We start from the raw sequence: 144,179 nt of genomic DNA on the forward strand, positions 1-144,179 counted from the left end.
TCCTAACCTCTAACCTCTGACCTCTCCCTGCAGGTAAAATGGTAGATATGGGCGAAGAGATGACCTGTTTCTCAGGGAGTAACAAGGGCAGCAACTCTGAGGTCCAATCACTGAGCTCCTTCCAGTCCGACTCTTGCGATGACAACGGTAAGACACGTCCGCCTTTCTCGTAACTCTTTCTGGCCACACCCATAACGACAGTGAGCTAGTCTACCGTCTGGTCCGATAACAACCCTTAACAACCCCTCATAACCTTTTAATGTCAGCAGATTCAGAGGAACCAGATGTGAAAGCGTTATGGCCAAAGCTCCCTAAAGCACATTGCTATGACCATATTGCTTCAATAACAGTCCCTTTAGATTGGCAAACACCAAGGGGTGGAGTCAGAGGTGGTTTGGGGAAGAGCATTAGTAAATGCTGTGTTTTATTGTTTCCTAAAGCCTCTCTCCAACAAATGCATTTACTCCTGCTGTGTTATAAAAGTGTTTCAGGAAACACTAACATCCAGTGTTAGTTTATTTGTCCCCAAATCGTGTTGATTTATTGTTTACATGTGTTTAATATCATTTGTCCGTGTTAATTCCTGGAGGTTTTTTTCTCATTTTTATTCTAGTGTATTTTGTTAACTTTTTAATTTCCACACCTGTCAAATTGTGTTTTAATTTGGAAGTGAGAGAGTGTGCAGTGTGCAGACAGACAGCAAGGTGACCTAAGAGGAATTACACAACGCTTCCATCCACACAGCTGTGTTGTGTTTGTTAACTTGTCATTGTGTCATCATTATGCATTCAAACATGTTGTTCTCTTCCGTGGCGTTCTATGGTTATAGTCGTTGATGCTCCAGCTCCAATTGTTGGCAGAAGCCAGTTCAGGTGGTTGTTTATGTGTTGTGTTATCTGTGTTTTGTATTGTTATGTAACTTGTGTTGTGTCGTTGTGGACTTTGTGGAGTTTTGCTACTGGAAGAATGTCAGTAGTAGTTATTTTTACTTAGAGAAATAGCCTATAAGTTGTTATTTCTGGATCAACATGGATCACTCAGATCATCCTGCAAAAATCACTGCTATCACCATGGTGAATCTACATCATCATAGGGTGCTGCTACTATGTACTAGACTACATAGCTGAAATGCAATGTTGATGTATCAACATCGATGCTTCATTCATTCATAATTAATGGAACCGCTTCACTGTCAATATGATCACATTTCACATAGCTGACTGTGATGTTAGCCAATCAGGCCACAGAACAGTTTGCAGCAGACCAATCAGTGCGAACGACCGCTCCAGTGGATATGATCTGATGTCATTATTATGTTAATTCCATTTGATTTATTTCTCTTTCTTGTTATTTTTGTATTCATCTGATTTTCACTGAATGTCTTCAAAACATAATTTAACAATCTAGCTCTCGTCTCTCTGAACACAGCCCTACCTCATGTTTACATTTGTAAATGGAAGTAAGTGTGTGTGTGTGTGTGTGTGTGTGTGTGTGTGTGTGTGTGTGTGTGTGTGTGTGTGTGTGTGTGTGTGTGTGTGTGTGTGTGTGTGTGTGTAGGTGTGTGTGTGTAGGTGTGTGTATGTTTTCTTGCTGGGGATACTCTCAAAACTTGGATAAGCACATGCACATGGATTCTGTGTTAGTCCCCTCCTACACTCTTAGAAAAAAGGGTTCCAAAAGTTTTTTTGGGGCCGTCCCCATAAGATAACCTTTTTTGGTTCCAAGTAGAAAGAACTGTTTCGGGTTCCATGTAGAACCCGAAAGGTTGTACATGGAACCCAAAAGAGTTCTACCTGGAACCGAAAGGTGTTCTCTAAAGGGTTCTCCTATGTGGAAAGCCTAAAACCCCTTTTGAGATAGCACCCTTTTCTCTAAAAGTGGAAGACTTCTAAGTCTGGTTCCATTTGTAGCTTTTGATCAGACACCTCCCATACTACACGGCCCTAGTGTTTATCCCATCTTCAGCCAATAGTAGCTTTTTCCTGGGAGTCTGTTGTCAACTTCCTGTGTCTCAAATCGTGTCTCCTCCCTCTGCTTCTCTCCAACAAGCCTCCATAGTGACCGTTATTCGACTGGTCAATGATGCAGTCGACACTATTGAAAACGAAGGTACCATGTCTCATCCACCCTTCTCTCTCTCTATCCTTCTGACGCTCTCTTTACTTCTCCCTGCACTTCTCTCTCTCTCTCTATCCTTCTGACGCTCTCTTTACTTCTCCCTGCACTTCTCTCTCTCTCTCTATCCTTCTGACGCTCTTTTTACTTCTCCCTGCACTTCTCTCTCTCTATGAGATGCCATGACAATGCTCTCCATGACAATACCATGACAGTGCTGTGGTTTGAAGATCGTGTACTTCAGCTATGGTGTAAAATACATGGCTTGTATGTAATCTCAATGTACACACATACTGTAGGCTTTATATTACACATACTGTACATAAAGAAACTGACATATTACACATACTGTACATAAAGAAACTGACATATTACCCATACTGTACATAAATAAACTGACATATTACCCATACTGTACATAAATAAACTGACATATTACACATACTGTACATAAAGAAACTGACATATTACCCATACTGTACATAAATAAACTGACATATTACACATACTGTACATAAATAAACTGACATATTACACATACTGTACATAAAGATACTGACATATTACACATACTGTACATAAAGATACTGACATATTACACATACTGTACATAAATAAACTGACATATTACACATACTGTACATAAAGATACTGACATATTACACATACTGTACATAAAGAAACTGACATATTACCCATACTGTACATAAATAAACTGACATATTACCCATACTGTACATAAAGATACTGACATATTACACATACTGTACATAAAGAAACTGACATATTACACGTACATAAAGAAACTGACATATTAGACATACTGTACATAAATAAACTGACATATTACCCATACTGTACATAAAGATACTGACATATTACACATACTGTACTTAAAGAAACTGACATATTACATGTACATAAAGAAACTGACATATTACACATACTGTACATAAAGAAACTGACATATTACCCATACTGTACATAAATAAACTGACATATTACACATACTGTACATAAAGATACTGACATATTACACATACTGTACATAAAGAAACTGACATATTACCCATACTGTACATAAATAAACTGACATATTACCCATACTGTACATAAAGATACTGACATATTACACATACTGTACATAAAGAAACTGACATATTACCCATACTGTACATAAATAAACTGACATATTACCCATACTGTACATAAATAAACTGACATATTACACATACTGTACATAAAGAAACTGACATATTACACGTACATAAAGAAACTGACATATTACATGTACATAAAGAAACTGACATATTACACATACTGTACATAAAGATACTGACATATTACACATACTGTACATAAAGAAACTGACATATTACATGTACATAAAGAAACTGACATATTACACATACTGTACATAAAGATACTGACATATTACACATACTGTACATAAAGAAACTGACATATTACACATACTGTACATAAAGAAACTGACATATTACCCATACTGTACATAAATAAACTGACATATTACACATACTGTACATAAAGAAACTGACATATTACACGTACATAAAGAAACTGACATATTACATGTACATAAAGAAACTGACATATTACATGTACATAAAGAAACTGACATATTACACATACTGTACATAAAGATACTGACATATTACACATACTGTACATAAAGAAACTGACATATTACATGTACATAAAGAAACTGACATATTACACATACTGTACATAAAGATACTGACATATTACACATACTGTACATAAAGATACTGACATATTACACATACTGTACATAAAGATACTGACATATTACACATACTGTACATAAAGAAACTGACATATTACACATACTGTACTTAAAGAAACTGACATATTACACATACTGTACATAAATAAACTGACATATTACCCATACTGTACATAAATAAACTGACATATTACACGTACATAAAGAAACTGACATATTACATGTACATAAAGAAACTGACATATTACACATACTGTACATAAAGATACTGACATATTACACATACTGTACATAAAGAAACTGACATATTACACATACTGTACTTAAAGAAACTGACATATTACACATACTGTACATAAAGAAACTGACATATTACACATACTGTACATAAAGAAACTGACATATTACATGTACATAAAGAAACTGACATATTACACATACTGTACATAAAGAAACTGACATATTACATGTACATAAAGAAACTGACATATTACACATACTGTACATAAAGATACTGACATATTACACATACTGTACATAAAGAAACTGACATATTACATGTACATAAAGAAACTGACATATTACACATACTGTACATAAAGATACTGACATATTACACATACTGTACATAAAGAAACTGACATATTACACATACTGTACATAAATAAACTGACATATTACACATACTGTACATAAAGAAACTGACATATTACACGTACATAAAGAAACTGACATATTAGACATACTGTACATAAATAAACTGACACATACTGTACATACATGTACATAAAGAAACTGACATATTACACTTACATAAATAAACTGACATATTACATGTACATAAATAAACTGACATATTACACATACATAAATAAACTGACATATTACCCCCCTCAAATCTCATATGGTCCGGTCCTAATCCATGCCAACACCTGTTTGGCACCTCTAACACACACAAACACACACACACACACAAACACACACTAACACGCTAAAGCGCTCTCTTCTCCTGTTCTCCCACCTGACAGTGTCAGTCATGGACCAAGGTCAGAGCTACAACAGAGGTGACCCCCCCTCTTTATTCTTCATCTCACATCAATCCCTTTACTTCTCTCTCCCTCTTAATCTCACTCTCTCACCTTGCTCCTTTCTTCTCTCTTTTCATTTCTCTCTCTCCCTCTCTCTCACTCCCTCTTCCTTCTCTCATCCTCTCTCTCTCCCTTTCTCTCGCTCTCCATCTCACTACAACCCCCTCTTCTCAGCCTCCATCCCAGCTCACTGTGTTTGTGTGATTTGTTACTCCTGGCCCCCTGCCAACACACACACACACCCCAGCATGTTTTAGCCCCAGTCACAGTATTGTTCTGCTGACTGAGCAGCCCTGATGCATCCTTAGAGATGTCACGTTGCCAGGGTGGAGAGGCTTCTCTCACTGCCGTCCCTCCACAGTTTGGCCAGTTTTGGCTTTCCTTTGCTGTCGCCTGCTGCCCGTGACATGTTATGGTTAATCCTCTCACTGCATTGCATTTGCATCCCACCTCCGAGTGTGTTGTTTCATTGTTACTCCATGTGACTGATGTTTCTACTGCTTTTAATGAGTTTGTCCTCGTTGACGTTGCTTTGTTGAGATTTGTTGTCTGAAGCTTTTCTTGAACTTGTCAGGATGGATATAACTTTTTAGTGCTTCTCACTTAGTTTTTTTTTTCATTTCCTTTGATGTGCGTACTGTTTGTTTTTCTTTTCTTAGTTTCTCTTTAGTATTTTACAGTTGAATGCTTTATGAAACAGTGTTGTTAACATGTGGAAGTATATGTGATGTGTGTTTTAGTAACCGCTGATCTCTCACCATGGCTTGGCTGTGACCCCTGACGTTCCCAGGCCTCCCTCCTGCATGTTGTGAAACCTTCAAACACAGCTAACATGTTCCCTGTACAGGATGTTCCCCGTGCTATGGTTGACATCTAACTGTGTTTTTGTTGTCTACAAACATGCCCGATGGACCTCTGCAGAGAGACTGTAGTGGTCCGCTAACTGATGGACCTCTGCAGAGAGACTGTAGTGCAGAGAGACTGTAGTGGTCCGCTAACTGATGGACCTCTGCAGAGAGACTGTAGTGCAGAGAGACTGTAGTGGTCCACTAACTGATGGACCTCTGCAGAGAGACTGTAGTGCAGAGAGACTGTAGTGGTCCACTAACTGATGGACCTCTGCAGAGAGACTGTAGTGGTCCACTAACTGATGGACCTCTGCAGAGAGACTGTAGTGGTCCACTAACTGATGGACCTCTACAGAGAGACTGTAGTGGTCCACTAACTGATGGACCTCTACAGAGAGACTGTAGTGGTCCACTAACTGATGGACCTCTGCAGAGAGACTGTAGTGGTCCACTAACTGATGGACCTCTGCAGAGAGACTGTAGTGGTCCACTAACTGATGGACCTCTACAGAGAGACTGTAGTGGTCCACTAACTGATGGACCTCTACAGAGAGACTGTAGTGGTCCACTAACTGATGGACCTCTACAGAGAGACTGTAGTGGTCCACTAACTGATGGACCTCTACAGAGAGACTGTAGTGGTCCACTAACTGATGGACCTCTACAGAGAGACTGTAGTGGTCCACTAACTGATGGACCTCTGCAGAGAGACTGTAGTGGTCCACTAACTGATGGACCTCTGCAGAGAGACTGTAGTGGTCCACTAACTGATGGACCTCTGCAGAGAGACTGTAGTGGTCCACTAACTGATGGACCTCTACAGAGAGACTGTAGTGGTCCACTAACTGATGGACCTCTACAGAGAGACTGTAGTGGTCCACTAACTGATGGACCTTCAGATTTGAACTGTCCATCGGGCATGTTGGCAGAGATTGTGTTTGCTAAATGTAATCTAACTGTCTCTCCCTCCTCTAGCGTATCACTGGGACACGTCTGACTGGATGCCCAACTCACGGCTGCCCGACATCGAAGAGGTGCCCAGTTACGAGGTCAGCGGCCTAGGAGGCCACGGAGACATGATTGCCTCAGCCTCCCGACTGGGGGGCAGCTCTCGCCTGGGGGGCAGCGCCCGGGAGCTGGAGTCAGACTACTACCTCGGGGGCTACGACATCGACAGTGACTTCCCCCCTCCCCACGAAGAGGAGTTTCTGACCCAGGACCAGCTCCCTCCTCCCCTCCCCACTCCCTTGGAGGAGTACCAGGGGCACCCCTACGACACCCTTCCCACCACCCAGCCCGCCTCCAAGGAGAGCACCCTGAGTGGGAGTGGCAGTGGCAGCACCGGACGCCACAGGTCTCCCCGCCCACACTTCCACCCCAGCCAATACCTGCCCCCACACCAGCTGCCCCAGGGGGAGGCGGGGCAAGGCGGGCCCGGAGGGGAGGAGTTCAGCACTTTTGTGGGTAGGGTGATCACGTCGGGAGGCGGGGACATGGAAGATAATGTGTCGCTGAATATGAGGTCGTCGGTGAACGCGTCATCGGCCTCGGACCTGTCGGCACCCTGCGGCTTTGATGACTCAGAGGCGGGCGGTAGTGACTTTGACAGTATGGATGAGCTCCACCGGGGTGGGACACACACCGTAGAGATGCAGCAACAGACTGAAGTCTGAGGTCTGACTGGGCCCCACCGTGGGGTCAAGAGTACTGGCTAGGGGACGGGATGGGCAGGAGAGCAGAACAGAGACCGTTAGAGTAGTGTGTCGAGCTGGAGTTATGAGAGATGGAGGTCCTTGCTGAGAGAGGAATGATTGGTGTATAATGGACAGACTGCTAGCTAGTGGCTACGTTATCAAAACAGTACCCACTTCAACCACTGCCATTGCAAACACTAACCTTAAATCAAATCCAATTGTATTGTATTGGTCACATACACATGGATAAACCACTTCACCCATTGCAGGCTTTATCCTTAAACTAGTTTCCCTCATTCCAAGGACAGGAGCCACTACCCCTTAAGCCACTACCCCTTAAGCCACTACCCCTTAAGATAATACCAAGCCGCATACAATGGAAAGCAATGTGTTTTGTCACATTAGTACCTATAGCTGGTTATGATCATAGCCACTACCCTAGCAGTGGCCCGTGTCAAGGTCAGCTGAGTGTTATACTCTTCCATAGCAGGAACATAAAGCCTACCAGATATGCTGAGTAGGAATGAAAACAAAAAAGTGAAAAAAATACAAACTTTTAAGAGACAACTCCAGAGAAAATGGCTGAGCTAATCAATAAACAAAAGATTAAAAATGTTTGGGGAAAAAATTAAAGGGACAATATTGTAATTGAATGGTCAGTACTGTGATATGGCCTTCTCTGTCATAGCGGATGTGATTGTTAGCTGCACGCTCCACACAGCTCCACACAGCTCCCCTGTCCCACCTCTCACTACACCTGCTCACCCACAGAGACCCAATGGACTTTCCCCTAACCACGATGCAATTCACTTGGGGAGAAACTCCCCCCTGTCAGATTTGTGTCTTTTTTCCCCCTAGTTTTTTTTATTTTATACAAATCCGCTCAAACATAACCTGTACAGAATTTGTGAAATAGTAAAAGGACCATAGTGGTGCAATTGAAATGGAAGATATTTTGTATTATTATCCACTCTAAGAATGCTATTTGGATTGATGTGGAATATGTTTAATATTACCCTTAGTCCAGACCTCCTCCCCAAAATCAGGCCTGTGAAGCCATGAGAGTTTAGCATTCCTTCTGTCCCACCAAATGCTAAACTGCTATCCTGCCAAGTCGCTCATTTTGCTTTAAGGATGATATGATCTTTATTGTTTTGCACTAGTATCTTTTGATGTTTTATGTTTTCATGATTATTACATGAAACATGCTATATTATTGAAATCCTCCAAAGGGCATGATGATAATATGTCAATTCTGGGCCAGTAAAATTAGCATAATAAGCACTGAGGAATTTTTGTGTTAGTAATTGTCTTTTCACAAGTCCCTGATTTTTAAATAGACATTGAAAATTGACAATTCACATTGAGTGTGCTTGAGCTATTACATTTCCCAGCAAGCAGCTCAATGTCTTTTATTTTATTTCCTTCTTCCCATGTGTTTTGCACTGAGCAAGTTTCATAGAGTCATAACAGCAATAGACTGACTGATAGATGAGAAGTAGGGTCCATGCACAATGCAAATGCATTCTGGGAAAATAATATAATAATGTAGCATCCCATACCAATCACAGCAGCTAGGCAGTGTTGCATCATGGGTCTTGTCAGTTGCAGTGTTACATTTTGGTTCTGTCTGCTTAAAAAATAAAATAAACAATGGATGAGTTTTGGACTTGTATTCTACACATCTGGACAGATAACAAAACAGATGAGTTTTAGACTTGTATTTTGGACTTGTATTCTACACACATCTGGGCAGATAACAAAACAGCGTCGTATTGGACTTGGAGTTGTTTTGGACTTGGAGTTGTTTTGGACTTGGAGTTGTATTGGACTTGGAGTTGTTTTGGACTTGGAGTTGTTTTGGACTTGGAGTTGTATTGGACTTGGAGTTGTATTGGACTTGGAGTTGTTTTGGACTTGGAGTTGTATTGGACTTGGAGTTGTATTGGACTTGGAGTTGTATTGGACTTGGAGTTGTATTGGACTTGGAGTTGTATTGGACTTGGAGTTGTTTTGGACTTGGAGTTGTTTTGGACTTGGAATTGTATTGGACTTGAGGTTGTTTTGGAATATAATATGCCTGATCCAGTCGGGCAAGATTTTTTTGTAAAAGATGTAAGTTTGTGTTAAAATCTTTGTACAGTGTACATAGATAGCTAGATTGTTTACATGCTGATTTTGTAGATATTGAATTGCAATCCTGACTGACTTTCTTTGAGTTTCTTGTGTTTGATGTGAATGTGGACCGTAAGAGACCATGATAAATAAATCATTTATCCTTCGCTCCCCTCCTCCGGTCGCATTTCAACTAAAGTATTTTTTTTTATTAACCTTTGCTTTTAAAGATAAATAGCCTTTCAATAGACTAGGTGGAACTTCCACAGTATTACATGTACACAACCTGCATTACATTACATCCCTGTGGTTTTTATTTTTTGTTTAATATCTTTCTCTGGTTTCTGTTCCTTTTTAATTATTTCAGGGAGTATTAAAATATATCTAATCTAACTGCAGCAATTGAGTTTACAAAATGAGTTATTTTTAACTGCTTTTTTGTTTCTTAAATCAATGCTGAAAATAAAAAAGGTTCTTGATCAAACCGAGTCTAAATTCTTCCTCAATGCAATGGAAAAAGTTTGCCTATGATGTTACAGAATGGACTAAACTTGATTAACTGTAACTTGTTTCCAAGGTAACTTGATATAATTACAGATTTATATGCAAGTATCACGTATTGCTCTAAAGCCCTCGAACTCAACTCTGACCTCCAAGCCAATTCCACTGCATTTTTTCATTGTTCCCCTCTAATTAGTGACTGATCTAGACCTAAGAAATCAGGTGCAATGAATTATCAGGTAGAACAGAAAACCAGCAGGCTCCAAACCTCATAGGGTAAGAGTTGAAGACCCCTGCTCTAAAGCATTGTTTCCCAACTCTGGTCCTCAAGCACCGCCAACAGCACATATTTCTGTTGTGGCCCCGGACAAGCACACCTGATTCTACTTGTCAACTAATCATCAAGTCCTTAACAAGCTGAATCAGGTGTTTTTGTCTGAGGCTATAACAAAAACGTGTGCTGTTGGGGGTACTGGAGGACCGGAGTTAGGAAACAATGCTGTAAAGTACCACACAAGTCATCAAGCAGACCCATAAAAACATTACACAAAGATACATCGGTACACAGTCCAGCACTACAACAACAAAAAAACATTTCGCAACCCAGTGGACCATAGCACTACATTATGAGTAGCTATAGAAACCATGTAAACAGTGGTACAAAGCACTATATAATTCTGTAATAAACTGTACTATCCTGTAGAATACTATACTTCACACTGCAGTATACCTCAATCATGTAGTGCTTACTATAGAATGTTGTAGTATACAGTACTGTAGAATACTGTAGTGCTTACTATAGAATGTTGTAGTTGTGGAACACTAGATGCCTAACTTGGCTTGACTAGCGTATAACAAAGGAAAATGCTAATTCCAGGAGATCCATGCGAACTGTCAAAGGCATAGTGTTGTATAGCAAGCATGTGTGTGTGGTCTTTTTGGCAGTTACGCACACTGGTGTACACAATACAATATTACACGGTGGGAACCAATAGATAGAGCTGCCGACTGACGTGCACACACACACACACACACACACACACATCAGCTTGCATCAGGTGGAATGGCACACTTATAACTCAAGTCCGTGAACCCACGAGAGAGAGAGAGAGCAAAAGCGCAATACACATAAGATTGTCAATTGACGGTGGGTTTTTCAACAGTTGGAGACTGTAGAATACTATATTGCATACTAGTATCCCTTGATCATGTGTAGTATTTACTATAGAATTACGTAGTAAACTGTAGAATACTACAGTAATGTCTGCAAAAACACTACTTTGTTTTAACTATAGTAATACTACAGTATTTCATTAGCATATATCCCACCCATTCCTCATATACCAGTTTGTTCGTCCAATTAGTGAGAAACCTACATGCCAAGTATATACCATATTGTGTTCCCTAAAAGTTAGATAAAAGAGTAGAAGCTCTACACTATCTGTTTAGATTCCAGATCTACCTACCTACAAGTTATGGAAAATGTGATCTTTTAATATTTGTCCAGTAGTTTTCCTCAAGGAGAAAACTCCCACTTCTATGCTGAAAATCTTTTTTTAGAAACACTATAGTAAATATGTCTGCAAAAACACTACAGTAATTACTATAGTATATGCTATAGTGTTTTTAACTAGAGTAATACTACAGTATTTATACTACTGTATTTATAAACTGTAAATACTACAGTAAAGTCCGTAAAAACACTACAGTGAATAATATAGTATATAAATACCTCCATACCTCATGTGCGTATGTGTTTATGTGTGCGCGCACGCAAGCTGTGTGTGTGTGTGTGTGTGTGTGTGTGTGTGTGTGAGTGAGTCTGTGTTTATTAATAGCACATTAATGCAGTGGAAACCAGATAGGCCTGTTGTTTTCTCAATCTCATATTAATAGCTTAGAGTCACTAGAGACCTTTTCCCTCTGTCCCTCTCTCTCAAATGTTTTGTGTCTGCATGTCTGTCCCTCTCTTTCTCTCAAATGTTTTCTGTCTGTATGTCTGTCCCTCTCTTTCTCTCAAATGCTTTCTGTCTGTATGTCTGTCCCTCTCTTTCTCTCAATTTTTTTCTGTCTGTCTCTCTCAGCTGTTGTCTCTCTCCTCATCCCTCTCTCTTTCCTTAGGCTATTTAGCTTTGTCATGCTAATTTCTCTTACATTTCTATTTTTCAGGGCTGCAATCGGTTTTAGAATAAGTTCCAATGTGTACAGTACATCTAGGCATACAGGGAAACAAGTAGGAGGAAATGTCCTTGATTATGGACTTCCTATCTAAACCCTCAATGCCCTGTCTTTGACCTTCAACCTTTGACCTCTAAGCTGAGGTCAGCTGTCAAACACTCTGCGGCACTCTCTGAAGTCTCCTCCCATCTACCTTTTCCTTTCATTCACCTTTATTCACCCCAAAACTAATCCACTTTGTTCACTGTCACATCAGAACAAACTCTGATAACTCGCATTATCAGCCTACAGGAACAACCGTTTGGAGTTTTTGTTGTTTGAAATTAAAGTAAACAAATATGGAGACACACACAGCAGAGTAGTTTTCTTCTCCTTTTTGTTGAGCTTCAGAGACCTAGGGGTTTCGCTATCTTTTGCTCACTCATAAAAGAGCACTGACTGAGGTGGAGAACTGACTGAGGTGGAGGACTGACTGAGGTGGAGGACTGACTGAGGTGCAAAACTGACTGACTCCCTCTGGGTTGTCATTGGGTTTCTTCTCAGCTTCAGTGTTTGGCTTTTCTCGCTTTGCAAATCGATGATCTTATGACGTTGACTGACAAGCCATGGTGTGTGTGAGGATGATCTTATGATGTTGACTGACACTCCATGGTGTGTGTGAGGATGACCTTATGATGTTGACTGACAAGCCATGGTGTGTGTGAGGATGATCTTATGACGCTGACCTGGTGTGTGTGTGTGTGTCTGTGTGTGTGTCCCTTCCTCTCTCTGTCAATGTCTAGCAGTGGGTTACTTTGGTTTGTTAAATTGACATTTTTAGATTTACATGACGCATGATGTTTAAACAGCTTGCTGAGTGCTTTGGGGGTCTGACAATGTCAATCATTCCTACAGTAACTCAGCGCGCGTGTGTGTGCGTGTGTCCCTTCCTCTCTCTGTCAAGGCCGAGCAGTAAATGACTCTATCTTGATATGTTTAGATTTTTAGATTTACATGACGCATGATGTTTAAACAGCGTCATTTCTACGGTAACTCACACATTCCTTTTCTAATCTGAAAGAGAACAATACCTTTTACTCAGATATGCTATGGAGTGGATGGTTATCCATCTGTTTCTGACTGTGTTTGCAGAAGTGTGGGTTATTACTAAAGAAGATGATACAACCTCGGGCCACAACAAATGGGATTTAATGTAGTCTGACAATACCTATATGATATAGGTATTGTATTCACTCCCCTGGGAAGGAAAATAAAGTGCATTAGGAAAGGATAAGTGAGCACTGTTGTAGGTTGTTAATTTGAGCCAGTTTGCTACAGCAGGAAAATAATCCTGCAGCAACAGGAAATGTGATTTATAATTAATGGACATTTTAGTAGGGTTCGATACATTTTTCAGAAGGGAACATCAAGTCTGAAATTACTATGTGGAAATTAGAGACTTCAGAAGCATTTTCAAACCTCAAATACACAAGTTTTTTATTTCCTGCATTGCTTAAAATGTATCCTGCAACAGGGTGATCACATTAAGTTCCTACATCTGTACATCCCTATTTCCCAGCTCCAGGTGTGAGATCGGTGTTGGAATGCCACCCCATACCGTTCCCATTCCATTCCCTATTCCAATCCCCTCACACTGCCAGAATATTGACAAGTTTAATCACATACACATATTTCTGCTCGTAAATAAAACAAGCACTCACAAGTGATGTAATTAGAATGAATTATGGAGAAGAGATTAAGATTAGCACCAGCATCATTACACATATTATATTTATAAACTCACGTTGTTACGTTCACCTAGATTAAACTCAAATAACCTTGAGTTTTTCCCCCTCTTCTTAGAAACACACAGATTCATTATATGGATATATATTATATTAAACATGTTGGTTTGAGGGCTCTTTGTGTGATGCCTGCGATGGCATGTGTTGCATGCATGATATGTCCATAGAGTGCAGTTAGAGGTCATGTTGAAGGAGTGAAAGGGAATGGAAGAGGAAGAAATGATGATGCTCGTAGCCAATTTGAATGATCTCTCCTAGGGTTGTTTGACTCTGGTTCTCAAGGGCCACAGAGTACTCGTTTGTGGAAAACTCCAAACTTCTTCAACCTTGACATGGAATGAGACAGAATTTGAACAGGTGTGTGAAATCTATGGCCTATCAGTAACAATGATTGATCAGTGAAATAACATGAGGAACTTAAAACCAACAGGGACTGCATCCCTCGAAGGGCTGGAGCAGTACTCCTCGGATTTCAATTTAAGGATGTATTCTATCAAAAGTCGTACTCTCTCCAATTTCTCTGTTTGACAATAGCATTATCTCTGCAGACTCCATTGCATTATATTCATCCACAAACTGCTCTCATTGAAAAATGTTTTCCTGGCCACATTTTGACGCTTCATTTCTGTCTGTTTGAAGAGAGCTCTTGAAGAGGAAACACTGATGCAGAGAGATGATTGCTTTTGAAAACCTGAACTACATTTGCACATGTTTAATGTGCATTGCAGTAGTGTGCTTACCACTTTCCATGCAGATTCATTGTGGCGTAGGTGATTACCTGAGAGACTCTTTTTGTTTCGCCCGAGTCTCTCTCTCTGCCAGACAAACAAAACAAGTGTTTATTCATCATCAACCCAGCAGTGTATTTTCCGGGTACTGAGTTCCCTCCCCTCTCAGTAAAAGTGTCTTAAACACTCCTTTCCCATCTAGATGAACCCGTAATGAGTGTTATATTGAGGGTGGAATTAGAAGCCGGTGTCCACATGAATAGTCTCTCTCTCTCCCTGCCTTATCGCCGGTCCAGACGGAGCCTAGCTATATGCAAAAGGAAAGTGGACGGTAAGCTTCTTAGAGGGATTTCTCACATCTGTACTGCCTCCTAAAAACAAATACAGAGGACAGAGTTTATAGACAAATTTAAAGGCCTGAGAAAACAGAATTTTATTTTGATTTTACTTCGAACAAGCATGGGATCGGTCCTAGAAACTCCACTACCTACACCCTGACCCATTACTCCTTCCCTGTTCCCTTCGAGTCAGCCAATCAAACGACTCAATGGTGTCCTTCACTTTACTGTATGGGCAAAGTGATGATCCACCACAAGTAAATTAAACTGGCGGCTTGCCATCCCCCAGCCTGGTGTGTGTGTGTGTGTGTGTGTGTGTGTGTGTGTGTGTGTGTGTGTGTGTGTGTGTGTGTGTGTGTGTGTGTGTGTGTGTGTGTGTGTGTGTGTGTGTGTGTGTGTGTGTGTGTGTGTGTGTGTGTGTGTGTGTGTGTGTGTGTGTGTGTGTGCGTGCGTGCGTGCGTGTGTGTGTGTGTGTGTTCACAATTGGAGATACAGGGTCTGCAGGTTTTTGTTCCAGCACAGCACTAACTCATCCGATTACAGTATCGGTGGAGAGAAAATTACTCTCATCAACTGTTTGTGCCTGTAGCTCATCTGGACTATGCTTAATGACCATTATATAAAGGATGGGGGAAAAAAGGTTTGCAAGTTAATTTGTTGACGTAGTAGCATGTTGAGTACACCAGTTGGATAAGCACCTTTCATATGTAGATGTTACTTAAGCAGCCGTACTGTGTTTCTCCTGCAAATCAAATCAAATCAAATCAAATCAAATCAAATTTTATTTGTCACATACACATGGTTAGCAGATGTTAGTGCGAGTGTAGCGAAATGCTTGTGCTTCTAGTTCCGACAATGCAGTAATAACAAGTAATCTAACTAACAATTCCAAAACTACTGTCTTGTACACAGTGTAAGGGGATAAAGAATATGTACATAAGGATATATGAATGAGTGATGGTACAGAGCAGCATAGGCAAGATACAGTAGATGGTATCGAGTACAGTATGTACAAATGAGATGAGTATGTAAACAAAGTGGCATAGTATAGTATAAAGTGGCTAGTGATACATGTATTACATAAGGATACCGTCGATGATATAGAGTACAGTATATACGTATGCATATGAGATGAATAATGTAGGGTAAGTAACATTTATATAAGGTAGCATTGTTTAAAGTGGCTAGTGATATATTTACGTCATTTCCCATCAATTCCCATTATTAAAGTGGCTGGAGTTGAGTCAGTGTCAGTGTTAGTGGTGGCTGTTTAACAGTCTGATGGCCTTGAGATAGAAGCTGTTTTTCAGTCTCTCGGTCCCAGCTTTGATGCACCTGTACTGACCTCGCCTTCTGGATGATAGCGGGGTGAACAGGCAGTGGCTCGGGTGGTTGATGTCCTTTATGATCTTTATGGCCTTCCTGTGACATCGGGTGGTGTAGGTGTCCTGGAGGGCAGGTAGTTTGCCCCCGGTGATGCGTTGTGCAGACCTCACTACCCTCTGGAGAGCCTTACGGTTGAGGGCGGTGCAGTTACCATACCAGGCGGTGATACAGCCCGCCAGGATGCTCTCGATTGTGCATCTGTAGAAGTTTGTGAGTGCTTTTGGTGACAAGCCGAATTTCTTCAGCCTCCTGAGGTTGAAGAGGCGCTGCTGCGCCTTCTTCACGATGCTGTCTGTGTGAGTGGACCAATTCAGTTTGTCTGTGATGTGTATGCCGAGGAACTTAAAACTTGCTACCCTCTCCACTACTGTTCCATCGATGTGGATAGGGGGGTGTTCCCTCTGCTGTTTCCTGAAGTCCACAGTGGTGGTGCCCGTCTCCGGAGTCTGACCAGAAGACCGCCTCGTTTCCCTCTCTTTCGGAGTCGTTTTTTTGGGTCGCTGCATAGGATCCACTCCGTTGTCCTGTTTGTAAGGCAGAACACAGGATCCGCGTCGCGAAAAACATATTCTTGGTCGTACTGATGGTGAGTTGATGCTGATCTTATGCTTATGCTTATGCTGATCTTACAGTAGTTCTTTTCGACTGTATGTAATGAAACCTAAGATGACCTGGGGTACTAATGTAAGAAATAACACGTAAAAAAACAAAAAACTGCATAGTTTCCTAGGAACGCGAAGCGAGGCGGCCATCTCTGTCGGCGCCGGAAGTCCTTCTGTGGCCACCTCTGTGGCCATCTCTCCCAGGGCTGTTAGCTGTCATTGCAGGTGCAGAAGACAGGAAAGGTGGCTCATTGACTTAAACGGTTTCCTCATTATTAATTTAGCATGTTGCTGAGCGGTTTGAAAGGAGAGTGGTGACACCTTCTCCATGGTTCTGGCCGGCAGTGTTTCACTCTATTAAACGCTGTCTGGGGGCATCATTTATTAACATGATCCATGAGATGGATGACGGGGGAGGGCGGAGGGGGAGGAAGGGAGAGGAGGGGCAGAGGGAGGCAGGGAGAGGAGAGGGGGAAGGGAGAGGAGAGGTGGGAGGCAATACTGGGCCGCCTGTCATCAGTGGTTAGTTCAGTAAGAGCATGGAGACATGAACCCCCAACGGGAGAGCAGCAGGCTTTTATCCACCTGCCCTGCACGTCCCCGCTCCCTGCCTACTGTTAGGTGAGCCTGGGAGAGGATCACCACTTCACCCCCACCTGACCTCTGGGTCTACGTTCATGGATAAGGGGAGAAAGACTGATGAGTAGACGCTATGGACACTGGGGATCCTGAAGATGACTTCCTTTATAATGGGCTTCTAGGGTTAGCCTGAAGAGGGCATGTAATGTCTGGAGTTTTAGTTATCGCCGCCAAAAGACTGTTTGTTACAGAGTGTCATTTTTATAGATGTTTGGCATAATGGACCACAGTCATTTGAGAGCCAACTCAACTTTACTGTTGGCTGTGAAAATACTGCAGCTCAGACTTTCTCTCACCCTCTCTCTCCCTCCCTCCCCACACCTCACAGCCCTGCATTCTCGAACACTTATTGTAATAAAAACAGTTTAACAGCTCGGTCCTGTAGCTCCTTCCACTTTTTCATGTCAGCCGGTTACTTCCTGGGGTCTGGTTAGGTCCTGGGATCTGGTTAGGTCCTGGGATCTGGTTAGGTCCTGGGGTCTGGTTAGGTCCTGGGGTCTGGTTAGGTCCCATGGGGTCTGGTTAGGTCCTGGGGTCTGGTTACATCTGTCTGAAAAGCCCAGACATGTCATCAGGGTCGTCTCATTCAGTCTGACCTCCCGAGGTCCAGTAACACGCAAACACACTCACACACACCAGGCCATTATGTAACACCATTCATACAGTTGGGCAAAAAAGTATTTAGTCAGCCACCAATTGTGCAAGTTCTCCCACTTAAAAATATGAGAGAGGCCTGTAATTTTCATCATAGGTACACTTCAACTATGACAGACAAAATGAGAAAACAAAATCCAGAAAATCACATTGTAGGATTTTTTATGAATTTATTTGCAAATTATGGTGGAAAATAAGTATTTGGTCAATAACAAAAGTTTATCTCAATACTTTGTTATATACCCTTTCTTGGCAATGACAGAGGTCAAACGTTTTCTGTAAGTCTTCACAAGGTTTTCACACACTGTTGCTGGTATTTTGACCCATTCCTCCATGCAGATCTCCTCTAGAGCAGTGATGTTTTGGGGCTGTTGCTGGGCAACACAGACTTTCAACTCCCTCCAAAGATTTTCTATGGGGTTGAGATCTGGAGACTGGCTAGGCCACTCCAGGACCTTGAAATGCTTCTTACGAAGCCACTCCTTCGTTGCCCGGGCGGTGTGTTTGGGATCATTGTCATGCTGAAAGACCCAGCCACGTTTCATCTTCAATGCCCTTGCTGATGGAAGGAGGTTTTCACTCAAAATCTCACGATACATGGCCCCATTCATTCTTTCTTTGCTTTACACGGATCAGTCGTCCTGGTCCCTTTGCAGAAAAACAGCCCCAAAGCATTGGGTGGGGTTATATCCTTCCTGTTTGGCCCTGTCCGGGGGTGTCCTCGGAGTGGGCCACAGTGTCTCCTGACCCCTCCTGTCTCAGCCTCCAGTATTTATGCTGCAGTAGTTTATGTGTCGGGGGGCTAGGGTCAGTTTGTTATATCTGGAGTACTTCTCCTGTCCTATTTGGTGTCCTGTGTGAATCTAAGTGTGCGTTCTCTAATTCTCTCCTTCTCTCTTTCTCTCTCTCGGAGGACCTGAGCCCTAGGACCATGCCCCAGGACTACCTGACATGATGACTCCTTGCTGTCCCCAGTCCACCTGGCCGTGCTGCTGCTCCAGTTTCAACTGACCTGAGCCCTAGGACCATGCCCCAGGAATACCTGACATGATGACTCCTTGCTGTCCCCAGTCCACCTGACCGTGCTGCTGCTCCAGTTTAAACTGTTCTGCCTTATTATTATTCGACCATGCTGGTCATTTATGAACATTTGAACATCTTGGCCATGTTCTGTTATAATCTCCACCCGGCACAGCCAGAAGAGGACTGGCCACCCCACATAGCCTGGTTCCTCTCTAGGTTTCTTCCTAGGTTTTGGCCTTTCTAGGGAGTTTTTCCTAGCCACCGTGCTTCTACACCTGCATTGCTTGCTGTTTTGGGGTTTTAGGCTGTGTTTCTGTACAGCACTTTGAGATATCAGCTGATGTACGAAGGGCTATATAAATAAATTTGATTTGATTTGATTTGATTATGTTTCCACCCCCATGCTTCACAGTAGGTATGGTGTTCTTTGGATGCAACTCAGCATTCTTTGTCCTCCAAACACGACGAGTTTGGTTTCATCTGACCATATGACATTCTCCCAATCTTCTTCTGGATCATCCAAATGCTCTCTAGCAAACTTCAGACGGGCCTGGACATGTACTGGCTTAAGCAGGGGGACACGTCTGGCACTGCAGGATTTGAGTCCCTGGCTGCGTAGTGTGTTACTGATGGTAGGCTTTGTTACTTTTGTCCCAGCTCTCTGCAGGTCATTCACTAGGTCCCCCCGTGTGGTTCTGGGATTTTTGCTCACTGTCCTTGTGATCATTTCGACCCCACGGGGTGAGATCTTGCGTGGAGCCCCAGATCGAGGGAGATTATCAGTGGTCTTGTATGTCTTCCATTTCCTAATAATTGCTCCCACAGTTTGATTTGATTTCTTCAAACCAAGCTGCTTACCTATTGCAGATTCAGTCTTCCCAGCCTGGTGCAGGTCTACAATTTAGTTTCTGGTGTCCTTTGACAGCTCTTTGGTCTTGGCCATAGTGGAGTTTGGAGTGTGACTGTTTGAGGTTGTGGACAGGTGTCTTTTATACTGATAAGAAGTTCAAACAGGTGCAATTAATACAGATAACGAGTGCAGGACAGAGGAGCCTCTTAAAGAAGAAGTTACAGGTCTGTGAGAGACAGAAATCTTGCTTGTTTGTCGGTGACCAAATACTTATTTTCCACCATAATTTGCAAATAAATTCATAAAAAAATCCTACAATATGATTTTCTGTTTTTTTTCTTCTAATTTTGTCTGTCATATTTGAGGTGTACCTATGATGGAAATTACAGGCCTCTCTCATCTTTTTAAGTGGGAGAACTTACACAATTGGTGGCTGACTAAATACTTTTTTTTGCCCCACTGTATGTGCTTCCTTCTATAGCTGGGGGACACTCCAGGAGTGATAAGTATAATTTTTGTCCTAATCTGTTGTTGTCAAGTACTGTCTTTTTCCTAGCTAGGGCCAGCTAGTGCTGCCTGTCTTCCCAGTAACATACTTGGTGTGTGAACTGCTTTAAAAAATATCCTAGGCAAGTCAGTTAAGAACAAATTCTTATTTACAATGACGGCCTAACCCCCCCGGGCCAAACTCTCATGACGCTGGGACAATTGTGCACCGCCCTATGGGACTCTCGATCACGGCCGGTTGTGACACAGCCTGGGAACGAACCAGAGTCGGTAGTGACGCTTCTAGCATTGCAATGCAGTGCCTTAGACCACTGCACCACTAGGGAGGCCAGGTTATGAACTGACTGCTCATATCTTGCAGATGACTGTTGACACATCAACCAGGATTAAAGGTCAGGGCAATTACGTTTGACTTCGTCTTTACTAGAGGCTGTTCGCCTACTAATCTCACTGCAACCCCCCTCCAGGTCTCTAATTATTTTATTTTTCTGTCTCTCCTCCAACCCTAGCCACTCAGCCGCTACCCAGATGGTCATGCACTGTTGCAATCTTCGCTCTCTCTCTCCCACTACTCTCTCCTCTTCTATCCTATCATCTCCTTTCCTTCTCCCTCCTATCTCCTGTTTCTTCCTCTTCGTCCCTACTCTCCTCCCTTTCCGCATCCTATGACTCGCACTGTCCCCTTTCCTCCCGGGTCGGCTCAGCCCTCCCCTCCATCTCCGTCGCTGAGTGACTCATTGCGAGCTTACAGAACAGGGCTGCAGGCAACTGAGCGAAAATGGAGGAAAACTAAATTCCTTTCACTCTCCCCTCTCCATGTTTCTGCTGCTAAAGCCATTTTCATTCGCTCTAAATTTCAAGCTTCTGCCTTTAACCCTGGGAAACTATTTTCCACCTTCTCCTCCCTCCTTAATCGTCCACCATTGTCAACATCTTTGAAAAGAAGGTTGATGACATTCACTCCTCATTCACTCACCCACAACTACCCTACGCCTTGGTCTCTTTTTCCCTTCACTCTACAAATGAAATCCTGCGACCAGTGATGTCCGGCCACCCGACAACCTGCCAGCTCGCCCCCATCCCCTCCTCCCTTCTCCAGACCATTTCTGGAGACCTTCTCACTTCCCTCATCAACTCATCCTTGACCACAGGCTCCTTCCCCTCTGACTTCCAAATGGCCAGAGTCGCTCCCCTCGTCAAGAAATCAACACTCGACCCTTCTGATGTCAAAAACTACAGACCGGTATCCCTTCTTTCTTTACTTTCCAAAACACTTGCGCACCGCACCCTGTTTCCGATCAACTTTCTCGTTATCTCTTATACAACGATCTTCTTGACCCTAACCAGTCGGCCTTCAAGATGGGTCACTCAAATGAGACCGCTCTTCTCTGTGTCATGGAGGCTCTCTACACTGCCAGAACTGACTCTCTCTCCTCTGTGTCACGGAGGCTCTCTGCACTGCCAGAGCTGATTCTCTCTCCTCTGTGTCACGGAGGCTGTCCTCACTGCCAACGCTGACCCTCTCTTCTCTGTGTCACGGAGGCTCTCTGCACTGCCAGAGCTGATTCTCTCTCCTCTGTGTCACGGAGGCTGTCCTCACTGCCAACGCTGACCCTCTCTCCTCTGTGTCACGGAGGCTCTCTGCACTGCCAGAGCTGATTCTCTCTCCTCTGTGTCACGGAGGCTCTCTGCACTGCCAGAGCTGATTCTCTCTTCTCTGTGTCACGGAGGCTGTCCTCACTGCCAGAGCTGATTCTCTCTCCTCTGTGTCACGGAGGCTCTCTGCACTGCCAGAGCTGATTCTCTCTCCTCTGTGTCACGGAGGCTGTCCTCACTGCCAACGCTGACCCTCTCTTCTCTGTTCTAATCCTCCTGAATCTCTCCGCTGCCTTCAACATCATGAACCAACAGATCCTCCTCTCCATCCTTTCCAGATTGCATCCTATCTGACATGCTGCTCCTATCAGGTGACATGTAGAGGATTGGTGTCTGCAACACGTACTCTCACTACTGGTGTCCCTCTGGGCTTGGTTATAAGCCCTCTCATCTTGTCTCCATACACTCGGCTCGGTCATATCCTCACATCATCTCTCCTATCACTGTAATGACGCTCAACTACTTTTTTCCTTGTCCTCTTCTGACACCCAGGTTGCAACACACACTCTGCGTGCCTGGCAGATATCTCAGCTTGGATGTCAGCCCACCACCTCAAGCTCAACCTTGACGGAGATGCTCTTCCTCCCGGGGAAGGCCTGCCCGCTCCATCACGGTTGACAACTCCACTGTGTTCCCCTCCCAAAGTGCAAAGAACCTTGCCGTGACCCTGGACACCACCCACCGACCATCAAAGCAGTGACTCGCTTCTGCAGGTTCATGCTCTACAACATCCGTAGAGTACGACCCTACCTCACAGCGGCGCAGGTCCTAATCCAGGCACTTGTCATCTCCCATCTGGACTACTGCAACTCACTGTTTGCTTGGCTCCCCGCTTGTGCCATCAAACCCCTGCAACTTATCTAGAATGCTGCAGTCCACCTGGTATTCAACCTTTCCAAATTCTCCCATGTCCCCCCGCTGTTCTGCACACTTCACTGGATTACGGTCAAAGCTTGCATCCACTACAAGACCATGGTACTTGCCTACAGAACAGCAACAAAAACTGCCTCCCTACCTTCAGGCTATGCTCAAACCCTACACCCCAATCCGAGCACTCCGTTCTGCCACCTCTGGTATCTTGGCCCTCCCACCCCTATGGGAGGGAAGCTCCCACTCAGCCCAATTCAAGCTCATCTCTATCCTGGAAACCCAATGGTGGAACCAGCTTCACTCTGAAACAGGGACAGTAGAGTCCCTGTACCTCTTCCGAAAACATCTTAAACCCTACCTCTTGCTCTGACTTTGCTGATAGCTACCTTATTGAGGAACAATTGACTTACTATGACTGTGATATGGGGTTGTCCCACCTTGCTATCTTAAGATGAATGCACTAACTGTACGTTGTTCTGGATAAGAGCATCTGTTAAATGACTCAAATGTAAATGTGAGGAAAGTGAGCCACAGCGGACACACCTCTGTGGTCAACCCAGGGCAGAGCAGCTGCTCTCAACGATGGGAGGCCAAGGGCTTTGGCCCTGAACGCTTTGGCCTTGGCCTACTGTAATTATCACTCAGCTGGGAGGAGGGAAGTAGGGAAGGAGGGAAGGAGGGAGGAGCTGGAGGTGAAAAGTCATGGGGTGCAGTAAGAGGAGATATAAGTACTCTGTAGAGATAGTACTGCAGTTAATAAATAAAAAAAATGTAACCTTTATTTTTTCAGGGAGTCATGCTGAGACCAAGGTCGCTCTTTACAGACAAACCCTGAATTACAGAAATTACAGAAAATAAAAACTTAAAAATACAAAATGCAAGCAGAAAGGAAGAAAAACACAGTTATTCATCAGTAATAGTTGTACAGTACCAGTCAAATGATTGAACACAGCTACTAATTTCAGGGTTTTTCTTTATTTTTACTATTTTCTACATTGCAGAATAATTAGTGAAAACATCAAAACTATGAAATAACACATGGAATCATGTAGTAACCAAAAAAAGTGTTAAACAAATTATGTATTTTATATTTGAGATTCTTCAAAGTAGCCACCCTTTGCACACTCTTGGCATTATCTCAACCAGCTTCATGAGGTAGTCACCTGGAATGCATTTCAATTAACAGGTGTGCCTTGTTAAAAATTTATTTGTTGGATTTCTTTCCATCTTAATGCGTTTGAGCCAATCAGTTGTGTTATGACAAGGTAGGGTGATATACAGAAGATAGCCCTATTTGGTAAAATACCAAGTCCATATTATGGCAAGAACAGCTCAAAAAAGCAAAGAGAAATTACAGTCCATCATTACCATCAAGAACTTTGAAAGTTTCTTCAAGTGCGGTCGCAAAAAACATAAAGTGCTATGATGAAACTGTCTCTCATGAGGACTGCCACAGGAAATGAAGACTATGCTGTAGAGGATAAGTTCTTTAGAGGTCCCAGCCTAAGAAATTGCAGCCCAAGTAAATGGTTCACAGAGTTCAAGTAACAGACACATCTCAAAATCAACTGTTCAGAGGAGACTGCATGAATGAGGCCTTCATGGTCGAAAACAATACTGAAGGACACCAATAATAAGTAGAGACTTTCTTGGGCCAAGAAACATGAGCAATGGACATTAGACCGGTGGAAATCTGTCATTTGGTCTGATGAGTCTAAATTTGAGATTTTTGGATCCATTTTGGTCTTTGTGAGACGCAGAGTAGGTGAACAGATGATCTCTGCATGTGTGGTTCCCACCGTGAAGCATGGAGGAGGTGTGATGGTGTAGGGGTAATTTGCGGGTGACACTGCGGGTGACACTGTCAGTGATTTATTTAGAATTCAAGGCACAGCATTCTGCAGCGATACGCCATCCTATCTGGTTTGCACTTAGTGGGACTATCATTTGATTTCAACAGGACAATGACCCAAAACACACCTCTAGGCTGTCTAGGGGCTATTTGAAAAAGAAGGAGAGTTATGGAGTGCTGCATCAGATGACCTGGCCTCCACAATCACCCGACCTTAACCCAATTGAGATGGTTTGTGATGAGTTGGACCGCAGAGTGAAGGAAAAGCAGCAAACAAGCGCTCAGCATATGTGGGAACTCCTTCAAGACTGTTGGAAAAGCATTCCAGGTGAAACCTGGTTGAGAGAATACCAAGAGTGTGCAAAGCTGTCATCAAGGCAATTTATTTTTATTTATTTTACCTTTATTTAACCAGGTAGGCAAGTTGAGAACAAGTTCTCATTTACAATTGTGACCTGGCCAAGATAAAGCAAAGCAGTTCGACAGATACAACAACACAGAGTTACACATGGAGTAAAACAAACATACAGTCAATAATAAAGTATAAACAAGTCTATATACAATGTGAGCAAATGAGGTGAGAAGGGAGGTAAAGGCAAAAAAGGCCTTGGTGGCAAGGTAAATACAATATAGCAAGTAAAACACTGGAATGGTAGTTTTGCAATGGAAGAATGTGCAAAGTAGAAATAAAAATAATGGGGTGCAAAGGAGCAAAATAAATAAATAAATTAAATACAGTTGGGAAAGAGGTAGTTGATAGGGCTAAATTATAGGTGGGCTATGTACAGGTGCAGTAATCTGTGAGCTGCTCTGACAGTTGGTGCTTAAAGCTAGTGAGGGAGATAAGTGTTTCCAGTTTCAGAGATTTTTGTAGTTCGTTCCAGTCATTGGCAGCAGAGAACTGGAAAGAGAGGCGGCCAAAGAAATAATTGGTTTTGGGGGTGACTAGAGAGATATACCTGCTGGAGCGTGTGCTACAGGTGGGAGATGCTATGGTGACCAGCGAGCTGAGATAAGGGGGGACTTTACCTAGCAGGGTCTTGTAGATGACATGGAGCCAGTGGGTTTGGCGACGAGTATGAAGCGAGGGCCAGCCAACGAGAGCGTACAGGTCGCAATGGTGGGTAGTATATGGGGCTTTGGTGACAAAACGGATTGCACTGTGATAGACTGCATCCAATTTGTTGAGTAGGGTATTGGAGGCTATTTTGTAAATTACATCGCCAAAGTCGAGGATTGGTAGGATGGTCAGTTTTACAAGGGTATGTTTGGCAGCATGAGTGAAGGATGCTTTGTTGCGAAATAGGAAGCCAATTCTAGATTTAACTTTGGATTGGAGATGTTTGATATGGGTCTGGAAGGAGAGTTTACAGTCTAACCAGACACCTAAGTATTTGTAGTTGTCCACGTATTCTAAGTCAGAGCCGTCCAGAGTAGTGATGTTGGACAGGCGGGTAGGTGCAGGTAGCGATTGGTTGAAGAGCATGCATTTAGTTTTACTTGTATTTAAGAGCAATTGGAGGCCACGGAAGGAGAGTTGTATGGCATTGAAGCTTGCCTGGAGGGTTGTTAACACAGTGTCCAAAGAAGGGCCGGAAGTATACAGAATGGTGTCGTCTGCGTAGAGGTGGATCAGAGACTCACCAGCAGCAAGAGCGACCTCATTGATGTATACAGAGAAGAGAGTCGGTCCAAGAATTGAACCCTGTGGCACCCCCATAGAGACTGCCAGAGGTCCGGACAACAGACCCTCCGATTTGACACACTGAACTCTATCAGAGAAGTAGTTGGTGAACCAGGCGAGGCAATCATTTGAGAAACCAAGGCTGTTGAGTCTGCCGATGAGGATGTGGTGATTGACAGAGTCGAAAGCCTTGGCCAGATCAATGAATACGGCTGCACAGTAATGTTTCTTATCGATGGCGGTTAAGATATCGTTTAGGACCTTGAGCGTGGCTGAGGTGCACCCATGACCAGCTCTGAAACCAGATTGCATAGCAGAGAAGGTATGTGCATGCAAAGAGCAAACAACAAGCTGCACAAGAACTCACTACTGTAATGGTCCAGGTTACAAAGTGGCTCAGTGACTCATGTTTGCATCTCAATGTGAAAAAAACTGTTTGCATGTTCTTCACAAAGAGGGCAACAGATGCTACTGAGCCAGATGTCTATGTGTCAGGGGAGAAGCTCCAGGTGGTATCCGATTTTAAGTACCTTGGCATCATACTTGATTCCAACCTCTCTTTTAAAAAGCATGTGAAAAAAGTAATTCAAATAACCAAATTCAACCTAGCTAATTTCCGATTTATACGAAATTGTTTGACTACAGAGGTAGCAAAACTGTACTTCAAATCTATGATACTCCCCCACTTAACATACTGCTTGACTAGTTGGACCCAAGCTTGCTGTACAACATTAAAACCTATTCAGTCTGTCTACAAACAGGCTCTCAAAGTGCTTGATAGGAAGCCCAATAGCCATCATCATTGTCACATCCTTAGAAAGCATGAGCTCTTGAGTTGGGAAAATCTTGTGCAATACACCGACGCATGTCTTGTATTCAAGATCCTTAATGGCCTGGCTCCCCCTCCACTCAATATTTTTGTTAAACAGAAAACCCAGACATATGGCAGCAGATCCACAAGGTCTGCCATGAGAGGTGACTGTATAGTTCCCCTAAGGAAAAGCACCTTTAGTAAATCTGCATTCTCTGTGAGAGCTTCCCATGTCTGGAATACACTGCCATCAGACACACATAACTGCACCACATATCACACTTTCACAAAATGCTTGAAGACATGGCTAAAGGTAAATCAGATTTGTGAACATGGTCCCTAGCTGTGTGTTGCCGCTTTCCATGTTGTCTGTTGTCTTGTTGCTTGTGAGGTGTGGAAACACTTTGTTACTTTTATGAATTTTGTCTTGCTGCTTTTTGTTTTATGTTGCTCTGTCTGTATGCTACGTCTTGCTTGTCCTATGTTGCTCTGTCTGTACGCTATGTCTTGCTTGTCCTATGTTGCTATGTCTTGCTTGTTCGATGTTGCTATTGTCTATATTGTAATTGTTTTTAATAACCTGCCCAGGGACTGCGGTTGAAAATTAGCCGGCTGGCTAAAACCGGCACTTTTACTGAAACGTTGATTAATGTGAACTGTCCCTATAAAAATAAACTCAAACTCAAACTCAAGGTAGCTGTTAACATTCTGTCTGTGTGGTAGGTAGCTGTTAACATTCTGTCTGTGTGGTAGGTAGCTGTTAACATTCTGTCTGTGTGGTAGGTAGTTGTTAACATTCTGTCTGTGTGGTAGGTAGCTGTTAACATCCTGTCTGTGTGGTAGGTAGCTGTTAGCATTCTGTCTGTGTGGTAGGTAGCTGTTAACATTCTGTCTGTGTGGTAGGTAGCTGTTAACATTCTGTCTGTGTGGTAGGTAGCTGTAAACATTCTGTCTGTGTGGTAGGTAGCTGTTACATTCTGTCTGTGTGGTAGGTAGCTGTTAACATTCTGTCTGTGTGGTAGGTAGCTGTTAACATTCTGTCTGTGTGGTAGGTAGCTGTTAACATTCTGTCTGTGTGGTAGGTAGCTGTTAACATTCTGTCTGTGTGGTAGGTAGCTGTTAACATTCTGTCTGTGTGGTAGGTAGCTGTTAACATCCTGTCTGTGTGGTAGGTAGCTGTTAACATTCTGTCTGTGTGGTAGGTAGCTGTAAACATTCTGTCTGTGTGGTAGGTAGCTGTAAACATTCTGTCTGTATGGTAGGTAGCTGTTAACATTCTGTCTGTGTGGTAGAGTGTTTCTTTAGCTGCTGTGCTGGGGAAGTGGATTAATTAAACAGAACAACTGACAAAACACTATGAGGCACTTTTAAAAACAACTCCAAAACAAGTCACCTTAGGCCCTGGCTGTGTGGTACAATGGTGAATGGTGGGACATGCGGCAGAAACACTCCATAGAAACATAGGCTCCCCTCTCGTGTGTGATCTCCCTCTTCCCCACCCTTTTCTTTCTCCTCCTCTCTCTGCTTCCTCCTCTCCCTCTGATGGCTCCTCACCTACTGCTTCTTCCTCCTGTTCCTCCTCCTCTTCCTCATCACGATCCTCTCCCTCCAATCTCCTCTCCTTCACTCTCCTCTTCCTCTCTCCCTCCACTCTCCTCTCGCTCCACATCTCTATCCCTCCAGTCATCTCTAACTCCTCTTCCTCCCTTCTCAACCATACACACTGACTTCCTAATAAGGGGTTTCCATTATAAAGTGTATTATACAGTTACAAGCCTCCCAGTCAACACACACACACACACACACACACACACACACACACACACACACACACACACACACACACACGCTCTTGCTGCGGGCAATTCCCTGATCCACCTCTACGCAGACGACACCATTCTGTATTCTTCTGGCCCTTCCTTGGACACTGTGCTATCTAACCTCTAAACGAGCTTCAATGCCATACAACACTCCTTCCGTGGCCTCCAACTGCTCTTAAACGCTAGTAAAACCAAATGCATGCTTTTCAACCGTTCGCTGCCTGCACCCGCACGCCCGACTAGCATCACCACCCTGGATGGTTCCGACCTAGAATATGTGGACATCTATAACTACCTAGGTGTCTGGCTAGACTGCAAACTCTCCTTCCAGACTCATATCAAACATCTCCAATCCAAAATCAAATCTAGAGTCGGCTTTCTATTTCGCAACAAAGTCTCCTTCACTCACGCCGCAAAACTTACCCTGGTAAAACTGACTATCCTACCGATCCTCGACTTCGGCGATGTCATCGACAAAATAGCTTCCAAATACTCTACTCAGCAAACTGGATGCAGTTTATCACAGTGCCATCCGTTTTGTTACTAAAGCACCTTATACCACCCACCACTGTGACCTGTATGCTCTAGTCGGCTGGCCCTCGCTACATGTTCGTCGCCAGACCCACTGGCTCCAGGTCAACTACAAGTCTATGCTGGGTAAAGCAACGCCTTATCTCAGTTCACTGGTCACGATGGCAACACCCACCCGTAGCACGCGCTCCAGCAGGTACAGTATATCTCACTGATCATCCCTAAAACCAAAACCTCATTTGGCCGCCTTCCAGTTCTCTGCTGCCTGCGACTGGAACGAATTGCAAAAATCTCTGAAGCTGTAGACTTTTATCTCCCTCACCAACTTTAAACATCTGCTATCTGAGCAGCTAACCGATCGCTGCAGCTGTACATAGTCCATCAGTATATAGCCCACACAATTTACCTACCTCATCCCCATACTGTTTTTATTTTATTTACTTTTCTGCTCTTTTGCACACCAGTATCTCTACCTGCACATGTTCATCTGATCATTTATCACTCCAGTGTTAATCTGCTAAATTGTAATTATTCACTCCTATGGCCTATTTATTGCCTACCTCCTCATGCCTTTTGCACACAATGTATATAGATTCTTTTTTTCTACTATGTTATTGACTTGTTTATTGTTTATTGTTTACTCCATGTGTAATTCTGTGTTGTTGTCTGTTCACACTGCTATGCTTTATCTTGGCCAGGTCGCAGTTGCAAGTGAGAACTTGTTCTCAACTAGCCTACCTGGTTAAATAAAGGTGAAATTAAAAAAAAAAAATAAAATAAAACACACACACACTCTCTCTCTCTCTCTCTCTCTCTCTCTCTCTCTCTCTCTCTCTCTCTCTCTCTCTCTCTCTCTCTCTCTCTCTCTCTCTCTCTCTCTCTCTCTCTCTCTCTCTCTCTCTCTCTCTCTCTCTCTCTCTCTCTCTCTCTCTCTCTCTCTCTCTCTCTCTCTCTCTCTCTCTCTCTCTCTCTCTCTCTCTCTCTCTCTCTCTCTCTCTCTCTCTCTCTCTCTCTCTCTCTCTCTCTCTCTCTCTCTCTCTCTCTCTCTCTCTCTCTCTCTCTCCTCCAATCAACTCTTACTTTCTTGCCTGAAAGACTAACTACTGAGTTCGCCAATGTTAGCTGATTAGTTACGAATCTGAGACAGTTTCCAAATGAATTGCATCAGTAGAAACAGGACAAAACGAGTAACTTGTTAGCTGGCTATGTAAACAAATATCCAAACAAATATCCAGCTAAGCTGTCAAATAGGAAAACGAGGCAATATATAGCCTATGAATATCTGCACCTAGCAAACATGACAAACAATAACCTAAGCCCAACAAATAAACACAAATTATTCTAGCCTAGTAAAATTGACAGCTGAGGTTGACGCTTCGTGAGTGCAGCTCAAATTTACAGCTACATGCAACTTGTCTTGCCTGACAGACTAACAAGCTTGGTACAGTAGCTAGCTATAGCAAGCAGCTTGGGTCGTTTCCATATGATTTACATAGAAACAACACAAAACAACCAACTAGTTAGCTGACTATATACAGTTAAACACTGCAACTATTTCCATGAGACTGTCACGACTTCCGCTGGAGTCGGTCCCTCTCCTTGTTCGAGCGGCGTTCGGCGGTCGACGTCACCGGCCTTCTAGCCATCGCCGATCCACTTTTCATTTTCCATTTGTTTTGTCTTTGTTTTCTACACACCTGGTTTCAATTCCCCCATTACATGTTCATTATTTAACCCTCTGGTTATTGTTCAGGCTGTTACTGACAGCTGGTATTTTGTTGCCGGGTTTCGTTATTATGCCCGTTTATTTTGTGGTACTGGTATTGTTCCCGCTCCATAGTATTGTGTTTATACTGGTGTTATCTTGTATTAAATACCTTGTCCACGCATCTCAGCTCTCCTGCGCCTGACTCCTTTCACCAATTACCCACAGCCTTGACAGAGACAGAGAGCAATCATTAGAGCTCCACCGCTGATGTGCCTGCCTGTACCAACCAAGTTATCATGACAGGGATTTGCTAATCTGAGAGCTATTCCCCAAGTTTCCCAGCATCAAACATCGACAACACCAAACATGAATCTGCTGTTTACTTATTTCACTCACCTCGACATCATCGCTTTTCAAAGTGTAAGGAACTGTCCGAATTTGTATCTTCAACCAGACTTCACAGTGAAAAGTCGTGTCCCCTTCGGCACCCTCATTTTGAGTAATTATGTGCATAAAACTTTGAAAAGTCTGGTTGATGACAACCGCCACGCGAATATGACAACAGGTTGTTAGCAAGTTAATTTTGTGATATTGACACAGATATTATTGTTAGAAATACAAGGCCATTCGCGGCCGCTATAGTAATTTAAAGAAAGGCCTTCAACGGCCGCTTTGGGTTCTAAAGAGTTAATCCGAGAATAATTGCAGTCAGGGAGTAAGCATGGACTCAGACTTCTCCATCGGATGCTACTGAAGTTGTTTTATACAGCAAACGAGACAAACAAACACACACAATAACACTGACACTTCACTGACAGTCTGACAACCTCAGTCTTGTCAGCTTTCCACCTCCTCCTTATTAGAGTGGTTGTTTATGTCCCTTTTACTACCCACCCCCAGTGTAATTCCTTTTCCCTCAGGCTCATCTTGTCCAGAACAATTTATAAAGTCATTTAGAGACTATGTGTTTTGTCACTCTCAGAGTGTGACTCATCAGGCAGTGAGTTAGAGAGGGACTCATACAGACAGAAGCTCTTTCCCCGGCATAGATAGTTGTGGCTCTTTTGGCTTTTGTTTATATATGGTTGTTATTGTTTTAAAAAATCGTAAAAAATAAGTGAAGAAAATAATATAAAAAGAGAGTTTTGCGTCTGTGTTGGGAAGCTGCCACATGGACACGTGTTTGAACTCTGAATCACTTGACCAATAGACATACAGTTGAAATAGGAAGTTTACATACACCTTAGGCAAATAAATTTCAACTCAGTTTTTCACAATTCCTGACATTTAATCCTAGTAAAAAAATCCCTGTCTTAGGTCAGTTAAGATCACCACTTTATTTTAAGAATGTGAAATGTCACAATAATAGTAGAGAGAATGATTTATTTCATATTTTATTTATTTCATCACATTCCTAGTGGGTCAGAAGTTTACATACACTCAATTAGTATTGTCACGCCCTGACCATAGAGAGCTTTTTATTCTCTATGTTGGTTAGGTTGGGGTGTGACTAGGGTGGGTTATCTAGGTGATTATATATATCTGTGTTGGCCTGGTATGGTTCCCAATCAGAGGCAGCTGTTTATCGTTGTCTCTGATTGGGGATCATATTTAGGCAGGCATTTCCACATTGTGCTTTGTGGGATCTTGTTTCTGTGTAGTGCCTGTTAACACTGCAATTACTTCACGGTTCGTTTGTTTACCAATCATTCTAACGATCGTGCCAAGTATTTGGTAGCATTGCCTTAATTGTTTAACATGGGTCAAATGTTTTGGGTAGCCTTCCACAAGCTACACACAATAAGTTGGTTGAATTTTGGCCCATTCTTCCTGACAGAGCTGGTGTAACTGAGTCAGGTTTGTAGGTATCCTTGCTCACACATGCTTTTTCAGTTCTGCCCACAAATTTTCTATGGGATTGAGGTCAGGGCTTTTATGATGGACACTCCATTACCTTGACTTTGTTGTCCTTACGCCATTTTGCCACAACTTTGGAAGTATGCTTGGGGTCATTGTCCATTTGGAAGACCCATTTGCGACCAAGCTTTAACTTCCTGACTGATGTCTTGATGTTGCTTCAATATATCCACATAATTTCCCTTCCTTATGATGCCATCTATTTTGTGAAGTGCATCAGTCCCCCCTGCAGCAAAGCACCCCCACAACATGATGCTGCCACCTCTGTGCTTCACGGTTGGGATGGTGTTCTTCGGCTTGCAAGCCTCCCCTTTTTTCCCCCAAACATAACGATGGTCATTATGGCCAAACAGTTCTATTTTGTTTCATCAGACCAGAGGACATTTCTCCAAAAAGTACAACCTTTGTCTACATGTGCAGTTGCAAACTGTAGTCTGGCTTATTTATGGCGGTTTTGGAGCAGTGTCTTCTTCCTTGCTGAGCGGCCTTTCAGGTTATGACGATATAGGACTCGTTTTACTGTGGATATAGATACTTTTGTACCTGTTTCCTCCAGCATCTTCGCAAGGTCTTTTGCTGTTGTTCTGGGATTGATTTGCACTTTTCGCACCAAAGTACGTTCATCTCTAGGAGACAGAATGCGTCTCCTTCCTGAGCGGTATGACAACTGCATGGTCCCATGGTGTTTATACTTGCGTACTATTGTTTGTACAGATGAACGTGGTACCTTCAGGCGTTTGGAAATTTCTCCCAAGGATGAACCAGACTTGTGGAGTTCTACAATTTAATTTCTGAGGTCTTGGCTGATTTCTTTGGATTTTCCCATGATGTCAAGCAAAGAGGCAGTGAGTTGGAAGGTAGGCCTTGAAATACATCCACAGGTACACTTCCAATTGACTCAAATGATGTCAGTTAGCTTGATAATGATGTCAGAAGCTTCTAAAGCCATTACATAATTTTCTGGAATTTTCCAAGCTGTTTAAAGGCACAGTCAACTTAGTGTATGTAAACTTCTGACCAACTGGAATTGTGATACAGTGAATTTTAATTGATATAATCTGTCTGTAAACAATTGTTGGAAAAATTACTTGTGTCATGCACAAGTACTAACCGACTTGCCAAAACTATAGTGTGTTAACAATACATTTGTGGAGTGGTTGAAAAACGAGTTTTAATGACTCCAACCTAAGTGTATATAACTTCCGACTTCAACTGTATCTGCCCCTCTGTACTGTTAGCTGAGTCTGACTTTCAGTTGGTAAGGCAGAGGGTCCGGAGCTAGGACAGGCTTGTCTGCCATGCTCCGATTTGGTCTGCTAAACATGGTCTATTTCTACAGACGATTGTGTCTTGGGCTTTTGCAGTGGTGAAAAAGGGAGAGGGAGAGAGCAGAGCGTATGCCACAAGAGGAGAGAGGAGTCAGGAAAAACGACCCCTCTCAATCTGACATTTACACAAGTGACACAGCTGCATGGAGCACATATGCATTGGGAAGATTACCATTTGGAGGACAAGGAGAGAGCATGTGCATACATACAACAAACACACAGATAAACACACACAATGTACAATGTATACACAATGTATGCAATAAACACACTGTATGCAAAAGCACACACTTTTACAGAGGGGTGTGTGGAGTCCCCCAGGTATATTTGGGGGTAGGCATAATTCCTCTGCATGTGTCGCTCTCTCGCTCGATCGCTCACACACAGGCACGCACACATGCATGCATACGCAGTCCCTCTACTTTGTAGAGCCAGTGAGGCCAACATCAAAGCAGATATGCCTTGGTGTTCATTCAGAGACAGACAGGCAGTTACATAACCTGTGAGCTCTTAACGAGACATGCGCTGGAACAATCAAACTCTGCCCCCGCGTGCGCACCAACACCAGGCAGACACTGAGAAAACAACTAGCGCTTGAATGCTGTGTCCTCTCTTCTCAAGGGAAATGTTTTATCTGCCATGTTTTTACCTAGATTTATTCATGCTGATAAAACATAATAACCTAGCCTAAATAATTATAGTTGTTCTGTTTCATTTCTAGAGGTGGAAGTGTTTCACACTCCGCGAGGCTGCTCAAGTCTGGACAGCAGGGTTTGTCACCTCCTTATCAGCTGTCGAACTGTGTGGTGAAGCCAAGTCTACATTTTTAAATGTATAATTTATATAGCTGACAAATGTGACTCCGAAATCAAGAGGGCATGCTGTATCCACAAGATAATAGTTTTCTGCTCCTTAAAAATACAACATTGACATATGATCCATCAAACAGCTCTGTTGATTTAGGATTACTTAACATTCATGAGAATAGATAGGCCTACAGGGAATGTAAACATACAGCACAAAGGCTTTGTGCTCCCTCCAGGCTGAAGTAAGGCGGGAAAGTGGGTGGCAGGTGGCGCTGGTAAATAACCGAAGAAATGTATAGACTATGTATGACCGTCTTCCAGCACAGTCAAACTTGTGTCTGTCACACCAGCTCACCTCTTTGTGTCCCTAGACAGCAAACTCACTGATATACCAGGTGGCCCTACTGATAGTCAGAAGCTCACAGCAGGGCTGCCAGTACTGCCAGTGCCGACAGGAGAAACACTTTGTAGCCTACAAATAGGGGAAATAACCCTCTTGAATTCCATACAGTTCAAGTTTCATTTGGAGACGATCAGCTAGGCTATAACTTGTGGGCAGGCCTTATTTGAAGAGTTAAAAGGATGTCAAGTAGCCTGGTTCTAAAATCAAGTGTCCTCATGGTGTGAGGGCTGTAGCTTTGAAACAATGCTTTTGAGACTCTCAGCCTTTTCTCCAACTTCATTTGTCCCTTTAACATCGTCATAGAACAATATATAGTCTCGGATATCCTAGACTTTGGAGCAGCGTATGCTAGGCAACTACACGAAGTCTGGGGAGGATATCTTGTCGGACAATTCGAAAAGGGGAAATGCATTGGTCAGGGGAGGGTCCTTTTCAGACAGACAACTCTCCCAACAAATCATGAATTTGGGGAGGCTGGGCTTTTAAAATGCCAGCTTGAAATGTTCTCATGTTTAGCTAGCACAACAAGTGGATACGGAAGTGAAGTTACCGGTGACGCACTTCCCATTTCCGACTTGTCCTCGCTGTCCCAACCAAGGACCCAGGGTTCTGATCTGGAAGTACGGTTTTGCCTGTGCCCAGAGGAAGGTATTGCAGTGATTATCTCTGACTCTATTCTGAGCGTGCACTATGTTGCCTGTGATAGGCCTATACAGGATAGTCGAGGCGCGCCAACTCTGTTTTCACACCCTGATAATGTTAAATTGATGTTGTGAGAGAAGCTTTAGCTTGGCCCTCATTTGCCTTCAATTGTGTTCAAATCAAGATAATGGAGACTTTAACATGTGCGGGTGTGACAAATGCTGCTGGCCTGTGAGTATCTTGGTTGAAAAGGGACGTTTCATTTTGTGCAGTCTGCAGTTATCCTTGTGCCAATACATTTCTCACTCTGTCTCTCTCGCTCAATTTAATTCAATAGGCTTTATTGGCATGGGAAACATATGTTTACATTGCCATAGCAAGTGAAATAGATAACAAACAAAAGTGAAATAAACAATAAAAATGAAGAGTAAACATTACACTCACACAAGTTCCGAAGGAATAGAGACATTTCAAATGTCATATTATGGCTATGTACAGTGTTATAATGTGCAAATAGTTAAAGTACAAAAGAGGAAATAAATGAACACATATGGGTTGTATTTACATTGGCGTTCAGTGGTTGCCCTTTTCTTGCGGCAACAGGTAACAAATCTTGCTGCTGTGATTGCACACTGGTGGTATTTTACCCAATAGATATGGGTGTTTATCAAAATTGGATTTGTTTTACAGATTCTTTTTGGGTCTGTGTCATCTGAGGGAAATATGTGTCTCTAATATGGTCATACATTTGGCTCGAGGTTAGGAAGTGCAGCTTAGTTTCCACCTCATTTTGTGGGCAGTGTGCACATAGCCTGTCTTCTCTTGAGAGCCAGGTCTGCCTATGGTGACCTTTCTCAATAGCAAGGCTATGCTCACTGAGTCTGTATATAGTCAAAGCTTTCCTTAATTTTGAGTCAGTCACAGTGATCAGGTATTCTGCCACTGTGTACTTTCTGTTTTGAGCCAAATAGCATTCTAGTTTGCTCAGTTTTTATCTTTTTGTTTATTCATGATTTGGTTGGGTCTAATTGTTGCTGTCCTGGGGCTCTGTTTGTGTTTGTGAACAGAGACCCAGGACCAGCTTGCTTAGGGGACTCTTCTGCAGGTTTATCTCTCTGTTATAGAAGGTTTGGGAAACACTTCCTTTTAGGTGGTTGTAGAACTTAACAGCTTTTTTCTGGATTGTGATCATTAGCGGGTATTGGACTAATTCTGCTTTGCAGTCTCAATTTGGTGTTTGTTCCCTTTTAGTAATTATTGGTTGGTGAGCGGACCCCACACCTCACAACCATGAATGGCAATGAGTTCTATAACTGATTCAAGGATTTTTATTCAGATCCTAATTGGTATGTCAAATTTTATCTTCCTTTTTGCCTTGTCTCTCAGATCATTCACAGCTTTGTGGAAGTTACCTGTGGTGCCTTGACAGCGTTGCACACTCTTGGTATTCTCTCAGCCAGCTTCACCTGGAATGGATTTCCAACAGTCTTGAAGGAGTTACCACATATGCTGAGCACCTGTTGGCTGCTTAACATTCACTCTGAGGTCCAACTCATCCTAAACCATCTCAGATGGGTTGAGGTCGGGTGATTGTGGAGGCCAGGTCATCTGATGCAGCACTCCATCACACCCCTTCTTGGTCAAATAGCCCTTACACAGCCTGGAGGTGTGTTGGGTCATTGTCCTGTTGAAAACAAATGCTAGACCCACTCAGCACAAACCAAATGGGACGGCGGATCACTGCAGAATGCTGTGGTTGCCATGCTGGTTAAGTGTGCCTTTAATTCTACGTAAATCACTGCCTATCTTCTGTATACCACCCTTACCTTGTCACAAAACAACTGATTGACTCGAACACATAAAAAAGGAAAGAAATTCCACAAATTAACTTTTAACAAGGCACACCTGTTAATTGAAATGCATTACATGAAGCTGGTTGAGATAATGCCAAAAAGGATTATCCCCTTTTTTTCAACATACCCAAATCTGACTGCCTGTAGCTCAGGCACTGAAGCAAGGATAAGCATATTTGAAAGGAAACACTTTGACATTTGTGGAAATGTGAAATGAATGTCGGAGAATATAACACATTAGATCTGGTAAAAGGAAATACAAAAAATAAAAAATACATGTTTGTATTGTTTTTGTACTATATCTTTGAAATGTAAGAGAAAAGTCACACATTCAGCTAGGAAGCTGGAGGTAATTTAGATGGTGTCCACAAGAGGGCAACAGTGTATGTGCAAAGTTTCAGACTGATAACTTCAAAAATGAGCAAGCTACATTACATTTAGAATGAAGTCTCCCAGGTATCCTTCACGATTTGCCCAAATGTCAAGTGGCCTCCAAGTGGAGAATTGGTAGATTGATACATTTTCAAGAACATAACTATAGAAAACATACAAAAATGTTATGGTAAAAAATGACAAGTTTACACACTCCCAGGAATGTCATACATTATGGATCATTAGCTTCCCCACATAAAATGTATTAAAAGGAGATTCGTCAAGAATGATCCAATGTCTGCAAACACAGAAGTGAAATATTTAAGATAAGGGCCAAGTTAGCAGCCAACGCTGATCTAGTATAAGTGAACAAACACACCATACACATGGTTAGCAGATGTTAATGCGAGTGTAGCGAAATGCTTGTGCTTCTAGTTCCGACAATAAAGTAATAACCAACGAGTAATCTAACCTAACAATTCCACAACTACTACCTTATATACACAAGTGTAAAGGGATAAAGAATATGTACATAAAGATATATGAATGAGTAATGGGACAGAACGGCAAGATGCAGTAGATGGTATCGAGTACAGTATATACCCTACATTACTCATCTCATATGTATGTAAACATTATAATAAGTGTCATTGTTTAAAGTGGCTAATGATACATTTTTTTACATCAATTTCCATTATTAAAGTGGCTGGAGTTGAGTCAGTATGTTGGCAGCAGCCACTAGATGTTAGTGGTGGCTGTTTAACAGTCTGATGGCCTTGAGATAGAAGCTGTTTTTTCAGTCTCTCGGTCCCTGCTTTGATGCACCTGAACTGACCTCGCCTTCTGGATGATAGCGGGGTGAACAGGCAGTGGCTTGGGTGGTTGTTGTCCTTAATGATCTTTATGGCCTTCCTGTGACATCAGGTTGTGTAGGTGTCCTGGAGGGCAGGTAGTTTGCCCCCTGTGATGCGTTGTGCAGACCTCACTACCCTCTGGAGAGCTTTACGGTTGTGGGAGGAGCAGTTGCCGTACCAAGCGGTGATACAGCCCGACAGGATGCTCTCAATTGTGCAGCTGTAGAAGTTTGTGCTTTTGGTGACAAGCCAAATTTCTTCAGCCTCCTGAGGTTGAAGAGGCGCTGCTGCGACCTTCTTCACAATGCTGTCTGTGTGGGTGGACCAATTCAGTTTGTCCGTGATGTGTATGCCGAGGAACTTAAAACTTACTACCCTCTCCACTACTGTCCCGTCGCTGTGGATAGGAGGGTGCTCCCTCTGCTGTTAACTGAAGTCCACAATCATCTCTTTTGTTTTGTTGACGTTGAGTGTGAGGTTATTTTCCTGACACCACACTCCGAGGGCCCTCACCTCCTCCCTGTAGGCCGTCTCGTCGTTGTTGGTAATCAAGCCTACCACTGTAGTGTCGTCCGCAAACGGGGGTTTGTTGTGAAGCCAGAGAGAGCAGCGGTCAGAGTAAGTGGGGGATGGAGGACTTGAATGTGGTCTCTTTGAAGTCAGTCTTTACCACTATTAAAGTGTTTTTTTAATCCAGTAAGATTTTTTTTTAATCCAGTAAGAACTCAGGAAATGTATTACTTATTTTATTGAACCTTTATTTTAGCAATACATCAAATAAACAACACATCTATAAACATATATTATATAGAGTGGAGAACACTGTGGTGAAGTGTTGGTACCAATTATTATTTTTTATTAACCTCTCTGCGCACAGATCCCACTACCGGGATTAAATTGGACAACATAAATAGTCATATTAAACATTCCTGAAAATACAAGTGTCTCACATGGTTCGAAAGCCTTGAATCTTGCTAATCCAACTGCGTTGTCAGATTTAAAAAAAAATTACTGCGAAAGAATACGATGCGATTAACTGAGGACAGAGCCCCATATACAAACTTCAACCAGCACAGGCGTAACCAAATTGCAATAAAATAAATTGTTTAATTAATTTTGCAAATTATGGTGGAAAATAAGTATTTGGTCACCGACAAACAAACAAGATTTCTGGCTCTCACAGACCTGTAACTTCTTCTATAAGAGGCTCCTCTGTCCTCCACTCGTTACATGTATTAATGGCACCTGTTTGAACTTGCTATCAGTATAAAAGACACCTGTCCACAACCTCAAACAGTCACACTCCAAACTCCACTATGGCCAAGACCAAAGAGCTGTCAAAGGACACCAGAAACAAAATTGCAGACCTGCACCAGGCTGGGAAGACTGAATCTGCAATAGGTAAGCAGCTTGGTTTGAAGAAATCAACTGTGGGAGCAATTATTAGGAAATGGAAGACATACAAGATCACTGATAATCTCCCTCGATCTGGGGCTCCACGCAAGATCTCACCCCGTGTGGTCAAAATGATCACAAGAATGGTGAGCAAAAATCCCAGAACCACGCGGGGGGACCTAGTGAATGACCTGCAGAGGCCTACCATCTACAAAGCCTACCATCAATAACACACTACGCGTCCAGGGACTCAAATCCTGCAGTGTCAGACGTGTCCCCCTGCTTAAGCCAGTACATATCCAGGCCCGTCTGAAGTTTGCTAGAGAGCATTTGGATGATCCAGAAGAAGATTGGGAGAATGTCATATGGTCAGATGAAACCAAAATATACCAAAATATAAAATAAAACTCAACTCGTCGTGTTTGGAGGACAAAGAATGCTGAGTTGCATCCAAAGAACACCATACCTACTGTGAAGCATGGGGGTGGAAACATAATGCTTTGGGGCTGTTTTTCTGCAAAGGGACCAGGACGACTGATCCGTGTAAAGGAAAAAATGAATGGGGCCATGTATCGTGAGATTTTGAATGAAAACCTCCTTCCATCAGCAAGGGCATTGAAGATGAAACGTGGCTGAGTCTTTCAGCATGACAATGTTCCCAAACACACTGCCCGGGCAACGAAGGAGTGGCTTCGTAAGAAGCATTTCAAGGTCCTGGAGTGGCCTAGCCAGTCTCCAGATCTCAACCCCATAGAACATCTTTGGAGGGAGTTGAAAGTCCGTGTTGCCCAGCAACAGCCCCAAAACATCACTGCTCTAGAGGAGATCTGCATGGAGGAATGGGCCAAAATACCAGCAACAGTGTGTGAAAACCTTGTGAAGACTTACAGAAAACGTTTGACCTCTGTCATTACCAACAAAGGGTATATAACAAAGTATTGAGAAACTTTTGTTATTGACCAAATACTTATTTTCCACCATCATTTGCAAATAAATTCATTAAAAATCCTACAATGTGATTTTCTGGATTTTGTTTTCTCATTTTGTCTGTCATAGTTGAAGTGTACCTATGATGAAAATTACAGGCCTCTCTCCTTTTTAAGTGGGAGAACTTGCACAATTGGTGGCTGACTAAATACTTTTTTGCCCCACTGTATTGTGGATTAGAGGGAGCATGGCCGAGATGCGTGTGTCTGCCGCTCCACCCCACCCCCACATGAAATAGCCTATTTGAGGCTGTTGACGGGAGGGCAGGCCCACAACAATGGCCGAAGTGAAATGGAGAAAGTAGATAGCTGGTCTGTTGTAATATAATAAAGACAGTAGATCTAGCTGGTCTATAATAATATATTCAACCTTATGCTCCCTGTACTCTAAATATATATGTTTATTATACCTGTTGATACAGGGCTCACATGTGAAACTATTCTAACTGAACATTTTCTTTCACAGTGACACTGACTCCGAATGGGAGCCCCCAGTGCCAAGGTGTCCATCCCCACTGAAGCTGGTTCATCCAGCCGGACACCTGTTGTCTCTGGCTCCACACCTCCCGGGCCATCTAGAGGTGTGAAGGCACTGACAAAGAAGAGGAGGAGGGGACAGAAGGGCGTTGGCACACTGTCCTAGAAGATGATGTGAAGCCACCTACACCAACATTTAGGCCGAAAAGGAAGCCAGGACCTCAGCTGAACATGACTGCTACGTACAGCCCCCTTCAGCGTTTTTCATCCAATCCGTTGTTGATTCACTCATGTCTAACACGAATAAGTATGGGGAGAAGAAGCAAGCAGGCAAAAAAGTAGCATGGAAGCCCATATCCATGTCAGACCTTCTGCTACCTTTCACTGGTCGTCTACATGGGGCTGGTGAAGCTGAAAACCCTGAGGGACTACTGGAAAATGTAATCTCTCTACCAACTGCCTTTCCCCATGACTGTTATGTCTTACAAAAGGTTTCTGGTTATCTCACAGGCACTTCATATCAGTGACCCAAAGGATGATGAAGCGAGTGACCAGAAGAGAGGTACCGCAACGTTTGATAGACTGTACAAAATCAAACCTCTCTACGCCAGCATTGTTGAGGCCTGCAAGACCAATTTTCAGCCAGCCCAGAACGTGTCAATAGATGAGAGGATGGTAGCCTCAAAGGCCAGAATTGGACTCAAACAATACATGAGAAACCAACCAAGTGGGGTTACAAGCTGTTTGTGTTGGCTGATTCTGTGTGTGCATACACATGCAATTTTTTTGTCTATGAGGGGAAGAACAGTTATTGGATTTTCAACTGCTAGGGAAGGGCTACAAACTGTTTGTGGATTACTTCTACACAAGCCCTACCCTGTTTGCAGACCTTGTGTAGGCTTGGATGTGTGGGCTTGTGTGGGCTTGGATGTGTGGGCTTGTGACACCATTCGTACCAACAGGGTGGGCTTTCCGAAGACTAAGTTGAAAGATATGCCTAAGCGGGCTGAGCGGGGGGACCATGCGATGGATCCGTGAAGATGGCCTGCTGTTTGTAAAGTGGATGGATACCAGAGAGGTGGTGATGTGCACTACAATCCACAAATCCTTCAGTGGCGATCACGTCGTCAGGCGTGTGAAGGGCGCTACTGAGGCATGGAACGCAAAAAATGTCCCCATTCCAACTGCACTAAAGGACTACAACAAGAGCATTGGAGGTGTGGACCTGTCAGATGCGCTGATTAGCTATTACAATGTTCTCCATAAGACTATGAAATGGTACAAGACCTTCTTCTATCATTTCATCGACATTGCTGTGGTGAATGCATTCATCCTACACAAGGAAATGGTTATGAGCTGTGGAAAGCCACCCTTCTCACAGCTAACCTTCAGAGAGCTGCTCATCAGGGAGCTTGCTGGAGCTTTCTGCTCCTGCCACAAGTGGTGTTCATCTGCCCAAATTTATTTCTGCAGGCATGGATGTGCCTCAGGGCCAAAAGGGCACAGCATGGAGGTGTCGCTGTGTTCTTTGCAAAATGAAGTCCCCCATCACCTGCACCACATGCTTGGTGACCCTCTGCTTTACAGCAGAAAGAGACGGCTATGGCCCCTGGCATCAGCAGCACAATATTGTGTAAAGGACTGAGGGTCTTCCAAAAATCGAAAGTGTGTAAATAGTTACCCTTGTTATTTTGTAAATGTATATATTTTTTTCATGTTTTTTTCTCCATTTTTTGGGGGGTGTGTTAGAATACCATTTTGGTATTTTGTATATAGTTATTTGTTTCAAAATGTATAACTTCACCAATTTGGCCACTTGGGTACATTTGGGCTACTTGTGTGGGACACCTGGGTGACTTCATGATAAATGTCATGTAGCACACTCATTTTGGAAGTTATCATTCAGAAACGTTGCACAAGTACTGTTGCCCTCTTATGTTTTCACTGAAATTGTCCACATCATCCTATCTGAATGTTTGTTTTGTCTTGTTCATTTTAAAGATGATGGAACAACAATAAAAATGTAGGAGAATATAACACAATAGATCTGGTTTAGATAATACAATGGAAAAACATGTTTTTTCCATTGTATTATCTAAACCAGATCTATTGTGTTATATTCTCCTACATTCAATTCACATTTACACAAACTTCAGAGTGTTTTCTTTCAAATGGTACCAAGAATATGCATATCCTTGGTTCTGGGCCTGAGCTACAGGCAGTTAGATTTGGGTATGTCTTCAGGTGGAAATTGAAAAAAAAGTGGGGTTCTTTAAGAGGTTCCATTATTTAACTAGGCAAGTCAATAAAAAATCATATTTACAATGATACAATAGTTATGCACGCTCAAGTTTTATGTTTTTTTGTCTTATTTCTTGTTAGTTTTACAATTTAAAATATTTTGCATCTTACAAGTGGTAGGCATGTTGTATAAATCAAATGATACAAACCCCCCCAAAAAATACATTTTATTTCCAGGTTGTAAGGCAACAAAATATGAAAAATGCCAAGGGAAGTGAATACTTTCGCAAGCCACTGTATGCATAACGCACTTCGACATATTCTTGCATAAATGTCCAAACAGAACAAGACTCTTAGAGCGCGATTTTAGCAGAAAGATTGTGTGATGGACAAAGAGTTTCCACCTACTCTCATAAAGCACAGCTCATTGGCTATCTAGCTAGCTTGGTTTCAAAATGATAAGTGGTCATTTGACAAAGATACATTCAATAAAGTGAACACTGCCCGTGTCATCGGTGCACAATGACGCCGTATCTTCCTTGCTAAAATTGGCTTTCCAGTGGATATAATGAATGCAGAATGATATATCAAAGGCTAATTACTTTTTATAGTGTCTGAGGAATAAATCTGAACGGAATTTGACTAGTTGAAACAACGTTTAGCATTCAATTTTCACAGATTTCCTTCTTGCAAGTTGAACGAGTGGAAACACAAAATTGATTGTGCATACAAAATGGACCATTTTAGGATATGAAAAAGGATTTTATCTAACAAAACAACACTACATGTTATCTCTGGGACCCTTAGGATGACAAATCAGAGCAAGATTTCAGAATGTAAGTAAATATTTTACCTTCAGATGTGAATGTATCAAACCTGTTACGGTGAGAATATTTTTTTTTGTTGTTCTGCACTCTCCTCAAACAATAGCATGGCATTTTTTTGCTGTAATAGCTACTGTAAATGGGACAATACAGTTAGATTAACAATAATTTAACCTTTCTGCCCATATAAGACACTTATATGTACCAACATTTTTTTTCCGCTAAAAACAACATTGTTGAAACATTATGCTAATTGAGTAACAATTTTCCCATAGAAGGGACAGCAATCCCTAACTTTTAACAAGGCACACCTGTTAATTGAAATGCATCCAGGTGACTACCTCATGAAGCTGGTTGGGAGAATGCCAAGAGTGTGCAAAGCTGTCATCAAGGCAAAGGGTGGCTACTTTGGAAAATCTAAAATATATTTTGACTTGTTTAACACTTTTTTGGTTACTACATGATTCCATATGTGTTATTTCATAGTTTTCATGACTTCGCTATTATTCTACTGTCACGTTGGTCATAACGAGGGGACCAAGGCGCAGCGTGAGATGAATACATTCTTCTTTATTTAAACAAAGAACACTAAACAAAATAACAAAACGAACGTGAAGCTATAAACACGAGTGCTGACATGCAACTACACATAGACAATAACCCACAAAACCAAAATGGAAAATGGCAACCTAAATAGCATCCCCAATCAGAGACAACGATAGACCTACATTTACCTAGACAAACCAAAACACCATAGATGTACAAAAACCCTAGACAAGCCTAAACACACATACCATTCCTCGTCACACCCTGACCTAACCAAAATAATAAAGAAAACAAAGATAACTAAGGTAATCTGCTTTGTAGGAAATAGTAAAAATAAAGAAAAACCCTTCAATGAGTAGGTGTGTCCAAACTTTTGACTGGTACTGTATACAATTGAAGTTGGAAATTTACATACACTTAGGTTGGAGTCATTAAAACTTGTTTCTCAACCACCACATATTTCTTGTTAACAAAATATAGTTTTGGCAAGTCTGTTAGGACATCTACTTTGTGCATGACACAAGTAATTTTTCCAACAATTGTTTACAGACAGATTATTTCACTTATAATTCACTGTTTCACAATTCCAGTGGATCAGAAGTTTACATAGACTAAGTTGACTGTGCCTTTAAACAGCTTGGAAAATTCCAGAAAATGATGTCATAGCTTTAGAAGCTTCTGATAGGCTAATTGACATAATTTGAGTCAATTGGAGGTGTACCTGTGGATGTATTTCAAGGCCTACCTTCAAACTCAGTGCCTCTTTGCTTGACATGGGAAAATCAAAAGAAATCAGCCAAGACCTCAGAATAAAAATTGTAGACCTCCACAAGTCTGGTTCATCCTTGGGAGAAATTTCCAAACGCCTGAAGGTACCACGTTTATCTGTACAAACAATAGTACGCAAGTATAAACACCATGGGACCACGCAGCCGTCATACCACTCAGGAAGGAGACGTTCTGTCTCCTAGAGATTAATGTACTTTGGTGCAAAAAGTGCAAATCAATCCCAAAACAACAGCAAAGGACCTTGCGACGATGCTGGAGGAAACAGGTACAAAAGTATCTATATCCACAGTAAAACGAGTCCTATATCGACATAACCTGAAAGGCCGCTCAGCAAGGAAGAAGACACTGCTCTAAAATCCCCATAAAAAAAGCCAGACTACGGTTTGCAACTGCATATGGGGAAAAATATTGTACTTTTTGTAGAAATGTCCTCTGGTCTGATGAAACAAAATAGAACTGTTTGGCCATAATGACCATCGTTATGTTTGGAGGAAAAATGGGGATGCTTGCAAGCTGAAGAACACCATCCCAACCGTGAAGCTAGGGGGTGGCAGCATCATGTAGTGGGGGTGCTTTGCTGCAGGAGGGACTGGTGCACTTCACAAACAGATGGTTTCATGAGGAGGAAAATTACGTAGATATATTGACGTAACATCTCAAGACATCAAGTTTGGTCGCAAATGGGTCTTCCAAATGGACAATGAGTCTTATAAGTCATATAAACTTTGTTATATAAATATCTTGCAATTTTAATTGATGACGGCCTCTCTTTTAAATTGCATATTCAACAACTTACAAAAAAAATTCAGCTGAAATTGGGTTTTTATTTTAGGAATAAGGCCTGTTTTTCTTTTGAAGCCAGAGGAGGCTAGTATCAGCTACATTTATGCCTTTACTAGACTATGGGGATATTTTATATACTATGAATGCTTCTGCTCAGTGTTTGAGATCAATTGACACTCTTTACCATGGCACTTTGAGAATTATTTTAAATTTTTATTGTTCAGAAATGTGGTGGGTACTCTCTTCGTTCGCTGGACTTTATCCTGCTAACTGTTCCAAATGTCCGAACTGAATTTGGTAAAAGGGCTTTTATGTAGGATAAAGGAAAAGCCTCAGGACTACCTGACATGATGACTCCTTGCTGTCCCCAGTCCACCTGGCTGTGCTGCTGCTCCAGTTTCAACTGTTCTGCCTTACTGTTCTGCCCTAACATCTTGGCCATGTTCTGTTATAATCTCCACCCGGCACAGCCATAAGAGGACTGGCCACCCCACATAGCCTGGTTCCTCTCTAGGTTTCTTCCTAGGTTTTGGCCTTTCTAGGGAGTTTTTCCTAGCCACCGTGCTTCTACACCTGCATTGCTTGCTGTTTGGGGTTTTAGGCTGGGTTTCTGCAAAGCACTTTGAGATATCAGCTGATGTACGAAGGGCTATATAAATCAATTTGATTTGATGTACTCTGCGCCATCGTCTTGGAACACCTTACAAAATACTGGAAGAACTTGTCCCGATATGTGTTTTTAAATTACTGATTACTGATGAAGGATTTTGAGGCTGATTCCCTGACCTGTCAATGTTTTTAATTTGCTGTTTTATACTCTTGTATATATATATATATATATATCATATATATATACCTCTTGTATACCTCTTGTGAATTCAATGGTTTTTACTAGACTGCTTGTAGTTTTTCATGTTGTCTTGGTGCTGCTATCTTGGCCAGGGTGCTCTTGAAAAAAATATTTTAATCTCAAGGAGCCCTTCCTGGTTAAATAAAGGTCAAAAATAAATGTAAAAAGTCAAGGTATTGGAGTGACCATCACAAAGCCCTGACCTCAATCCTATTTAAAATTTGTGGACAGAACTGAAAAAGCGTGTGCGAGCTAGGAGGCCTACAAACCTCATTCAGTTACACTAGCTCTGTCAGGAGGAATGGGCCAAAATTTACCCAACTTCTTGTGGGGTTGTGGAAGGGTACCCGAAACATTTGACCCATGTTAAACAATTTAAAGGCAATGCTACCAAATACTAATTGAGTGTATGTAAACTTCTGACCCACTGGGAATGTTATGAAAGAAATAGAAGCTGAAATAAATGATTATCTCTTATTATTCTGACATTTCACATTCTTAAAATAAAGTGGTGATCTTAACTGACCTAAAACAGGAATTTATTACTAGGATTAAATGTCAACATTTTTGAAAAACTGAGTTTAAATGTATTTGGCTAAGGTGTATGTAAACTTCCGATTAAAACTGTATATATATAAATCATATATAGTTGTTGGGGGAGAATATAGCACACTGGAACTGGTTGAGGGAACTCATAGGAGATGGTGCTCCCCAGAAGCCCAGAGAGGAGGTGCACAATACCCCCACCCCTCTACACAGACATCATTTCAACATCTAGTTGTGATTCATATTTGGTTGAGTTGTCAACTAACGTGAATTCAAGGTTAAATCAACTAAATTCACAATGTCATTGGATGTTGGTTAAAAGATGCGTGAAAAGACGAAATTCCCTTTCATCCAGCCAGTTTTCCACGTTGATTCGTCGTCATCGCATTACATGTTTTAATTGAAATGACATTAAAACAATATTGATTCTACCAGTTTTTGTCCAGTGGGTCTGACATTCCAGTCGCTCATATCCAATTCGCGCTCCGTGGTCACTTTTTGTTGTGAAAAGGTCGGTCACAGCCAGAATCTGTTGTGGAATAATAGTCATTTCGATGTCATACAACATTGTTTCCAGACGGCGCACCGCAGGCAGACAGACATCTTCAAATGAATGAACAAAATATTGTCACCGCACAGAGCGAAACAATAATCATGAAACAAACGCACGCTTCACTGAGCTCGGGTTCGAAGCACGAGTTAATGAATCCGCTCCCCCGATATATCCTCTTTCTGAATACAAACCAACCGTCTGGCTCTCGCTCCCTAGTCTGATTGCGCTGTGGATTCGCAATTCCGAGACAATTTTAAAACAAATAATTCAGATACCAGCCAGACTTTGCCAGAGGCAAGACACACGGCAGCTCACAGCACTGCGGGCAAGGTTCGGTCCGACCGGAACAGGAGAGAGGAGGATTGAGAGAAAGCGATAGGCGCGTTCACACAGGGATAACAGCTGGACTGGATATGCAAATAAGCTGCCAGGAATGAGGGCACGGAGCACCCACGAGTCTTCTCAAGTATTTGATCGATAGGGGATATTAGGGTCAGCTAGCCAGAGCGGGCGCAGTTATAAACAACTCAATGAAGGCGCGCTCACTCGGAGCAAGTTGAGAAACTGTGCATCACAGACTGTCAAAACCCAGCGAGACGTTTAACATATTCAGCTATTAAATAGGCTACAAGTCTACTTTTGCAACAACATGGCAGTGTTTTGTCAGAAGGACAGCAGGGTTTGAATGTCTCGGACTGGGAGGACATAAATTGGCAGCCCTAAGGTTTTCGAAATGCCAGAGAATGTTTCGTTCTCCAGGAACCGCACAGAACTGGAAGCGCGGCCGGGGGCGCGTCCCGCATGGGCTATCACTGTGCTGGCCAGCGTGCTGATCTTCACCACGGTGGTGGATGTCCTGGGCAACTTGCTGGTTATCATTTCAGTGCTTAGGAACCGGAAACTTAGGAATGCGGGTAAGTGGATAATTATTGTTTGTGTCTCCTTGTGTGTGTGTGTGTGTGTGTGTGTGTGTGTGTGTGAGAGAGAGAGAGAGAGAGAGAGAGAGAGAGAGAGAGAGAGAGAGAGAGAGAGACGGAGAAAGATGGCAGCCCTGGTTATAGCCTACCTTAATATTGTTGAAATTATTTGGCATAACATTGATTTATCGGCCAATACAATATATATATATATATCATAAATGCAATGACAATGAGAGATTCTGAAAATAGGATTTCGGTCTTGTGCCTAATCTGAATCACTGAATGGTCTCATTCACATCAATAAACCTACATTCAAGACCCCATATGAATGAGACTGCTGAACATACAGAACGTATTCCCCCTATGCGGATGGTGTGAACATCATATGTATTTAGTTTACTTTATGCACAGAGAAAAACTATGATTGTATCGAATATTGATGATTGTTATGGGAAAATGTTGTCTTATTGTCTGTAAGGTGTTTTAACCTATGGCAATGTTTTGAGAGTCATTCGGGAGTCACTTGTGAAGAGCTACAGGGAGTTCTCAGATCTTATTGTGGCGCTCAATTCCTACCAAACAATGTGCACATGAAGTATACATAGATTATGATTAGCATAACATATTTAAATCTCATGGGATTATTTTAGCTTGCTTTATTGTTGCCTTAATCCATTGTTCTATCAATATTGACCTTAATTGTTATTTAATAGTATTGTTATTAAATAATACATAAGCAAATATACATGTTTTTTTGTTTGTGTATAAACAGAGGCCTACACCTTTTTTTTCAAATTGGATTTTGACAACATTATGAACTGTTTTCATAGGTGTCACGTTCTGACCTTTATTTCATTTGTTTTGTCTTTATTTAGTATGGTCAGGGCGTGAGTTGGGGTGGGCAGTCTATGTTTGTATGTTTGTTTTTCTAGTTCTGTGTTTGGCCTGATATGGTTCTCAATCAGAGGCAGCTGTTTATCGTTGTCCCTGATTGAGAACCATATTTAGGTAGCCTGGATTTCACTGTTGGTTTGTGGGTGTTTGTTTCCTGTGTCAGTGCCACACGGGACTGTTTCGGTTCGTTTATAGTCACTTTATTGTTTTTGTATTTCATAGTGTTCAGGCTTTTCTTATTAAAATCGTCATGGACACTTACCACACTGCATATTGGTCCGATCCTTGCTACACCTCTTCAGACGAAGAGAAGGAAATCTTCCGTTACAATAGGCCTGTCGTGTCCATAGTGACAATGCAAAAGTAACACCGTATAAAACCGATGGATTCCCGCCAGGGGTATCCACCAGCGCGGAAAAAAAGGCGCACGAGCACCAATCATACCAACACATGTCAGCTGTGTTACAGTTGCTGTAACATTATGTGCCCATTCGGGTGACTTATAATATATTTATTTTGTTTGGCGTTTTCTGATCGGGCTAGGTAGCTGTCATCTAGGTTACTGATTAATATTGCAATATATGTTTGAAAACAGAAAAACAATTCAGCTGTGATGGTTTGGGGATGTAATGCAGGGGCCGGGGATTAGTTGTAATACTTTCGGTCAATTCCAGTCTTGTTCTCAACACTGAGCTCTCAAATCTCTGTAGCACTTTGACAGCAGTCACAGTCGTGATTTACCGTGCTCGGTTCACTTGCTTTTATTCAGGCATCATCTATTAGGGGTGTCATGCACCCTAAAAGTCTGAGGGGCAGTTTATTCCTGGAATCTAGAGCATAATTGTTAGGCTTAATTCTATGTATTTTTCTGCATATGCTCTGAATTTACGAACGCCCAGAGCACACTCTGAGCGCCCTCTGGCACTCCAGAGTAAATTTACTAACACTCCCTAAATATGCTTCACATCTTTTCTAAAATCTGGGTAAACAATTGAAAGGCATGTGAGTCTTATTCAGAACAACTTCATAAAACAACATAAAATTGCAAAGTGGCTAGGAGTATTACAAAGAATCAACAAATAATAATAATACATCAAAAATATATATACAGTATGAGTCAAAAGTTTGGACACACCTACTCATTCAAGGATTTTTCTTTATTTGTACTATTTTCTACATTGTTGAATAATAGCGAAGACATCGAAACTATGAAATAACACATATGGAATCATGTAGGAACCAAAAAAGTGTTAAACAAATCTAAATATATTTTAGACTTGAGATTCTTCAAAGTAACCACTCTTTGCCTTGATGACAGCTTTGGACACTCTTGGCATTCTCTCAACCATATTCACCTGGAAATATTTTCCAACAGTCTTGAAGAAGTTCCCATGTCAGCTGAGCACTTGTTGGCTGCTTTTCCTTCACTCTGTGGTCCAACTCATCCATGAGTTGGCTACCGCAGAATGCTGTGGTAGCCATGCTGGTTAAGTGTGCCTTTAATTCTAAATAAATCACAGACAGTGTCACCAGCAAAGCACCCCCACACATCACACCTACTCCTCCATGCTTCACTGTGGGAACCACACATGCAGAGATCCAACCAGGGTCAATGTTAGCTAGCTAACATTAGGCTATAACTAGCAAAGCAAATGGTTCTGAGATATGAATAACCAGATCATACATGTAACGTTAGCTAGCGAGCCAGCGAGCTAATGTTAGCTAGCTAGCTAACTGTCAGTTTAACTTGAAATGAAAATGACTTTGTCAAAATTAGAAACGTGTAATATCTGAAAATGTAACAAGCTAGACTATCTTACGGTGCTCTGAAATCAGAGTGGATAGCCAGAGTGAATTTACCAGCTATGTCTATCAACCGTTGTTGCAGTGACATTCTATTGAAATTTATACTTGCAATTTGTCTTTTGTTATGTATTTTGTTAAGACATGTAGCTAGCTAGCTAGCTAGCCAAACAATGTACCATAATCCCAACCCATGATGTTACTACCCTGCATGAATCTGCAGGTAGGTAACCAATCAAGTTCAATGTTAGCTAGATAACATTAGGCTATAATTAGCAAAGCAAATGGCTTTGAGATACAAATAATAAGATCATACACGTAACTTTAGCTAGTGAGCCAGCCAGCTAACATTGGCTACCTAGCTAACAGTGCACTTTAACTTGAAATGAAATCAACTTTCTGTTGAAATTAGAAACGTTTAATATCTGAAAATGTAGCTAGCCGTTAGCTATACTATCTTACCCGTCCGTATACAACATGGATGGATGGACGCTTCTCCCTGTCACGGATGCCATGGTTTCCCTTAGTTTGAAGATGTAATCCGGAGACAGTTGTTTTCTCCATTCCCTTAGTTATCATACTCTAATTCCACTGATTTCAAAATTCGGTCCTCCAGAAAGTGGAGAGCAACACGTATGCAGTTCTACTACGCGATATAACACTATATATATATATTTTAAACACTATTACCTACAGATACTGACCAGCTCAAATAGACAAAAGCGTGCTATATGGCAGACTAATCTGAAGTCATCTCTCGGCATGTCCAGCCCACTCATTATCTCAGCCAATCATGGCTAGCGGGAAGGTTGCTCACTTTTTCTGTGGCTAAAGCAACCAAGCTCATAATTAAAAAATGGTAATTGTATTTACAGATGGAATACACATTTGCTATTAAGGCACATGAAAGTTCATATGTTCAAGAAGGCATCTCTGCAAAAAAACACATTTTGATTAAAAAAAATGTTTACGTTCAAAAGGCTCTCCTGTGAAGTAGAGACCCGCGACATACGCCTACTTTCCTGAACCGAGTCACATTTGGGCTGTTCTTGCCATAATATGGACTTGGTCTTTTACCAAATAGGACTATCTTCTGTATACAAACCCTACCTTGTCACAACACAACTGATTGGCTCAAACGCATTAAGAAGGAAATACTTTCCACCATTAACTTTTAACAAGGGACACCTGTTAATTGAAATGCATTCCAGGTGACTACCTCATGAATCTGGTTGAGAGAATGCCAAGAGTGTGCAAAGCTGTCATCAAGGCAAAGGGTGGCTACTTTGAAGAATCTCAAATATAAAATATATTTTGATTTGTTTAACACTTTTTTGGTTACTACATGATTCCATATGTGTTATGTCATAGATTTGATGTCTTCACTATTATTCTACAATTTAGAAAATAGTAAAAATAAAGAAAAACCCTTGAATGAGTAGGTGTGTCCAAACTTTTGACTCGTACTGTATGTACATACATTGAGTGGACAAAACATTAGGAACACCTCATCTAATGTTGCGTTCCACACCATTTCGCCCTCAGAACAGCCTCAATTCATTGGGCATGGACTACAAATGGTCGAAAGTGTTCCACATGGATGCTGATCGATGTGGACTCAAATGCTTCCCACAGTTAGTGTATGTCCAGTTGGCTGGATGTCCTTTGGGTGGTGGACCATTCTTGATACACATAGGAAACTGTTGAGCGTGAAAAACCCAGCAGCGTTGCAGTTACTACCATACCCCATTCAAAGGCACTTCAATCTTTTGTCTTGCCCATTCACCCTCTGAATGGCACACATACACAATCCATGTCTCAATTGTGTCAAGGCTTAAAATTCCTTTAACCTGTCTCCTCCCCTTCATCTACATTGATTTGAATTGGATTTAACAGGTGACATCAATAAGGGGTCATAGCTTTCACCTGGATTCACCTGGTCAGCTTATGTGATGGAAAGAGCTCCAAGAGGACCACTGTGAGAGGGCACGTGCCTCTGCGCCCCCTATGGACATGACACCTCTACCCTGATCTAACGCATGGGTGCAGCCAGTCAAGATGCCAAGATGTGACAGTTCGCATCTAGCCCCAATGCACAAATAAAAAATAAGTGCTTGTGTCCTAGCCGCCTCCTAGTTGCATAAAAATTGCATTCCAAAGACAACATCTATTGATAAAATTTCTTGTTTCTTGAGTACTTGTTGGTAGTATAGGTTTTTATGTCATTATTGTAATAAGAGAGAAATTGCTTTAGTCTGGGAATGGAGAGAGAATTCCTTGTATTGTATTGTGTTGTGCAACACAGAGCAAGAGAATTGTCAGCATCACTGCGCACGCACGCACGCACGCACGCACGCACGCACGCACGCACGCACACACGCACGCACACACACACACACACACACACACACACACACACACACACACACACACACACACACACACACACGGATGTATGTAATTGATATCTGTAGTGGAGGCTGTTTATTTTTTAGGGGAAGCAGCTCATGCCGCCTCTGTGTGTGTGTGTGTGTGTGTGTGTGTGTGTGTTTTTGCACGCATGTGTGCACGTATTGACCGATAGGAGAAAAAATTACATGTTTTATTCCCACATACACAGAATAGGGGCAGTGAAATGTGTTGTTTTACTGGGTCCGCCATAGTAGTACAGATCTCCTGGAGCAAATTAGGGTTAAGTGCCTTGCTCAAGGGCACATCAAAATATTTTTATCCTTGTCTGCTCGGGTATTCGAACCAGCGACCCTTCAGTTACAAACCCAATGCTCTAACCTTCAGTTACTAACCCAATGCTCTAACCTTCAGTTACTAACCCAATGCTCTAACCTTCAGTTACTAACCCAATGCTTTAACCTTCAGTTACTGACCCAATGCTCTAACTGCTACCTGAGACCCACATAGTCAGTGTGGCTGAATGGGGATATGAGGGTGAATATCTAATTGAACCTCTTATTAATATGCCTGGCTTGTTAACAGGTCCCAGAGCTCTCCTATCCCCCACTCTTAATGAGCAGGAGCCAATTAAGGGCAGGCACAGAGGTATTCTTCCTAAATGTGCCAGGGGGGAGACCTTCCTAGAGCCAGACCTCGTCCCAGACACAGCGCCCGGGCCCATTGACAGCACGTCGCCAGACATTGCCTTTGAAGCCTACATGGCACTCCATCTCACCCCAGATTCTCTCTCTCTGTCACTCTCTCTCGTCTCTCTCTCTGTCTTCTCTCTTACTCTCTCTCTCTCTCTCTCTCTCTCTCTCTCTCTCTCTCTCTCTCTCTCTCTCGCTTAACCCCTCTCTTTCTCCATATTATCTATCCCATTCCTCTCTCTTTCCCCCACTCCTCTGTTTATTTCCCTCTCTCTCTATCTCCCTTGTGGAGTGTGCCAGAGCTGGTGAGTTGGTTGTGTGTGTGTGTGTGTGTGTGTGTGTGTGTGTGTGTGTGTGCGCAGCGCAGTGCTCTACCCCTGCAGCTTCTCTTTTTTCCCCTCCAAAACTTTTTGAACGTCTGTCCTATGTGCTCATAATTGCCTTCCCCTGTGTGATGTTCTCAGGGACTAAAGGTTAGAGGCTAAGATAACTGAGTAGTAGGCATAAACTTATAAACATATTAACATCCTATTTTCTGCCAGCCATCCATGCACTGTAAAACCTTCCCCCTAAATACCATTTACAGCTCCCTCCATCTAACTCTGCCCCTCTTTTACGATAACCATCGACCAGAAAATCTGTCTATTAATACCTTTTGCCACCTTATGTCTGAATATTTAATTGGTAGAGATATTCAAACTATTTTGGTTTGGAAAAAGTTCAGTTAGAATTGATTCCATTAAAAAGCATTTATCAGGGTTACGGATATATTGCCTAAAATCTGTCTATTAATACCTTTTGCCACCTGATGTCTGAATATTTAATTGGTAGAGATATTCAAACTATTTTGGTTTGGTAAAAGTTCAGTTAGAATTGATTCCATTAAAAAGTAATTATCTGGGTTCCGGATATAATGCCTCAGTTTATTATCAGTCTGCACCGATAATCACATTCTCTCTCTATTACACCTCCCTCCCCTCCTCTACCTCCCTCCCTCTGTTCCACTCCCCCCTCTCTACCTCACACCCTCTCTGTTCCTCTCCTTTCCTCCCTCTCTGTGCCTCCCCTCGTTCTCTCCCTCTCTCTCTCCCCTCCATCCCTCCCTGTGTCTTTCTGACTGGTTTCTGAGTGCACTATTACTATTTTCTGATTGGTTTCTGAGTGCACTACTACTATTTTCTGACTGGTTTCTGAGTGCATCCCTACTATTTTCTGATTGGTTTCTGAGTGCACTTCTAATATTTTCTGACTGGTTTCTGAGTGCATCCCTACTATTTTCTGATTGGTTTCAGAGTGCACTACTACTATCTTCCAGAGTATGCTTAGGCACAGGTTCTCTAAATGCACTAAAGCAGACTGGTCTCATTAAAAGGGCTTTTGAGTCTTTTTCATGGTCGTAGAGTAACGATGAACACCCTGTCACGTACAGCAGCGTACATGCCTACACAAATCTACCCACTGACAAACTCTCTCCTTGGTCATCTTTATCGTGGGTTCAGAAAATAGGCCACCTTTTCATAAGTGGATTGTGTGTGTCTGTGTGTGTGTGTGTGTGTGTGTGTGTGTGTGTGTGTGTGTGTGTGTGTGTGTGTGTGTGTGTGTGTGTGTGTGTGTGTGTGTGAGAATATCTGAGTGCGATTCAGAGAAATACAATAGTTTGTCTTGGTAAAAAGACAGAACTGTAGACAGAGAGAGAGAAAAAAAATAGCTTCATCGGGAGAGAGTGACAGAAAGATTCAGACAGCAGGTTCAAGTGCTGTATCACCAAGAAGTCACTCAAAGCAGGCTTTCAGCTTTCAGCTCGCTGTGTCTCCTAATGAATCCCCAGTGGATGTGTATGTTGTGTGTGGGGATATTCTTTATCTATAGTGTGTGTGTGTGTGTTTGACATTGTGTCAGTATGTCTCTATAGGATCTCTTCTCTGATAATGGATCCTTTCAGTGCTTCACTGTCACTGATGTATGACTTGTATGTTATTAAGTGTAGCCTTCCATTGTGCTGTGCTCTACCTGCTGTGCTGAGTGCATGTGTGTGTGTGTGTGTGTGTGTGTGTGTGTGTGTGTGTGTGTGTGTGTGTGTGTGTGTGTGTGTGTGTGTGTGTGTGTGTGTGTGTGTGTGTGTGTGTGTGTGTGTGTGTGTGTGTGTGTGTGTGTGTGTGTGTGTGTGTGTGTGTCTGTGGACGTGTTTAACTATAAGTCCCCACAAGATCAAATGCTATTGCTAGGGGGTTTAGGGTTAGGGTTAGTAGCTAGGTTTAGTTTTAGGGTTAGGAGCAAAGGTTAGGTTTTCAGGTTAGGGTTAGGAGTTAGGGAAAATAGGATTTTGAATGGGTTTGAATTGTGTCCCCCCGCAAGGTTAGTTATACAAGACTGTGTGTGTGTGTGTGTTTTGACTGATCATATAAGATATAAGTGTCTTCTTGTGTACGGAGAGCGAGAGTGTGATGAGACAGAAACAGAAACAGAGCCATTGCTGGTGTAGCTCTCTCTCTCTCTCTGTCTCTCTCTCTCTCTCTCTCTCTCTCTCTCTCTCTCTCTCGCTCTCTCGCTCTCTCTCTCTCTCCCGCTCTCTCGCTCTCTTCTCTCTCTCTTACTCTGCTGCGCTCTTCACTAATGTAACGTGATTTGGAGGATTCCCATGACATTTACTTATCTGAAAGAGTGCAGGCTCCGTCACTTCACAGGCGTGTGCGGCTCTGCTCCGCCAAAAGCCTCCTCCTCCTCCTCCTCGCCAAACCAGGGAGAGACGCCGGGGCCACTAAGACTTCTGGCTGCTCCACTCCAGACCCCATTTACATGATTATATTCATGAAGTGTACCCAATGGAACCTCTCCAGAGCTCACTACAGAGAGCCAGAGAAGGTAGGCGTGACAAGGCCATGAAGATGACTGCAACGCCCCCTATCCTTCCCATTCCAGAATTATGTGAAAGAGGGAAATGAGACAATAAGAGAGTATTAGAGAGCATTATAGAATATTATAGAGTAACTGTAATGGGACTAGTGGCTGTAATGGGACGAGTAACTGTATGGGACTAATGGGCCAGAAGTATACAGAATGGTGTCGTCTGCGTATTTGTGGATCAGGGAATCGCCCGCAGCAAGAGCAACATCATTTATATATACAGAAAAATTAGCCGGCCCGAGAATTTAACCATGTGGTACCCCCATAGAGACTGCCAGAGGTTCGGACAACATGCCTTCCCCTTTGAAGAGGGGGATGACCGCGGCAGCTTTCCAATCTTTAGGGATCTCGGACGATACGAAAGAGAGGTTGAACAGGCTGGTAATAGGGGTTGCAACAATGGCGGTGGATAGTTTTAGAAAGAGAGGGTCCAGATTGTCAAGCCCAGCGGATTTGTACTGGTCCAGGTTTTGCAGCTCTTTCAGAACATCTGCTGTCTGGATATGGGTAAAGGAGAAGCTGGGGAGGCTTCGGCGAGTAGCTGCGGGGGGGGGGGGGGGGGGGGGGGGGGGGGGAGTGAACCAAGGGCTATATCTGATCTTAGTTCTGCATTTTTTGAACGGGGCATGCTTATCTAAGATTGTGAGGAAACTACTTTTAAAGAATGACCAGGCATCCTTGACTGACGGGATGAGGTCAATATCCTTCCAGGATACCCGGGCCAGGTCGATTAGAAAGGCCTGCTCGCAGAAGTGTTGGGAGCATTTGCCAGTGATGAGGGGTGGTTGTTTGACCGCGGACCCATAGCGGATACAGGCAATGAGGCAGTGATCGCTGAGATCCTGATTGAAAACAGAGGAGGTGTATTTGGAGGGCAAGTTGGTCAGGATAATGTCTATGAGGGTGCCCATGTTTATGGATTTAGGGTTGTACCTGGTGGGTTCCTTGATGATTTGTGTGAGATTGAGGGCATCTAGCTTAGATTGTAGTACTGCCTGGGTGTTATGATATCCCAGTTTAGGTCACCTAACAGAACGAACTCTGAAGCTAGATGGGGGGCGATCAATTCACAAATGGTTTCCAGGGCACAGCTGGGAGCGGAGGGGGGTCGATAGCAGGCGGCAACAGTGAGAGACTTATTTCTGGAGAGGTTAATTTTTAAAATTAGAAGTTCAAACTGTTTGGGTATAGACCTGGAAAGTATGACAGTAGATTGCAACTCCTCCCCCTTTGGCAGTTCTATCTTGACGGAAAATGTTGTAGCTGGGTATGGAAAACTCAGAATTGTCGGGAGCAGATTTCTGGGCGTGGTAGAATACATTCAGGGCATAATGTGCAGACAGGGGTATGGTGGGGTGCGGGTTGCGGGGGTAAGCCCAGGCACTGAGTGATGAAATGAGAGGTTGTATCTCTGGATAAGCTGGTTATAATGGGTGAGGTCACCGCATGTGTGGGAGGTGGGACAAAGGAGGTATCAGAGGTATAATGAGTAGAACTAGGGGCTCCAATGTAAACTAAAACAATGATAACTAACCTAAACAACAGTATACAAGGCATATTGACATATGAGAGAGACATACAGCGAGGCAGGGTAGCCTAGTGGTTAGAGCGTTGGACTAGTAACCGGAAGGTTGCAAGTTCAAATCCCTGAGCTGACAAGGTCTGACATCTGTCGTTCTGCCCCTGAACAGGCAGTTAACCCACTGTTCCTAGGCCGTCATTGAAAATAAGAATCTGTTCTTAACTGACTTGCCTAGTTAAATAAAGGTAAAATAAAAAATAAAATAAAAAATCACAGGTGTTGATTTGGAGAGCTAGCTAAAACAACAACAACAGCTAATCAGCTAAAACAATAACAGGTAAAATGGCAATGAATGGGCAGAGCCTGAGTTTGCGGCTGGGGCTGGCAGATAAACTAACAAAAAATGAATAAATAAATAAACAATAAACAAATAAATATAAACAGAATGGAGTACCGTGATTTATGGACGGTCCAGCGGGCATCGGCTATGTAGCCAAGTGATCATAGGGTCCAGGGGGCAGCAATAGATGGAACAGGGAGGCAGCGGAGTAGTCGTTACTACGCTAGCACGCGGGCGACGTGGCGTTTAAAGTAATTAGCCCGGGGCTAGTAGAAGCGTCTGCTCCGACGGAGGCCGGTTGAAAGCACAGCGGATGTAGTATTCGTGAAGATCAGGAGAATGGTCCAGGTATTACGGCAGGAATCTGGCGTTGTAGTGGAGGGACAGTCCGTTACTAATAGCCTGGCGAGTATTATCCAGGCAAAATATATATATTTTTTAAAAGGGCTGGTAATTGTGCAGAAGGTAAAGGCCGCTAGCAGTGGCTAACTAAATAGCTTGTAGCTAATCAGCTGGTTAGCTTCTGATGGCTGTGGTTCTTGCTATAAGGTCAAAAAATGACAAATAATAGCGGTTCCGTATCACATTGGGTGAGGCAGGTTACCGGAAGGTATAATTGAACTAAAATGGAGAAGAGATTGAAAATAAAATTGAAATATATACAAAAAAAGACGAAAAATTACAAAATTACACGAGAGGACGAACAAAACACATCTGCACTGCTACGCCATCTTGGATACAAGCTGTAATGGGACAAGTGACTGTAATGGGACTAGTGGCTGTAATGGGACTAGTGAATAAAATGGCGCCGGTAGAATTGTGCTATTATGTGTTTTTCTTGCGTTATTTGTAACTTATTTTATACATAATGTTTCTGCAACCCTATCTTACGGCAAAAAAGAGCTTCTGGATATCAGGACAGCGATCACTCACCTCTGATTAGACTAAGATTTTTTTGTCAACAAACAGGACGCACAAGACATCCACGTTATTTGCAAGAGGAAACTACGCAGGTACAGAGGACAAAGAGCCGGATGCCTGGTCAGGACCCGGCGAAGGCGACTGGGAAAGCTGCCGTTACCGTCAATACTATTCGCCAACGTGCAATCATTGGACAATTAACTAGACAAGGTACGATCGGGAATATCCTACAAACGGGACATCAAAAACTGTAATATCCTATGTTTCACGGAATCGTGGCTGAATGACGACATGGATATTCAGCTAGCGGGATACATGCTGCACCGGAAAGATAGAACAGCACACTCCGGTAAGATGAGGGGGGGTGGTCTGTGCATATTTGTAAACAAGAGCTGGTGCACGAAATCTAAGGAAGTCTCTAAATTGTGCTCGCCTGAAGTAGAGTATATTATGATAAATTGCAGGCCACACTTCTTGCCTAGAGAGTTCTCAGCTATACTTTTTGTGGCTGTTTATTTACCACCACAGACAGATGCCAGTACTAAGACCGCACTCAGTCAGTCAGCTGAAAAAGGAAATAAGCAAACAGGAAACCACTCACCCAGAGGCGGCGCTCCTAGTTACCAGAGACTTTAATGCAGGGAAACTTAAATCAGTTCTACCAAATTTTCATCAATATGTTAAATGTGCAACCAGAGGGAAAACAATTCTAAATCACCTGTACTACACACAGAGACGCGTACAAAGCTCTCCCTCGCCCCACATTTGGTAAATCCGACCACAACTCTATCCTCCTGATTCCTGCTTACAAGCTAAAATTAAAGCAGGAAGCACCAGTGACTCGGTCTATAAAAAAAGTGGTCAGATGAAGCAGATGCTAAACTACAGGACTGTTTTGCTATCACAGACTGGAACATGTTCCGGGATTCTTCCGATGGCATTGAGGAGTACACCACATCAGTCAATGGCTTTATCAATAAGTGCATTGAGGACGTCATCCCCACAGTGACTGTACGTACATACCCCAACCAGAAGCCATGGATTACAGGCAACATTCGCACTGAGCTAAAGAGTAGAGCTGCCACTTTCAAGGTGCGGGACTCTAACCCGGAATCTTACAAGAAATTCTGCTATGCTCTGCGACGAACCATCAAACAGGCAAAGCGTCAGTACAGGGCTAAGATTGAATCATACTACGCCGGCTCCAACACTAATCTTATGTGGCAGGGCTTGCAAACTATTACAGACTACAAAGGGAAGCACAGCCGCGAGCTGCCCAGTGATACGAGCCTACCAGACGAGCTAAATCACTTCTATGCTCGCTTCGAGGCAAGCAACACTGAGGCATGCATGCGAGCATCAGCTGTTCCAGGCGACTATGTGATCACGCTCTCCAAAGCCTTTAAACAGGTCAACATACACAAGGCTGCGGGGCCAGACAGATTACCAGGACGTGTGCTCCGGGCATGTGCTGACCAACTGGCAGATGTCTTCACTGACATTTTCAACATGTCCCTGATTAAGTCTGTAATACCAACATGTTTCAAGCAAACAGTTTTTAAACCCAAGCCATAAGACTCCTGAACAGGTAATCAAATGGCTACCCGGACTATTTGCATTGTGTGCCCCCCAACCCCTCTTTTTACGCTGCTGCTACTCTCTGTTTATCATATATGCATAGTCACTTTAATTATACATTCATGTACATACTACCTCAATTGGGCCGATAAACCAGTGCTCTCGCACAGTGGCTAACCGGGCTATCTGCATTGTGTCCCGCCACCCGCCACCCGCCACCCGCTCTTTCACGCTACTGCTACTCTCTGTTCATCATATATGCATAGTCACTTTAACCATATCTACATGTACATACTACCTCAATCAGCCTGACTAACCGGTGTCTGTATGTAGCCCTGCTACTTTTATAGCATCGCTACTGTATATAGCCTGTCTTTTTACTGTTGTTTTATTTCTTTACCTACCTATTATTCACCAAATACCTTATTTGCACTATTGGTTAGAGCCTGTAAGTAAGCATTTCACTGTACCTGTTGTATTCAGCGCACGTGACAAATAAACTTAGATTTGATTTGACTGTAATGGAACATTTGACTGTAATGGGACTAGTTACTGAAATAGGAAAAGTGACTGTAATGGGACTAGTGACTGTAATGGGACAAGTGACGGTAATGGGACTAGTAACTGTATGGGACTGTTGTCTAATGGGGCAAGTAACTGTAATGGGCCTAGTGACTGTAATGGGACTAGTAACTGTATGGGACTAATGTCTGTAATGGGACTAGTGCTATAATGGGACTAGTCACTGTAATGGGACTAGTGAATGTATTTGGACTAGTGACTGTAATGGGACTAGTGACTGTATTGGTACTAGTGGCTGTTTTGGACTCATGACTGTAATTTGACTACTGACTGTAATGGGACTTGTGACTGTAAAGGGATTAGTGGCTGTAATGGGACTAGTGACTGTAATGAGACTACTGTCTGTAATGGAACTAGTGGCTGTAATGGGACCAGTAACTGTAATGGGACATGTGGCTATAATGGGACTAGTGACTGTAAAGGGACTAGTGGATGTAGTGGAACTTGTAACTGTAATTCGACTAGTTGCTGTAATGGGACTAGTGGTTGTAATGGGACTAGTGACTGTAATGGGACTGGTGATTGTAATGGGACTAGTGATTGTAATGGGACTAATGTCTGTAAAGGGACACGTGGCTGTAAAGGGACATGTGGCTGTAATGGGACTAGTGACTGTAATGGGACTAGTAAATGTAATGGGACTAGTGACTATATTGGGACTAGTGACTGTAATTGGACTAGTGGCTGTAATGTGACAAGTGACTGTAATGGGACTAGTGACTGTAATGGGAATAAGGACTGTATCGGGACTAGTTGCTGTAATGGGACTAGTGCTGTAATGGGACTAGTCACTGTAATGGGACTAGTGAATGTATTTGGACTAGTGACTGTAATGGGACTTGTGACTCTAATTGGACAAGTAACTGTAATAGACTGGTGACTGTATGGGACTAATGTCTGTAATTGGACAAGTCTCTGTAATGGGACAAGTAACTGTTCTGGGACTGGTGGCTGTTATGGGACCAGTGAGTGTTATGGGACTAGTGACTGTAATGGGACTAGTGGCTGTTTTGGACTCATGACTGTAATTTGACTACTGACTGTAATGTCACTAGTGACTGTAATGGGAGTAGTGATTGTAATGGGACTAGTTCATGTAATGGGACTAGTGGCTTTAATGGAACTAGTGACTGTAATGGGACTAGTGACTGTAATGGGACTTGTGGTTGTAATAGGACAAGAAACTGTAATGGGACTAAAAGCTGTAATGTGACTAGTTGATGTAATGGAACGAGTGCTGTAATGGGACTAATGACTGTAATGGGACATAATTCTGTCATGGAACAAGTAGCTGTAATGGGACAAGTAACTAATGGGACTAGTGCTGTAATGGGACTAGTGGCTATAATTTGACTAATATGTGGAACAAGTCGCTGTAATGGGACTAGTGACTCTAATTGGACAAGTAACTGTAATGGACTATTGACTGTATGGGACTAATGTCTGTAATTGGACAAGTCTCTGCAATGGGACAAGCACCTGTTCTGGGACTAGTGGCTGTTATGGAAATGGTGGCTGTAATGGGACAAGCGAGTGTTATGGGAGTAGTGGATGTAATGGGACTAGTGGATGGAATGGGACAAGTGCCATTAATGGGACTAGTGGCTGAAATGGGACTAGTGACTCTAATGGGACTAGTGGCTGTATTAAGACTAGTGACTGTAATGGGACTAGTGGCTGTAATGGGACCAGTAACTGTAATTCGACTAGTTGCTGTAATGGGACATGTGGCTATAATGGTACTAGTGACTGTAAAGGGACTAGTGGCTGTAGTGGAACTTGTGACTGTAATTCGACTAGTTGCTGTAATGGGACTAGTGGTTGTAATGGGAATAGTGACTGTAATGGGAGTAGTGACTGTAATGGGACTAATGTCTGTAAAGGGACAAGTGGTTGTAATGGGACTTATGACTCTAATGGGACTATTGCTGTAATGGGACTAATGTCTGTATGTGAACAAGTATCTGCAATGGGACTAGTGACTGTAATGAGACTAGAGACTGAATTGGGACTTGCGGCAATAATGGGATTATTGACTTTAATGGTCCTAGTAACTGTAATGGGACTCGTGGCTGTAATGGGACGTGACTGTAATGGGTCTAGTGCCTTTAATGGGACTAGTGGCTGTAATGGGACTAGTGACTGACATAGGACTAGTGACTGTAATGTGACTTGTGGGACTATTGACTGTAAATGTCAGTGGCTGTAATGGGACATGAAACTGTATCGGGACTAATAGCTTTGATGGGACTAGTGGTTGTAATGGGACTTGTGACTCTAATGGGACTAATGCTGCAATAGGACTAATGACTGTAATGGGACTAGTGTCTGTAACTTGAAAAGTTGCTGTAATGGGACTAGTGCCTGTAATGGGGCTAGTGACTGTAATGGGACTTGTGCCTTTAATGGGACTAGTGTCTGTAATGGGTTATTGGCTGTAATGGGATGAGTGACTTTAATGGGACAAGTAAATGTAATGGGACTAGTGACTGTAATGGGACGAGTAACTGTAATGGACTAATTGCTGTCATGGGACTAGTAAATGTAATGGGACTAGTGACTGTAATGGGACTTGTGGCTGTAATGGCAATAGTGTATTAAAAGTTGGTGTAATGGAACTAGTGACTGTCATGGGACTATTGGCTGTAATGGGACTAGTGGTTGCAATGGGACTAGTGACTCTAATGGGACTCGTGACTGTAATGGGACTAGTTACTGTAATGGGACTAGTTACTGTAATGTGACTAATGTCTGTAATGGGACAAGTGACTGTAATGGGACTAGTGACTGTAATGGGGACTATTGACAGAATTTGGACTAGTGCTGTAGTGGAACTAGTGACTGTAATGGGTCTAGTGCTGTAATAGGACTAATGACTGTAAAGGGACTAATGTCTGAAATGGGACAAGTATCTGTAATGTGACTAGTGGCTGTAATGGGACGGGTATATGTAATGGGGCTAGTGACTGCAATGGTGACTTTCGATTGTTTTGGGCCTAGAGACTGTAATGGGACTATTGACAGTAATGGGACTATTAACTGTAATGGGACTGGTGACTGTAATGGGACTAGTAACTGTAATGGACTAATTGCTGTCATGGGACTAGTAAATGTAATGGGACTAGTGACTGTAATGGGACTTGTGGCTGTAATGGCAATAGTGTATTAAAAGTTGGTGTAATGGAACTAGTGACTGTCATGGGACTATTGGCTGTAATGGGACTAGTGGTTGCAATGGGACTAGTGACTCTAATGGGACTCGTGACTGTAATTGGACTAGTTACTGTAATGGGACTAGTTACTGTAATGGGACTAATGTCTGTAATGGGACAAGTGACTGTAATGGGACTAGTGACTGTAATGGGACTATTGACAGAATTTGGACTAGTGCTGTAGTGGAACTAGTAACTGTAATGGGTCTAGTGCTGTAATAGGACTAATGACTGTAAAGGGACTAATGTCTGAAATGGGACAAGTATCTGTAATGTGACTAGTGGCTGTAATGGGACGGGTATATGTAATGGGGCTAGTGACTGCAATGGTGACTTTCGATTGTATTGGGCCTAGTGACTGTAATGGGACTATTGACAGTAATGGGACTATTAACTGTAATGGGACTGGTGACTGTATTGGGACTAGTGCTGTGACGGGACTAGTCACTGTAATGGGACTAATGTCTGTAATAGGACAAGAGCCTGTAATGGGACTATTGACTGTAATGGTGACTTGTGGCTGTAATGGGACTAGTGGCTGTAATGGGACTAGTGACTGTAATGGGACTAGTGAATGTAATGGGACAAGCGGCTGTAATAATGGGACTAATAGCTGTAACGGGACTAGTGACAGTTATGGAACAAATTGCTGTAATGGTTCTAGTGGTTTGTTTCAAACCTAGGTTTGAAACAAACCTAGAGCAAGCCAGCCTGTAGTGTAACACCCTACACAAAGAATAATTCCACACACAGACATGGGGGAAACAGATGTTAATATACATTTTGTCTGATGAGGGAATGTGAACCAGGTGTGCGGGAAAACAAGACAAAACAAATGGAAAATGAAAGGTGGAGAGGCAAAGGCTAGAAGACCGGTGACGTCGACTGCCGAACAGCGCCCGAACAAGGAGAGGGACCGACCTCGGCGGAAGTTGTGACATGATGTTCTTTTTCAATATTTAGGTAGGATGATGTCTGAGAATTTGGCCATAAAAAAGCCTTTAAAATATTTGCCCTGGCCGTTCTTGAATTATATCAAAACAAGTATTGTTATTTGTTGTGATTTGCTGTCGGGCCTAGCACCAACTATCCCTACCTGATGGTATATCAACTGTCACCTCTACCCCCTACGGTAGCTGAGTTTGTGTGTGTATGTGTGTGTTTGGAACTGCTTCCCTTGGAGGTCACCTTCTATCATACTGTCATTCACACTGTCATTCTATGAGGCCGTTGAAGAGGGGCTCTCGAGGGGTTGGGGAAGTTGTCTTGTGACTTCTAATACAACTTATGAGGGAGGAAGGGAATTCAGAGAGGGTATTGTCGGTGGCCATCATGCTAAGAGCTACACACACACGGAACAAGCCAAGGGTGTGGGGCATCAACGCTCTGTCGCCTCTGCTAGCACTCCCCTCCATTTTCCGTGCTGTCAGCAAACAGCTTACATGCACACTATACTTACGTGCCAAGGGACACACACACTATACTTGCGTGCCAAGGGACACACACACTATACTTGTGTGCCAAGGGCCACACACTAAGCCTGTGAGGGGTGCAAGGTGACTTTGAAATGTCAGCCTCATTTTCATTTCATGATAAATATGGAGGGCTGAGTCTGGTTTCAGACGATGTGAAGCGTAACCCAACACAAAGCCCCTCATCCCTCCAACCCTTCATCCACTCCCTCATCCACCCTCTCATCCACCCCCCTCTCTCACCTCCACGTATTTGGGCTGATAGAGGTGAATGCGGCTGGCCCAGTGAGGCCCAAGTAAGAACCCAGCAGTCTCTGTGTTAGCACCCGGAGCTGAGCTAAGTTGGGATGTGTGCCGGCTGCTGGGGAGCTTGACCAACTGACTCACTGGCTGTTTTGAAGGGGATGACTGGACTGGACTGGACTGGATGGCTCTCCTTCTCCTTTCCGTGGGTAGAGCGGATGCTTAGTCAACAAGTTGAACAGAGGCTCAAAATGCTCAACTCTTTTTATGCCAGAGATTCCATTTATTGTAGTTAAGAGCTTGCTTTATGTGAAAATAATTTGTTTGGTGGATTTTCTCATTACTGAAAGATGGGTTATGTCTGTTGCAACCTCTCCATACTACCCTGGCTTACCCATTAGGAAACTGGCCATTGCAGCGCGACAGTGGTCATCGCATGAGAATGGAACATGGCTTATGTAACCTGCGAGGTTCAGCCACAGGGGGTGTGTGTGTGTGTGTGTGTGTGTGTGTGTGTGTGTGCGTGTGCGTGTGCGTGTGCGTGTGCGTGTGCGTGTGCGTGTGCGTGTGCGTGCGCGCGCGTGCGTGCGTGCGTGCGTGCGTGCGTGGTCAGGGTAGGTGGTTGGAGGTTATATAGGCTAGGCTTTGAGGTGGACCCAACATTTCCATGAGCCTTTAAAAAGAACGGCAATCATTAGTGCACATTACACCAGCCACGGTACACGCACAAACACACATACGCACACAAACACAGAAACACACACACACACACATACTCTCCCTCAACAGTCATCTTTATTCAACAGCGAGCTTTGTCACAGCTAAACCTCCCTGATGGCATGGTATAAAACTGAAGGAGCGTCTCTCCCAGACAATTGGCTCCCATTTCAAAGAGATGATCCCTCTGTACCCATGCACCCATAGAGTGGGTAGAAGGGAGAGGAGAGGAGAGGAGAGGAGAGGGAATGGGGATAATTATGAATAGACAAGAGAAGCTGAGAAAGGAAAGGAGAGATCAGGGGAAAAGAAGCATGGAGAGGGAATGAAAGGGGACAGCAGAGAGAAGATGAAGAGGACGAAGCAAGGGGAAGTATAGGACACCAGAGAGGAGGAGTGGCGAGGAGGGGAGGGGAGGAGAGTGGAGGAAAGTGGAGGAGCGGAGAGAAGGGAAGGAGGAGAGTGGAGGAAAGTGGAGGAAGGTGAAGAGATGAGAAGGGAAAAAGAGAAGGATAAGGGGGATAGAAGAGAGGAAAGAACATCGGAGTAGAGAAAATAGCAAAGTGCGTACTCACACCAAGTGACTCTAGGGGGTATAGTGAGCTGATAGCAACCCAGTTCACGTTCCTGTGTGTACCTCCAAATCCCCTGTGTGTTATTTTGGTAGGGAGCCATGGCCCAGAGCATATGCTAGAATGCTCTAACATCGTGTTTGCTTCCAGTGATGTATGATTCATTTGAATGACTTTGGCACCTTGGCCATCCTCTCTGATAAATTATTTCAATTAAACCTGCTGGGACTATGCTTAATGCTAACTCTAGCCAGTTAACACATACTAAAACACACACGAGGTGGAAAATGGCGCCGACAGAGAGGGCTGCCTCACTTCTAGTCCTTAGGGAACGTTTATGTATTATTGTATTATTTCTTACATTGTTAGCCCAGAAAATCTTACGTTTTATCACATACAGCCGGGAAGAACTATTAGATATCAGAGCCACCCCAACTTACCAGCACTACAACCAGGAATACGACTTTCCCGAAGCGGATTCTTTGTACCGCACCACCCAGGGCATTTGAACTGATTCCAGAGGCTGACCCAAAACAACGCCATCGGAGAAGAGGGAGTCAGAGCCATCGACGCGGTTCGCTACCAAGGCGTGTGGGCTTTCCTTCTCTGTTGCCGACATGAGTAAGACTGCACACTGCCTTATCCCATCTGGACAAGAGGAATATCTATGTAAGAATGTTGTTCAATGACAATAGATCAGCATTCATCACCATAGTACCCTCCAAGCTCATCATTAAGCTTGAGGCCCTGAGTCTCAATTCCGCCCTGTGCAATTGGGTCCTGGACTTCCTGACGGGCCACCCTCAGGTGGTGAAGGTAGGAAACAACATCTCCACTTTGCTGATCCTCATCACTGGGACCCCATAAAGGTGCGTGCAGAGTCCCCTCCTGTACTCCCTGTTCACCCATGGACTGCGTGGCCATGCACGCCCCCAACTCAATCATCAAGTTTACAGACAAAACAAAACAGTACTGTAATAGGCTTGATTACCAACAACGACGAGACAGCCTATAGGGAGGAGGTGAGGGCTCTTGGAGTGTGGTGTCAGGAAAATAACTTCTCACTTAACATCAACAAAACAAAGGAGATGATCATGGACTTCAGGAAACAGCAGATGGTGCACCCCCCTATCCACATCGATGGGACAGCAGTGGAGAAGGTGGAAAGTTTTAAGTTCCTTGGTATACATATATATCACTGACAAACTGAAATGGTCCACCCACACAGACAGCGTTGTGAAGAAGAACAGCGCCTCTTCAACCGCAGGAGGCTGAAGAAATGTAGCTTGTCACCTAAAACCCTCACAAACTTTTACAGATGCACAATTGAGAGGATCCTGTCGGGCTGTATCACCACCTGGTACGGCAACTGCACCACCCACAACCGCAGGGCTCTCCAAAGGGTAGTGAGGTCTGCACAATGCATCAACAGAGGCAAACTACCTGCTCTCCAGGACACCTACAGCACCCAATATCACAGGAAGGCCAAAAAGATAATCAAGGACAACAACCACCCAAGCCACTGCCTGTTCACCCCGCTACTATCCAGAAGGCGGGGTCAGTACAGGTGCATCAAAGCTGGGACCGAGAGACTGAAAAACAGCTTCTACCTCAAGGCCATCAGACTGTTAAACAGCCACTATCACAGACAGGATGCTGCCTGCATGCAGACTTGAAATCATTGGCCACTTTAATAAATGGATCACTAGTCACTTTAATAATGCCACTTTAATAATGTTTACATATCTTGCATTACTCTCATATGTAGATACTGTATTCTATACTATCTATTGCATCTTAGCCTATGCCGCTCTGACATAGCTCATCCATATATTTATATTTATATATTCTTATTCCATTCCATACTTAGATTTGTGTGTATTACTTATTTGTTGTGGAATTGTTATATATTACTTGTTAGATATTGGTGCACTGTCAGAACTAGAACTAGAAGCACACGCCTTTCGCTACACTCGCAATAACATCCGCTAACCATGTGTATGTGACCAATACAATTTGATTAGATTTAATGCTAACTCTATCCATTCAAACACACTCTAAAACACATGCTTTGCTAATGCTAACTCTAACCTGTCTGTCTGTCTGTCTGTCTGTTTCTCTCTCTCTCTGTGATGGTGGTGTAGCGTAGTCACTGATGGGCAACGTTTTATTGTCCTTCAGATAATTCTGTTCACCTCCTCTCCGGGAGTGAACTGCCTCTATTCCTCTATACACAGAACCTGAGTCTGAAAGGTTGGTCTTCATGTCATTTTCAGGATCACCCTGGCAACTGACGAGCTCGTTAACTCACAGCAGTGATGTCAACGCTGGAAAGTTACATAGATACCTATGTTATGTAATGTCAATGAAAATATAATAACTGCCAAAGGCTTGTGTTCTCACAGACACAGCATGTACACTGATTGTACAAAACATTAGGAACACCTTCTCTTTCCATGGCATAGACTGACCAGGTGAAACCAGTTGAAAAATATAATCCCATATTGATGTCACCTGTTAAATCCATTTATATGAGTGTAGATGAAGGGGATTACACAGGTTACAGAAGGACTTTTAAGCCTTGAGACAATTAAGACATTGATTGTGTACGTGTGCCATTCAGAGGGTAAGTAGGCAAGGAAAAATATTTAATGGGGTATGGTAGTAGGTGTCAGTAGGTGCCAAGCTACTGCAGTGCTGCTGGGTTTTTCACACCGAACAGTTTCCCATGTGTATCAAGAATGGCCCACCATCCAAAGGACATCCAACTATCTTGACACAACTGTGGGAAGCATTGGAATCAACATCGGCCAGCATCCCTGTGGAATGCGTTTGACACCTTGTAGAGTCCATGCCCCAACAAATTGAGGCTGTTCTGAGGGCAAAAGGTGGCGCAACTCAATATAAGGAAGGTGTTCCTAATGTTTTGTACATTCAGTGTATATATTGTATATACAGTGGATTTTTTTTTTACCTCCCTGTTAATGAGAATTTATCCTTTGCCAAGATAATCCATCCACCTGACAGGTGTGGTATATCAAAAAGCTGAATAAACAGCATGATCATTGCACAGGTGCACCTTGTGCTGGGGACAATACAAGGCCACTCTAAAATGTGCAGTTTTGTCACACAGCACAAAGCCACAGATATCTCAAGTTTTTCTGCAGGAGTGTCCACCAGAGCTGTTGCCAGATCATTTAATATTAATTAATCGACCTTAAGCCGCCTCCAACATAGTATTAGAGAATTTGGCAGAGTGTCCAATCGGTGAGCAGTTTGCTGATGTCAACGTTGTGAACAGAGTGCCCATGGTGGCAGTAGGATTATGGTATGAGCACGCATAAACTACGGACAACAAACACAGTTGCATTTTATCATTGGCAATTTGAATGCACAGAGATACCGTGACAAGATCCTGAGGTTTATTGTCATGCCATTCATCCGCCTAAGGTTAGCAATGTGGTTAGGGTTAAGGTTAGGGTTAAGTTTAAAATCAGTTTGGTCTTATGTAGCAAAATTTGAAATGGTGTTTTTTTTACATTGGATGGAGGTAGAGACTTAGAGCTATAAAATTGTATATTATCATACAGTACAGTTGAGGAACAATGGTAAAGTAATTCAAACTTGTAACCTCACTTTTGAGCAAATGACCCTTGAATGTTTTAGTACTACTACTGGAGAGCCCTTCTTTGTGGACACCCATTCAGCACCCTTCACACACTTTTAAGCTTTATTCCAACCCATCTCTTTAAGGATTCACATGTGAAACAACCAAATATTTCAAGACTAAAGGCTGGATTATACTACAGCTGTTTTGGTAATTTAATCTGGAGTGCCAGAGTGTGCTCTTAACGTTCTTAAACACTGAGTGTTGTCAGATTGGCTGTTCGTAAATTAAGAGCGTTTTTCTCTGGGAGCATTCAGAGCCCACACTGGAGGCTCTGGACGAAAAGTATGGTTGATCCGAGCGTTCTGACCTAACAGTAGTCAAACACCCAACGTAACTGGCTAACGTTGGCTAGCTTGCTAGCTACTTCCAGATAGACTCTGACCATTTTACTCGCCCTAACAGAAATGGTTAGGGTGTTTTTATGTTATCCAGAGTGTTGGTGACTGCAACTGTGCTGCTGGCAACAATTTAATTACACTTTTTTGCCAATGTTTACTGACACCAGCCATATTCAACGGGTGTTGACCGTACGTAAATTCATGAGTTATTCTGCGCTCTTTACCAGCTATGTCTATCATCAGTTGTAATTAAATTGTTGCCATAAACATTCTATTGAAATAGTTACTTGCAGAGTGGAGTCTTTTGTTTAGACACGTAGCTAGCTAGCTAAACAATGAACCATAATCCCAACTCATAACGTTACTACCCTGCATGAATCTGCAGGTAGCTAACCAACCAGGTACAATGTTAGCTAGCTAACATAAGTCAATAACTAGCAATGCAAATGGCTCTGAGATACGAATATTTCTACACAGGTCATACACGTGATGTTAGCTATCTAGCCAGCCAGCTAACGTTAGTTAGCTAGCTAACAATACAACTTAACATGGAATGAAGATGACTTTCTGACTAAATAAAAAATGTGTTATATCTGAAAATGTAGGTAGATAGAATCACTTCCCGATACATGGATGGACGCTTCTACCTCTCTGTCATGGATGCCATGGTTGCCCTTAGTTTGAAGATGTAATCCGTTGTTTTATACAACTTTTCATTTCGACGCCGTCTGCATATTTGCAATCAAATGGCAGAATTTTCTCCATCTCTTTAGCTATCATACTCAAATTCCACTGATTTTAAAGCTCGGTCCTCTAGAAAGTGGAGATCAACACTTATGCAGTTCTACTACGTGATGTCTGTCAAAAAAGCTGTGTTATAAAGGACTACCTACACATACTGACCAGCTCATATTATAGACAGAAGCACGCTACATGGCAGACCAATCCAAACTCATCTCTCGGCATGTCCAGCCCACTCATTATCTCAGCCAATCATGGCTAGCAGAAGGTCGCTGACTTTTTCCAACAAACTTGGCTCGTAATTTAACAATTTTATTCGTATTTACAGATGGCATACAAGTTTGTTATTAAGGCACATTAAAGTTCACATATTCCAAAGGGCATTTCTGCCCAAAAATGCATTTTGATAAAAAAATAAGTTTACTTTCAAATGGTGCTACTGTGAAATAGTGACGCGAGACATATGCCTAGTTTCCGGAAATTAGTCACATTTGTGACAAAAATCTCGAACCTGCATGGATTTAGCAGCTCTAACGTGGTTCCACCTCCTCCACTGCCAAAATAAACCGCTATGCAGATGTCAGCTAAAACGGATTGAAAAGAGCCTATAATCTAAAAATAATAATTCTTTAAGAATGACCCACCGTTCCAATGAATGAAGCACGTTCCATGGGATGAGATTCATTTAGAGACTCTGTATTCAGCAGTTTGGCCCCGTGTTTTTATCCAGAACATTTGTTTTTCATTTCTTATTAAGGATTAACAGCGTTGGCAGGAATGATGAGGGGAAGAACATGCAGAGCGAAAAGGTCAAAAGTTGAGGGATTTTAGAGAAATGCCAACTCAATGCTTGGCCTCAGGGGTACGGCTTTTGATTGGCTACCTGAAACTAAAGGGATGAAAGGAGTAGAGAGGGCGTCTTTTTGCTGCCACAGGGAAACCGCTCGGTGTCAGATATCGCTTTGTGTGTGTTTGTGTGTGTGCCTGCATTTATGTGCGCCTTTGTGCATGTATATGCGTACATGCATTCCTACGTGTGTGTGTCCCTGTCTTAAGGATTCTAACAGTGTTAGCCAATTCCTTTGTTCAGGGCCTACTTTTACGACTCCTATTTCACTGATTATCCATTCATAGAGACAAGCAAAGTGCTGTTTATATCGAGCCAGGCTGGCTGTAAAGACATGTCCTTGGACCTTGGTAGCCATTGTGTTAGACTAGTGTATTTTATCAACCTGTTGTTGCAGGAAATGTCCCTCTGTAGTGCCTTGCGGTTGAATGCCGAGCAGTTGCCACCAGGCAGTGAAGCAACCTGTCAATATGCTCTCGATAGTGCAGCTGTAGTACCTTTTGAGGATCTGAGGACCGATGACAAATCTTTTTAGTCTCCTGAGGGGGAATAGGCATTGTCGTGCCCTCTTCACGACTGTCTTGGTGTGCTTGGACCATGATAGGTTGTTGGTGATGTGGACACCAAGAAACTTGAAGCTTTCAACCTGCTCCACTACAGCCCCGTCATGAGAATGAGAATGGCTGAGAGAGAGAGAGAGAGAGAGAGAGAGAGAGAGAGAGAGAGAGAGAGAGAGAGAGAGAGAGAGAGAGAGAGAGAGAGAGAGAGAGAGAGAGAGAGAGAGAGAGAGAGAGAGAGAGAGAGAGAGAGAGAGAGAGAGAGAGAGAGAGAGAGAGAGAGAGAGAGAGAGAGAGAGAGAGAGAGAGAGAGAGAGAGAGAGAGAGAGAGAGAGAGAGAGAGAGAGAGAGAGAGAGAGAGAGAGAGAGAGAGAGAGAGAGAGAGAGAGAGAATCTACATCTTTAGAAGTTAAGTTTCTATTGGTCAAAAAAAGGTCCATAATCCTGTGTGCCAGTGTCACCTTGCACAGCGATGCAGTATGCACTTACACCTCAGTAATTTGATTAGGTGTTCATGAAGGGGAAATTGCCAGGTTACAGAGTGCTGCCCTGCACAGCAGTTTTGTTATTCAGTGTCTGTCTGTCTGTCTGTCTCCTTCTCTCTCTCCCTTACAGGTGTCTCTCTCTATCTCTCCCCCTCTCTCTCTCGTTCTTTCTCTCTCGCTCTCCCTCAGTGCATAACTTGGGCATAAGGCCATGGTCCTGTGCTTGTGGTGTGTTCCAATGTTTGTGCGTGTGTGTGTGTGTGTTAGAGCCAGACAGTGGAAGGTAGTCAGGATGCCAACATTAGGTCAGATGTTGATTCTAACCCTAATTTCATACAGTGTTACTCATCCTCTCTGCTTTTGCTGGGGCTGAAGACAGACAGACACACACACACACACACATACACATGCACAGTGTGTGTTTATCCTACCAATGGGACACACGGCAGCAGTGATGGCGCCGGATCTTAACCAACCATGCAATTTATTTATTTTGAGCGACTGCTCACCTCAAACTGGACGAAGAGCCCTTCTTCAATGAGTCTGATTGGAGGGATATAATACAGACAACCGACCAGGCCCAGATCCCCATTATTCGCTGGAGAAGGAAACAGAGACTTCGCTGAAATAGATCAGGGTGCCGTGTGGCTAATCTGCCCATGCCTTCCGTCCTGCTAGCTAACGTTCAATCGCTGGAAAATAAATGGTACGAACTGAAAGCACGTTTATCCTACCAATGGGACATTAAAAACTGTAATATCTTATGTTTCACTGAGTCGTGGCTGAATGACGACATTAAGATCATAGAGCTGGCAGGTTATACACTCTACCGGCAGGACAGAACAGCAGCCTCTAGTAAGACACGGGGCGGGGCCTATGCATTTATGTAAACAACAGCTGGTGTTTAAGGAAGTCTCGAGGTTTTGCTTGCCTGAGGTAAAGTATCTCATGATAAGCTGTAGACCACACTATCTACCTAGAGAGTTTTCATCTATATTTTTCGTAGCTGTCCACATACCACCACAGACCGAGGCTGGCACTAAAACCACACTCAATGAGCTGTATACCGCCATAAGCAAAACGGAAAACTCTCATCCAGAGGCGGTGCTCCTAGTGGCCAGGGACTTTAATGCAGGGAAACTTAAATCAGTTTTACAGAATTTCTATCAGCATGTTACATGTGCAACCAGAGAGAAATAAATTCTAGACCACCTTTACTCCACCCACAGAGACGCGTACAAAGCTCTCCCTCGCCCTCCATTTGGCAAATTTGACCATAATTCTATTCTCCTGATTCCTGTTTAAAAGAAAAAATTTAAGCATGAAATACCAGTGACTTGGTCTATAAAATAACTGGTCAGATGAAGCAGATGCTAAACTACAGGACAGTTTTGCTAGCACAGACTGGAATATGTTCCGGGATTCTTCCAATGGCATTGAGTAGTACACCACATCAGTTACTGGCTTCATCAATAAGTGCATCGAGGACGTCGTCCCCACAGTGACTGTACGTACATACCCCAACCAGAAGCCATGGATTACAGGCAACATTCGCACTGAGCTAAAGGGTAGAGCTGCTGCTTCCAAGAAGCAGGACTCTAACCCGGAAGCTTATGAGAAATCCCGCTATGCCCTCCGACGAACCATCAAATAGGCAAAGCATCAATACAGGACGAAGATCAAATCATACAACACCGGCTCCGACGTTCGTCGGATGTGGCAGGGCCTACAAACTATTACAGAGTACAAAGGGAAGCATAGCCGAGAGCTGCCCAGTGAGACGAGATGGATTACAAGGATGTGTACTCCGAACATGTGCTGACCAACTGGCAAGTGTCTTCACTGACATTTTCAAACTCTCCCTGTCTGAGTCTGTAATACCAACATGTTTCAAGCAGACCACCATAGTCCCTGTGCCGAAGAACACTAAGGTAACCTGCCTAAATGACTACCGACCTGTAGCACTCACGTCTGTAGCCATAAAATGCTTTGAAAGGCTTAGACTTAGACCTAGACTTCCTGATGGGCTGCCCCCAGGTGGTAAGGGTAGGTAACAACACATCCGCCACGCTGATCCTCAACATGGGGACCCAGATGCGTGCTTAGTCCCCTCCTGTACTCCCTGTTCACTCATGACTGCATGGCCAGGCACGACTCCAACACCATCGTTAACAACCTAACATGGTCCAAGCACACCAAGACAGTCGTGAAGAGGGCTCAACAAAACCTATTCCCCCTCAAGAGACTGAGAAGATTTGACATGGGTCCTCAGATCCTCAAAAGGTTTTATAGCTGCACCATCGACAGCATCCTGACGGGTTGCATCACTGCCTGGTATGGCAACTGCTCTGCCTCTGACCGCAAGGCACTACAGAGGGTAGTGCATATGGCCCAGTACATCACCGGGGCCAAGCTTCCTGCCTTCCAGGACCTCTGTACCAAACGGTGTCAGAGGAAGGCCCTACAAATTGTCAAAGACACCAGCCACCCTAGTCAAAGGCTGTTCTCTCTGCTACCCCATGGCAAGTGGTACCGGAGCGACTTCCAAATAGCTTCTACCCCCAAAAGCATAAGACTCCCAAACAGCTAATCAATCCCCCCCCCCCCCCCCGCTATTGTTATTCTTATCCCTTACATTTTTTAGTTTTTTCTTAAAACTGCATTGTTGGTTAAGGGCTTGTAAGTAAGCATTTCACTGTAAGACCTGTTGTATTCGGCGCATGTGGCAAATAAAATGTGATTTGATTTGATTTGTACACACACAGGCACGCACACACACACACACACACACACACACACACACGTTTCTGTCTCTTCAGCGCAGCATGATTGATTGGGAAGCCCTGCCACAGTCCAGGGGAGGATTTCATTATTTGCATAGTAAATGGCTTGTTTGTTTATTCATCGCCTTGAGAGGGACAGGAGTGGAACGTCTGCCTGTCACTCTCACTCAGATCTCCAGGCAACTGTTTGTGTGTGTGTGCGCGTGTGTGTGTGTGTGTGTGTGTGTGTGTGTGTGTGTGTGTGTGTGTGTGTGTGCGTGTGTGCGTGTGTGTGCGTGTGCGTGTGCGTGTGCGTGCGTGCGTGCGTGCATGCGTGTGTGTTTTGTGTGAGATTGGGAGTAATTTACCCAAGCCTTCCAGTTAAACGTACAGTCTTCTTGAGATAAGTGTAAACTCTGTTTTTGAATGCAGGTCATGATCAAAATTAAAAGAAAAAAGTCCAACCAACTTTTTAAAACTAAATTACTAATACCATTGCACTTTTCAGAAGTGTAATTGTACTTTCATTGTACTTTCAGTTGTAATTGCAATTCAACAGCTCAGACACGAGACATATGTTGCAGGGTCTACAGACAATCACTACAAAACAAAAATCAGCCACGTCGTGAACACCGACGTCTTGCTTCCAGACAAACTAAACACCTTCTTTCCCCGATTTGAGGATAATAATGTGCCACTGACGTGGCCTGTCGGTGGCACTGTATTATGTGGGCTCTCCTTCTCCATGGCCGACGTGAGTAATACATTTAAACGTGTTAACCCTCGCAAGGCTGCCGGCCCAGACGGCATCCCTAACCGCGTCCTCAGAGCATGCGCATACCAGCTGGCTGGTGTGTTTACGGACATATTCAATCTCTCCCTATACTAGTCTGCTCTCCCCACATGCTTCAAGATGGCCACCATTGCTCCTGTACCCAAGAAAGCAAAGGTAACTGTACTAAATGACTATTGCCCTGTAGCATTCACTTCTGTCATGAAGTGCTTTGAGAGACTAGTCAAGGATCATATCACCTCCATCTTACCTGTCACCCTAGACCCATTTCAATTTGCTTACCTCCCCAATAGGTCCACAGACGATGCAATCGCCATCACACTGCACACTGCCCTATCCCATCTGGGCAAGAGGAATACCTATGTAAGAATGCAATTCATTGACTATAGCTCAGCATTCAACACCTACAGCACCCGATGTCACAGGCAGGCCAAAAAGATCATCAAGGACAACAACCACCTGAGCCACTGGCTGTTCACCCCACTACCATCCAGAAGGCGAGGTCAGAACAGGTGCATCAAAGCTGGGACCGAGAGACTGAAAAACAGCTTCTACCTCGAGGCCATCAGACTGTTAAACAGCCATCACTATCACAGAAAGGCTGCTGCCTACATACGGACTTGAAATCATTGGCCACTTTAATAAATGGATCACTAGTCACTTTAATAAGGCCACTTTAATAATGTTTACATATCTTGCATTACTCATCTCATATGTATATACTGTATTTTATACCATTTATATTCCATTCCATACTTTTAGATTACCTGTTAGATATTGCTGCACTGTCAGAACTAGAAGCAGAAGCAATAACATCTGCTAACCATATGTATGTGACCAATAACATCTGCTAACCATGTGTATGTGACCAATAACATCTGCTAACCATGTGTATGTGACTAATAACATCTGCTAACCATGTGTATGTGACCAATAACATCTGCTAACCATGTGTATGTGACCAATAACATCTGCTAACCATGTGTATGTGACCAATAACATCTGCTAACCATGTGTATGTGACCAATAACATCTGCTAACCATGTGTATGTGACCAATAACATCTGATAACCATGTGTATGTGACCAATAACATCTGCTAACCATGTGTATATGACCAATAACATCTGATAACCATGTGTATGTGACCAATAACATCTGATAACCATGTGTATGTGACCAATAACATCTGATAACCATGTGTATGTGACCAATAACATCTGCTAACCATGTGTATATGACCAATAACATCTGATAGCCATGTGTATATGACCAATAACATCTGATAACCATGTGTATATGACCAATAACATCTGATAGCCATGTGTATGTAACCAATAACATCTGATAACCATGTGTATATGACCAATAACATCGGATAACCAGGTGTATATGACCAATAACATCTAAAAACCATGTGTATGTGACCAATAACATCTGATAGCCATGTGTATGTGACCAATAACATCTGCTAACCATGTGTATATGACCAATAACATCTGATAGCCATGTGTATATGACCAATAACATCTGATAACCATGTGTATATGACCAATAACATCTGATAGCCATGTGTATGTAACCAATAACATCTGCTAACCATGTATATGTGACCAATAACATTTGATTTGATTTGATATATCAAATATATCAGCAGGAAAAGCTCTGTTCAAGGAAAAATACACATGTATCCTTATCACTGATGCTATCACTGTATTTTTTTATTGAAACCACTGACATCATGAGTTCTTCATTGTGGGACGGTTCAAAAGAGGTAACGATTTTATGTTTTGTTTGGTTTCGAAGCAGAAAGAAAGCTGTTTGGATATAATATGGTCATACATTTGGCAGGAGGTTCGGAAGTGCAGCTCACTTTCCACCTCATTTTGTGGTTCTCCTCTTGAGAGCCAGGTCTGCCTTCGGCAGCATTTTTCAATAGCAAGGCTAAGTTCACTGAGTCTGTACATAGTCAAGCTTTCCTTAATTTTGGGTCAGTCACAGTGGTCAGGTATTCTGCCACTGTGTACTCTCTGTTTAGGAAAAAATATCATTCTAGTTGTCTCTGTTTTTTGTAAATACTTTCCAATGAGTCAAGCAATTATCTTTTTGTTTTCTCATGATTTGGTAGGGTCTAATTGTCTTGCTGTCCTGGGGCTCTGTGGGGTCTGTTTGTGAACAGGACCAGCTTGCTTAGGAGCCTCTTCTCCAGGTTAATTTCTCAGTAGGTGACGATGGTTTTTGTTATTGAAGGTTTTGGAATTGCGTCCTTTTAAGTGGATGTAGAATTTAACGGCTCTTTTCTGGATTTTGACAATTAGTGGGTATCAGCCTAATTCTGCTCTTCCCCAACACCACTTTCCATCAATTTCTATAGCAGACCCTCATGCCAAATTGAGTCAAAAGCGGTTTTGAAATCAACAAAGCATGAGAATACTTTATCTTTGTTTTGGTTTGTTTGTTTGTCATTTAGGGTGTGCAGATTGAATACGTGCTCTGTCGTATGGTAATTTGGTAAAAAGCCAATTTGACATTTGCTCTGTATATTGTTTTCACTGAGGAAATGTACGGGTCTGCTGTTAATTATAATGATACACATCCCACAGTAGATATTGGGGTCAAATTTGTTTCCACTTTTGTGGATTGGGGTGATCAGTCCTTGATTCCAAATTTTGAGAAAGAGCTGCCAGAGCTGAGGATGATGTTAAAGAGTTTAAGTATAGCCATTTGGAGTTTGTCGTCTGTATATTGTATCATTGAGGATACCATCAACACCACAGGCCTTTTTGTGCTGGAGAGTTTGTATTTTGTCCTGTAGTTCATTCATTATAACTGGAGAAACCAGTGGGTTCTGGTAGTATTTAATAGTTCATTTTAAGATTTTTATTTGATCATATATATATATATATATATATATATATGTTCTATATATAGCCTGGGCGTATCACATATATAAACAATATAGAAATACACAACGGAAAAAGAAGGAACAGCACGTCAGAAATTAGCTTAATATAATTGTGGTGATCAGTTATCTATCAAAACGGAGATGCATAGGTTAACCAATCCAATCTTTTTGAACATATATATACATAACATATATGTTCAAAAAGATTGGATTGGTTTACCTATGCATCTCCGTTTTGATAGATAACTATTCGTGTTGTTGTTTATTTAGTGTTTTCCAATTTTCCCAGAAGTGGTTAGAGTCTATGGATTCTTCAATTATATTAAGCTAATTTCTGACGTGCTGTTCCTTCTTTTTCCGTTGTGTATTTGTGTATCTATATTGTTTTAGTGATTCACCATAGTGAAGGCGTAGGCTCAGGTTTTCTGGGTTTTCTGGGTCTCTATGTTTGTGGTTGGATAGGTTTCTCAATTTCTTTCTTAGGTTTTAGCATTCTTCATCAAACCATTTGTCATTGTTGTTCATTTTTGTTAAGTTTTCTGTTTGACATTTTTAGACTTAATAGGGAAGCTGAGAGGTCAAATATACTGTTTAGGTTTTCTTCTGCCAAGTTTACTCCTTCACTATTACTGTGCCAAGATTACAGTGGAAATGTTTGTCCAGGAAGTTGTCTAAAGGGTATTGGATTTGTTGTTGCCTAATTGTTTTTTGGTAGGTTTCCACACTACTTTCCTTCCATCTATAGCATTTTTTAATATCATTCAGTTCCTTTGGCTTTGATGCCTCATGATTGAGTATTGCTCTGTTCAAGTAGACTGTGATTTTGCTGTGATCTGATAGTGGGCTGACTGTGAACGCTCTGAAAGACTCTGGGTTGAGGTCAGTGCCCCAAAACCAAATGTTTACCTGGCCCACCAATCCACCCTGGACTTAAACAGCCTTTATGATCAGGTCCACCTATACAAGGCAGCAGTTCCCACCTTCACCCGTACCCTAAAGGACATTGCCCTCAACCGCAGCCCCAGCACCTCACACCAGTCATGGGAAGCACTTGCGTTGACACACTATATGGTAGCAAGTTGGAAGTATTTTCATTTTGGCAGGGTGGAGATAACCTCTTGTGTATTGGGGAAAGTAGAATAAGCTTTTTCAATCACTCCTATGTGTGCTGTGGCCACCCTTTCCTGCTGTGCTCTCAGGTCGTTTGTGCCTGTGTGTATTATTATGTGGCTGGGTGACCCTAGTTGGTCCTCAGACAGAAGGTCTAGGGCACGCTGGGTGTTTGGACAGCAAAGTTATTTTATATATTTCCTATTTGAGTCCATAAGGTGTACAATCTGTGGCTTGTGTATGTCCTCAGTTGGTGTGGGGGGATTGTCAGGAGGGCTATCAGGGTGGCTGACAGGGGGGGTGCTCAGAGGGGGTGGGATCCCATGGGCTTGGGGTTCTTCATTTGTCTGTCCTGCTGTGATGTCGAGGCTATGGTCAGGGTCTGGGGTGGACTGTTCTGCTGTGGTGTCAAGACTTTGGTCTGGGTCTGAAGTGGGCCGTTCTGCTGGCTTCTCTGCGGGGGTGGTCAGATCTCTAATGGGTTGTTCTCTGTCACAATCCATCCCCCTCACCCCCTCCTCCAGCACTCTGATCCTCTCTAGGGCGCTGTTCTTGTCCTGCTCCTGTTCTTTCTCCTGTTGATGTTGTCTCACCACAGTCCAAAGTGCAGATATGTCTCTCTCCACCTCCAGCTCTCTAGGTCTGGTTGAGAGGGTTTTGTTGAGCTGGACTATTTTTTTGTGCTGACTGGAGTGTGTTCACTTGCTGTTCCAGCTCCACCTGTCTTACCTCCAACTGGGTGAATTCATCCATAATTTCAATGAGGGAGTAGTACTCTGTGCTGGGAGGTTGACTTTCCGCTTGGGGTTGCTCGTCTGTGGGGTTGTATAATGAAGAGGTCTGGTCTGACACGCTCGGGGTGGGGGTATCTTTCTCAAGAGAGAGCTTATCCTGCTGAGCTATCTCTTTGATAATGTGAAAGTCCAGCTGAAACTGTTTGGGGTTGCCCTGTACCATTACTGTTCCAGATTTGTACATGTTCACATTGGCTGACTCAGAGTCTTCGTTGTCTAGTATACTGAGTTTCCACCCATCGCTAACAAAGAGGAGTAGTGTGTTAATAGAGCACTGTGCCATGCCAAGGGATGGTCTGTGTGGAAGATTAACCTCTAGCGTCGAGCAATCCCGTATCCGGGAGCGTAATCATAGCCTCAAGCTCATTACAATAACACAACGTTTCCTATTCATGAAAATCGCAGTCAACACAACTCCAAATTAGCTCCATAATATCGACAGAAACATGGCAAACGTTGTTTAGAATCAATCCTCAAGGTGTTTTTCACAATTCTATTCGATTAAAAATCATTCCTGGCAGTCGGTTTCTCATCCAAGGCAAACGGAAAAATACTGCAGCTGGAGATTACGCAATAATTGCGACGGAGGACACCAAGCGACCACCTGGTAGATGTAGTCTCTTATGGTCAATCTTCCAATTATATGCCTACAAATACGTCACAATGCTGCAGACACCTTGGGGAAAACGTGGAAAACGTAAGCTGACTCCTAGCTCCTCCACAGCTATATAAGGAGTCATTGGCATGCAGGGCTTTCAAAAAATGGGGCACTTCCTGGTTTCGCCTGTAACATCAGTTCTGTGGCACTCACAGACAATATCTTTGCAGTTTTGGAAACGTCAGAGTGTTTTCTTTCCAAAGCTGTCAATCATATGCATAGTCGAGCATCTTTTCGTGACAAAATATATTGTTTCAAACGGGAACATTTTTCATCCAAAAATTAAAAGAGTGCCCCCTATATTGAAGAAGTTAAGTTGCTTATGTTCACATTTTTATAAAAGTCAGCAAAAAGTGTCTCTTGATTTTCCATAAGCAGCTTCTTTTTTTATTATTTTTGTGCCTAATAAGTTTTTACATCCAGAGACTACTGTATTGTAATTACCTGTGAACAGCAGGAAGGGGCTTCAAATGCCTCTGCATTTGAGTGGGGTCAGCTGTGAGACTCTCCTGCCAGTGTTGGGCTCAAGGGATTTGACACCTCTCACTTTAATGCTAATTGAAGTTGTATCTGTTCTGTACTAGAAAGCTAGTAGCCTTAACTTAGCATTCAGTCCTTATAAAGTGAAATATATCATCTTGGCTTTAAAAATAGCTTCAGACTAAACATTATTCATTCATTTCCAGGTTGGATGGTGTTTTCAGGGTTATGTTGTTTGTTTGCCAGAGCATTTGCTATACATCTTGAGAAATAAGAATATTTTCCGGGTAATTTTGTCCAAAATCAGGTTGTAGGTTTGGAGTTTTGATTTGGAGTGAAGGTTATGTTGTGGAGGCTAGTATCCTGTATATGTCCTTGCCGAAAAATCCAAGTTTATCTAACTCTAAATCGATCTCTCTCTCTCTCTCTCTCTCTCTCTCTCTCTCTCTCTCTCTATCCCACCCTCCCCCATCTCTTTCTCTCTCTGTCTGGCCGTGGCAGAAGCTACTATAGGTGGTGCCACCAAATCACCAAATATATTATTTCTTCAACATGCCCACAGCCACCACATCACCACATATATCATCTCTTCAACATGCCCAAAGCCACCACATCACCACATATATCATCTCTTCAACATGCCCACAGCCACCAAATCACCAAATATATTATTTCTTCAACATGCCCAAAGCCACCACATCACCACATATATCATCTCTTCAACATGCCCAAAGCCACCAAATCACCAAATATATTATTTCTTCAACATGCCCAAAGCCACCACATCACCACATATATCATCTCTTCAACATGCCCACAGCCACTGCATCACAAAAAATAGTATCTCTTCAACATGCCCAGAGCCACTACATCACCAAATATATTATCTCTTTAACATGCCCACAGCCACTACATCACCAAATATATCATCTCTTCAACATGCCCACAGCCACTACATCACCAAATATATCATCTCTTCAACATGCCCACAGCCACTACATCACCAAATATATTATCTCTTCAACATGCCCACAGCCACCACATCACCACATATACAGTATCATCTCTTCAACATGCCCACAGCCACCACATCAACAAATATATTATCTCTTCAACATGCCCACAGCCACTACATCACCAAATATATTATCTCTTCAACATGCCCACAGCCACTGCATCACAAAAAATATTATCTCTTCAACATGCCCACAGCCACTACATCACCAAAAATATTATCTCTTCAACATGCCCACAGCCACTACATCACCAAATATATTATCTCTTCAACATGCCCACAGCCACTACATCATCAAAAATATTATCTCTTCAACATGCCCACAGCCACTACATCACCAAAAATATTATATCTTCAACATGCCCACAGCCACTGCATCACCAAGTAGATTATCTCTTCAACATGCCCACAGCCACCACATCACCAAATAGATTATCTCTTCAACATGCCCACAGCCACTACATCACCAAATATATTATCTCTTCAACATGCCCACAGCCACTACATCACCAAAAATATTATCTCTTCAACATGCCCACAGCCACCACATCACCACATATACAGTATCATCTCTTCAACATGCCCACAGCCACCACATCACCAAATATATTATCTCTTCAATATGCCCACAGCCACCACATCACCACATATACAGTATCATCTCTTCAACATGCCCACAGCCACCACATATACAGTATCATCTCTTCAACATGCCCACAGCCACTACATCACCAAATATATTATCTCTTCAACATGCCCACAGCCACCACATCACCAAAAATATTATCTCTTCAACATGCCCACAGCCACTACATCACCAAATATATTATCTCTTCAACATGCCCACAGCCACACACCTAGTGGGCAAAATTGGCTGACGTCATTTGTGACATCATGGTCATGTTGTGTACTGAATTGAAATCTTTCTGTATGACAGCCTCAAAACAATTTGTACAGACACCGGCACACGTTCACTGCACATTTCTACATATGGGACCTTTTTGGTGTGACTGAGAGAGAGCCTGAATAGTAACCTGCAATCTAAACTGGCTCACTCTCTGTCCACTCATAGTCTTCCTCTGTGAATGCTCAAACACAATTCCTTCATGGTCTTAGTTAGTGTCACCGTTCTCAGTCACTGCTCAAATATATACAAACCTGCCTTCTACTCAGGGTCTTGGCCTCTAGCGACTGACAACTGGAGAGAGTCAGAGGGCAGAACTGAGAGAAAATGAGAATGAGGTGGAGGGAAAGTGGAGGAGGGAGGAGAAGGAAGGAGGGATGGATGGATGAGGGGAACAGTGGGAATATATCAGGGAGCCCTATATGGAAGTGCCACTCAAGCAGAAATTATCACTCTTCATCTGGACAGCCAGGGAGAGACAGGACAGGAGATGAGGGATGTGACCGAGATGGAGAGAGAGGGGGAGGGTGGGAGAGGGGGGGGCATAAAAAGTGGGAGAGAGAGAGGAAGGAAAGGAGAAAAAGAGAGATGAACAAAGGGTACAGCAACCTCTCATTCTCCTCCTCCTCAATCTCTCTCTCGATCATCGATTTGAGTTGAAACATAAATGCTGTGCTCATGGAATGGCATGCTTTGAGCACTACTGAGAAGTGATATTTACATGGGGAAAATGAATGCCATATGCTGCATTTGCTATAGGCCTATTGTTTATCTTTTTGTTGGTGACACTTTGATATTTTGATAATATGCAGCTGTTTAAAGGGCATATCCACAGATGAAACATTAACAAAAAGCTCTGCATCTGTTTTGGTAAAAAGCTGAGGGATGGGCCTGGGGAAATGTAACCACTCTCAGATTAATAGACAGAGCTATGGATGCAAGGACTGACCATCCATGATATCAAAATGATTGTTTTAACCATGTGATGATTCGATACCGTGTTTGTTTACAAAAACAAGCGTATATTTTGTGTTCTCATGGAGTGTGACAGTTGAACTAAGCTCATGAGGCATTTATAAGTTATATTCTTCAACAATGAATGGATATATATACTACCGTTCAATTTTTTTATGTATTTATTTATTTCACCTTTATTTAACCATGTAGGCCAGTTGAGAACAAGTTCTCATTTACAACTGCAACCTGGCCAAGATAAAGCAAAGGAGTGTGACAAAAACAACAGAGTTACACATGGGATAAACAAACATGCAGTCAATAACACAATAGAAAATCTGTATACAGTGTGTGCAAATGAAGTAAGGAGGTAAGGCAATAAATAGGCCATAGTGGCGAAGTAATTACAATTTAGCAATTAACACTGGAGTGATATATGTGCAGATGAGGATGTGCAAGTAGAAATATTGGTGTGCAAAAGAGCAGAAGAACAAAAACAAATATGGGGATGAGGTAGGTAGTTGGTTGGATGGGCTATTTACAGATGGGCTGTGTACAGCTGCAGCAATCGGTAAGCTGCTCTGACAGCTGACGCTTAAAGTTAGTGAGGGAGATATAAGTCTCCAACTTCAGTGATTTTTGCAATTCGTTCCAGTCATTAGCAGCAGAGAACTGGAAGGAAATGCGGCCAAAGGAGGTGTTGGCTTTGGGTACGACCAGTGAAATATACCTGCTGGAGCGCATGCTATGGGTGGGTGTTGCTATGGTGATCAGTGAGCTGAGATAAGCCAGAGCTTTACCAAGCAAAGACTTACAGATGTCATTTAGAAATGTCCTTGTTTTTGAGAGAAAAGCACATTTTCTGTCCAGTAAAATAACATCAAATTGATCAGAAATACAGTGGGAACATTGTTAATGTTGTAAATGACTATTGTAGCTGGAAACGGTTGATTTTTAATGGAATATTTACGTAGGTGTACAGAGGCCCATTATTAGCAACCATCACTCCTGTGTTCCAATGGCACGTTGTGTTAGCTAATCCAAGTTTGTCATTTTAAAAGGCTAATCAGCATCAGCATTTGTGGGTTCGATTACAGGCTCAAAATGGCCAGAAACAAATGACTTTCTTCTGAAACTCGTCAGTCTATTCTTGTTCGGAGAAATGAAGGCTATTCCATGTGAGAAATTGCCAAGAAACTGAAGATCTTGTACAACGCTGTGTACTACTCCCTTCACAGAACAGCGCAACCTGGCTCTAACCCGAATAAAAAGAGGAGTGGGAGGCCCCGGTGCACAACTGAGCAAGAGGACAAGTACATTAGAGTGTTCTCAACTGGCAGCTTCATTAAATGGTACCCGCAAATCACGAGTCTCAACATCAACAGTGAAGAGGTGACTCTGGGATGCTGGCCTTCTAGGCAGAGTTGCAAAGAAAAAGACATATCTCAGACTGGCCAATAAAAAGAAAAGATTAAGATGGACAAAATAACACAGACACTGGACAGAGGAACTCGGCCTAGAAGGCCAGCATCCTGGAGTTGTCTCTTCACTGTTGACATTGAGACTGGTGTTTTTTGGGGTACTGGGTGGTTGTTTCGGGTAATGAAGCTGCCACTAGAGGACTTGTGAGGTGTCTGTATCTCAAACTAGACACTCTAATGTACTTGTCTTTTCTTTCAAAAACAAAGACGTTTCTAAGTGACCTCAATCTTTTGAACGTTAGTGTATATATCATTTATAAATCCCAAAATGGATGAAGCAACTACAGATGGCCCCTTTAAGTCTATAAAAAGTGTACGAGTTTGAATATGTGTCCATTCGGCCTATGGATTTATTTTTTATCAGCATTAATTGTATTGAAAAAAGTACCACTTTTATTCCATAGGCTGGGATCCGCACTATGCAGCTGTTTCAAGAGCTCATTTTTCACTGGCTGTCCACTGGTTTCAAAAACAATGATTGATAGGCAGCTTAAACTTTTTTTTTATTCAACCATTATTGGGTTCAAATGCACATTGATATTTTTTTAAATTGAAACTTTATTTAACTAGGCACGTCAGTTAAGAACAAATTCTTATTTACAATGACGGCCTACAGTACATCGCCAAAGCCGGACGATGCTGGGACAAATGTGCGCCGCCCTATGGGACTCCCAATCACGGCCAGTTGTAATACAGCTTGGATTCGAACCAGGGTGTCTGTAGTGACACCTCAAGCACTGAGTACCTTAAACCGCTTGTGCCACTTGGGAGCCATCCACAACAACCACAATCGTAAGGCACAAATAGCTAAATGAGAGAGCAGCAGTGTGATTCACATCAATGCGCTATGTAGATATCAATAATAAGTGATATCCATATCGCCGTAGACTACACCATTGCTGTCATCTTCACCTCCAAGCGTTTATTCAAATTAGATCATCTTTGGATGCTGACAGCAGTCACACCATTGGAAGACATCGCTTGGACTGTAGCCTACAAAAGCCTGTTCCTGCTCTTTTCCCGCGATCCATCAAACACATTCGGTGTTTCATCATAGTGGTCTCTAACTTGTGGTCAGATTCGCTCACGTTGAACAAATTTAAATTTGAGCCTTTTTTCAATGCTGATTTGAATGTCATTGAGAAAACTGAGAAATGTCAAAGATTTTTTTGCAAACATTCTTTCTGAATTTAAAAGTAATCCTCAAAGTAATCAACTAGTTTTTCAAAAGTATATGTAATCTGATTACAATATTATTGCTGGTAATGTAACGGATTACAGTTACCATTTTTTGTAATCCCTTACATGGAACGGATTACATATAATCCGTTACTCCCCAACCCTGGCTGTTAATGGATCCTCGCTGTACAGCCGCGACTGAAGCTGGTAAACAGATAGACAGGTGAATGGAATTACTGGCAGAGCTGTTTCAAATCAAATCACATTTTATTGGTCACATACACATGATTAGCAGATGTTATTGTGGTTTCGACAGTGCAGCAATATCTAACAAGTAATCTAACAATTCCACAACAACTACCTAATACACACAAATCTAAGTAAAGGAATGGAATATGAATATATACATATAAATATATGGATGAGCAATGACCGAGCGGCATAGGCAAGATGCATTAGATGGTATAAAATACAGTTTATACATATGAGAGTAATGCAAGATATGTAACATTATTAAAGTGGCATTATTAAAGTGACTAGTCTGTATGTAGGCAGCAGCCTCACTGTGTTAGTGATGGCTGTTTAACAGTCTGATGGCCTTGAGATAGTCTCTCGGTCCCTGCTTTGATGCACTTGTACTGACCTCGCCTTCTGGATGGTAGCGGGATGAACAGGCAGTGGCTTGGGTGGTTGTTGTCCTTGATGACCTTTTTGGCCTTCCTGTGACATCTGTAGGTGTCCTGGAGGGCAGGTAGTTTGCCCCCGGTGATGCGTTATGCTGACCACACCACCATCTGGAGAGCCCTGCACTTATGGACGGTGCAGTTGCCGGTGTGAGGAAGAGGAACTGTCAGATGTCTTTGTTACTTGTCAGGATGGGTGTCGGACGTTAAAGAGCACATCCGGTACAACTAATGAGATGCCAATTTGATAAATGCAGGTATAATAGGAGCAGAGTAGGTTTCTGCCCAACGTTTGTACTGCCATGTCTTCTCTGAAGTGTGTCTGTACAGTCGGAGTGTGAGGAACTCACTTTAGAGTGCTCAACAGACAACAGTCAAAACAGGGCTCGTGATGGAGAGTAGAGAAAGGGTGAGGCTGTGACGCTAGCTAGAGCAGCGGACTGGGGTGGAGAATGAATGACCTATGGCTCTCACCATTCATCAATGTGTAATATGCAGCTATATATATCTTGATACTCAGCTCTGTCTTGGAGAGAAATGTTATTATTTATCCCCCAGACTGGTGTCTTCAATCAGAAGTCAGGCACACAAGATCACTTTACAGACACAGCGCACTGAGCAGGGATCATGATCATTTAGCACTTTGATCCAAAGTGAATCCTCAGTTTTGACCAGGGTTCCCCGAATGCCGGTCCGCGGGGGATTTTATTTCTCCCCCCAGGTTTTCTGAGCAAATAAATCAACTTTTTAAAATGTTTATTGTTGGAACGTAAAAGACTATAATAAACATTACTCTCACAGATGTTCCAAAATAATAAAAACATTACAAATGTCATGTTATGTATATATACAGTGTTGTAACGATGTGCAAATGGTTAAAGTACAAAAGCTCTCGCTTTCTCTTACTCTCCAATTCAATTGATGTAGTGTTTCAGGTTTCAGATCGTCCACCAGCACTGTGATGTAAAACAAATGTGGGTGTGTGTGGCAACGAGTACTACATTTTGCATAGTAGTCAGCATCCTCATCACCCTGACGTTCATCACCCTGACGCTCATCACCCTGATGTAATTGCAGTCAGACGTGGCTAGCTTTTAAAAGTAGATGTCTTTATACGCCCTTAATGGTTGTGTCTCATTTAGTGCTTCCTCAATACATGGGTTATGCAGGGGATTAGAGAGACGGAATAAATAGCATTAACAGCACCAGAGATGAGATTATAGCTCATCAAGATTCCAGGGCTATGTGGAATCACCTTCTGATGTGTTCATACTAGGATGCTATGCGGTGTAGCTTTTACCACAGGAGGTTGGTTGTACCTTAATTTGGGAGGACGGGCTCGTCGTAATGGCTGGCGCGGAATAGGTGGAATGGTATCAAATACATCAGGCACATCTACTCCATTCCGGACATTATTATGAGCCATCCTCCCCTCAGCAGCTTTTACCCACGCTATTCCCTAGATAGTGCACTACTTTTACAAGGGTCCATAGGGCTTGGGTCATAAGTAGGCCACTATATAGGGAATAAGAGGCCAGATGTAGCCCAACACTTGTTCTATCCCTAAAAATGCTCTGTTCCCCCTGTCTGTTTGTGTGGAGGAGCACATTAGCATGTCCACAACACCCCCTTCCATCAATTATACACCAATTAAAGAGCTCCAAGGGTGTAATTGGCTCATTAGCTAATTGGAAATGTATGAATGGAGGACCTTTTTCAAATGGCCAAACGAGCACTAATGGCATATTTCGAATGCAAAAACCTTTTCTCTCCTCTCTCTTTTTTCTCCAACCCTCATTCTGTTTTTTCTTTCCCTCTCATTATCCTCAGGCCCTATTTATGTTTTTTTTTTTACCCCCATACATTTTTTGGGTGACTTTTACTTGAGTCATTTTCTATTAAGGTATCTTTACTTTTACTCAAGTATGACAATTTAGTACTTTTTCCACCACTGGTTATTTTCTTAGTTACGGCAGAATGGTGCGATCCATTTGTTCTGTTCATCTTGTTATCTCTTTACCTACTTATGGTTTCTGTTGTTTAGCAGCACATTGGCTTGTCGATTGTCTCCGCACCGTTTAGAAAGAGAGAGCAGAGCTGGTACAAGAATGAGACACCTCTAACATCACTTATACCCCTCAATGCAAAGTGATACCTGATGGAGGCTCTTTCTTTTTCTAGACTAGCTTTATTTCCCCCTTGCTGTTCTTGTATTTCTTAACTTGCCCTGACATCGTCTGCCTCAGTGTATGTCTGCCAAACCAGCCTTAGTTTTATTCTACAGAACCAGCCGTGGCTTTTGTTCCCCCTCAGTGTTAGTATCTGGACAAATGGTGTTGTCTCCTCCCCTCCAACCTGTAATTATAAACCAACCAGGTGTAGCTATTGTAGCTGAGGCACCCTGCAGGACGACGAGGTTCACTCACCCTCAGCCTCTCGTTCTAGATCCTTTATTTACCCCGATTAACCTAGCTGTTGTTAGCGCTGACCACAACACACCCCATCCGGCCACCAGTGCTGTGCTACCCACTCTCTGCTCTCTCCAGACTGACCCCAACACAGCCCATCCTGCCACCCACTTCACACTCTCTCCTCTACCCTCCGGCTTTCTCCAGCTAAGCTGTGATGATCGTGATGAGTAAGAGCTGGCCCGGGGTCAGGGTTGTATAACGGGGTCACAGTTAGGGCTCTAGTAAATCTGTATCGCTAACTCACAGGAAGCTACGAGATAAAACTGGGAACAGCTGTTTGTCTAATGAGGAAAGAAGGGATAAATGCATTCAGCACGCGATTAAATCATTCATCGTTCAGAACATAGGCTTTCTTTCACAGTTCCTTATTCATATTTACTGGGAACAAGAGCAGAATGTGATACGGAATTTGAATATAAATATAGGAAGCTATGAATGACTCAACAAACATTTTTACATAACAACAGAGAAAATAGAAAAAGTACAAGATATTTCCTGAAAATCTTAACAATTTGGGATTAGCACAAAAAGCTCAACCGAGATTGCCTTCGGTAGGTCAGTTCTTATCTCTGTAGTGGTTGTTTCTTTCCATAGCTAGGTCCATCTTGGGGAATTATACACAGGCGTGTAGTGCTAAGCCTGGTAAGACCTTGAGGCTCTGCACTGCTCTATGGACTTACTTATTGATGTAAGCAATTACAAAACTGTGTTCTAAATGTGGTAAATAAAATAGACATGCTTTTTATTTTACATGAGTGTAGGGGTTAATGTTTAGGTTAAGGTCTGACACTGTAGTTCAGACTGTCGGTTTATCTGTCTGTCTGTCTGTCTGTCTGTCTGTCTGTCTGTCTGTCTGTCTGTCTGTCTGTCTCTCTCACTCTCTATCTCTTTCTCTATCTCTTTCAATTCAATTAAATTCAAGGGGCTTTATTGGCATGGGAAACATATGTTTACATTGCCAAATCAAGTGAAATAGATAGTAAACAAAAGTGAAATAAACAATAAAAATGAACAGTAAACATTACATGTCCTATCATGTCTATATACAGTGCTGTAACGATGTGCAAATAGTTAAACTACAAAAGGGAAAATAAATAAATATGGGTTGTATTTCCAATGGTGTTTGTTATTCACTGGTTGCCCTTTTCTTGTGGCAACAGGTCACAAATCTTGCTGCTGTGATGGCACAATGTGTTATTTTACCCAATATAGATATGGGAGTTTATCAAAATTGGATTTGTTTTTTAATTCTTTGTGGGTCTGTTCTCTCTCTCTCTCTCTCTCTCTCTCTCTCTCTCTCTCTCTCTCTGATTGCATCCATTGTGTGGCTATGTCTGTGTGTAGTTATCAACATAGTTAGTATACGAGTTAGTATACTACTAGTTAGTATACTACCACATTGTGGTAGTTATAATGATGAAACACTCTGAAGTGTCAATAAATACTAAATGTATGTAAATCAGAAATGGCACCTGTCATAACTGTCCTGTAAGAATCAGGTTACAGTAGATAGTTAGTTCTACAGAGATATTGCTCCCTCCTGCAATCCGGGAGGTATAGAGGGATTGATGTTTTTTTTTCTGTGGTGAGCCAGGTTACTGAGTTAATTGTTACATGATTAAATTAATCAAGTAATAATAAACATAGTTTCTTTTTCGATAAATAGCATGTCATCACATTAACGATAACAACGTCACGACACACCCTATTCCCTATATAGTGAACCCATCAGGCTCTGATCAAAAGTAGGGCACTATATACATTCTTAGAAAAAAGGGTTCCAAAAGGGTTCTTCAAACAGTTATCCTATGGCGACAGCCAAAGAACCTTTCTAGGTTCTAGATAGTGCCAATTTTCTAAGAATGTACTCAATAGGGTTCCAGACACACCCTGGGGGTTTCTCCAGGCAGGGTACGGTGGATGGTAAACCTTTAGGTTGGAGGTGAAGGGTTAAAGTTCAGTTGCCTGATGATGCCATTAGAGAAGATGCGTAAGGTGATACCGAATCAAACTTATCACACCACTGGGCTGCAAGGGAAAAGATTAACCATGACCCAGAGGTCATCATCTAGCAGTGTGTGTGTGTGTGTGTGTGTGTGTGTGTGTGTGTGCGTGTGTGTGAGAGAGTGATTAAACTAGAAATACAGTTAAATTGTTTGATGTAAAATGTGGCCTGATTCAGGAAACTAGGCGTGTGTCGCACGTCTCCACTTCAAAATGTTTTTTTTTTGTTGCAGAAATGCCATCTTGAACATGTGAACTTTCATGCGCCTTAATAACAAACTTGTTTGCCATCTGTAAATACAAATAAAATTGTTAAATTACGAGCCTTGTTGGTTAAGCCACAGAAAAAGTGAGCAACCTTCCCACTAGCCATGATTGGCTGAGATAATGAGTGGGCTGGACATGCCGAGGGAGGAGTTCAGAAGCGTCTGCCATAGAAGCTTGTCAGTCTGTGTTTGTAATCCTGTCGAACGCTGCATGTAAAAAATATATATATTGTGTAGTGGAGCTGCATAAGTGTTGCTCCACTTTCTGGAGGAGCACATTTTGAGTATGATAGCTACAGGAAACACCTGTCTTCGGATTACATCTTCAAACTAAGGGCAACCGTGGCATGGCATTCCTGACAGGGAAACACACCCATGCACGAGGATGTATAGTGGCTTGCGAATGTATTCACCCACCTTGGAATTTTTCCTATTTTGTTGCCTTACAACCTGGAATTAAAATAGATTTTTGGGGGGTTTGTATCATTTGATTTACACAACATGCCTACCACTTTGAAGATGCAAAATATTTTTTATTGTGAAACAAACAAGAAATAAGACAAAAAAAAGAAAACTTGAGCTGCATACTGTAACTATTCACCCCCCAAAAGTCAATACTTTGTAGAGCCACCTTTTGCAGCAATTACAGCTGCAAGTCTCTTGGGGTATGTCTCTATAAGCTTTGCACATCTAGCCACTGGGATTTTTGCCCATTCTTCAAGGCAAAACTGCTCCAGCTCCTTCAAGTTGGATGGGTTCCGCTGGTGTATCTTTAAGTTATACCACAGATTCTCAATTGGATTGAGGTCTGGGCTGCCACCTCCATGCATCACTGTGGGGATGGTGTTCTCGGGGTGATGGGAGGTGTTGGGTTTGCGCCAGACATAGCGTTTTCCTTGATGGCCAAAAAGCTAAATTTTAGTCTAATATGACCAGAGGACCTTCTTCCATATGTTTGGGGAGTTCTCACGTGCCTTTTGCCAACACCAAACGTGTTTGCTTATTTCTTTCTTCATGCAATGGCTTTTTTCTGGACACTCTTCTGTAAAGCCCAGCTCTGTGGAGTGTACGGCTTAAAGTGGTCCAATGGACAGATACTCCAATCTCCTCTGTGGAGCTTTGCAGTTCCTTCAGGGTTATCTTTGGTCTCTTTGTTGCCTCTCTGATCAATGACCTCCTTGCCTAGTCTGTGAGTTTTGGTGGACGGCCCTCTTTTTGCAGGTTTGTTGTTGTTAATGTAATTTCATAATTCCAATATGTTTTCATTAATTGAATTAACTTAGTCTATTCTATGAGAATTTGTAAGATTCTTATTTGCATAAAATAGACAGAGACCAGTCTAATCAAAATGAGATAATATTATTTATTCTCGGAGCGTGCTCCCATGAAACCACGAACAAAAGTTTATATACAAAATATGATGTCATAGGTTATTTATTCTAATTCCTCCTATCGACAAGGACAGAACAGGTTCAATAGTTTATTCCAACCCACTAGCTCACTCACTGCAGATACACACTTATCTAGATTAACTTCTGGAATCTTCACCTTCATCCATCACTATTTAGAAGACAGTTCCAGATAATGGAAAACCCAGAAAACACTCTCTGCCTTAGCTAAACATCCCGGAGCTAAGTTGAGTTGGTTCAACCATAGGTTAACGATCCTTTCTGCTTACTTAAAACCCACAGTTCCAGTCTTCTCCAACCTAGCTGGAATGGTATTTATTTTATTTAATTACCCCCTGTTTCATGCTCTACAATCCCTTCCTTATGAATTAATATTATTAATCAGATATAATAAAACAGAGTATAAGTTTCATTAGTTATAGTTCTATTTAAAATGTAGATATTGTTTAGTCATTATTCATAAAATTCCTAACAGTTGTGGTGCCATGTTCTTTCCATTTTTTAATAATGTATTTAATTGTGCTCCGTGGGATATTCAAAGTTTCGGATATTGATGGCAATTTTCTGATAAAGATGACAATTCTCCACGTGACTATAGGGCTGACAAGAGTGGCGTTGACCTCACGGCAGGCACAGGATGGACTCTGGTTGACACTCAGAGCTCCTGCTGGGTAGAGATGATCAGGCACAGTTTTGGCCAGCCAAGGAACCTGCCATGCCAGTGGAGGGGAGTGGGATGGAGGCTGCTGCAGGGTGGCTGTTGGGACTGTCCTGTCCTGTCTTGCATGGGCATTGCCCAACATCAAATGAAGGAGAGATGGATAAGGAAAAAAGTATAGGAATGGACACCACTATGGCCACCTTTTCTCCATTAAATACCACTAGGCCAGCCTAGGGGACACTGAGAAAGAAAAGTGGTGAATTGCTTGGCAGGCAGTTAGGACTGACCTTGGCCTTGTCTGACCGTAAGAGTGATGGATGAGGAAGGTTAGTGTGTGAACAGGCTCTTCTATGGCCATCTTTTCCAAGTGAAAATCCTAGGAGAATTGGAAACTGTAGCGGGGGCAAGTAGGGTGCTAGATTAGTTTGGTCTGGCCTTGCCTAACCACAAAACAAGGTCTGATGAATGACAGAATCAGCTCCTGTACATCGATAAAAGGATATCGATTGCCACTCCCCTTAAAAATGTATAGATGAGTTACAATACGTGCCAGAGATACTGGAGACTGCTTTGGAGGATTTAGCAGAGCAGTTGGGATGCGTATCTTGTCAAAAGTTTGGACAAACCTACACATTGAAGGGTTTTTCTTTATTTTTACTATTTTATACATTGTAGAATAATAGTGAAGACATCAAAACTATGAAATAACACATATGGAATCATGTAGTAACCTAAAAACTGTTAAACAGACAGAGAGAGAGACAGATTCATCATAGCGCTTGATGGTTTTTGTGACTGCACTTGAAGAAACTTTCAAAATTCTTGACAATTTCAGGATTGACTGACCCTCATGTCTTAAAGTAATGATGGACTGTTGTTTCTCTTTTCTTATTTGAGCTGTTCTTGCCATAATATGGACTTGGTCTTTTACCAAATATCTTCTGTATACCAACCCTACCTTGTCACAACACAACTGATTGGCTCAAATGCATTAAGAAGGAAAGAAATTCCACAAGGCACACCTGTTAATTGAAACACACTCCAGGTGACTGACTACCTCATGAAGCTGGTTGAGAGAATGCCAAGAGTGTGCAAAGCTGTAATCAAGGCAAAAGGTGGCTACTTTGAAGAATGTCAAATATAAAAAGTTTCTTCAAGTGCAGTCGCAAAAACCATCAAGTGCTCTGATGAAACTGGCTCTCTCTCTTTCTCTCTCTCTCTGTCTGTCTCTTTCTCTGATTGTATCCATTTGTAGGTAGGTGTTCTAAAACGTTTGACCTGTAGTGTATATAGAGAGACTTATAAAGTAAAGAGTGTGAGAGGCAGAAAAGTGCCAGAGGGACCACAGTGCCAATGTGGTTGGGGAATGCCAAAGGGGGTGGTAGGAGGAAATTGCATTGGCAGAGAAGGGTATATTAGATTATGTTAAATCAATAACAAAGCACAGTTTTCCTCATCGGTTAATGCACATTTTGAATTAACATTGCATTCTAAGTGGGTTATGCCAACTGAGACAACAAATGTGTTTGTGTGTGCCTAGCAACTGGATTGTGTAATTGCTGTTTGATGGAACACTCCAAAGACACGCTTGTGTTTGTGCGTGTGTTTGTGCGTGTGTGTCTGTCTTTCTCCCAGAGGAAAAGTTCTCAGATCGCGCATAGCCTTGGCCCCGTTTGTGCTAGCGTGGAGAGGGAAATTAAAAAAGGCCTACAGCAGCCCTCTTCTCTCTCTCTCTCTCTCTCTCTCTCTCTCTCTCTCTGTCTCTCTCTCTCTCTCTGTCTCTCTCTCTTCTCTCTCTGTCTCTCTCTCTCTCTCTGTCTCTCTCTCTTCTCTCTCTGTCTCTCTTCTCTCTCCCTCTCTCTTCTCTCTCTGTCTCTTCTCTTCTCTCTCCCTCTCTCTTCTCTCTCTCTCTCTCTCTGTCTCTATCCCTCTGTCTCTCTCTCTTATCTCTCTGTCTCTCTCTGTCTCTCTCTCTCTCTCAGTATTCAACTGGATAATCTCTTATATTCCCTCGCTCCCGCCCCAGGTCTGAAGCTTTACTCTCCAAAGAGTCTGTTGGTGGGTTTTTACATCTCCCTATCTCCAGTAGACTGTATTGGTGCCAAGTACTGTAACTACCCAGTAAACATGCCCACATTGGCATCAGGGGGCTGTCACCCGCATTTGAGTTTTAGTGAGATCCATCTGGGAGTGGTGGCATTGTGGGGGGCTACAAATAGATACCGTATTTATGTAAAGAGAGCTACTGTATGAGATGTTCAAATTGAAACATATCTTATTTTTTTAAAGTTATGTTCCTAACATGTTTGATAAGATTAGTATAGATTTTCTCAGGAACCCCGCATGGGGGTCTGACCCCAAGTTTGGGAACCACTGTACTAACCTCTCTTTCTGCTTGCTCTCTCGCTCTCTCTCGCTCTCTCGCTCTGCTTCTCCTGCATGGATTGCAGCCTGCCTCACCACTGAGCGCCACATCACTGTCTCTCTCAGTAACCTACTCTATGCAAAGCAAAGTTATTATGAGAACTTAGTAGCCTATCTTTTACAGATGTGATTAGAACTCAGTCAGATCATGAATATAAGCATTCTGAGCTTTGATCAATGCTGGGAGCAATACTTAGATGTTGACCCATAATTGATTTTTCTAATTGTGTACGTACAGTTGAAGTCAGAAGTCATTAAAACTAGTTTTTCAACCACTCCACAAATGTATTGTTAACAAACTATAGTTTTGGCAAGTCGGTTAGTACTTGTGCATGACACAAGTAATTTTTCCAACAATTGCTTACAGACAGATTATTTCATTTATAATTCACTGTATCACAATTCCAGTGGCATCAGCAGTTTACATACACTAAGTTGACTATGCCTTCAAACAGCTTGGAAAATTCCAGAAAATGATGTCATGGCTTTAGAAGTATCTGATAGGCTAATTGACATAATTTGAGTCAATTGGTGGTGTACCTGTGGATGTATTTTAAGGCCTACCTTCCAACTCACTGCCTTTTTGCTTGACATCATGGGAAAATCAAAAGAAATCAGCCAAGACCTCAGAAGAAAAATTGTAGACCTCCACAAGTCTGCTTCATCCTTGGGAGTGATTTTCCAAACACCTAAAGGTATCAGGTTCATCTGTACAAACAATAGTACACAAGTATAAATAGCATGGGACCACGCAGCCGTCATACCGCTCAGGAAGGAGACACGTTCTGTCTCCTAGAGATGAAGGTACTTTGGTGTAAAAAGTGCAAATCAGTCCCAGAAAAACAGCAAAGGACCTTGGGAATATACTGGAGGAACCAGGTACAAAAGTATCTATATCCACAGTAAAACGAGTCCTATATCGACATAACCTGAAAGGCCGCTCAGCAAGGAAGAAGTCACTGCCTACGGTTTGCACATGGGGACAAAGCACATACTTTTTGTTGAAATGTCCTCTGGTCTGATGAAACAAAAATAGAACTGTTTGGCCATAATGACCATCGCAATGTTTGGAGGAAAAAGGGGGAGGCTTGCAAGCCGAAGAACACCATCCCAACCGTGAAGCACGGGGGTGGCAGCATCATATTGTGGGGGTGCTTTGCTGCAGGAGGGACTGGTGCACTTCACAAAATAGATGGCATCATGAGGGTGGATAATTGTGTGGATGTATTGAAGCAACATCTCAAGACATCAGTCAGGAAGTTAAAGCTTGGTCGCAAATGGGTCTTCGAAATGGACAATGACCCCAAGAATACTTCCAAAGTTGTGGCAAAATGGCTTAAGGACAACAAAGTCAAGGTATTAGAGTGGCCATCACAAAGCCCTGACCTCAACCCTATGGAAAATCTGTGGCCAGAACTGAAAAAGTGTGTGCGAGCAAGGAGGCCTACAAACCTGGCTCAGTTACACCAGCTCTGTCAGGAGGAATGAGCCAAAATTCACCCAATTTATTGTGGGAAGGTTGTGGAAGGCTACCCAAAACGTTTGATCCAAGTTAAACAATTTCAAGGCAATGCTACCAAATACTACTTGAGTGTATGTAAACTTCTGACCCACTGGGAATGTGATGAAAGAAATAAAAGCTGAAATAAGTAATTCTCTCTACTTTTATTTTGACATTTCACATTCTTAAAGTAAAGTGGTGATCCTAACTGTCCTAAGACAGGGAATTTTTACTAAGATTAAATGTCAGGAAAACTGAAAAACATAGTTTAAATGCATTTGGCTAAGGTGTATGTAAACTTCCGACTTCAACTGTATATATATATATATATATAAAATAACCAAGGTCCGGACCTCATTGTCCTCATATTTAGTTACGGCCATGACCGACATGATGTGGGCCCAGGGCTAAAATAATGTCCTCATGTAGGCTGACCACATTGGGCTCATCGGCTTCACATTGGCCCTATTTGTACCCAATGTGAGCTCATGGTATTATCCACATGTGTTTCGCCCACCATGTGCCAATTTGCCCATACGTCCATAGCTCTGTCTATGTGGTGACATTTTTCGGAACTGCACATTGCCTCTTCAAGGTATGTTGTTTAGCACCTATTATAACTTCACAACTGTTGTTCTAATAGGTGTAGAAAGTATAGCGATAGATATGAGGAAGTAGAAATGTCAGAGAGTGATATCGAGATGGGGAAAAGGACAAGCATAGGGGAATAGTGAACAGAGTAAAGATGGAAGCACAGTGGAAAAGTCGGAAGGAGAGAAATGTCTTTGAAGTGGCAGGCAATTTTTGGAAATATTTTTTTCATGAAGCATAGGCCTCTTTCCCTTCCTTCCGTAGCCATTGGACCGGAGCAGCAATATCATTCATTTTAATACCTGGAATATTAACTGGAGGAGACAGTAATGGGTCATTCCACGGTAACGAAATTGCACTGAGACTCAGATTTTTTTGCATCTAAAATGTATGCCAAACAAAAAACGATTGATTTAAAATTTTAACAAACCATACAAATCCATGCTCAAGGAATATTTTTAACAATTTACACTGAAAATGTTACCAAAACAAGTTTACTGTAAAAACTGTGCAGATGTTTGGTAACAGAATTTAGGTAAAATCTCCCTCAGTTTTTTATGTGACCATGTCTAAACACTCTGTATCAAAGATGTCTGTAGAAGAATGAGGTGTCAGCTATGACATGAATCCTTGACTTTGAAAAAACATATTTTGGTTATTGAACTACAGTAAGTGAAGGGGAATTATACCTGGTAATGGAATTGCGGTAACAGAATTTCGTCATTGGTCCCTAAGCTGTACTATACAGAAATGCATAATTATGGATATAAATGTCATTCTCTTCATAGTGATGTATCCTGAATAGGTAAACAAAGGTAGGAATATCCAATATCCTCCTCTGCATATTTTGGGTATTATTCTTCACACTGGCTATTATTTTTATGAGCTCAGCCCCCAAACAAGACCAAATCTGAACCAATCATAAACGTCTATGTTTCACAAGTTTGGACATCAAAGTATAGCACAGTAGAGCTCAGTAGTGTACAGTAGTGTACAGTACGGCACGGCACAGTAGAGTTGAGTTGAGTTCAGTACAGTAGAGTTCAGAACAGTACAGTACAGTAGAGTAGAGTTCAATGGAGTACAGTACAGTACTGTACAGTAGAGTAGAGTTCAGTGGAGTACTGTTGAGTAGAGTAAATTTCAGTATAATACAGTACATTGTAGAGGGAGAATGGCTGGTCTGAGGTAAGGCCTTGCATCGGAACAATTTAGACTGACGATTATGAATATTAGTACGCAGGCTAAGGTGGAAATTAACAGCCATTCAAAATGAGGAGCGAATCTAGGAGAATGAAAAGTACATAGTGCATGCTAATATGCTAACCCTAACCAGCTACTCCCCCGTGTCCACTGCACAGTACACATACTTTATTTTGTCTTGGCAAAGTGGGAGTGACTTGACACAATGATTGTTTTCACAAGGCAATTAGGAGCCGTGTACCTTTTCTCATTCAATTAGCTTGGTGACGAGCGATCGAGTGAGTCAGCTCTGAGACCCCATGGCTTAGCTTAGCATCCTGCGTGCTAACAACACAACAGATCTGTCTGAGAAATCGTGCTCATATCACTCTAGTTTATATATTCTTCTACTAAAGATACATCCTCTTTCTATTCTCTCTACGCCGTCTCTAAGTCCCTTAATATTCCATACTTGTCCTCAAGTCAATCTCGACTTCCTAGTCATTACCGAGCAGAAATCTCCTTTAATCTTGGTTGACCCGTGTGGTGGGAATAGTGCAGTATAACACAGGAAATTAGACCCAGGGAAAAGGTAATGAGATGTGATTCAATGAGCAAATGTATTTGAATGATAGCAGGTGTTTGTTTTTCGGTGGATAGTTGTGTCTGTTTGATTGATATGCAAGGTAGGATGATAGCAGGTGTGTGTTTCTAGTTGGGTGGTTGTGTCTGTTTGATTGATATGCACGGTAGGATGATAGCAGGTGTGTGTTTCTAGTTGGGTGGTTGTGTCTGTGTGATTGATATGCACGGTAGGATGATAGCAGGTGTGTGTTTCTAGTTGGGTGGTTGTCTGTTTGATTGATATGCACGGTAGGATGATAGCAGGTGTGTGTTTCTAGTTGGGTGGTTGTGTCTGTGTGATTGATATGCAAGGTAGGATGATAGCAGGTGTGTGTTTCTAGTTGGGTGGTTGTGTCTGTGTGATTGATATGCACGGTAGGATGATAGCAGGTGTGTGTTTCTAGTTGGGTGGTTGTCTGTGTGATTGATATGCAAGGTAGGATGATAGCAGGTGTGTGTTTCTAGTTGGGTGGTTGTGTCTGTTTGATTGATATGCAAGGTAGGATGATAGCAGGTGTGTGTTTCTAGTTGGATGGTTGTGTCTGTGTGATTGATATGCAAGGTAGGATGATAGCAGGTATGTGTTTCTAGTTGGGTGGTTGTGTCTGTTTGATTGATATGCAAGGTAGGATGATAGCAGGTGTGTGTTTCTAGTTGGGTGGTTGTGTCTGTTTGATTGATATGCAAGGTAGGATGATAGCAGGTGTGTGTTTCTAGTTGGGTGGTTGTGTCTGTGTGATTGATATGCAAGGTAGGATGATAGCAGGTGTGTGTTTCTAGTTGGGTGGTTGTCTGTTTGATTGATATGCAAGGTAGGATGATAGCAGGTGTGTGTTTCTAGTTGGATGGTTGTCTGTTTGATTGATATGCAAGGTAGGATGATAGCAGGTGTGTGTTTCTAGTTGGGTGGTTGTGTCTGTTTGATTGATATGCAAGGTAGGATGATAGCAGGTGTGTGTTTCTAGTTGGGTGGTTGTGTCTGTTTGATTGATATGCAAGGTAGGATGATAGCAGGTGTGTGTTTCTAGTTGGGTGGTTGTGTCTGTTTGATTGATATGCAAGGTAGGATGATAGCAGGTGTTTGTTTTTCGGTGGATAGTTGTGTCTGTTTGATTGATATGCAAGGTAGGATGATAGCAGGTGTGTGTTTCTAGTTGGGTGGTTGTGTCTGTTTGATTGATATGCAAGGTAGGATGATAGCAGGTGTGTGTTTCTAGTTGGGTGGTTGTGTCTGTTTGATTGATATGCAAGGTAGGATGATAGCAGGTGTGTGTTTCTAGTTGGGTGGTTGTGTCTGTTTGATTGATATGCAAGGTAGGATGATAGCAGGTGTGTGTTTCTAGTTGGATGGTTGTCTGTTTGATTGATATGCAAGGTAGGATGATAGCAGGTGTGTGTTTCTAGTTGGATGGTTGTGTCTGTTTGATTGATATGCAAGGTAGGATGATAGCAGGTGTGTGTTTCTAGTTGGGTGGTTGTGTCTGTTTGATTGATATGCAAGGTAGGATGATAGCAGGTGTGTGTTTCTAGTTGGGTGGTTGTGTCTGTTTGATTGATATGCAAGGTAGGATGATAGCAGGTGTGTGTTTCTAGTTGGGTGGTTGTGTCTGTTTGATTGATATGCAAGGTAGGATGATAGCAGGTGTGTGTTTCTAGTTGGGTGGTTGTCTGTTTGATTGATATGCAAGGTAGGATGATAGCAGGTGTGTGTTTCTAGTTGGATGGTTGTCTGTTTGATTGATATGCAAGGTAGGATGATAGCAGGTGTGTGTTTCTAGTTGGGTGGTTGTGTCTGTTTGATTGATATGCAAGGTAGGATGATAGCAGGTGTGTGTTTCTAGTTGGGGGTTGTGTCTGTTTGATTGATATGCAAGGTAGGATGATAGCAGGTGTGTGTTTCTAGTTGGGTGGTTGTGTCTGTTTGATTGATATGCAAGGTAGGATGATAGCAGGTGTGTGTTTCTAGTTGGGTGGTTGTGTCTGTGTGATTGATATGCAAGGTAGGATGATAGCAGGTGTGTGTTTCTAGTTGGATGGTTGTCTGTGTGATTGATATGCAAGGTAGGATGATAGCAGGTGTGTGTTTCTAGTTGGGTGGTTGTCTGTTTGATTGATATGCAAGGTAGGATGATAGCAGGTGTGTGTTTCTAGTTGGGTGGTTGTCTGTTTGATTGATATGCAAGGTAGGATGATAGCAGGTGTGTGTTTCTAGTTGGGTGGTTGTCTGTTTGATTGATATGCAAGGTAGGATGATAGCAGGTGTGTGTTTCTAGTTGGGTGGTTGTCTGTTTGATTGATATGCAAGGTAGGATGATAGCAGGTGTGTGTTTCTAGTTGGGTGGTTGTCTGTTTGATTGATATGCAAGGTAGGATAATAGCAGGTGTGTGTTTCTAGTTGGATGGTTGTGTCTGTGTGATTGATATGCAAGGTAGGATGATAGCAGGTGTGTGTTTCTAGTTGGGTGGTTGTCTGTGTGATTGATATGCAAGGTAGGATGATAGCAGGTGTGTGTTTCTAGTTGGGTGGTTGTGTCTGTTTGATTGATATGCAAGGTAGGATGATAGCAGGTGTGTGTTTCTAGTTGGGTGGTTGTGTCTGTTTGATTGATATGCAAGGTAGGATGATAGCAGGTGTGTGTTTCTAGTTGGGTGGTTGTGACTGTTTGATTGATATGCAAGGTAGGATGATAGCAGGTGTGTGTTTCTAGTTGGATGGTTGTCTGTTTGATTGATATGCAAGGTAGGATGATAGCAGGTGTGTGTTTCTAGTTGGGTGGTTGTGTCTGTTTGATTGATATGCAAGGTAGGATGATAGCAGGTGTGTGTTTCTAGTTGGATGGTTGTCTGTTTGATTGATATGCAAGGTAGGATGATAGCAGGTGTGTGTTTCTAGTTGGGTGGTTGTGTCTGTTTGATTGATATGCAAGGTAGGATGATAGCAGGTGTGTGTTTCTAGTTGGTTGGTTGTGTCTGTTTGATTGATATGCAAGGTAGGATGATAGCAGGTGTGTGTTTCTAGTTGGGTGGTTGTCTGTGTGATTGATATGCAATGAAGTATAAATAGCACACAGTATGCATTTTAAGTATGCAGATGAAATAAGTAGTAGGTAAATCAGATGTTGGTCACGGCCCTTGACTTCCAGCCTGATCGTGAAGTGGCAGAGGATGCCATGTACTGTATATGTATGGAGGCTGCTGAGGGGAGGACGGCTCATAATAATGGCTGGAACGGCGCTAATGGAATGGTATCAAACAAATGGAAACCACATGTTATATGTATTTGCTACCATTCCACTTATTCCTCTCCAGCCATTGCCACAAGCCCGTCCTCCCCAACTAACCCACAGTGTACTACATACTATTTATAATGTACTGTTTAGTAAAAACGAATGCAGTAAGCAAAAAATATCATCATACTAGGTTCATCCTACTGAGAATGGGTCATCTAATGCACTATTGCGTTGATTCCAGCCATGCGTTCATTTTGGTACAGCGCATCGCCTCAGCTGTTGTCAGACACACGTGGGTCTCGAAAGACGATTCTCTTCCTTAATTGTATGCAGTGAATTCTAATAGATCAAAAGCTTAAATTAATATGACATCCTGTCATTTAAAGCATACAACATTTCTAAATTTCACATACTATAAAACAAATTTTTTTCACATACCCAAAATGTCTACTATTTAGAACACAAATACAGGTATTGTGACACGGCCAAGCACTTTTTAACTCAAATGCAATTTTAAGCACTAACCCTAACCTTTACCTTCACACTAACCCTAGCTTAATGTGCACACCCCGGTTCAACCCTAACCTCAAACCTAACCCTAGCCACAATCCTAACCCTTACCCTTTCCCTTGATAAAGGACCAATAAGCTAATGTGTTGTGGTCTCTCTCCTCTGTAGGGAACGTGTTTGTGGTGAGCCTGGCCTTTGCTGACCTCGTGGTGGCCTTTTACCCCTACCCATTGGTGCTCTACGCCATCTTCCATGACGGCTGGTCGCTGGGAGAGACACAGTGCAAAGTGACTAAGACCTGTTTGTCTGTGTGCCTGCCTGCCTGCCTGCCTGCCTGCCTGCCTGCCTGCCTGTCTGTCTGTCTGTGTGCCTGCCTGCCTGCCTGCCTGCCTGCCTGCCTGCCTGTCTGTCTGTCTGTCTGTCTCTCTGCCTTTCTAGCCCTGTTTATACCTGGTTCTAACATGTTATTTATCTTGATCTTGACCACATTCTGATTGTGCCCACATTTTTATACTGGTGTAGATGATTATAATACAGATTGTCATTTGACTATGATTAGATCTTCCTGACCACCTCGGGAGGTAGTCAGGCACTCATTGTGTCTGGATATCTTACAAATATAGACGTAGCTGGACAATGAAACCATTTAACTCATAATAATCCTGCCTTCTGAAATCATTTACAGGTGGCACCATTGACTTATGGCATCCATATGGCTTAAAATAAATCAATATTATTTTGAAAGAATAGCTGTCAAATAATTTGCATACAGGGAGGGACGAGTAAATATGGTCACAATGCGGAGACATATTTCTGAAAATGTGGGCAAATTCAGAATGTGGACAAGATCACGACAAAGGCTGAATGTTAGAACCAAGTATAAACAGGGCTTCTGTTTTTCGCTCTCTCTTTCTAGGTCAGTGGTTTCCTGATGGGCCTGAGCGTCATTGGCTCCATCTTCAACATCACCGGCATCGCCATCAACCGCTACTGTTACATCTGCCACAGCTTTTCCTACGACAGGCTGTACAGCTACCGCAATACCCTCTTACTGGTGGGGCTCATCTGGCTTCTCACCATCCTGGCCATCATACCAAACTTCTTCGTAGGGTCGCTCCAGTACGACCCCAGGGTGTATTCGTGTACCTTTGCCCAGGCCGTCAGTACATCGTACACCATCACCGTGGTGGTGATTCATTTCTTTGTGCCCATAGCCGTGGTTACCTTCTGCTACCTGAGGATCTGGATCCTGGTCATCCAGGTGAGGAGGAAGGTGAAGTCAGAGGTGAAGCCCCGCCTCAAACCCAGCGACATGCGCAACTTCATCACCATGTTCGTGGTGTTCGTGCTCTTTGCCATCTGCTGGGCGCCGCTCAACTTCATCGGTCTGGCCGTGGCCATCGACCCAGAGACGGTGGCGCCACGGATCCCCGAGTGGCTGTTCGTGGTCAGCTACTTCATGGCGTACTTCAACAGTTGCCTTAACGCCATCATCTACGGCCTGCTCAACCAGAACTTCCGTAAGGAATACAAACGGATTATCATGTCCATGTGGATGCCTGGTCTGTTCTTCCAGGAGGCGTCACAGGGGGGTACAGAGGGTATGAGGAGCAAGCCCTCGCCCAGACTGGGACTCAACAACAACGATCACGTCAAGGGAGAGGCTTTGTGACGCTGACTCCAAGGTTCTTCTCTCCTCCACTCCTCTCCTACACTCCTCCCCTATGGTGTTGTTGGACTTGTTTCTTTTTTCTTCTCTCTCTCTCTCTCTCTCTCTCTCTCTCTCTCTCTTTTCAGTCATGGAGTCCCATTTCTCTCCTGTATCTCACTGACTGCACAGTTGTGCTGTTACCGAAGCCTCAAAGAACAGTCAGAATGGTGCGTATTAAAGAGAAAGACACACACAATGGTGTTGACTGATGCTAACTGACTGTGTTATTCACAATTCGAAGAGTGCCATTCATGAAGCATATATGTTCTAACTTATTATGTATCATGTCCTTAAGTATACACCTCAGGCTGCCTGCCTCCTCTCTGCTGCTGTAGCATTATGCATTTCAAAGTTTAAGCCCCAAAAGTATTATTGCATTTTTTTTTACCCCATTACGCCCATGACATTTTTGTATAAGACAGGGTATTTAAAGACACATTTGTTATCTTCACAGTTTCCTCTGTAAAAGTATTTATCACACAGTTTATTTTCTATATCGATATATCTATATCATTGTGACAATCATTATGGCCAGCGTACATTAGCGTAGAAAACAATTTGTAAAAACCCTATTGGTTGTAAATAACAAATAAGTGAGGGAGCATGCCAACGGTAGGAGCTCACAAGGTCCTACTACTAACTAGGCAATTGGATTGTCAAACGGTGCCTGATTTTATGCTCATGATCTCAAACAGGAGATTTACCAAAAACAACCCCTTTACAATTTAACCCAGTTAGTATGGGTTAACTCGTTAGGGTTGGAGTCAGCATATAGCGTTAGGCTTAGAGTTACACAAGGATATAAGACTGAATAGACAACTACATTAGATACATCAGCAGATTTGGTCATTTCTGTTGAGTCAGGAATGGGGTGCTGTGATGCCCCTCGACGGAGTGTCCTGGAAAAACCCTCGCTGGTACATTATAAGCACAATAAAGCTGTTTTATCTCGGACGACATTGTACTTATGCAGTTTACAGGTTTCAACTGTACTCTTAGTAATGCATGAAGACATGTGACCTATTCTATGCATTTTACACTTCATGTCATTACCTTAAAACACTACAGCAAACCAACTTAGTCAATACGATATGTGAATAAGGACAATACTGTTTTTATGAAGAAGTTCATCTTAGTACAAATCAAGTGAATTAATTCAGGCCGTAATGACGCTGAATACCGTTGTTGTGATACTGTGTTCCGTGATGATGGAGAATGTGCATGATACACTTTGATGCTTTGTGTATTGTTTTGGTTGTTTGTTTTTTATTTTAGTTTTGCTTTGAAGAAACTAGGGTCTCTATTCAATCCGTATCGCGGAAGTTCAGCGTTACAGCGTGATTGAAATTTAAAAGCAATGTTCCCGCGTTAGCAGAGACTGCATTCACTGTACACACTGCATATGTTAGTTCAATTGGAAATGACCTTCATATTTCTATTGATGATCTTGTGAAAACTGCTGCTGAAGCTATCGATGATGTTGACAAAGATTATATGATGATGATGATGATGATGGTAAGAGGAAGATCATTCTTAATTGGCATGTATGCATGTGGATGCACAGGGAGAAGGAGCGCAGTGGTCAAGCTATAAGATTTTTTATTTTTTCATTAAGAGAAATACATTGTATTTATTGCTGTGATTTACGTATAAAACTGATGAAGAATATGCTTTTGAAGGGTTGTCAATGTAAAAGTTTAGATGTTAATAAAAACCTTTACTTTTAATAACTTTTCTCAGTTATTATTACTGCTTTTCAGACACATTGATAACAGTGTAAATAATAACTGAGATGGCTAAGACAATTCATTTAGAGGATGCAGATGCACTTTTGGAAATGGCTGGGTTTGTAAAATACACTTACATGTTTTTCTGTGCAGTGATGTGAAAACTACAGCTGCTGGTGAGAAGTCTCTCTCTCTCTTCCTCTCGCTCTCTTTCTCCTTGCTCTCTCTTTCTCACTCTGTTCTTTAAGCACTGTTTTTCATTCTTTTTTTTCAATCCCCTCACACCCTCTCCTCCTTCCTCTTTCTCTCGCCTTTCTCCCACTCTTTCTCTCATTATTTCCTGTCTGCTCTTAGCTATTCCTTCTCCGTTCACTCCACTGCTTGCCCCATGATTCTGCACATGCTCAGTACTTGAGGCCGCACTCTGTGAGCACTGGTTAGGGGTGGATGGGAGATTAATGCATACAAATTGCCTCTGTCAGCCCAAACATTGCTGAAGTTCCAGAGCACCCTTCATCTCCCTGATTTATTTATTTATTTGTTTATTTACATCCCCATAGCTTTTGCAGAAGCAGCAGTTACTTTTCCTGGGGTCCAGTGTGTGTGTATGGGCGGGAGGACATTCTCCTGGAACATCTCACATTGGGTGAGACCTCACAAGTTCTGACAGACAGTACTGCTGCACTGGCCCAGATAGTGTGGCTATTTTAGGGTTTGTTCCAAGGTGCACACTTGTCACCTTTATTTGGTTTGTTCACATATGACATTGTGTTAACACACATCTCCAGGCAAAGTCTCTTCCATCTTAGTTATTCCACACACGCACACACACACACACACACACGCACGCACGCACACACACACGGACGGACGGACAGACAGACAGATACACATGTTTCACAGAGGGTAGTGCACAACAGAGGTGTTTAATTGATCTCTCAACGAGAGGCTGGCAGATTGTCATCGGTAAAAATGCAAATGACAAAGTCATTGCGGTGAGATAAAGCATCTGAACAGCCTGGAAAAAAGCTTGTCAGGGGGGGATTGCCATCGCTCAGCCCCCCTCCTCCCCTTGTGTGTGTGTGTGTGTGTGTGTGTGTGTGTGTGTGTGTGTGTGTGTGTGTGTGTGTGTGTGTGTGTGTGTGTGTGTGTGTGTGTGTGTGTGTGTGTGTGTGTGTGTGTGTGTGTGAAGAGATGTGGGCCTGCCTGCTAGACAGCAGCCTGAGATTTATGTCTTGACGCATCAGAACAGGAACAGACTTAACAATGGCAGGATTACATTTCTCTAACAGTTACGTCCGACCTGGCATGGACCATGGAAGGGTGGGTGGTGAGGTAGTTAGGGGATAAAGAGAAAGCGAGGACGGTAGGATGGCATAGAGTAAGCCATTGAAATATCAAATCAAATGAAATAAAAACATTTGTGTACACAGTTTAGCAGGTGTTATGACGGGTGTAGCAAAATGCTTTTGAACCTATTTCCTATCATTCAATGCAGTAAATGTCAACAAGCACAGAATAATCAAAAATCTTTAAATAAATCCAAAATGTTGTACAGCAGTAAATACATAAATAGTATGCAAACATTATTAAAGTGACCAGTGTTCAATGACTATGTACATAGGGCAGCAGTCCCTAAGGTGCATGGTAGAGTACACCCGGCAAGTGACTGAAAGGCAGAGTAGGGTACTGGACGGAGTAGGGTACTGGGCTGAGGGCAGGCTACAGGGCAGAGGCTGTCTAGTGGTGGCTATTTAACAGTCTGATGGCCTGGGGATAGAAGCTGTTTTTCAGTCTCTCGATCCCAGCTTTATGCACCTGTACAGTCTCCGCCTTCTAGATGATAGTGGGGTGAATAGGCCGCGGCTCAGGTGGATGAGGTCATTGACAAAACAGAGATGCTAATTTTAGGTCCCAAGAAACAAAGAGATCTGCTGTCGAATCTGACAATGAATCTCGAATTTTGCAAGATGTTTCTTATCTCAAATAAGGACCTCAAGTTACTCTGGACCCTGATCTCTCTTTTGAACAGCCTTTTTACAACTTAGTAACATTGCAATACTTTTGTCACTTCAAGATTAGACTACTGCAATTCTCTACTCTCCGGCTACCCAGATAAGGCACTCAATAAACTTCAGTTAGTTCTAAATAAAGCAGGCCTTATTGTTCATACAATTTCCAAGCAAACAGCTGGAGGCAGGGCTTTCTCCTATAGAGCTCCATTTCAATGGAATGGTCTGCCAACTGTCATGATGTTGGCCTGGGGGTAGGTTTATGACAGTCATAAATACCTCTTCCCCCCTTTTTCCTCTCTCTACCCTACTGATGTTACATTTAAAAACCCTTGGTTAGCATAGAGATTCTGGAAACATCAGAAGGTGGGGGGAAATTAACTATATTCTGGTAATCCGACCAATTGAACATATGCGGTGGTACTTAATGAATATGATGTCAGTTCGGTTGTCATCTGAGACATTCTCATCAATGATAAGATGACAAACTCTTCAGTGGAAAGTCTACACATCAGAGTTATCGGATTCACATGGAATTGTTGTTCAATTTCAAATCAAATCAAATGTTATTTGTCACATACACATGGTTAGCAGATGTTAATGCGAGTGTAGCGAAATGCTTGTGCTTCTAGTTCCGACAATGCAGTAATAACCAACGAGTAATCTAGCTAACAATTCCAAAACTACTACCTTATACACACAAGTGTAAAGGGATAAAGAACAGGCGGGAGACTCTAGCAGCTCTGGAAAGGCGGGAGACTCTAGCAGCTCTGGAAAGGCGGGAGACTCAGGCGGCGCTGGGCAGACGGGCAGCTCCGGCAACGCTGGAGAGGAGGAAGGCTCTGGCAGTGCTGGACAGAGGAGCTCTGGCGCCTCTGGACTGAGAGGCGGAAACTCTGGCAGCGCCGGACAGGCGGGAGACTCCGGCTGCGCTGAAAAGGAGGAAGGCTCTGGCAGTGCTGGACAGGGGAGGCGCACTGTAGGCCTGGTGCGTGGTGCCGGCACTGGTGGTACTGGGCCGAGGACACGCACCTCAGGGTGAGTGCGGGGAGCTGCCACCGGAGGGCTGATGCGTGGAGGTGGTACTGGATAGACCGGCCCATGCAGACGCACTGGAGCTCTTGAGCACCGAGCCTGCCCAACCTTACCTGGTTGAATGCTCCTGGTCGCCCTGCCAGTGCGGCGAGGTGGAATAGCCCGCACTGGGCTGTGCAGGCGAACCGGGGACACCATGCGCAAGGCTGGTGCCATGTACGCCGGCCCAAGGAGACGCACTGGAGACCAGATGCGTAGAGCCGGCTTCATGGCACCTGGCTCGATGCCCACTCTAGCCCGGCCGATCCGAGGAGCTGGTATGTACCGCACCGGGCTATGCACACGCACTGGGGACACCGTGCGCTCCACAGCATAACACGGTGCCTGCCCGGTCTCTCTCGCCCTCCGGTAAGCACAGGAAGTTGGCGCAGGTTTCCTACCTGGCTTCGCCACACTTCCTATGTGTCCCCCCCAATACATTTTTGGGGCTGACTCTCGGGCTTCCTTGCCAGCCGTGTTCCCTCGTATCGCTGGCTCCTCTCTCCGGCTGGCTCTGCTCTCCTAGCTGCCTCCACCTGTTCCCATGGGAGGCGATCCTTTCCCGCCAGGATCTCCTCCCAAGTGTAGCAACCCTTGCCGTCCAACACATCATCCATTCCTCCTTTCGCTGCCCCCCCCCCTCCCCCAAAGGTACCCCCCCCCCAAATGTAACCCCCCCCCCCAAAGGTGCGGACTCCCGGCCGCACACCTAAACCCATAGGGGAGGGTCTGGGTGGGCGTCTGTCCACGGTGGCGGCTCTGGTGCGGGACGTGGACCCCACTCCACCATAGTCTTAGTCCGTTTTTGTAGCGACCATCGTCGCCGACCTAGGATTGGCAACCCTACTAAATGGCTCCACAGGACTGAGGGGCAGCTCCAAACTGAGGGGCAGCTCGGGACTGAGGGGCAGCTCCGGACTGAAGGGCAGCTCCGGACTGGCTGACGACTCTGGCGGATCCTGGCTGACTGGCGGCTCTGGCGGATCCCGGCTAGAATGGCGGCTCCGGCGGATCCCGGCTGACTGGCGGCTCCGGCGGATCCCGGGTGACTGGCGGCTCCGGCGGCTCCTTGCAGACTGGACATGCGGAACTGGGTTGTGGACATGATGCAAGGTTTGGGCATAGACATAGTTAGAGGACTCAACTTGGCAATAACATGTTTAGTGCTTCCACCATTTAAAAGTAGTCAACTGGATGGGGATTCCTATTGGTTAAGAGCAATCAGTCAATGATCATATCATTGTCTTCGGCTTCAAAATGGCTTTAGCACTGCTGGTGGCGGTAAATCACAAATGTTAGCTTACACTTTTTTCAAACACAACAGAAGAAGAAAAATGACTAATTTAAAATGAAGATATAGCCTCAATAGCGCTATGGAGCTGATCATGCTTCATAGATGCCGTAATGATATATATACAGAGTTAATACCTCTTTCCATCTCTATGGGTTATGACTTTACTTTCTATTGTCTTTGTGACGTGACTGCTCACTTCCTGTTTTCTCTATGTCACTAACCAGTCTAATTGGGGCGTAAAACCGCAGTGATGCTTCCTCTCACAGTTCAGTTATGAATAATTGAGATGCTATCACTGTTCTGTCTGGTGCTGCTTTGGCTTTGCCTTCTGTTTTCACCCTGCTTCTCTAGCAGAGGCACGGTACGTTCGCAGTCCTCTGGTATGTTTCCAGTCCATAAGTGAGGCCTAACATGTCCTTCCTGCCAACTACTTTTTTGTCAGTTACCATAGAAAGGGTCAAGCAGACACAAATGCCACACACACACACACACAGACTACACACACTAAAACTTGGAGCAGCAGAGAATAAAGTGGTCTTCAAGTTTTCTGAGATTTTTAATAAATACAGGTTTCTAGTTGGTGTGGTAAATCTTCACTTCAATGTTTACAGTAGTGCTCTTTGTCTAGACTTCATTCTACCCTCTTCTATTTGCTTTGATAATGCTCTTGAATAGAAAATCTGATGTATAATCCACAGCTAGCTAGTGTATGTTTCTGGCACAGCAGTTGCAACAGATATATTCATTCAGTATTTAAGAGAGCTGGGGCCCACTGCAAAGCAGCACAAAGAACATATTATTATTCACAGAGTGGAATTCACGCCTTTTCTACACACTTATCAGCAAAAAAGGTTAGGAGAGTCTTTACGCACGAAAGAAAACGGTTGTTTGATTCATTGGTAACACTTTACTTGACACCCAGCGTCATAACACATTATGACACGGTCATAACCATGTCATAATATGCCATAACAGCTGACATAACTTGTCATAACCTTTCATAGTATGGTCATAACACTGTCATGACCCATATATTTACACCAGTTGTGACATACTGGGCATTCGTAAAGTTACAGCCTTATTCTAAAATTGATTCAATATTTTTTTTCCCACATCAATCTACACACAATACCCCATAATGACAAAGCGAAAATAGGTTTTTAGAATTTTGTTTGCAAATGTATAAAAAACAAAAACAGAAATACCTTATTTACATAAGTATTCAGACCCTTTACTGTGAGATTCAAAATTGATCTCAGGTGCGTCCTGTTTCCATTGATCTTCCTTTATATGTTTCTACACCTTGATTGGAGTCCACCTGTGGCAAACTCAATTGATTGGACATGACACACCTGTCTTTATAAGGTCCCACAGTTAACAGTGTATGTCAGAGCAAAAACCAAGCCATGAGGTCGAAGGAATTGTCTGTACAGCTCAGAGACAGGATTGTGTCAAGGAACAGATCTGGGGAAGGGTACCAAAACATTTCTGCATCATTGAAGGTCCCCAAGAACAAAGTGGCCTCCATCATTCTAAAATGGAAGAACGACCCTAAGCACACAGCCAAGACAATGCGGGAGTGGCTCCGGGACAAGGCTCCGGGACAAGTGTCTTTGAGTGGCCCAGCCAGAGTCCGGACTTGAACCCGATTGAACATCTCTGGAGAGAACTGAAAGTAGCTGTGCAGTGACACTCCCCATCCAACCTGACAGAGCTTGAGAGGATCTGCAGATAAGAATGGGAGAAACTCCCCCAAATACAGGTGTGCCAAGCTTGTACCCAAGAAAACTCGAGCTGTAATCACTTCCAAAGGTGTTTTTGAACACTAATGTAAATTTGATATTTCTGTTTTTTATTTTCATACATTTGCAAAAAGTTCTAAAACCTGTTTTTGCTTAGACATTATGGGGTATTGTGTGTATATTGACGAGATAAAAAAAATAAAAAAATACATTTTAGAGTAATGCTGTAACGTAATAATATGTAGAAAAAGTAAAGTGGTCTGAATACTTTCTGAATGCACTGTATACTGCATTATTTTATGGCTGGTTATGACACCTACATATGAGGGTCAAAACTCACATTTATTCAAATGTGTTTTTTTCCCTGCCAAGAAGTTCCCATTGGTTTGAAAGTTTGTTTCTGAAGTCCTTTGTTGTTGTTGTAATGACTTCTTAACAGTCATGTTTTTTTCATCATATTTTAAATAACTTCAATCCCAAAGTCCAGTTCAGACTATGGGAGGCACACAGTATTACATAGAGCCATGACTACATGGAACTTTATTCCACATCAAGTAACTCATGCAAGCAGTAAAATCTAATTTAAAAAACAGATTCAAATACACCTTATAAAACAGCAGGGACTGTGAAGAGACACAGGCACAGACACATGCATATACACACGTTAACATACACACAATACACACATGTACACATGGATTTTGTGTTGTAGATAGGTGGTAGTGGCCTGAGGCACACAATTCATGTGTTGTGAATGCATTGTAATGTTTTAAAAACGGTATAACTGCCTTAATTTTGCTGGACCCCAGGAAAGGTACCCTGCTGCCTTGACAGGAACTAATGGGGATCCATAATGAATACAAATTATCCTAAGCAACACAGATGTAACGTTTTTTAGACAGGAAGCAAATTAAGGTAAACAAAACAATGTAATTAAATGGAATGATAATGTAGGCTATACCAACTGAAGGGAGCTAACAGTAAATGATCAGTTGGATATGTATACAACGAGTGGGTCTAATCCTGGATGCTGATTGGTTTAAACCGCATTCCAGCCAGTGTCTATTCCACAAATTACCACCGGCTAAATCTATGACGTTAAAATACCTATTTACTCTGTTCCATCTGACTACGCAATCCACTGTCTCATCAGCCCAGCCAGGCAACTAACAAACTTGATCTCCACTATAAAAAGCATCTAGACATTATCTCAACAGCAGAGAGTTGTATAACCCTTGCTGTCTGAATATTGTTTCAATATTCAAATAAAACATCCATCTGTCTCATAGTAATGAACGTTTGGAGAATCGGAATGAGACAGACAGGTAGGTAGCGTTTCTCAGCCAGTCGAAATCATGAATCAGCTGGCATCATTTTTCTGGATACATATTCGAAGAAATGTAAATGAAAAAGGTAAAACGAAATGGAGTGCAGCTAGTTTGCAGCCGTTCCTGCTTCCGTTTGAAGGGATTGTGTTAGCTGTGTTGTTGGCCCAACATTTCAATATGTTGGTAACTATTTGTATAAAAGTGATAATGCCCTTGAAGCCAGTGTTTGGAGGATATGTTGGCCCAATATATCCTCCAAACACCGGCTTCGAGGGCATTATCACTTAATTATTAGGCCTTCTGGTCAATATTGACAGTGGCTAATATTTAACATGATAGAAATAGGAAACAGAAAGTTGGGGTAGACCATAATCTTTTACTGCATTGGGCTAAATCAAAAAGTATACAACTCACACACATGGTTATGGGCTTAAAAAAAGAAGACACATGTACCATGTCAGATACAGAGTTGAAATATATTCAATTTTGAGTTTTCATCCCAATAGTACACTTTATATACATCACAGAATACTGAAATACAATAAAACCGTTTGACATAGAAACACCAGATTTTTGGTGTTTATTAAAATATATTCATGTTTATTAATTATGAAATTAGGAAAAATATTAAGAACATTCCACCCATGAGGCTACTAGAGCACGATTTGGTAATTTGATTGGAGGAAAAGGCTACCCCGGGTTGGAATTCCCCCCTATGATAGCAGGCCAACAGGTAGTAAATACAGACAGGAGCGGCAGAGAGGGAAATCCTCAGGAGCCATTCACCTTCAGCTACAAATGTCCTCTGCAAAGTTAAAGAAAAACAGGAAAGTTATTTATATGGAAGAAATCCCAGACTTAATGGAAATGTGACAATACGCAGAAAGGTCACCGTGATAGAAGTCACTATTCAACACCCATCCATGTCTGAGGAAAACATGGAATCTGGCCACTGTGAGCACTGTTACCTTCAAATAGGTTTCAGTTTAGCTAAGACATTGGGGATAGCAGATTTGCATAAGCATATTTTATTTTACCAGGTAAGTTGACTGAGAACACACTCTCATTTACAGCAGCGACCTGGGGAATAGTTACAGGGGAGAGGAATAAGCCAATTAGAAGCTGGGGATGATTAGGTGGCCATGATGGTATGAGGGCCAGATTGGGAATTTAACCAGGACACCAGGGTTAGCACCCTACTCTTACTATAAGTGTCATGGGATCTTAAGTGGCCACGGAGAGTCAAGACACCCGTTTCACATCCCAACCCTGCACCCTACACAGGGCAATGTCCCTGGGATATTTATTTTTAGACCAGAGGAAAGAGTGCCTCCTACTGGCCCTCCAACACACTTCCAGCAGCACATGGTCTCCAATCCAGAAACTGACCAGGACCAAACCTGCTTAGCTTCAGAGGCAAGAAAGCAGTGGGATGCAGGGTAGTATGCTGCTGGCAATCTGCCCCTGGTTCCAAAGGTTGCATGTTTACTTTTGATATTTCTGTTTTAAGCCTATCCCAAACCTTAACCCTTACCTTAACGATTCAGAGAAAATGACTATCCTTAAGATTTCTAAATGGCAATGTCTAAACTTAACCCTAACCTTAAAAATTCTGAGTTAATGCCTAAACTTAACTTCAAACAGTTCAAAATGTGACGTTTGGAACAACTTCGAAATTTGACATTTGAGAAACATGGATGAATGAATGTCTAATTCTGACATGTTACTGTACAATATTTATTTATTGTCTTCTGTTCATACGTTCAACATACATTTTATTAATATGTGATCTAAATGCAAATTATTAATCTCAACAGCTGATTTCCCCGAGTGTGTCAGTGGGCACATGATGTAATTGTTAGTGTGTGTTTCTAACAGAGAAGGAAAGGAAACAGTTGATGAAGGACCAAATTAGACATACATGCTCTCTTACAAGTTCAACAACAGTCACTGGACTGACATCGGGACATTGAGCCTAGTCACTGGACTGACATCGGGACATTGAGCCTAGTCACTGGACTGACATTAGGACATTGAGCCTAGTCACCAGACTGACATTAGGACATTGAGCCTAGTCACTGGACTGACATTAGGACATTGAGCCTAGTCACCGGACTGACATTAGGACATTGAGCCTAGTCACCGGACTGACATTAGGACATTGAGCCTAGTCACCAGACTGACATTAGGACATTGAGCCTAGTCACCAGACTGACATTAGGACATTGAGCCTAGTCACCAGACTGACATTAGGACATTGAGCCTAGTCACCAGACTGACATTAGGACATTGAGCCTAGTCACCAGACTGACATTAGGACATTGAGCCTAGTCACCAGACTGACATTAGGACATTGAGCCTAGTCACCAGACTGACATTAGGACATTGAGCCTAGTCACCAGACTGACATTAGGACATTGAGCCTAGTCACCAGCCTGACATTAGGACATTGAGCCTAGTCACCAGACTGACATTAGGACATTGAGCCTAGTCGCCAGACTGACATTAGGACATTGAGCCTAGTCACCAGACTGACATTAGGACATTGAGCCTAGTCGCCAGACTGACATTAGGACATTGAGCCTAGTCACCAGACTGACATTAGGACATTGAGCCTAGTCACCAGACTGACATTAGGACATTGAGCCTAGTCGCCAGACTGACATTAGGACATTGAGCCTAGTCACCAGACTGACATTAGGACATTGAGCCTAGTCACCAGACTGACATTAGGACATTGAGCCTAGTCACCAGACTGACATTAGGACATTGAGCCTAGTCACCAGACTGACATTAGGACATTGAGCCTAGTCACCAGACTGACATTAGGACATTGAGCCTAGTCACCAGACTGACATTAGGACATTGAGCCTAGTCACCAGACTGACATTAGGACATTGAGCCTAGTCACCAGACTGACATTAGGACATTGAGCCTAGTCACCAGACTGACATTAGGACATTGAGCCTAGTCACCAGACTGACATTAGGACATTGAGCCTAGTCACCAGACTGACATTAGGACATTGAGCCTAGTCGCCAGACTGACATTAGGACATTGAGCCTAGTCACCAGACTGACATTAGGACATTGAGCCTAGTCACCAGACTGACATTAGGACATTGAGCCTAGTCACCAGACTGACATTAGGACATTGAGCCTAGTCACCAGACTGACATTAGGACATTGAGCCTAGTCACCAGACTGACATTAGGACATTGAGCCTAGTCACCAGACTGACATTAGGACATTGAGCCTAGTCACCAGACTGACATTAGGACATTGAGCCTAGTCACCAGACTGACATTAGGACATTGAGCCTAGTCACCAGACTGACATTAGGACATTGAGCCTAGTCACCAGACTGACATTAGGACATTGAGCCTAGTCACCAGACTGACATTAGGACATTGAGCCTAGTCACCAGACTGACATTAGGACATTGAGCCTAGTCACCAGACTGACATTAGGACATTGAGCCTAGTCGCCAGACTGACATTAGGACATTGAGCCTAGTCACCAGACTGACATTAGGACATTGAGCCTAGTCACCAGACTGACATTAGGACATTGAGCCTAGTCACCAGACTGACATTAGGACATTGAGCCTAGTCACCAGACTGACATTAGGACATTGAGCCTAGTCACCAGACTGACATTAGGACATTGAGCCTAGTCACCAGACTGACATTAGGACATTGAGCCTAGTCACCAGACTGACATTAGGACATTGAGCCTAGTCACCAGACTGACATTAGGACATTGAGCCTAGTCACCAGACTGACATTAGGACATTGAGCCTAGTCACCAGACTGACATTAGGACATTGAGCCTAGTCACCAGACTGACATTAGGACATTGAGCCTAGTCGCCAGACTGACATTAGGACATTGAGCCTAGTCACCAGACTGACATTAGGACATTGAGCCTAGTCACCAGACTGACATTAGGACATTGAGCCTAGTCACCAGACTGACATTAGGACATTGAGCCTAGTCACCAGACTGACATTAGGACATTGAGCCTAGTCACCAGACTGACATTAGGACATTGAGCCTAGTCACCAGACTGACATTAGGACATTGAGCCTAGTCACCAGACTGACATTAGGACATTGAGCCTAGTCACCAGACTGACATTAGGACATTGAGCCTAGTCACCAGACTGACATTAGGACATTGAGCCTAGTCACCAGACTGACATTAGGACATTGAGCCTAGTCACCAGACTGACATTAGGACATTGAGCCTAGTCACCAAACTGACATTAGGACATTGAGCCTAGTCACCAGACTGACATTAGGACATTGAGCCTAGTCCATATCATGATGTCATTCAATGACATTCAATAACACATTGACCAAATATTTTTGTTCTTTTGTGCAATTTTTGGGGGATTTGTTAGACTTCCAATCTTTCTTCAAAATGTGATTAAGTAAAATGATTCAATCAAAATGTCAGTGTCAGTCTGGAGGGTTGACTTCCTCCCAATAGGATGAAGACGGGACGATTTCAGGAATTAAGGACTCTATTTAATCCGTATCGTGGAAGTTCAGCGTTACAGTGTGATTTAAATTAAAGGCAAAGTTCTCAGGTTAGCAGAGACTGCATTCACGGTAAACAATACATATACTGGCTCAAACAAAAATAAATGTTACATTTCTATTGCGTAATCTGTAGTGCTTCATTTATGCCGGATAAGAGATGGCACTTATGGAGGCTGAGAGGATAAGATGGAGAGAGGTGTTGACATGTCTGACTGCTATTGTGCAGTCTCTGGCAATTAGAAATCTTGCACTAAGGAGACACACAGAAACACTGTGCTCTCCATTGAATGGAAATTTCCCTCTAAGAGGTAGTACTGATGGCACAATTTGATCCAGTCATGAAAGAGCACCTTAACCGTGTTCAAAAAGTGACCTCGAGTCACACCACCAGCTACCTTGGCCACCAAATACAGAATGAACTCATTGATTTGTTGAGCAGCAAGGTCATTTCAATAATGGTGAGTGACATCACCCTGGAAAAATGATTCTCTATCATTCTAGATTGCACCTCAGATGTCAGCCACACTGAACAGTTGTCAGTTGTGATTAGAATTGTTTCACTGAAGGAGGAGCCCCACATAAAGGAACATTTTATGGGGGTTTTGGAGGCAGAGAAGTCCACGGGCCAACATTTGGCATCCCTCTCAAAAGATTAGAGGAGCTAACAATTCCTTTTGAGTACTGCAGAGGACAGTCTTATGATAACAACGCTAACACGAGAGGCAAAAACAAAGGTGTCCAAGCCAGACTCCTGGAAATGAATCCACAAGCTCTGTTTGTGACATGTGGGGGTCCCACATTGAACCTGGTTGTGGCTGATGCTGCCAAAAGCCACAGGTTACTTTGGCATCTTACAGAAACTGTACACCTTGTTCTCAGCCTGCACACAGCAATGGGCCATCCTGAAGAAAGATGTGGACATCACCTTGAAGATGAGGACTGAGACAAGGTGGGAGAGTAAAGTTAAGAGTGTCGAGCCACTGAGGTATCATGCAGTAGCGTTGAGAGAGGCACTGATTGAGGTGAGGGATCAAACCAAAACCCTATGGTAAAGATTGAGGCCCAGTCCTTGTCAGAGGAGGTGGGATCATACTGCTTCAGCATCTGTACAGTGGTGTGGTATGACATTGGAGCCAGATCCAACATGTGAGCAAGCTGATGCAGTCTCCCAGTATTCATGTGGTTGTTGCAGTCAGTCTTCTCAGAAAGACAGAGAGAGGTCTCAGCTACTACAGGGCAACAGGCTTTGTGACTGCACAAACATCAGCCAAGGATATTTGCGAGAGTATGAAGGTAGAGGCCGTTCTACAACAAAAAGCCTGAGGTCCACAAAGCGGCACTTTCATATAAATAATTTGATGAGCCTTTGAGTGATGCCCTGAAGAAGCTGGAAGTGACATTTTTCAATGTCGTTGTTGATGCTGCAACCTCAGCCCTTCAAGAAAGATTTTCCACATTGGAAAATGTGGGAGAGAAGTTTGGAGTGCTGTCAACCTTCCAATGTCTCTCAAATGAGGAGCTGACAGAACAATGTGAGGCCCTTAGTATGACCCTGCACTATAAAGACACTCAGACTTGGATGGCAGAGATCTTGCACAGGAACTGAAGAACTTGCCTGACTTGGCATCAAAGACCATGACCCTGCTTGAGTTGCTGATATGTATACATGAAAGGAAGTGTATCCAAATTTGTGGACTGCTCTCAGAATTGGTCTTTCTCTTCCAGTGACCGTAGCTGAAGCAGAGAGGAGCTTTTCAAAGCTGAAGCTCATCAAATCCTACTTGAGGTCATGTCACAGGAACATCTTAGTGACCTTGCTGTCATCAGTATTAACCATGCAATTGCTGGGCAGATTTCTTATGATGATGTAATTGATGACTTTGCATCAAGGAAGGCAAAAAAGGTCTGGGTTTATTTTTATTTTTATTTATTTCACCTTTATTTAACCAGGTAGGCTAGTTGAGAACAAGTTCTCATTTACAACTGCGACCTGGCCAAGATAAAGCAAAGCAGTTCGACACATACAACAACACAGAGTTACACATGGAATAAACAAACATACAGTCAATAATACAGTAGAAAAGTCTATATACAGCATGTGCAAATGAGGTGAGATAAGGGAGGTAAGGCAACAAATACAATTGCTGGAAAACACAAGTATTGCTCAGCAAATGGCTCCATCTGAAAAGAGAAGACTCTAAACGGTCTGCTGTAGGCTATCGGAATATTTGATAAACTTTCAAATAGGTATATTGTTTTACAAAGTAAAACAAGTGAGAGAAAGGGTTTTGGCACGAGCACATCGGCATCACCAGCGAGTCAGCTGCGCATCATTGTGTGAGTCAGTGAAGCTAGAAAGTGTTTTTAGGACTTTAATTTCCTCCTAGTATTGTAGCCTACATTGTGTCTGCACACACTTAGGCATAGGCTATTGATGGATTTAAGGTCGTTTTTTGTTGATCTCAGATTCTCAGTTTGTGTCAAAGTAGCCTGTAATTTCGATAATTTTTTTGCTATGATGGTGCTTTCATGACAACTGGGAACGATGTTGAATCATGACGTCAGTAATCTTCAGGTGGGAAAGTCAGAGCTCCCGACTTGGAATTCCGAGTTGGATGATTTGTTCCCCCAGTTCCCAGTGGTCTTTGAACGTACTGAAGTCGGAAGTCAGATATTCCCCAGTTCCGAGTTCCCATGTTTTTAACACTGCATAAAAGTCTCCAGTCATGTAAAATGATGTAGAATTGCACATTTTCCCAGACCTTAGGCCACTAAAAATGTTCTCCATGTGTGCAAATTCCGTCAGTTGCACTATAAAGGTGATTTTGTTTTCTCATGCGTTCCGGTGTGGTGCTGAAAATCTCCCCCTGACAGAATCCCCCCCCCCCCTCTCACGTTCTTCATTGCTGCGACTTGCTTGCTAGTTGAGATTTCTGCTCTTCACTCCGTTATCAGTTTAGCCTATATTTTATCGATCTTAGTAGCAGAAAGCATTTTTGTCTGCAGTTTATGGTTTGGCTATTTGTTTCAAGTGTATGTGGCGGTTCTAGCTTGTATGGCGCCCTGGGCAAATCCCCCTTCAGCGCCAGGACGCCCCGTGCAGCTCGCCCATGTCGCCCATACCTAAATCCCCCTTCAGCGCCAGGACGCCCCGTGCAGCTCGCCCATGTCGCCCATACCTAAATCCCCCTTCAGCGCCAGGACGCCCCGTGCAGCTCGCCCATGTCGCCCATACCTAAATCCCCCTTCAGCGCCAGGACGCCCCGTGCAGCTCGCCCATGTCGCCCATACCTAAATCCCCCTTCAGCGCCAGGACGCCCCGTGCAGCTCGCCCATGTCGCCCATACCTAAATCCCCCTTCAGCGCCAGGACGCCCCGTGCAGCTCGCCCATGTCGCCCATACCTAAATCCCCCTTCAGCGCCAGGACGCCCCGTGCAGCTCGCCCATGTTGCCCATACCTAAATCCCCCTTCAGCGCCAGGACGCCCCGTGCAGCTCGCCCATGTCGCCCATACCTAAATCCCCCTTCAGCGCCAGGACGCCCCGTGCAGCTCGCCCATGTCGCCCATACCTAAATCCCCCTTCAGCGCCAGGACGCCCCGTGCAGCTCGCCCATGTCGCCCATACCTAAATCCCCCTTCAGCGCCAGGACGCCCCGTGCAGCTCGCCCATGTCGCCCATACCTAAATCCGCCACTGGTTTTGTATTGGTCTATAAATAAATCTCTTTTACAAAATTCGTCATCTCTCCCATGTCTTATTCTACTAGTATTTTTGAAAGTGTAAGTATAATAATTCAGCCATAGTTGTTCTGAAATGTTTATTGCTTGCCAACATTTTACTCCCTCTTTGATTAATATAGCACACACAATTATTATTAATTTTGGTTGCCTATCCTGACGTGAAGTTTGTTCTATAGAAAGTATTTGACTCTGATGTGTGTCACAGAAAGTATTTGACTCTAGCCACAAAAGTAAGGAAATTAGAAGGGCGAGATTTTTGACACAACATCTGTACCAGCTACAAAGGAAAATCCCCTTTATAGCATGGTCTCTCTTCTGCCTATTCCTTGCTCCAGTGCTCCGTCTCTCTCTCTCTCTCTCTCTCTCTCTCTCTCTCTCTCTCTCTCTCTCTCTCTCTCTCTCTCTCTCTCTCTCTCTCTCTCTCTCTCTCTCTCTCTCTCTCTCTCTCTCTCTCTCTCTCTCTCTCTCTCTCTCTCTCTCTCTCTCTCTCTCTCTCTCTCTCTCTCTCTCTCTCTCAAGATAATAAACAAAAATGAAATAAACAATAAAAATGTACAGTAAACATTACACTCACAAAAGTTCCAAAATAATAAAGACATTACAAATGTCATGTTATGTGCAAATAGTTAAAGTACAAAATGGAAAATAAATCAATATAAATATGGGTTGTCACTGCTGTGATTGCTGCTGTGATTGCACACTGGTATTTCACCCAAAATAGTTTGTTTTTCAAATTCTTTGTGTTTCTGTTTAATCTGAGCAAAATAGGTGTCTCTAATATGGTCATACATTTGGCACGAGGTTAGGAAGTGCAGTTCAGTTTTCACCTCATTATGTGGGCAGTGTGCACATAGCCTGTCTTCTCTTGAGCAAGGCTCAAGCAAGGCTTTCCTTAAGTTTGGGTCAGTCCCAGTGGTTAGGTATTCTGTCACTGTGGTCAAGTATTCTGTCACTGTGTACTCTCTGTTTAGGGCCATAGAGCATTCTAGTTTGCGCTGTTTTTTTGTTAATTCTTTCCAATGTGTCAAGTAATCATCTTTTTGTTTTCTCATGAATTGGTTGGGTCTAATTGTGTTGCTGTCCTGGGGCTAACCGTCTGGTTGTGCCTGAGGTGGTCCGGTCTCAGGCCCTGGAATGCGTTCACTTCTCCAGGCTTACCTGTCATCCTGGTACTCGTCAGACCCTGGCTTTCCTCCGTCAACACTTCTGGTGGCCTACCATGGTTTCTGATGTCTCAGCCTTCGTCACTGCATGGTATGCGCGCAAAGCAAGACTCCCCGGCAAGCTTTGTCTGGCCTCCTACAGCCACTTCCTGTCCCATATTTCTCTGGATTTCGTCACTGGGCTTCCTCCGTCAGATGGCAGATTCTGTCCTGGATCTGCTAGCGTATACGGTGAGATGCCTCCTGAGGGTTCGACCACGTTGCAGGGGTTTCCAGTATCTGGTTGACTGGGAGGGTTATGGCCCGGAGGAGAGGTGCTGGGTTCCGGCTAAAGACACTGTCACGCCCTGATCTGTTTCACCTCCCAGGTGTTGCTATTTTCCCTGGTGTTTTTATCCCTGTGTTTCCTGTCTCTCTATGACAGTTCGTCTTGTATGTTCAAGTCAACCAGAGTGTTTTTCCTGTGCTCCTGCCTTTCTATTCTCTTTTACTAGTCCTCCCTGTTTTGACCTTTGCCTGTTTTTCTGGATTCCATTCCCGCCTGCCTGACCATTATGCCTGCCCTGACCTCGAGCCTGCCTGCCATTCTCTACCTCTGGAACTCTGAACTGGTTTTGACCTTTTGCCTGTCCCCGACCATTCTCTTGCCAACCCCTTTTGGATTGTTAATAAACACCTTGGACTCTAACCATCTGCCTCCTGTGTCTGCATCTGAGTCTTGCCTTGTGCCTTATACAATTGGAATTTGTTGTCTGTATATTTTATCTCATTTAGGATGCCATCAACACCACAGGCCTTTTTGGGTTGAAGGGTTTGTATTTTGTCCTGTAGTTCACTCAATGTAGTTGAAGAATCCAGCAGGTTCTCAAAGTCTTTAATAGTTGACTCTAAGATGTATTTTTGATCATATGTTTTTGCTGTTATAAAGGCCAAAAAGATGGAAGTGGTTTACCCATACATCTCAGTTTTCGATATAACTTTGTTGAAAGTTTGTTTAATGTTTCCAATTTCTCCCAGTAGTGGTTAGTCTATGGATTCTTCAATTGCACTGAGCTGATTTGGAACATAGGTGTTCCTTTTGCATAGTGTGTTTCTGAATTGTTTTAGTGATTCACCATGGTGAAGACGTACAGTAGGCACAGGTTTTCTGGGTGTTTTTGGCTGGATGGGTTTCTCAATTTCTTTTTCTTTTTTTTTTGCATACATTTTTTTTTTTTTCATTCTTCATCAAACCATTTGTCATTGTTCGTTTTCTTTTTGACATTTTTTTATTTGATATGGAAGCTGAGCGGTCAAATACAGTTGAAGTTTACATACACCTTTGCCAAATACATTTAAACTCAGTTTTACACATTTCCTGACATTTAATCCTAGTAAAAACCTGTTTTAGGTCAGTTAGGATCACCACTTTATTTTATGAATGTGAAATGTCAGAATAATAGTAGAGAATGTTTTATTTCTGTCATCAAATTCTTAGCGGGTCAGAAGTTTACACTCAAGTAGTATTTGGTAGCATTGCCTTGAAATTGTTTAATTTGGGTAAAAAGTTTTGGGTAGCCTTCCACAAGCTTCCCACAATAACTTGGGTGAATTTTGGCCCATTCCTCCTGACAGAGCTGGTGTAACTGAGTCAGGTATGTACTTGCTCGCACACTCTTGTTCAGTTCTGCCCACAAATGTTATATAGGATTGAGGTCGGGGCTTTGTGATGGCCACTCCAATACCTTGACTTTGTTGTCCTTATGCGATTTTGAGACAACTTTGGAAGAATGCTTTGGATCATTGTCCATTTGGAAGACCCATTTGAGACCAAGCTTTAACGTCCTGACTGATGTCTTGAGATGCTGCTTCAAAATATCCACGTTATTTTCTTCCTCATGATGCCATCTATTTTGTGAAGTGCACCAGTACCTCCTGCCGCAAAAGACCCCCACAATATGATGCTGCCACCCCCGTGCTTCACGATTGGGATGGTGTTCTTCGGCTTGCAAGTCAACCCCTTTTTCCTCCAATATAACAATGGTCATTATGGCCAAACAGTTCTATTTTTGTTTCATCAGACCAGTGAACATTTCTCCAAAAAGTACAACATTTGTCCCCATGTGCAGTTGCAAACCGTAGTCTGGCTTTTTTATGGCGGTTTTGGAGCAGTGGCTTCTTCCTTGCTGAGCGGCCTTTCAGGTTATGTAAAAATAGGACTTGTTTTACTGTGGATGTAGATACTTTTGTACCTGGTTACTCCAGCATCTTCACAAGGTCCTTATCTGTTGTTCTGGGATTGATTTGCACTTTCGCACAAAAGTACATTAATCTCTAGGAGACAGAACGCGTCTCCTTCCTGAGCGGTATGATGGCTGCGTGGTCCCATGGTGTTTATACTTGCTTACTATTGTTTGTACAGATGAACGTAGTACCTTCAGGCGTTTGGGAATTGCTCGCAAGGATGAACCAGACTTGTGGAGGTCTTGGGTGATTTCTTTTGATTTTCCCATGATGTCAGGCAAAGAGACACTGAGTTTGAAGGTAGGCCTTGAAATACATCCACAGGTACACCTCCAATTGACTCAAATTATGTCAATTGGCCTATCAGAAGCTTCTAAAGCCATGACGACATTTTCTGGAATTTTCCAAGCAGTTTAAAGCACAGTCAACTTAGTGTATGTAAACTTTTGACCCACTGGAATTGTGATACAGTGAATTATAAGTTAAATAATCTGTCTGTAAACAATTGTTGGAAAAATGACTTGTGTCTTGCACAAACTAGATGTCCTAACCGACTTGCCAAAACTATAGTTTGTTAACAATACATTTGTGGAGTGGTTGAAAGCCAAGTTTTAATGACTCCAACCTAAGTGTATGTAAACTTCCGACTTCAACTGTGTAATGATTAGGTTTTCTGCCAAGATTACAGTGGACATTTTTGTCCAGGAAGTTGTCTAAAGGGGATTGAATTTGGTTTTGCCTAATTGTATTTTGGTAGGTTCCACACTACTTTCTTTCCATCTGTAGCTTTTCTTAATATTATTAATTTCCTTTAACTTTGATGCCTCTGTTCATGTCACGACTTCCGCCGAAGTCGGCCCTTCTCCTTGTTCAGGTGGTGTTCGTTGGTCGACGTCACCGGCTTTCTAGTCACCACCGATCCTCAGGCCGGTGATGGCTGATCCGCTCCAGCAGTCTGAGGTGCGGGAGGTTCCTCCGCCCCCTCTGGACATCGAGGGGATCCCGGCGTATACCGTACGAGCCATCGTGGACTCAAGGCGTCGGGCGAGGGGCCTTTAGTACCTGGTGGAGTGGGAGGAGTACGGCCCGGAGTAGAGATGCTGGGTACTGGTGGAGGACATCCTAGATCCCTCATTACTACAGGAGTTTCACCGTCTCCACCCGGATCGCCCCGCGTCCCGTCCTCAGGGTCGTCCTCGAGGCCGGTGTCTGCGCGCAGCTGGAGCCGCGCGCCAAGGGGGGAGTACTATCACGACTTACGCCGAAGTCGGCCCTTCTCCTTGTTCGGGTGGTGTTCGGAGGTCGACGTCACCGGCTTTCTAGTCACTAACGATCCATGTTTCAGTTTCATTTTGTTTTGTCTGTATTAATCACACCTGGTTTCAATCCCCATATCATGTTCCTTATTTAACCCTCTGGCATGCATTTCTGTTCTGTCCGTGATTGTTGGTGTCTTTAGTGATTGTTGATTGTGCTAGTGTGTATGTATGTTCCTATTTGAAATTTTTGCTTGACTTTTTGAGTAAACTCCGTTGTGTTGCTCAAAACCTGTGTCCTGCGCCTGACTCTGCTACATCTCTGCACCCAATTGCTGACAGTTCAAGTAGACTGATCTTTTTTGTTGTTGTGTGATCTGATAGGGGTGTCAGTGGGCTGAATGTGAATGCTCTGAAAGACTCTGTTGAAGTCAGTGATAAAGTAGTCTACAGTTCTACTACCAAGAGATGAGCAATAAGTTTACCTACCATAGGAGTCTCCTCGACGCCTACCGTTGACTATGTACATACCCAGCATGCGACAGAGTTGCAGGAGTTGTGACCAATTTCAGTTGGTTATGTTGTCAAAGTTGTGCCTAGTGGGGCATATGCGGGAGGGAATGCTGTCACCTCCAGGTAGGTGTTTGTGCCCCTGTGTGCTGAGGGTGTCAGGTTCTTGTCCATTTCTGGTATTTAGGTCGCCACAGACTAGTACATGTCCCTCGACCTGGAAATGATTGCTTTCCCCCTCCAGGATGGAGAAGCTGATGACCTCAGGCTTTGGATATTCCAGGATGAGAGTGAAGGCTTTGTGTTCCATGAAGTGTCCAGTTGTGTGGTTTGGCGCCTCTTTCTCTCTTTTGTGTCCCCTGATGCTTCTCTCACACAGCCCTGGAGAGCTCCTAAAAGGCTTTCTCTAGGTCACCCCTCTCAGGGGACTTCTCTAGCAGCTAGCTACCACCTCTCAGTGTCTCGGAGAACCTTCAAGGTAATCTCTCTTCAGCTTCAAGGTAGTCCCCCATATCACGCCAACACTTCAAAAGCCCAAATCCCAGCTCCAGTAAGGATAAGGAGCAAACAAACTACTGACATTGAACTGCATAATCCCCTGTTCATGGACTTTTATTGTGGTGGTTAAATGACATTGGTGGCAGATGTCACTCTGTGCCAGAGTGGGAGAGACAAGGTCATAGGAATCAGAATGCTTAAGTTAAGTGGCCAGTTCCAATTCACAGGACCTCTGGAGAGAGAGACTGAGGGGAAGCTGCTAGTAAAAAAAATGTAGTTCCAATGCCAGGAGCTTTATATATTGGCACTCACTAGAACATTGTTTTTTTATGACAGAAACAGACCATGTCAAAGAAGAATAATACAGAATAATATAGACTGAATAAGCAGAAATCATAGATTCAACCCCCCTCTTTTCTCTCTCACACTGAGCTGGAAATCAATATTTAGTCCTCAGACAGGATATAGAATTCTGTGGGGGTATTCAGACGGCTGTTGGAATGTGGTCTATCATTTCAACAGCTGGAAACCACAATTATGCCATCTTCACAGTGCTTCGTTCTCTCAACGAGGTTGCATAATGATTACTCTCCACAGGAGTCATTTGATCCTCATACCCATCAGAGACGGTTGCAAAGCTCCTTCATGTTTTTTTGTGTGCAATTCAAACAACTCATTGGTTGAACAAATAAGCTGCCCTTCGGTGCTTGTTGCCCCTCCAACCACTGTTTGAGTAATAGCAGGGCTGTAGAACGGATGCCATGGCAGTTACAGGAAGCAGCTAGATTCAATCAGTGCTCACCGCAGGACACATTTTCCAAGGTTCTGTGTCTGGATGACCACAGGTGAGTGAGCGGAATGGACAGCTGCTGCTGTAACTTAAGTCCTTTAATTTATTCTGTTTTTAGTGGATCCAACAGCTAGCCCGGAGGTGTAGTCTGTCTGGATATAATAGTGTTTGAAATGATATATTTTGAGGACGAATAATAATAATAATAATATATGGTGAAAGAATTTGGTAGATTGAAGAGGTGTCACGTTCCTTTGTGATGTCTTTGTTTTAGTATGGTCAGGGCGTGGGTTGGGGTGGGCAGTCTATGTTCTTTTTTTCTATGATTTGGGAATTCTGTGTTTGGCCTGGTATGGTTCTCAATCAGAGGCAGCTGTCAATCGTTGTCCCTGATTGAGAACCATACTTAGGCAGCCTGTTTTCACCCTTGATTTGTGGGTGATTATTTTCTGTTCTGTTTCAACGTTCAGGACTGTTCGTTTTTGTCGTTTTATTATTTTTGTTCAAGTGTTCAGTATTTGTATTAAATACACTATGGACATCTACCACGCTGCGCATTGGTCTGACATTTTTTACTCCTCGTCTGAGGAGGATGAAGACAAACGTTACAAGAGGCCAGACCTTCCCTACTGGTGATTGAGAGGAGGAGACTCTACAAGACAGAGAAGCCAAAGCCTTCTGATTGAAGGATGGAGGTTAAAGGAGAGGTGAGAGGAGTGTGAGCCCAGTTCCTCTCCTTCGCACCATTTCGCCGAGCTAGTTTTGATCCCCTGCTAATCCTGCATCATGTCCTCTTTTCTACAATGTTATGAGGAGCACTTTTCCTTTCCCTCTCACTCTGTGCCGCCCCCTCTCATTCTCTATCTCTCACTCTCTCTCTCTGTCTCTCTTTCTCTCTCTGTCTCTCTCCTCAGAAAATTACACCTAGAGCCAGGCCAACAGGCAGGGAACACAACACTCTCCATGGCTGCACGTGCCGTGTGTTAATGCAACGTGAGAAGATTAAAATGTTGTTTCCTTATGAACATGTAAACCGGGCCTGTCATATTGATATAGACAGATCAGACAGGAAGCCAATATCTGAGCTCTCAAGTAATGATGAAAATGTCAATTATCTCCAGCATGGGGATACAGTGTTGCATAAAGTAAAGTTTACAGTATAGATTAGAGGAGATGTAAGTCAGAGGGAGATTCTCAATGGAATGAAGATATGAACCCATCTACTGCGGATAATCATAAACTCTTGATCAGGTATAACAAGCCCAGACCGTGTCGATACAAAGGTCACCACATGGTCAAGGTAGCACCACAACTGTCAGTCCCAACCTCCAGACTCAACCAGCCATGGAACCCAACCCCTTAATTTAGCAGACACTTTTGTCCAAAGTGACTTAGTCATGCATGCATACATACATTTTACGTATGGATGGCCCTGGGTATCGAGCTCACAATCCTGGCGTCCTCTCTCACATGTCCCTCTCATATGCCCTCTTGCCACCCTTGACAAAAATGCCGTGAGGACGATGCAATTTCCACCATTGTTTTGAGAAGCTGTTCCAGGTAATGAAAACATAATTGCCCTGATTGAAAGGACACCAGCTGGCTGAGCATGGTGCAGCGCAGGCCTGGTGTGATCACAGAGAGTCTTTTAGAGGCTGAAACAGCCTGCTTTCCCTCTGTCACTATAGCAAAGCCCCCTGGAGGCATCTCAGTACCACTACTCTGTCTGTCTAGCCCCCCTTCTAGCCTCCGGCCAGCTGCTGTATGTGGAAAAACTGTTATTTCAGCTTTCTATTTATGCCCCGGGGAAGCGGGGTAGGCTGGAAAGTATATGGATATCCAAACACACAGTGCAGCCTATATCTTATGTATAGCCTCTCTAGACAGACAGGTTGCCTTCCACAATGTACCAATGTTCGTGCATACATGTTCTGTGGAAGTTCCAGAGTCAGTTGGGATAGAGAGAAGGTGTCAGAAATGGGCAGCCGCGTCATCGGTGACATCAGGGACGGATCCCCTTGTTGTCCTAGTGAAAACATTCCTGCCAGACACACAGTAGCAAGCTAGCTAGCAAGATGGAGAACACAGAGGTTACGAGTGCATTTCGGAACTGGCTAGTTTGCATCCACTACTTTCAGTAAAACCACTTAAAAGATTTTGCCTGCAAACTTTAATTTTGAAACTCGAGGTTCTGGCATGTCTGCCTACAGGCTACAGAAAGAGTTACGGAATTTTACAGCCGTAGCCCGCCTACCCAAACTCATGGAAACTCAGCTGTAGCCCGCCTACCCAAACTCATGAAAACTCAGCTGTAGCCCACCTACCCAAACTCATGAAAACTCAGCTGTAGCCCGCCTACCCAACTTCTTGGAAGTTGCCTGTCTGAAGACCCTTTCACAATGTCCTAGAGAATCCGACATCCTCCCCAGACCTAGTTCATTGAAATTACGTGGAAACAGCGTTGAATCAATCAGTGTGTGCCCAGCGGGATGTGACGTGTGGTACTGTACCCGTTAGAGCTTTCTTTAGTAACTAAAGTGTCTTAGTGTGGTCACTTATTTATGTGCTTGGGGGAGTCCATGACAGCTTATGGCTGGAAATGACAGTACCAGGAGTTACTGCTCTGACTGGAAGACCTCATAGTGTTGCTGCTGTCGCTCCCTGGCCAGGAGTTACTACTCTGACCAGAAGATCTCATAGTGTTGCTGCTGTCGCTCCCTGGCCAGGAGTTACTGCTCTGACTGGAAGACCTCATAGTGTTGCTGCTGTCGCTCCCTGGCCAGGAGTTACTACTCTGACCAGAAGACCTCATAGTGTTGCTGCTGTCGCTCCCTGGCCAGGAGTTACTGCTCTGACCGGAAGACCTCATAGTGTTGCTGCTGTCGCTCCCTGGCCAGGAGTTACTGCTCTGACCAGAAGACCTCATAGTGTTGCTGCTGTCGCTCCCTGGCCAGGAGTTACTGCTCAGACAGGAAGACCTCATAGTGTTGCTGCTGTCGCTCCCTGGCCAGGAGTTACTGCTCTGACCGGAAGACCTCATAGTGTTGCTGCTGTCGCTCCCTGGCCAGGAGTTACTACTCTGACAGGAAGACCTCATAGTGTTGCTGCTGTCGCTCCCTGGCCAGGAGTTACTGCTCTGACCAGACGACCTCATAGTGTTGCTGCTGTCGCTCCTTGGCCAGGAATTTTACTCTGACTGTTTGTGTGTGTCTGTGCGTGTGCACATATGTATATACTGTATGTGTGTGCCTGTGCCTGTACGTGTGTACTGTATGTGTGTGTGTGCACGTGTGTATGGAAGAAATCAGAAATCCAATAGAGTGTGAAATTGACTTTGCATTAACATTCTCGTATCTTGGAGGGCTATTTTCCAGGCAAGGCATCACTTTGATGTCACTGCCCTCTGCATCGAAAGGGGGAGGTAATTGAGTTTGGTGCATAATCTGCATGCCTTGCCCTGCCTTGCCTTCCCTTCACATGCTTTACAATCAGGCAGTGTTTGAGGGTCAGAGAGAAAGCATGTCAGTCACACCTCAAGATGCATTCATCACCTGATCTAACAGAACAACCTTCCCTCTCCGCTATATAATGTAATTAAATTCACTCCCGTTTTGTTCCGAGGAGCCTGGCACGACATTCTACCCACAGGGTTAATTACTTCGCTGTGATGAATGTATGCCTGAGTCGAGACGCCTGCTGTCCTTTTTGTGATCTTTTCCGAAGAACCTCTGATCCATGGTGAAGGAAGTCACACGTAAAATAAAGGCATTGAACTCTGAAATCATTCAAGGAGAGAGAGAGGGAAGTAGAGACTTACACCAACTCTAAAGCACTGGCCTCTACCCATTTGAATTGACTTGTAAAATTAATTTCTCAGGAGTGTTAAATAGCAAGTATATTGCTCTGAATGCAACGTTTGTTTCTTGAAAATAAATCATTTTGATACAAAGGCATCTTGTCTCTTTAGTAGGCTTTAGCTGTTTAATATTGACCTTGTGACTTCCAGGGACCCAAAGGAGTTTTGATCCAACTCACCTGAATTGCCTTGAAAGTAGCCATTCATAATTAAGTGATTTGCAACTAGCAGCATTAGGTGTGTATCACTTCACTGGACCGAACCAGTGAATGTTCCATACCATTACCAGCCATAAAGCAGCACATTACCTTGTGCCATTAATGGGCAACAACCCATAACCTCATGTGTATTGAATAAATGAATTGTGCTTCATTAAACTATAGCCTTGCTGCTCTAAAATCATGATCACTAAACTAGAGCTGATGAATAAACGTTAATTGATTTGATTTGAGAACCCATGCAGTAGCTTGAATTCAATTCATTATAATGGTTGGCTTCCACCAATTGGGACTGCTGGATTCAACTGGATGGATAGACCTTATTCTTTGATTTGATGGAGAACGGCATGGGTTTAGTGGAGCCCAACTTCAATTAGATATCAGCCAAGGATGGAGTTGATTTGGTTAAGGCCCAGTAGAGCTTTCAGGTGGCCAGGTGGCCAGATGTCTGCTTGGGAATCTTGTCTTCAAGCTGTCTGCTTTCACCTGACTGTTGTCTCTCATGGAGCGCTGCTTGTCCTTGGTTTGATGGTCACATACATTCCTGATGGACGCTGTTGGGGACATATTCATGGAGATTTAGCAGTGTGTGTGTTTGTGTGCGTGCGAAGTTCAACATAAATACGTCCGTCTGTCGAGCTTGGAATCTGACGAGTCTGACACACACATACCATCCCTGACTTTGTAGGATCAGACTTGTTGCCTAGTTTTAATTTGGATTGGCTAATTGCATTTTAGTGCTCGTAATGAAACATCATGGAGAAGAGCAGTTTCACATGAACACTAAAAACATCACTATCATAAGATGACAGATGCTTGCAAGTGGATACACACAGAGAAGCCTAATTTATACCTGGCTCTAACATGCATCCTTTGTCCTGATCTTGTCCACATTCTGATTGTGCCCACATTTTCCAAAATATGTCTACACGTGGTATTAAAATGTGTCTCGTATCCTTCCACTGTGTCCACATTGTGATCAGATTTCCTCGTCTCTCTCTGTATGTAAATTACAGTGCCTGCCGGACTACCTCCCGAGCAGTGGTGGAAAATTGTCAATTGTCATACTTGAGTAAAAGTAAAGATACCTTAAAAGAAAATGACTCAAGTAAAAGTGTAAGTCACCCAGTAAAATACTACTTGAGTAAAAGTCTAAAAGTATTTGGTTTTAAATATACTTAAGTATCAAAAGTAAATGGAATGGCTAAAAAGTACTTAAGTATCAAAAGTAAAAGTATAAATAATTTCAAATTCCTCATATTAAGCCAACGAGACGGCACCATTTTCTTTTTGTTTGTTGACGCATAGCCAGGGGCACACTACAACACTCAGACATCATTTACAAACTAAGCAATTGTGTGAGGTCTGCCAGGTCGGAGACAGTAGGGATGACCAGGGATGTTCTCTTGATAAGTGTGTGAAATAGACCATTGTCCTGTGAAAATATAATAAGTGCTTTTGGATGTCAAGGAAAATGTATGGAGAAAAAAGTACATTATTTTCATCAGGAATGTAGTGAAGTAAAATATGTCAAAAATATAAATAATAAAGTAAAGTACAGATACCCCCCAAAAAGTATTTTAATAAAGTACTTTACACCACTGCTCCCGAGGTGGTCAGGAAGATCTGATCACAGTCAGATCACAATGTGCCTCTTAAATCGTTTACACCTGTCGAAAAATGTTGGCACAATCAGAATGTGGACAATATCAGGACACAGGACTCATGTTAGACCCAGGTGTAAATGGGGCTAGAGACACACATACACAACACACACACATACAACACACACACACACACACACACATACACAACACACATACATAACCCACACAGATGATTACTCAATATTTTCATATACACACCCACATACATACAGTGCCAGTCAAAAGATTGGACACATATACTCATTCAAGGATTTTTCTTTATTTGTAATATTTTCTACATTGTACATTAGAATAATACTAAAGACATCAAAAGTCTGAAAAACATATATGGAATCATGTAGTAACCAAAAAAAAATGTTAAGCAAATCAAAACATATTTTATATTTGAGATTCTTCAAAGTATCCACCCTTTGCCTTGATGACAGCTTTGCACACTTGGCATTCTCTCCACCTGGAATGCTTTTCCAACAGTCTTGAAGGAGTATGCTGAGCCCTTGTTTGCTGCTTTTACCTCACTCTGCGGTCCAACATCCCAAAACCTCTCAATTGGGTTGAGGTCAGGTGATCGTGGAGGCCAGGTCATCTGATGCAGCACTCCATCACTCTCCTTGGTCAAATAGCCCTTACACAGCCTGGAGGTGTGTTTTGGGTCATTGTCCTGTTGAAAAGCAAATGATAGTCCCATTAAGCGCAAACCAGATGGGATGGCGTATCACTGCAGAATGCTGTGGTAGCCATGCTGGCTAAGTGTGCCTTGAACTCTAAATAAATCACTGACAATGTCACCAGCAAAGCATCCCCACACTATCACACCTCCTCCTCCATACTTCATGGTGGGAACCACACATGTGGAGATCATACCTTCACCAAGTCTGCATCTCACAAAGACACAGCGGTTAGAACCAAAAATCTCAAGTTTGGACTCATCAGACCAAAGGACAGATTTCCACCTGTCTAATGTCCATTGCTCGTGTTTCTTGGCCCAAGCAAGTCTCTTCTTCTTATTGGTGTCCTTTAGTAGCAGTTGCTTTGCAGCAATTCAACCACGAAGGCCTGATTCACGCAGTCTCCACTGAACAGTTGATATTGAGATGTGTCTGTTACTTGATCTCTGTGAAGAATTTATTTGGGCTGCAATTTCTGAGGCCGGTAACTCGAATGAACTTATCCTCTGCAGCAGAGGTAACTCTGGCTCTTCCTTTCCTGTGGCGGTTCTCATGAGAGCCAGTTTCATCATAGCGCTTGGTGGTTTTTGTGACTGCACTTGAAGAAATGTTCAATGTTCTTGACATTTTCCGGTTTGACTGATCTTCATGTCTTAAGGTAATGATGGACCATTGATTTTATTTTCTTATTTGAGCTCTTCTTGCCATAATATGGTCTTGGTTTTATCAAATAGGGCTATCTTCTGTATACCACCCCTACCTTGTCACAACACAACTGATTGGCTCAAATGCATTAAGAAGGAAAGAAATTCCACAAATTAACATTTAACAAGGCACACCTGTTAATTGAAATGCATTCCAGGTGACTTCCTCATGAAGCTGGTTGAGTGAATGCCAAGAGTGTACAAAGCTGTCATCAAGGCAAAGGGTGGCTACTTTGAATAATCTAAAATGTAAAATATGTTTTCATTTGTTGAACACTTTTTTTGGTTACTACATGTGTTTTTTTCATAGCTTTGATGTCTTCACAATTATTCTAAAGTCATCAAAAAAATAAAGGGTCCTCTCACTGTCAACTGCATTTATTTTCAGCAATCTTAATAACGTGTAAATATTTGTATGAACATAACAAGATTCAACAACTGAGACACAAACTGATATAACAGAATAATGTGTCCCTGAACAAAGGGGGAAGGGGTCAAAATCAAAAGTAACAGTCAGTATCTGGTGTGGCCACCAGCTGCATTAAGTACTGCAGTGCATCTCCTCCTCATGGACTGCACTGGATTTGCCCGTTCTCACTGTGAGATGTTACCCCACTCTTCCACCAAGGCACCTGCAAGTTCCCGGACATTTTGGGGGGGGGAATGGCCCTAGCCCCCAACCTCCGATCCAACAGGTCCCAGAAGTGCTCAATGGGATTGAGATCTGGGCTCTTTGCTTGCCATGGCAGAACACTGACATTCCTGTCTTGCAGGAAATCACGCACAGAACGAGCAGTATGGCTGGTGGTATTGTCATGCTGGAAGGTCATGTCAGGATGAGCCTGCAGGAAGGGTACCACATGAGGGAGGAGCATGTCTTCCCTGTAACGCACAGCGTTGAGATTGCTTGCAATGACAACAATCACAGTCTGATGATGCTGTGACACACCACCCCAGACCATGACAGACCCTCCACCACCAAATCGATCCTGCTCCAGAGTACAGGCCTCGGTGTGACAATCATTCCTTTGACGATAAATGTGAATCCGACCATCACCCCTGGAGAGACAAAACCTCGACTCGTCAGTGAAGAGCACTTTTTGACAGTCCTGTCTGGTCCAGCGATGGTGGGTTTGTGCCCATAGGTGACGTTGTTGCTGGTGATGTCTGGTGAGGACCTGCCAACAGGCCTACAAGCCCTCAGTCCAGCCTCTCTTAGCCTATTGCGAACAGTCTGAGCTCTGATGGAAGGATTGTGGTGTAACTCGGGCAGTTGTTGTTGCCGTCCTGTACCTGTCCTACTGTTTTTCAGAGTCAGTAGAAAGGCCTTTTTAGTGTCCTAAGTTTTTGTAACTGTGACCTTAAGCTGTTAGTGTCTTAACGACCGTTCCACAGGTGCATGTTCATTAATTGTTTATGGTTCATTGAACAAGCATGGAAAACAGTGTTTAAAGCCTTTAAAATGAAGATCTGTAAAGGTATTTGGATTTTTACGAATTATCTTTGAAAGACAGGGTCCTGAAATGTCTT

At 43.0% G+C, this 144,179-nt stretch overlaps 2 protein-coding genes across 5 annotated transcripts in view; both read left to right on the forward strand.

The window, feature by feature from the left end:
- LOC110507983 (protocadherin Fat 3-like) overlaps positions 1 to 10,112 on the forward strand; it is a 218,454-nt gene extending 208,342 nt beyond the window's left edge. Inside the window, exons 27-30 of one of the 4 annotated variants that reach the window (XM_036965859.1) lie at positions 34 to 147; positions 2,050 to 2,109; positions 4,912 to 4,947; positions 6,795 to 10,112. In XM_036965859.1, coding sequence (XP_036821754.1) covers positions 34 to 147; positions 2,050 to 2,109; positions 4,912 to 4,947; positions 6,795 to 7,492 — 908 coding nt within the window. In that variant the 3' untranslated portion in view covers positions 7,493 to 10,112. Of the gene's footprint in view, positions 1 to 33; positions 148 to 2,049; positions 2,110 to 4,911; positions 4,948 to 6,794 lie in introns of those variants that run through there. The other 3 variants (XM_036965860.1, XM_036965861.1, XM_036965862.1) reach the window with 3 other exon arrangements.
- Positions 10,113 to 50,025: 39,913 nt separating this feature from the next.
- On the forward strand, positions 50,026 to 113,355 carry LOC110507985 (melatonin receptor type 1B-B-like). The gene is made up of 3 exons (XM_021588412.2): positions 50,026 to 50,829; positions 110,093 to 110,211; positions 110,841 to 113,355. Exons 1-3 carry the CDS (start codon positions 50,649 to 50,651, stop codon positions 111,594 to 111,596), a joined length of 1,056 nt encoding a protein of 351 aa, XP_021444087.2. The 5' UTR covers positions 50,026 to 50,648; the 3' UTR covers positions 111,597 to 113,355.
- The last annotated feature ends 30,824 nt before the right edge of the window (positions 113,356 to 144,179 follow it).

Source organism: Oncorhynchus mykiss, chromosome 27 (genome assembly GCF_013265735.2).
Source record: "Oncorhynchus mykiss isolate Arlee chromosome 27, USDA_OmykA_1.1, whole genome shotgun sequence".
In the NCBI taxonomy this organism is placed as follows: Eukaryota; Metazoa; Chordata; class Actinopteri; order Salmoniformes; family Salmonidae; genus Oncorhynchus; species Oncorhynchus mykiss.

Coding starts and splice junctions, on each gene's coding strand:
- LOC110507985 (XM_021588412.2), top strand. CDS start 50,649: ATGCCAGAGAATGTTTCGTTCTCCAGGAACCGCACAGAACTGGAAGCG. Junction 50,830..110,092: donor CCGGAAACTTAGGAATGCGG/GTAAGTGGATAA, acceptor TCTCCTCTGTAG/GGAACGTGTTTGTGGTGAGC. Junction 110,212..110,840: donor TGGGAGAGACACAGTGCAAA/GTGACTAAGACC, acceptor CTCTCTTTCTAG/GTCAGTGGTTTCCTGATGGG.